The 136,725-nt window shown below is 43.5% G+C and overlaps 2 protein-coding genes across 23 annotated transcripts; both read left to right on the top strand.

Moving 5' to 3' along the window:
• The first annotated feature begins 3,419 nt into the window (after positions 1-3,419).
• LOC117065077 lies at positions 3,420-6,391 on the top strand. Its single transcript, XM_033179497.1, has one exon. It carries the CDS (start codon positions 3,955-3,957, stop codon positions 4,309-4,311), a length of 357 nt encoding a protein of 118 aa, XP_033035388.1. The 5' UTR covers positions 3,420-3,954; the 3' UTR covers positions 4,312-6,391.
• ZNF131 (zinc finger protein 131) lies at positions 3,954-119,783 on the top strand. Of its 22 annotated transcripts, none has more exons than XM_033179472.1 (8): positions 3,954-5,128; positions 5,317-5,563; positions 67,296-67,434; positions 68,451-68,552; positions 84,053-84,197; positions 104,504-105,186; positions 116,586-116,716; positions 118,007-119,279. In XM_033179472.1, exons 2-8 carry the CDS (start codon positions 5,459-5,461, stop codon positions 118,691-118,693), a joined length of 1,992 nt encoding a protein of 663 aa, XP_033035363.1. In that variant the 5' UTR covers positions 3,954-5,128; positions 5,317-5,458; the 3' UTR covers positions 118,694-119,279. The 22 variants fall into 22 exon arrangements, with proteins under 22 accessions (XP_033035363.1, XP_033035365.1, XP_033035366.1 ...); XM_033179474.1 differs by having other exon boundaries at positions 3,954-4,978; XM_033179475.1 differs by lacking the exon at positions 3,954-5,128 and having other exon boundaries at positions 5,323-5,563; positions 104,504-104,861; positions 104,964-105,186.
• The last annotated feature ends 16,942 nt before the right edge of the window (positions 119,784-136,725 follow it).

Genomic DNA, 136,725 nt, shown 5'->3' on the forward strand with positions numbered 1-136,725 from the left:
ATTCTGAAGTCTAACAGTCTGTTTTTCTTTCTTCCCCTCTCTTCATTGATTCTTCTAGTGGCTGGTGTTTGGGTACTCTGGGAACTGAGCTTTCATCTCCTATGTTAGCCATAGAGATGAGGGCTTTGAGGGCACCATGGAATCAGATTGTTGGAAATGGCTCATAAATCACAGGCACTGGAGCCCAACAGAGCATAAAGGAAAGAAAAATTTAAAAATCAGGTGCAACAAGAGCAAAATGAGAAAACTGCTAAACTCTACAATTCTATAAGGAATAATTGCATAAAAAGGAAATAACAGGAAAAGGTAAGAAAATTTAAAAGGATATCAGAAAACATAGCATACAGGGTCAGAAAGACTTGAGAATATGACGAGATGGTTTTAGAAGGCAGGATGGGCCGGGCACGGTGTCTCACGGCTGTAATGCCAGCACTTTGGGAGGCCAAGTCTGGCCGATCATCTGAGATCAGAAGCTCGAGACCAGCCTGACCAACATGGAGAAATCCCGTCTCTATTAAAAATACAAAAATAGCCAGACATGGTGGCACGCGTTTGTAGTCCCAGCTACTCAGGAGGCTGAGACAGGAGAATTGCTTGAACCCGGGGAGGGGGTGGGGCGGAGGTTGCAGCCAGCGGAGATCTCGCCACTGCACTCCAGCCTGGGCAACAAGAGCAAAAGTCAGTATCAAAAAAAAAGAAAAAAGAAAAAAAAAGAAAGGCGGCAGGTTGGAATTTAGAAAAAAATAACATTTTAAAAATAGAAATGTAAAGGCAGATGGAAGGAGAGAAATTGAACAACAGGAAATGGATACCATGCATCTCTGAAATAATAACTGTTGAAAATTAGTGTGTCAATTTTAGGGTTTAATGCATTATTATAAACAAGTGGATAAACAAATATAAGTGCATATATCAGTTATGAAAACATGTCTTAAAGACTATGATTAGGACTTATCTATTACTCAGTGTCATGCTTCTAAAGGCCAGTTGTGTTTCTTTTAAAAGAAAAGCCCCTATAAATGTGGCTCCTAAATATCCAACCCTCGAAGTTGTTCCTTTGCAGGACTCTGTTCCTTTTGGCCCTCAGCTGAAGCTAGGGAGGCAGCGTGGGATGGCGTTGGCAAACATCCTGCAAGTTCACGACCCATGAAGAGCTTCTATGGTACCACTAGCAGTGCTAGGACCCGGAAACTAGCGAAAATGTTTAGGAGAAACTGCGGGCTGGACCCACCAGTGGTGCTGCCACGGAGATCAATCCGGCTTGGACAAGTGAGCGGTGCTGCAACTGAGAAAGTTCCAGTCTGAGGAACCAGGGGTACTGAGATACAGGAAAAGGAGTTAGCCAGCTTGCTTGCATATGCGGGCACACAGTAAGGGAAGGGTCCCCACAGAACCTCCGGAATAAAAACTTGCACAGGGGCCTGGCCTAAATATGCCCGCATATGCACTGGGGGAATGGGGGTGGAGCCACCAGGAATTTGTGCCTTATACAAACAGGGAACCCAGCTCCATCAGCTTTTATATAAAAGCCTTTGTATTCAAATATGAAGGGGGCAACCGGAAACCTGCTCTCAGGACCCCTCTTTTTGCTGTGAGCTCTCCTTGCCGCTTAGTAAATTCTACTCCACTCACTCTTAGATGTCTGCGTGCTCGGTTCTTCCTCATGGTGAAACAAAAACCTGAACTTGGCCGGGCGCTATGGCTCACGCCTGTAATTCCAGCACTTTGGGAGGCCGAGGTGGGTGGATTTGCTGAGGTCAGGAGTTCAAGACCAGCCTGGCCAACATGGTGAAACCCTGTCTCTACGAAAAATACAAAAATTAGCCGGTAGTGGTGGCGTGTGCCTGTAATCCCAGCTACTCGGGAAGCTGAGACAGGAGAATCGCTTGAACCTGACAGGCGGAGGTTGCAGTGAGCAGAGATGGCGCCATTGCACTCCACCCTGGGCGACAGAGCGAGACTCCGTCTCAAAAAAAAAAAAAAAAAAGCAAAACAAACAAAAAACACAACAACCTGGACTTAGCTGAGCTGAGGAGCCAAAATCGTGCATCAAGATCAAGTGTTGGCACTGAATAACCAGCGGTGTACCCTGCGGCACACTTTATTTTTGGCGCAGTTAAGGTATTGCTAATAAGAAACTCGTCTCTGAGAAGTATCAGGGGTTGGAAGGTTGTAGGGTGCTTCCACCGAGAAAGCGCCTACCCAGTGAAATACGCCTGTGACAGAAAAACCAAGGCCAAGCCCTGCCAGCAAAGTCTCGCCCAATTACGGTGCTGAGATAGTGAGACAGCCAGCCGGGGGGAAAGTAGCCGTGCTAGGACACAGAAAGCGAAACCACAAAGAACTTCTGAGTCTTCTGAACGAGGAACGTTCTTTTGTTCAGCGCTACCAAGAGTGCAGCAATTGAGAAAACACTGAGTCGCCCCTAGTGGCGAAAGTGCGAATGCAAAACCGCTGGCTCGGTATAAGAGCAGAGCCCATCCGGCAACAGCTCGCCTCCAGTGCTCACGGGCGAAGGCAAGTTAGAAAGAACCTGAGATGTGACACTGAAAATCAGTAGAAGAAATACGCCACATTTATTCTACTGGGGAAGACGGTGCGTACGAAAAAAAAAAAATACCGTAATATTTAAATTTAAAATAATTAAATTTTTAAAAGCAAATAGAAATGAAAACAAAATACACCAATAACCTCGCTCCCAGAACAAGATACACCAAAAAAAAATTTTTTTTGAGTATACATACAAAGAATCCTACAAAGAAATTGCAAACAGTGTCGAATGGTGCGATCCTACCATTATATTTGGTAACTCTAAACCCATGCCTCTTGCGCCTATCCGAAGTTTCCTCGGGTTAAGAACAGCCATGGTTAAACCGGTATTTGGGACACCAAAAATTATCTGTAACCTACGTACCCCAACTTCTACATGAGTGAAAAATCACCAGTATAGCCAGGGCGAGAGTATTGCGAATTCTAACTTGGTATGATAAAAAATTCCAGACACTGCTAAATTTTTTTAATTGCATTCTCCAGTACCCAGATTAATACAGGAGTTATAAACCGCACGCGTGGCGATAATCGGGGTTCCTATTACGAAAGAGAAACTTGCTACTACTAAAATTATGTAGGCATGGTTAAAGTCAGAATTGTTATGACTAGAAATCGCAAACTAGAATAAATCTCAACTTGCTACCGTAAGAAATAGCTAAACTCTGACTTGGTCAGACTAAGAAATCAGGAATTTGAGACCAGCCCAGGCAACATGGCGAAACTCCGTCTCTAGGAAAAATACTAAAAATTACCCCGGCGTGGTGGCGCGTGCCTGTGGTCCCAGCTAGTCCAGAGGCTGGGGTGGGAGGATCGCTTCAGCCCAGGAGGCGGAGGTTGCAGTGAGCCGAGATCGCGGCACTGCACACCAGCCTGGGCGACAGAGCCGGACCCCGTATCAAGAAAGAAAAAGAAAAAGAACCGAAGAAAAAGAAATCACCATCCCACAGTTAAGTCTGCCTTGCTACAGCTAAACAGTGACTTCTAGGACCAAGAAATCGCAGCCAGGGCTAGACCGGTGTTTGCCCTAAATTGGGACTTGCTTAGGCTGAGAAATCACATTTTGGCTATTGATTTGGACAAGAAGTACAAATCGCAGGCACCGCGAAATCGAAACTTGCGAGAACCAAGAAGCCAACGACGCGCGAAACCGCAGGGGCCTGCGACAGAGACGCGAGCGGCGCCGCCAGGGGAGTGGGTTCTGGAGGCTAAGCCAGAACCCGTGGGACGCTGCTCGCGGCGCTGTGAAGAGACGGCGCCCGCGCAGCTCCTCTGCCACTTGGCTCAGAGGAGCGGCGGGCTCCCCTGCCCAGCGCCGCCGCCGCCCGGAAACGCCAGACTCTGCGCAACTGGCTGCGACTCCAAGTCCCTCAGATCAGCTACCAGAGCGCTGCCGCCACCGAGAAAATGGAGGAACCGAGGAACAAGCTGTGCCGCGACCAAGAGAACTCGGCTCCGCGAAATGGCGGTGCCGGGACTCTGCCAGTGACGCCAGCCGGAGGAGTTCCCAAGGACAACATCCGTTTTGGCGCAACCAACTGTGTTGTCACGGAGAAAATGTCGACCCTCGGAAAAGAGAGGTTCTGCGACCGAGAAATTCGGTGCAACAAGTGCTGTGACAGAAACCCTCCCCCCCCCACCCCGCTCGGCGCTGTTGGCGAAAGAGCCAACAAAACGCTTTGTGCTCCCACCCTGACACCGACTTTAGGACACGGGCCTCGGATGGAGGAAGGACGAGCGCGGAGCCACCGCGTAACTTCCTAATGTCTTCAAATAGCGAAAGTGCTAACCGGAAACTGCCGGCTGGGTTTACCTATTGGTGTTTCGCTTGGGACCAGCAGATTCCAGAAACCAGAGGGACTGGAACCTAGTACACTTCGGCAATTGGGAAATGACCTACCAGGTCAAATAACTGCTTCTGGCTCCATGGTGCTGTCCGTGAACATCCGCCGGCTCTGAGAAAGGAGCTGCACTGTCAATGAGAAACCGTGGGCACTGAGAAAGGAGGAGGCTGCAACTGATAACTGCCCACCCATTGCCACTAGGACAAAGTGCTGCCGGCACTACTCCCACCCTCCGTCCTCAAATCAATCCTCTCCCGCTTAAGAAGACCTTTATTTTTCATACCGAAGTCATACCGAGGGCCACAGCAACCGACCCCTTGCGATGTGCGTGGGAAAAGGAGGCAGTATAGGGATCGAGAATCGGGCGGATTAGGCTGGCCCTGGAAACAAAGTAAAAGCCATCCGGGTTGCCAGCCGTCTTCCACTGCAAGAAACAAACCTTCCAGTGGCTGGGCTCCGCCCTTCTCCTTGGTCAGAGCCCTCCAGACTCCTAAGGGGAAGCCGACACCTCTCAGTCCAAGACCTCAGTGGAGAGTGAAAGACACAATGCCGCCTGACCCAGGCTTCAGGCCTGCCCCAGCAGCTAGGTACCTCTCCAGGGGATGGAACTCTGGGAACTGCTGTTTAATTCTGATGGTTAACTCTGTCAGATGGCCTTGATATATGGGAATAATCGTTGGAAGAGGGTAGAGGAAATAAGAACCGCAAGACTCTAGCACAGGACTTGTGGATTGATGGTGAGGCCTCTGTTCCCTCTCCCCGTGAAATCCTCAAAGGGCAGTTCCATTTCTATCACCTTTGACCTTTGAAATTCATCCCTGATGTCTTCTCCATCTTTGGGAAGTGCAGTGCAATTTCAAGCTCTTGAATCTTCCCTCATCCCCATTTGTCAAATATGCTGACACTACAAACTCCTTTTTTATAGGAAGCCTGAAACTGCCATTGAGCAGAAGGAAAACATCCCTTTCCAGAACCTTTCTCGTTTCTCTAAAAAATCTGCACTTTTGGAAGTAATCTCCCAAAGAGACCTCCAGACTCTACCATGAGTGTCTCCAGCTGAACTCATCATGTCTAATCCTCACCCTCACTTATCCTGTTCAAATCATTTCCATCTTTTTCTGGATGAATCTGGGCGGATGTCAGACCAGAGAAGAGCACAAAATGCACCAGAGGTAAGAAGACCCATTTTGGGCTCTCACTTCTCACCCACTCTCAAGATGGTCACCTCCAGTCTTCTCCCCTATACCCTACCCTTTCTTCAGCTAGCCAAAACCTGCCCTGGTACTTGAGGCTTCTTCAATTGCCTTCTTTTGCAGGCAGTAGAATAAAGGAAAGAGGGCAGTGTCAATAGAAGAAAAGTTACAGCCACTTTATGTAATTGAAGATACTATGCAGAGTCTTTGAAAAAACAAAATATCCCACCAACCATTCCTCTCTCTCGGTTTCTACCCTAGCTTCCTATTTTAGCAAAAATGCTGGGATCAGCACTTCTGGAGGGAAGGGATCACCCTTCCAGTTTAGGAATGTGGAGAGGAGTTATGGAGCTCACTTCCCTAAAGGAGGGGGTGTTCTAGTTCCGGCATTCAGATTCAGTCTGATTCCAATATGGTGTTTTTTGTGGGGTGGTCAGAGAAAGGGCAAGTCAGGAACTGTATATCCCTCAGCTAGAGACTCTAAGACATTTGCATTTGGAAAATCAGGAGAGATGCTGATATTGTTTGGCTCCATGTCCCCACCCAACTCTCACTTTGAATTGTAATAATCCCCACGTGTCAAGGGTGATACCAGGTGGAAATAACTGAATCATGGGGGGTGGTTTTCCCCATGCTGTTCTCGTGATAATGAATGTGTCTTCAAGATCTGATAGTTTTATAATTGGCATTTTCCCCTGCTGGCACACATTCTCCTGCGCCCCTCTGAAGAGGTGCCTTCCACCATGATTGTGAGTTTCCTGAGGCCATGCAGAGCTGTGAGTCAGTTAAACCTTCTTTCTTTATAAATTACCCAGTTTTGGATATTTCTTCATAGCAGTGCGAAAATGGACTAATACAGATGTGGTAGAGTTGGGTGCTGGGTGGCAATGTCAGGTATATGCAGGTTCTAGGCACCAGGTCAAATCTGGATTGCAAACTGTGGGACACAAATCGCAAATGATGTCCAGCCTTTAATATTTTCTTTTTTTTTTTTTTTTTTTTTTTTTTTTTTTGAGACGGAGTCTCGCTCTGCCACCCAGGCTGGAATGCAGTGGCCGGATCTCAGCTCACTGCAAGCTCCGCCTCCCGGGTTTACGCCATTCTCCTGCCTCAGCCTCCCGAGTAGCTGGGACTACAGGCGCCTGCCACCTCGCCCGGCTAATTTTTGTATTTTTAGTAGAAACGGGGTTTCACCGTGTTAGCCAGGATGGTCTCGATCTCCTGACCTCGTGATCCGCCGTCTCGGCCTCCCAAAGTGCTGGGATTACAGGCTTGAGCCACCGCGCCTGGCCCAGCCTTTAATATTTTCTTTCATTGTTTGTCAAATAGATGAAGAAACAAAGAATAAAGAAAAGCATTGTTTTTTGTTTTTTGTTTTTTTTTTTGAGACAGAGTCTCGCTCTGTTCCCCAGGATGGAGTGCAGTGGTATGATCTCGGCTCACTGCAACCTCCACCTCCCCGGTTCAAGTTATTCCCCTGCCTCAGCTCCGAGAAGCTGGGATTGCAGGTGCACACCATCACACCTGGCTAATTTTTGTATTTTTAGTAGAGACAGGATTTCTCCCTGTTGGCCAGGCTGGTCTCAAAGTCCTGACCTCAAGTGATCTGCCTGTTTCAGCCTCTCAAAGTGCTGGAATTACAGGCATGAGTCACAGTGCCCAGCCGCAAAGTATATTTTTGTAAAATTTTATCAAGATAAACCTAGCTAAACCAATATACTAATAATAACAAAACTTGGGTTATTATTGACTAAAGGAAGGTGGCACAAAATAGAAACTTTTTTTTTTTTTTTTTGAGACGGAGTCTCGCTCTGTCGCCCAGGCTGGAGTGCAGTGGCCGGTTCTCAGCTCACTGCAAGCTCCGCATCCTGGGTTTACGCCATTCTTCTGCCTCAGCCTCCCGAGTAGCTGGGACTACATTAGCTGGGACTACAGGCGCCCGCCACCTCGCCCGGCTAGTTTTTTTTTTTTTTTTTTTGGATTTTTTAGTAGAGACGGGGTTTCACCGTGTTAGCCAGGATGGTCTTGATCTCCTGACCTTGTGATCCGCCCGTCTCGGCCTCCCAAAGTGCTGGGATTACAGGCTTGAGCCACCGCGCCCGGCCAATAGAAACATTTTTAAACGTTCAAAAAAAAAAATCCGGCCAGGCGCAGTGGCTCACACCTGTAATCCCAGCACTTTGGAAGGCCGAGGTGGGTGGATCACTATCGAGACCATCCTGACTAACATAGTGAAACCCCATCTCTACTAAAAATACAAAAAATTAGCTGGGTATGGTGGCAGGCGCCTGTAGTCCCAGCTACTCGGGAGGCTGAGGCAGGAGAATGGCGTGAACCCGGGAGGCAGAGCTTGCAGTGAGTCAAGATCACTGCCACTGCACTCCAGCCTGCGTGATAGAGTGAGACCCCGTCTCAAAAACAAAACAAAACAAAGGTAGTCTTTACACAGAAGTGGTATGCACAGGTGAATTGTGTGGGAAGTCAGGATGTTGCACAGAAGCTATTCTAAAGTCATAGATTAGAAAAGCAAGAATCCACATTCATGCTTTCCAGCATAGATGAGGAAATACTTTTTCCCCACCTTCTTAGATTCAGTGGCTGGGCAGGGAGTGCTGTGAATTCATCTGACAACAGACAGATTAACAGGAGAAAAGGCATAAAAGTTTTTTTAATTTTTTTTTTTTTTTTGAGACAGAGTCTTGCTCTGTCTCCCAGGTGGAGTGCACTGGCACATTCTCAGCTCACTGCAAGCTCCCACCTCCCAGGTTCACACCATTCTCCTGCCTCAGCCTGCTGAGTAGCTTGGACTACAGGCACCTGCCACCGCACCCAGCTAATTTTTTGTATTTTTTAGCAGAGACGGGGTTTCACTGTGTTAGCCAGGATTTCACTGTGTTAGCCAGGATGGTCTCAATCTCCTGACCTTGTGATCCACCCGCCTCGGCCTCCCAAAGTGCTGGGATTATAGGCATGAGCCACCGCGCCAGGCCAAGTTTTTAAATTTTTAATCTAATGTGCATGGAGGCATCATAGAAAGAACCGAATATCCAAAAGTGTGGTGAAATTTGAGACTTTATATACCATCTTGATGATAGTGGCAAGAGGCAGACAAATCCTAGGGAGACAAGGGTGGGTCCCTGGTGAAACCCCACCTTCAAACCAAAGACAGTTTAAAGCATGAAAGCCAAGCTACAAGTCTCCAATAAATCCACAGACCGGATTAAGAATCTCTCTTCCCATTTAGTGCACTTCCCTCTGATTGATCCACACACTTCACCTAGTGCACTTTCCTCTGATTGATCCCCACACTTAACCTATTTCACATATACCTGCCCTTCCCTAATTGGTTTTTTACACAGTTGTGCCCACCTTTGAGTGGTGCCTTTGTTTTAGCCTTTTTCGCATATGCACAAACCAATCAGCACACACTGCCCCATTCTGAGCCTATAAAAGCCCCGGACCCAGCCACATTGGGAGAGAGACCACCCAACTTCTGGTGGGGGACCACCCTTGAATCCCTTCTCCACTGAGAGCTGTTTTGTGGCTCAATAAAACTCTTCTCTGCCCTCCTCACTTTTTGATTGTCAGTGTAACCTCATTCTTCTTGAATGCAGGACAAGAACTTGGGACCCACCTAATGCGGGTACAAAGAAGGCTGTAACATGGGAAGCAGCTGTTGGGCCAAGCCAGTCCTGGAGCTGTAGGCCAGAGCGAGACCACAGGACTGACAGAGCTGTTAACACGCTGACATATTTCGGGCTGCAGAGGGCAGGACTGAAACCTATTCGCATGTTGTAACACCAACTCTGGGGCTTTGGAGTCACAGGCATGCCTGTTTGGGTGCCATCACATTCCCCTCATCTGGATGCCAGAGTCCACCATAGGAGTCACTTGCAACATGCCTGGTCTAGCCACAAGTCCCACACAGAGCCTGCTCCTGTGCTGGTGCTTGGAGCAACCAGCGGAACCCCACACTCACTAGCTCATATACCCCTCCTGCCAGGGGCTGAGTGCAAGGTTGTGGTGGCCACAGTATCTGCACCAGAGGGCATGCCAGGCACAGCCCAGTGAGCCGAGTAGACAGGGCATCTCCTGTGGTTAGCCTGGGCTCCAGTAAGGCCTGAGTAGGGCATCACCAGCCAGAGACCTCTGGCTGGCAACGCAGCTGAGAAAAATCCTATGTCATTAAGGAGATGGGGCAGGGCAGAGGAGCACTTAAGGAAATACGAATGATTTTTTTTTTCTTTTTTTTGAGACGGAGTCTTGCTCCGTCACCCAGGCTAGAGTGCAGTGGCGTGATCTCGGCTCACTGCAAGCTCTGCCTCCTGGGTTGACACCATTCTCCTGCCCCAGCCTCCCGAGTAGCTGGAACTACAGGTGCCCGCCACCACACCAGGCTAATTTTTTTGTATTTTTAATAGAGACAGGGTTTCACCATGTTAGCCAGGATGGTCTCAATCTCCTGACCTTGTGATCCACCCACCTCAGCCTCCCAAAGTACTGGGATTACAGGCCTGAGCCACCATGCTGGCCACAAATGATTTTTTAGAAGATAAATGGTCCTTTAGGAGAACAGATAATAGATATGACAGTTTTTAGAGAATGTCATTTTGTGTAGGGTGGGTGTAATCGCCCAACGGTTTCATCTTGCCCATTGTCCACAAAAGCCAATGCACTGAGAGCAGCGGCTTTTTGCAGCAAAGAAAGAGTTTAATAATTGCAGGGCTGGCCAAGTGGAAGAACAGGAGTTCATTCTCAAATCCATCTCTCTGAGAATTCTTAAGACAGGATTTTTTAAGGATAGTTTGGTAAGCATGGGGCTAGGGGATGGAGACTACTGATTGGTTGGGTTGGGGATGAAACCATAGGGTTTTGAAGCTGTCTTTGTGCACTGAGTCAGTTCCTGGGTAGGGATCACTGGTCTGGATGTCAATTGTTCCAATGGAAATGCAAAGTCTCAAAAATATCTCAAACACCAGTCTTAGGTTTTACAATGGCAATGTTATCTATAGTAGCAATTAAGGAAGTTACAAATCTTGTGACTACCCTTATGTGACTCCTGAGTAGTAAACCGTGACTTGTTGTCATTTAACTATGCATAGGTATTAGCAGAATTTAGGCACTTCCCAAAATTCTAATATTGTGTACTTTCATTAGTATTACAAAGATGATTTCTTCGGTTCCTGAACTACATGGGAGAGTTTGGGGAAAGGGTTATTATGTTCCTTGTTTTAAGATTAAACTATAAGCTAAATTTCTCCCATAGTTAGCTTGACCTATGCCCAGGAACGAGCCAAGAGTGGCTTGTCAGGTTAGAAGCAAGATGGAGTCAGCTGTCAGATTACTGTCCTTACCAGCATTTTAAATCCTCCTAAATTAGAGAACCACCCTCCTAGAAAGTTTGTTGAGTCCCATCCCTTCCAGGTTTGGACTGGTACATGGGCTACTTTTCTGATGTTTGAAGTGATTTCTAGAACCGCTTTTCCGTTATCATCTATGTTAAGACAGCAATTAGAGATATTAAACCTACCACAGACCCCACCCTCTTCTGCTAATGAGTAGTCTAGTGCTGGCCTGTTTTGATAATTGCCGTGCACATTTGCTTTGTTGTTGCATGAGCATTTCCAGGGCTGAGGCAGTTTGGTTAGTGATTATCTCTAGAACTGCCTGTAGCCTTAATTATTCTATTTAGCATATATATGGGAGTGCGATAACCCCATGAACAAGTGGCAGGACTGTAATATTCGATGATCTGTTGCAAAGGCCATTCGTCCTCTTGCCATCTTTGGCTTCCTCCTACCTTTAAGGATTGTTTTTCTCTGTTTAAGTTATCATACACAAACAGGGACTCTGAGGATGTTGCCCGCTGTTAATGTTTTGGAGGGAGGAGTAGCCTTGGGGGTGAGCTTGACCCTGGTGCGATGGAACCAGTCAGGAAATCCTTGGACTCTTAACTGCAATTGGCTTGCTGAGTGTCATGGTGTAGGGGTCTGTCCACTTCAGTTGTAGCTTTTGGTGAGGGTCGGGTTGGCAGATAAACACGTCTGTGCCTGCAAGACAGTTGAGGGGACAAGGAGGTGTCGATAGGGAGAGGCATGGCCTCATTTACTTCTTCACGAATAAAAGACCGTGTCTGGATTAAGGAGGGGAGGTAATTCCTGAGTGGCTCAGAGTCTGGTAAGGGTGGCGACCCTAGGACAAAAGTTTGGCCATAAATGATTAATTTAAAGGGACTATAAAAAGAGGGTGCTTTTGGTGTTGCGCAGAGTCTCATGAGGGTGAAAGAGAGATTTTTTTTGTCCACGACTGGTGGGTTTCTAGAGCCAGCTTGGTGAGTTGGGCTTTAAGGACAGAGTTAATTTTTTCAACTTTGCCTGAAGATTGATGCCTGTAGGGTGTGTGGAGAACCTACCTTATTCTTAAGGATGTAGAGATGCCTTGGGTAATTTGACTGATGAAGACAGGCCTGTTATCGGACTGGATGGATGTTGGGAGTCTGAAACGGGGAATTATATGCACGATGAGAGTTTGTGTGACGATATTTGCACCTTCTGAAGTTGTTGGGAAAGCTTCTACCTACCTGGAGAAAGTACAGACAAAGACTAGAAGATAGCGGAGCTGTTATCGGGCGGCATGTGAGTGAAGTCTCCTTGCCAATCTTGCCCGGGTACCTGGCCCCAGGCTTGGTGGGTAGGAAAAGGCAGTGGCTGGAGGGAGCCTTGGGGTGACACTGAGTGGCAGATAGAGCAGGACTGGGTAATTTCTCGAACATGGCTGGAGAGGTGAGGACAAGTGAGAATAGCGTGGAGAAGTTGCAAGAGAGGGTTGTAACCAACATGAAAAGAGTTGTGGAGGCTTTGGAGGTGAGGAAGGCTTTCAGTATGAGGAAGAACGAAGTGCCCTTCCTCGATATACATGATCCTTGCTTTTGAAGGTTTTGGGCTCAGAAGTCCTCCTTTTCTTCTGAGGAGTAGAGAGGAGAGAACAAGGACAGGGACAGAAACTGGCCTTGCACGGGTTGTAAGGCTACTTGTTTGGCTACCTGATCTGCTAGCGCATTTCCAGCTGATACAGGATTGTCTGGGGTTTGGTGGCCCCTGCAGTGAATGATGGCAAGTTTCTGTGGGAGCCTGGCAGCTTGAAGGAGTTTGCTGATGAGAGAGCCATTTATGACAGGAGTGTTTTTTGCAGTTAGGAAACCCCATTCTTTCCAGATGGACAAGTGTGAGTGTACTATGGGGAATGCATAATGAGAATTTGAATATATGTTGATATGTTGTCTGGCTGCTAGAGTGAGAGCTCAAGTGAGGGCGATGAGTTCAGCTTTTTGGGACGTGGTGCCTAGGAGGATCGGATTGGCTTCAGTAGTGTGGAGAGTTGACACTATAGCTTAGCCAGCATGCCAGCATCCTTGATGTAGGAAAGAGCACCATCTACAAACCAAGTAAAGGAGGCACCTGGAAGGGATTGGTCTGTTAGGTTTGGAAAAGGTATAAGAAAGGTTTGAACAGTGTTCACACAGAAGCATACAGGGTCTTGGGCAGTTGTAGCTTCAAGTAAGAACGTGGCCACATTTAGACGGGAGCTGGTTAGCATGGTGATTTGGGCGGTTTCTATGAATAGAGCATACAGTTGAAGGAGCTGTGGGGCAGAGATGAGACTTAGTACACTGCAGTGAGCTAGCATGTCTTTGATGTTATGGGTTGAATAAACTGTTATGTTGGCATGAAGAGATAGTTTTAGGCTTTCAAGGGTGAAGACAGCAGCTACCGCCAGTGCTTGGAGGCAGGCAGACCATCTGAGAACTGTGGCTTTGAGCTGTTTGGAGAGGTAGGCAACAACCTGGAGGGTGGGTCCCTTAGACTGGGTTAGAACACCTAGTGCAACTCCATGCTGTTTATCGGTATAGAGGGAGAAAGGTTTGGTGAGGTCTGGGAGAGTGAGGACGGGGGCTGAAATGAGAGCCTTCTGGAGTGGATGGAAAGGTTAGATAAGAGACTGCACAGGTTTGAAGGCTCATGGAGAGGGCCTTTAGTGGCTTGGTATAACGGTTTGGCAAGTAGAGCGAAGGAGGGAACCCAGAGCCTAAAATATCCTAGTCCTAGAAAAGAGAGAATTTCTTGCTTAGTTTGCGGAGGTGGGAGGGACTGGAGGAGGGATATGCGGTCAGTTGTGAGCCTTCAGGTTCACGGAGTAAGAGGCCTAGATAGGTGACTGAGGGGGTGCATATTTGTGCTTTCTTAGGGGAGACCCAATACCCCTGTTCTGCCAAGTTTAAAAGAGAGATAGTTATGGGTGTTGCAGTCTCTTTGAGAGGGGCTACACAGGAGCAGATCATTAACACATTGAAGGAGAGTAGATGGTTTTAGGAATAAGGTAGAGGGGTCGCTAGCAAGGTCCGGTCCAAAAAGGTGGGGGCTGTCTCTGACACCTTGAGGTAGTATGCACCAGGTTAGCTGACGTGAAAGGTGGGTGTTGGGGTTTTCCCACGTAAAGGCAAAAGTTTGGGGAATCGATGTAAGGGAATTGTGAAGACAAAGCATTCTTTAGGTTTAAAACAGAAAAATGAGTGGTATTGGAGGGAATTGCAGAAAGTAAAGTATACCGGTTAGGAACTACTGGACATACTGGGAGTACAGCTTGGTTAACGAGCCTGAGGTCCTGGACTAAGCGGTAAGTTCCATCTGGCTTTTTAACAGGTAGAACAGGTATGTTAAAAGAGGAGTTTGTTGGGTGGAGTAGGTGACTGGCGAGGAGGTGAGAAATGATAGCCTATAAGAACTGCTTGGAGGATGGGATACTGCTTCTGTGATAGTAACTGGGTGGGCTCTTTAAGAGTAAAGCAGATGGGGGTGTGGTATTCTGCGACTGAGGGTGTGGAAGTATCCTAAACAGTGGGGTTAACTACGGATGGGGGATAAGGAAAAGTTGCATGTTTTAAGGTGGGAAGTTGGAGGAGTAGAAGAAAGTTAGATGCCCCAGAGGGTGTGGGTTGATATACTGGGTACTATGGGGAATGTGGAAGTAGAGAATAGTGTGGAGCTTTGAAAGGATGTCTCTGCCTATGAATGAAGTTGGGCATGAGGGCAGGACTAAAAAAGAGTGAGTGAAGGAAAAGGTGTGCAGGGAGCAGAAGAGTGGAGGGATGGCTCGGGGTTTGGAGACTTGTCCGTCAATTCCCACAACAGAAACTTGGGAGGACTGGGTGGGTCCTGAAAAATTAGGTAAAGCAGAGTAGGTTGCCTGATATTAATTTAAAAAAAATACTGGCCTACCTGCCACCATCAGGGTTACCCTTGTCTTGGATGAAGCTATGGTAGTTGCCAGGGCGTCCGTTCCAGGGCACCGTCAGTCTTCAGCAGCAAGGCCTATGAGATCTGAGTAGGAGGTTTTGGCTGGCTCAGGAAGGCATGGAGGTGGTCCTTGCAGGGGCCGCTCACAGTCCAACTTCCAATGGGGTCCTCCGGAGAGAGGGCATGGCCTGGTGGGCTTACCTGGGTTTGGGCATTGTCTGGACCAGTGGCCTTCATTGCCATACTTGAAAAAGGTGCCAGGTGGAGCTGGATAACTAGGAGGCTTCTGTGTGGAGGTGCGGCCCTGTGGGCCTGCAGGGCCCCTGATGGCGGAGGCAAGCATTTGAAACTCTGCGTGTTTTTGCCATTTACTTTCCTCATCACAATTGTTAAAGATTTTGAAGGTTAAATTAAGAAGGTCTCGTTGTGGGGTTTGAGGGCTGTTGTTAAACTTCTAAAGCTTGCGCCAAATATTGGGGGTGGATTGGGAGATGAACCGAAGGTTTAAAATAGTGGTTCCTTCTGGGCTGGTTGGGTCTAGGTTGGTATATTTTCTTATGGCTTCAGTTAAACAGAGAGAAAAAGGGCTGTTTTTTCATCAGGATCTTGGGTGATTTCTGCAAGTTTTTCATAGTTTATCACTTAATGGGCACCCTTTTTGAGTCCTGCAACGAGACACACAATCATGTGGTCTCAATGGCGCTGTCCAGAGGCCCTGGCTTGATAATCCCAGTGGGGATCCTGGTTGGATACTGCCTGTGTGCCAGTAGGCTGGGCAGGAGCTTGGTGATGAATTGCATCAGCATGCGCCTGAGCTAGGGTCCAGATATGGTCCTGGTCGTCTGGGGTGAGGGTGGAAGAGAGGACAATGTAGAGGTCATGCCAGATTAGTTCCTATGAGTGGATAAGGTACTGAAACTCCCGAATATAAGAGGTCAGGTCTTCTGGAAATGAACGGAGTCTTTTGCTAATTTGAGAGAGATCTGTGAGGGAGAAGGGAACGTGAACTCTAGCAATACCTTCAGTTCCTGCTACTTCCTGAAGGGGGCACTCTAGCACAGGCGCTGAAGTAAGGGTGGGGCATGGGCCAAACATGGCACCTGAATGAGTGTGGAGTGTGGACGGGAGAGCAGGAAGAACCTGGAAGTGGTTCCTGCTGAATGTTTGAAGGGGAGAGGGGGGTTAACAGGCAGTGGAGGATAGATAGGGGCGTAAGGTGGTGGGATGGGTTTACAAGCCTCAGGAGAGGGCAGTGGGGAGGAGAATGGGTACAGGAAATACTAGAATTGTCCTGAGGAGGGGATGGTGTAGGAAAAGAAGGGGATACTGCTGACTGGGAAGATGGCTGCTGGGAAGATGGTGGCTGGGAAGACGAGGAGGCTTGGGCTAAAGAAGAGGGCTGAGAGTAAGAGGTAGGGGCTGGGAGGGGTGGACAGCAGTGTGCTGCATCTAACAAGGAAAAAGAGGTGGAGTTGGGAGGAGAAAGGCAATCAGGGCAGTGAGAATGGAGGAGAAAGATTTGAACAGGTGAGCAAGAATTGCAGAGGTCGAGTTGTGATCTGAGTGTAAAAAGGCCTGGACATAAGCAATTTCTTCCCATTTGTCTAGTCATTGGCAATAATTGCTTAAGTCAGTTAAAATTGTAAAGTTGAATGTTCCATTTGCGGGCCATTTGGACCCATTATCCAATTCGTATTGTTGCCAGACTGAATTGCAAAAAAAGACAAGGCACTTAGGGTGGATATTTTGCCTGAGGCCTAAGGTTTGCAGGCTTTTTATGAGGCAGCCTAGAGGGCTGTTTTTTGGAATGGAGGACCGGGAGTTTCCCATAACAGAGGGTAGACTCAGGAGAACAGGGAAAAAGGAGACCATCCTGGATGGCCAAAGGGAGACGATAAAAGGAGCGATCATCACCGCTGCGTTTTTCATTCCTGGAACGGGATCAAATGGCTTAGAGGCATCTCCCTAAGGCCAGATGATCAGATGATCAGCCAGTACCTGGCACATGCTGGAGCCTTTTGGACCAACGTTGGATTTTCAGACTGTAGGAAAGAGAGGCCATGCAGCTTTTCCCTTGTTAACTGGACTCCCAGGGAAACTTACCAGTAGGCAAGATCAGTGACCAATGTGCATGCACAGAGAGGCGACTAGAGGCTGAGGAGCTTCGTTTGTCCTGCTGCTGTGCCCTGTTCTCCAGGGTGGAGGGGTAGGTCCACAGAGCCTCTCTGGGGTTTCGGCACCAGATGTAAGGTTCGTATATCGGTTTGAACCCCGAGAGCACGCCAACAGACAGCACGAGGTGGTGTGGAGCAACATGCTGTTTTAATGAGCATGTGGGTGCAGGTGGGCTGAGGCCTAAAATGGGATCAGCCCCAAGTGAAGACGGGACAGGGGATTTATAGTCCTCTGTAAACAGGAAGTGTCCCAGTCTAACATGACTGCTATGTAGTACACGACGGCCTCTTTCTCGATCTTCAGGGTTGGGAGGAGTTACTCATCCCTTCAAGCTTTCAGGCCCCAGGGAGAATCTTTCAAGTGTGAACCTGGCCTTGTGAAAGCAGAGCTCCAATTACACAGTGTATCCCGAATCCATGAATGTTATGGTGCTATTTCAAACCACTAAGAGGCCTTGTGAGAGTCTCTTCTTTACCAGAAAATGTGGGGAACACAGAGAGGGTCTTTCTGGATAGACATACCCGGGGAACTTCTGCTGAGGAAAGTGAAAGCAAAGATACAACTTCTCCCAGAAAAGGGAGTACATATGTAGATGGCGATAAGTAATATAGCCTGAAGTATTCACATGGATATAATTAGAGTTAATGTTATAGTTAAGGAGGAAGGGAAGGGAGACAGAAAGAAAGTAAGTAAGAAAGGAAACAAGAAAAGATAAAACTGCATCCTAGTTTCTTACTTGTGTTAAACAAATTATTTTTCTAGATATCATTAACCAAGATAAGGAATCCCTAAAGAGAGGCAGGCTTGATTTAGAGTTGTCTGAGGGCTTCCGAAAGAGCTGTTCAGTGAATAAAAAGAAATCCAACCATGGAGTATCAGAGTCTAAGTTGGATGTATAGGTTTGTGTGTCTTCAGTATTGTCTTGTATTTTAAGACAGAACTAGATGTGTCCATCAGAAACGAGTGTATGGCATGAAAAAGTTGCAGATGGTAGGCCACAGTGAACTCCAATTGTTTGGAAGGCTTAACTTGAACCTTCCTAGGCTGGAGAATTTTAAATGACTGAGATGTTTCTAATGTTTCTAGAACTTCTTTTCTAATGAGCCTAGGGAGGGCTAGAATCTCTATCAGAGTTAGTTTGAGATGTAAAGGGGATCTGAATGTGCCATCCCAATATATGCCACTTTAGCATATTTTATTTTAGCATATTAGATTATTTTGAGCAGTTGAAAAATTAGAAATAGCAGGCATGGTGCAGTGGCTCACACCTGTAATCCTAGTACTTTGGGAGACCGAGACAGGTGGATCACCTGAGGTCAGGAGTTTGAGACCAGCCTGGTCAACATGGCGAAACCCCATTTCTATTAAAAAATATATATATACAAAAATTAGCCAGGCATGGTGGGGCACACCTGTAATCCCAGCTACTCAGGAGGCTGAGGAAGGAGAATCACTTGAAGTCAGGAGGTAGAGGTTGCAGTGAGCCGAGATCGCACCATTGCACTCCAGCCTGCGTGATGGGAGTGAGACTCCATCTCAAAAAAAAAAGAAAAAAGAAATTAGAAATAGCAGACATATGAGGATCTCTCTGACCTCCCTTTCCTGCCAAAAAGCAGGGCATACATTTTGCTTTTGTAAAAAAAAATTCCATTTTTAAAGGCTTCCACCTCTCCCCTACCTGGAAGAGAAGGAAACTTTTCTACTCTAATACTTGAAGGGGGCCTGCCCCTCCACACCTGTGGGTATTTCTTGCAAGGTGGAGATGAGAGACTGAGAAAAGAAATAAGACACAAAGTATAGAGGAGAAAAGTGGACCCAGGGGACCGGCACTCAGCAAGTGAGGACCTGCACCAGCACTGGTCTCTGTGTTCCCTCAGTATTTATTGATCACTATCTCTACTATCTTGGTGAGGGGGATGTGGCAGGACTACAGGGTAATGGTGGGGAGATGGTCAGCAGGAAAACGGGAGCAAAGGACTCCGTGTCATAAATAAGTTTAAGGAAAGGTGCTGTGCCTGAATGTGCACATAGGCCACATTTATGTTTGACTTTACACAAACATCTCAATGCAGTAAAAAGCAGTATTGCTGCCAGCATGTCTCACCTCCAGCCATAAGGCAGTTTTCTCCTCTCTCAGTAAGTAGAATATATGATCGGGTTTTACACCGAGACATTCCATTCCCAGGGATGAGCAGGAGACAGATGCCTTCCTCTTGTCTCAACTGCAAAGAGGCCTTCCTCTTTTACTAATCCTCCTCAGCACAGACCCTTTACCGGTGTTGGGCTGGGGGATGGAGGTCTTTCCGTTCCCACGAGGCCATATCTCAGGCTGTCTCAGTTGGGGGGAAACCTGGGACAATACCCAGGCTTTCTTGGGCAGAGGTCTCTGTGGCCTTCCGCAGTGCATTGTGTCCCTGGGTACTTGAGACTGGAGAACGGTGATGACTTTTACCAAGCATACTGCCTGCAAACATTTTTACCAAGGCACATCCTGCACAGCCCTAAATCCATTAAATCTTGAGTCAATACAGCACATGTTTCTGCAAGCACAGGATTGGGGCTAGGGTTACAGAAAACAGCATCTCAAGGCAGAAGAATTTTTCTTAGTACAGATCAAAGTGGAGTTTCTTATGTCTTCCTTTTTCTACACAGACACAGTAACAGCCTGATCTCTCTTTTCTTTCCCCCACAATACTTGTCTGAGGACATGTATTATCACCAGAGAGAACTTGAGACTGCATAACAAACCTTACTCGCCAGACATTTCCTAATCACCTTCCCACTGTTTACTCCCTCCCCTGATAATCCCAAAGCTCCCTTTTCCTTTGACAATTCTATTCTCTTCACAATGTATCACCCCTTGTTAAATGGTATATAAGCCCCCAGCCTTAAACTCCTACTTGGGTTTTCACTTCTCTTTTGTGAAGCCTCATTATGTATGCAAAATAAAATTTTTCTACTGTTAATCTGTCTTGTCAGTTTAAGTGACAGGCTGGGGCTGGGCACGGTGGCTCAATGCCTGTAATCCCAGCACTTTGGGAGGCTGAGGTGGGCAGATCACAAGGTCAGGAGATCGAGACCATCTTGGCTAACACAGTGAAACCCCATCTCTACTAAAAAATACAAAAAATTAGCCGGGTGTGGGTGGCGGGTGACTGTAGTCCCAGCTACCCGGGAGGCTGAGGCAGGAGAATGGCATGAACCCGGAGGCGGAGCTTGCAGTGAGCCTAGATCGTGCCACTGCACTCCAGCCTGGGCGACAGAGCAAGGCTCCGTCTCAAAAAAAAAAAGTGACAGAGTCTACACACTGAATTTAAGAAGGTTTTTTTCATCATCTACAGAGGTATTCTGCTTCTAAAATGAGTTAGAACAATGGATTTGACCACAATCAGATGGGCATTAAGGGTAAGAAAGAAAAGTGGCTCAGAGTAGCCTGAGGAATGTAAGGTATGCAAAATTTATCAGGCTCAGAGAGACTTGATCAAGAGCCTTCAGTCATATCCCTCTCAGCCATACCCAGGAATAATTGTTTCAAGGCATTTTGACAGAGGCAGCAACTCAGCTCTTGCCTGTAATGCCAGCTACTCAGGAGGCTGAAATGGGAGGATCACATAAGCCCAGGAGTTTGAGGCTGCAACAAGCTATAATCAGGCTACTGCATTTCACCCTGGGCAACAGAGAGAAAACCTATCTCTAAAAAAGTTAAGATAAATAAAAAATAAATAAGCAAAAATAAATTTGGGGCCAGGTACAGTATCTCACGCCTATAATCCCAGCACTTGGGAGGCTGAGGCGGGCAGATCACAAGGTCAGGAGATCGAGACCATCTTGGCTAACACAGTGAAACCCCATCTCTACTAAAAAATACAAAAAATTAGCCGGGTGTGGGTGGCGGGTGACTGTAGTCCCAGCTACCCGGGAGGCTGAGGCAGGAGAATGGCATGAACCCGGGAGGCGGAGCTTGCAGTGAGCCTAGATCGTGCCACTGCACTCCAGCCTGGGCGACAGAGCAAGGCTCCGTCTCAAAAAAAAAAAAGTGACAGAGTCTACACACTGAATTTAAGAAGGTTTTTTTCATCATCTACAGAGGTATTCTGCTTCTAAAATGAGTTAGAACAATGGATTTGACCACAATCAGATGGGCATTAAGGGTAAGAAAGAAAAGTGGCTCAGAATAGCCTGAGGAATGTAAGGTATGCAAAATTTATCAGGCTCAGAGAGACTTGATCAAGAGCCTTCAGTCATATCCCTCTCAGCCATACCCAGGAATAATTGTTTCAAGGCATTTTGACAGAGGCAGCAACTCAGCTCTTGCCTGTAATGCCAGCTACTCAGGAGGCTGAAATGGGAGGATCACATAAGCCCAGGAGTTTGAGGCTGCAACAAGCTATAATCAGGCTACTGCATTTCACCCTGGGCAACAGAGAGAAAACCTATCTCTAAAAAAGTTAAGATAAATAAAAAATAAATAAGCAAAAATAAATTTGGGGCCAGGTACAGTATCTCACGCCTATAATCCCAGCACTTGGGGAGGCCGAGAGGGGTGGATCACCTGGGGTCAGGAGTTCGAGACCAGCCTAGCCACATGGTGAAACCTCGTCTCTACTAAAAATACAAAAAATTAGCCGGGTGTGGGTGGCGGGTGACTGTAGTCCCAGCTACCCGGGAGGCTGAGGCAGGAGAATGGCATGAACCCGGGAGGCGGAGCTTGCAGTGAGCCTAGATCGTGCCACTGCACTCCAGCCTGGGCGACAGAGCAAGGCTCCGTCTCAAAAAAAAAAAGTGACAGAGTCTACACACTGAATTAAGAAGGTTTTTTTCATCATCTACAGAGGTATTCTGCTTCTAAAATGAGTTAGAACAATGGATTTGACCACAATCAGATGGGCATTAAGGGTAAGAAAGAAAAGTGGCTCAGAATAGCCTGAGGAATGTAAGGTATGCAAAATTTATCAGGCTCAGAGAGACTTGATCAAGAGCCTTCAGTCATATCCCTCTCAGCCATACCCAGGAATAATTGTTTCAAGGCATTTTGACAGAGGCAGCAACTCAGCTCTTGCCTGTAATGCCAGCTACTCAGGAGGCTGAAATGGGAGGATCACATAAGCCCAGGAGTTTGAGGCTGCAACAAGCTATAATCAGGCTACTGCATTTCACCCTGGGCAACAGAGAGAAAACCTATCTCTAAAAAAGTTAAGATAAATAAAAAATAAATAAGCAAAAAATAAATTTGGGGCCAGGTACAGTATCTCACGCCTATAATCCCAGCACTTGGGGAGGCCGAGAGGGGTGGATCACCTGGGGTCAGGAGTTCGAGACCAGCCTAGCCAACATGGTGAAACCTCGTCTCTACTAAAAATACAAAAAATTAGCCAGGTGTGGTGGTGGATGCCTGTAATCCTAGCTACTCGGGAGGCTGAGGCAGGAGAATCGCTTGAACCCGGGAGGTAGAGGTTTCAGTGAGCCAAGATCGCACCATTGCACTCCAGCCTGGGCAACAAGACTGAAATTCCATCTCTAAATAAATAAATACATTTTGGTGGGTTTTTTTTTTTTCATTTCTGTAGTTTCTAGACTAATAAATTACCTAAAATGCTACCACAAGTTGGGCAATGTGAGTCTCACCCATTACTTTCTTGTTCCTGAAATTAGTGATATAAAGAAAAATGTATAGCCAACAATAGCTTATGTTATTTTAATAAATCAATGTAAAATTTTGTTTGTTTGTTTTGTTGTTTGTTGTTTTGTTTTTGACAGAGTCTTGCTCTGTCACCTAGACTGAAGTGCATCCAGGCTGAAGTTGGAGGCTATGGTGAGCTGCACCACTGCACCACTATGGGAGGCTGAGGCGAGCAGATTGCCTGAGCTCAGGAGTTCGAGACCAGCCTGGGCAATGCGGTGAAACCCCGTCTCTACTAAAAAGCAAAACATTAGCCAGGCTTGGCCGCCTGTGCCTATAGTCTCAGCTACTCAGGAGGCTGAGGCAGGAGAATTGCTTGAACCCGGGAGGCAGAGGTTGCAGTGAGTCGAGATTGCACCACTGCACTCCAGCCTGGGTGACAGAGTGAGACTCTGTCTCCAAAAAAAAAAAACAAAACCAGAATATAAGGTGAAGAGCCAAGCAGGGTGGCACATACCTGTGGTCCCATCTACTCAAAAGGCTGAGGCCAGAGGAGGATTGCTTGAAACAAGTTCAATGCCAACCTAGAGAATATACTGAGACTCTGTCTCTAAATTTTATATATACATATATATATGTATGTATAGATGGTGAATTCACCTTTACGATATCTTTTATATACAAGCAATGAGATTGATTAGCAAGTAATGGGACTCTGAAATCAAATGGGTAAATTTGGGTAGATCTTTATAAATATAATAATCTTGAATCCCACAAATCTCTCTAAGCTTCCTTTAAAAAATAGACTTTCTGTCTGAGTAGGTGAGTCCTTTTTTTTGTTTGAAGATACTAGAAAGCTCTTACTTGAGACAGCTCCTAAAAGAATGTCAATTTAACAGAAGTCTCATAGCCAGTATAACTAATTCTAAACCCCTAACTAGAGGCAGATACTAAGATACCCCTAAGGGACAACAATGAAATCTGAATTGGGGTGTCATTGCTTACATATCAAAACAGTTGCAAGAGATAGTTAATTTATATTTGCAAAAACCATATGAATTTGTATGAAAATGATTTTTTAAAGTGCTATATCAAGAAGACTAGAGCATAATGCAGAACAAATAAAATTTACTTATATGGGTGCCAAGAATAGAAATTCTGGGTTCCACATACATCAGCATCTAGAAGAATCTGCAGTAGGTATGGATGGTTGATTGAGGCCTTTATTCAATGGTAGTCTACAAAGAATAAGACTGAGAAGTAAGAACTTTCCTGTTAAAATGGAAAGATAGAGTAAACAAGTTTAGGAATATCTCATAATCCACTGATTCCATTCTTAGGTCTATACCCAAAGGAAATTCTTACACGTACACAAGGAAACATGGAAGAGAATGTCTACATATGTACTGTTCACAATAACAAAAATTTGCTGAGGAGGAAGGAACTAAAAGTCTAACAATAGGGGAGCAGATAGAAAGGAACATGTTATATTCACAGAATGGAATATTTTACAAAAATCAGAATAAACTACAACATTACTCAAAATCATAGCTGCATTATAGCAACATAATATTCAGAGAAAAAGTTTAAAAGACTACATAGAACTGTCATTTGAGGAAAATGACAAGACAAATCTTAATCATTTTAGGAGGTTTATTTACCAAAGTTAAGGACATGCCCAAGATACAGGTCTATGCCTTTCTCTGATGATGATTTTGAGGGCTCCAAATTTAAAGGGGAAAGGGTGGGATATTGAGAAGCTCATAGTTTTCACATAAACCAAAGGGGCAGAGGAAAAATGTGGGGAATCTGCATTTTACATAAGATAACACAGACAAAATGGGGTAGGGGAACAATCAGATATGCATTTGTGTCTTGTGAGCAGGGTGACTGCACATGTAAAGATAAGCTATCAATTTGCATTGCCATGGTGAAGTTTTAACAGCTCACCAGGAATTTCCTCTTGGGCAAAATATGGGAGAGGTATGTAGCTTTTCATCTTGTAGCCATCTTATTTAGGAACCAAAAGCGGGAGGCAGGTTTGTGTGACCCAGTTCCCAGCTTAATTTTTCCCTTTGGCTAAATGAATTTGGGGTCCCAAAGTTTAATTTCCCTTCACAGAACACAGTTTTATTTTATAAAATTAACAAAAACACAATATGTAGATACATATTGATAAAAATTATGTAAAAAGGTAAACAACAGAATAATCAACTTAGTAATAAAATAACCAACTGTGGATGGTTATCTTGAATTGAAGGGTTGGAAATAAGGGATACAGGAAAATCACACACACAATAAACTAAATTGGAAGATGAGCCTAATGCTAACACCAAAAATGGACCTCTTGACACTGAATGGCAAAATTGCATTTATCCATCCAGCCTCAGGAACAGTTACACAACTTCATGTTTCCTCAAGTGAGACTGTGTGTCTATGAAGCGTGGGACATGGAGAAGCAAGCATAGCACAGTTTTCCAGGAGGAGCTGGCTTAACAAAAGAGGGTGGAATGTGAGGGGCCAAACTTTTTACGTGCAGATCCCCCTCAAACTTTACAACCGGATATTTCATTAGTTTAGTGGTGAGAACTAAAAGATGAGACATGAAACTAAAATTATTCAGGTATAATTGTACCTTATAGAAACTGGACAAGGGGGATGCCACTTTTCACACTTGTACAGTCATTCAGTGTATTGAACTACCCTGTGAAAAGATAAGTACAATTGCATTAATAGATTAAGTAAACTACAGCAAGGTATGGTGTCACACACCTGTAGTCCCAGCTACTCAGAAGGCTGAGACAGGAGATTGCTTGAGCTCAGGCGTTTAAGGTTTTAATAAGTTATAATCATGCCACTGCACTCCAGCATGGGTGACAGAGTAATACTTCATCTCTTAAAAGATAAAGAAAGAAATTACAGCTTCAAACTCTATGATATTTTGAAGACAAAGTAAAATGATAAAAAGGGTTGAAAATAAAGGAGTGGACAAAGATGCATCTGAATCTAATCAATTTTTTAAACTTTTATTTTAGGTTCAGGGTACATTGGGTACATTTTAGGTTTAGGTGGGTGGAGGGATATCTTTCAGTTCTGTCCTTTGTCTAGTTCCCATGAAGATAAGTTGTTAATTTACATTGTTAGGGTGAAATTCAACAGAACTATTTTAGGGTAAAGATATTAAGGTCCACAAGAAATTTCCTTGTGAGCAAACTATGAAGATGGCATATAGCCTTTTGTCTTTGTAGCTATCTATTTAGAGAAAAAAGTAGGAGGCCATTTTATGTGACTTGGGTCCCAGCTTGACTTTTCCCTTTGACTTAGAGAATTTGGGGTCTTCGTATTTTATTTTCCCTTCCTAGCTGTTATATATAAGTTGCTCTGGTGACTTTTCCTGAAGTTTATATTGCTTAACTTCAGTTTGCAGGGCTTGAAGAAAAAGCACAATTGTAATCTTTAGTGAGTCTAACCAAGAAAAATGGAAACATCAGTTTGGAAACTTGTAGAGACAAAACTATTTAGTATTTGGTCTAAATTGTAGTCAAATAACAAAAACTCAAAAACAATTGGCAGGGCTGGAGTCTAATAACAGGTGTACTAGAGTGTTTTTTCTGAAATGCAATTTTTCTTTCTTTTTTTTTTTTGAGATGGAGTCTCGCTCTGTCGCCCAGGCTGGAGGGCAGTGGCACTATCTCGGCTCACTGCAAGCTCCGCCTCCCAGGTTCACGCCATTCTCCTGCCTCAGCCTCCCGAGTAGCTGAGACTACAGGCGCCCACCACCTCACCTGGCTAATTTTTTGCACTTTTAGTAAAAATGGGATTTTACCACGTTAGCCAGGATGGTCTCGATCTCCTGACCTCGTGATCTGCCCGCCTCAGCCTCCCAAAGTGCTGGGATTGCAGGCTTGAGCCACTGTGCCTAGCCCCCACAATTTTTCTTTCTTTAGTCTCTCATTTATACCAAAGACAAATCATAATAACACTAATTTATTTGTAAAATGTTTTAGTTTTACTATATTTGGCCTCATTATTTGCATAAAGTATAGCAAGAATAGTATAGAAAGAACTTTTTCTTTTCCTTTCTTTTTTTTTTGAGATGGAGTCTCTGTTTGTTGCCCAGGCTGAAGTGCGATGGCACAGTCTCAGCTCACTGCAGCCTCTGCCTCCCAGGTTCAAGCGATTCTCCTGCCTTAGCCTCCCAAGTAGCTGGGATTACAGGCATCCACCACCACACCCAGCTAATTTTTATATTTTTAGTAGAGACAGGGTTTTGCCATGTTGGCCAGGCTGGTTTTGAACTCCTGCCCTCAGGTGATCTGCCCACCTCAGCTTCCCAAAGTGCTGGGATTACAGGCGTGAGCCACTGTGCTCAGCCACTAGAACTTTTTCATAAGGAATCTCAGGTTAGACTTTTAAAAGCTTCTTAAAACTGAGAAGCCAAGCCAAAGATTTGCCATCAGACTGTGCTTATAAAACCAGTGTATAAAACTGTATAAAATATGTGTGTATAAAACCAGTGAATTCCTCTCTTTTTGAGGTTCCCAAAATATCTGAAGAGTCCTGGGCCTGTCATAAGGTGATATTATTTACTTACCACAAGGTCAGGAACCTCGTAAGGGAGCCGTGTAGATGAGGCACCAGGCCAGTCTTTCCTAGGAGCTTTTTATGCTCTATGAAGACAACCTAAATTGCTCAAAGCAGTCTGGTCGTATCCAAAAATATATCATTCCAGTTAAAGCCTTGGTAAAATAACCAGTATATCTAATTGTGAGCTGTCACAACAGAAAGCAGATTCTTACTGAATGTATGCAAATAACTATATTGCCATAAGAATACTCACAAATAGCTTCCAAATTTTGGAAAAATCAGGTAGAGACAGGTAAATGTTTCAATTTTTTTTTTGTTTTGTTTTGTTTTTGAGATGGAGTCTTGCTCTGTTGCCAGGCTGGAGTGTAGTGGCGTGATCTCGGCTCACTGCAAACTCCACCTCCCAGGTTCAAGCAATTCTCCTGCCTCAGGCACCCTACTGGGACTACAGGCACGTGCCACCACACCTAGCTAATTTTTGTATTTTTAGTAGAGATGGGGTTTCACCATGTTGGCCGGGATGTCTCAATCTCTTGACCTCGTGATCCGCCCGCCTTGGCCTCTCAAAGTGCTAGGATTACAGGAGTGAGCCACCACACTCAGCAAATGTTTCAACTTTATTCACAAAAGTATACTTTACCCAATTGTTGTAAACTATAAATATTAAGGTTAAAAATAAAAGTTTTTCTTGACTCAAAAACAAAACAAGAATCAGCAATATTTTAAGCAAAAAAGTTATAAAAATTATTTTAGTCTTTTATCAGTTTAGTTCCATGTAATTCATTCTGTTTTGCTTGAAGTTATCAACTTTCATGAACCTATTAACTTTTTTTACTAGACTCTTGAAAAATTTCACCTTGTTCAATGTTATGATCTCCAAAGTTATCAAAAACCTGTATTCAAGAGTACTTGTCAGGATCCTTATTATGACTTTTTTTGAAGAAGAATCAAATTTAGGACTTAGCTTATTATAAACTGTCTTTCAAGAAGAATAAAAGTAAAGCAATAAATGTCTATGGATGGTAAAAGACTTAGAATAGCCGTAATTAAAGACACAATTGATGGTCAGGTGTAGTGGCTCATGCCTGTAATCCCAGCACTTTGAGAGGCCGAGGTGGTCGTATCACAAGGTCAGGAGATTGAGACCATCCTGGCTAAGATGGTGAAACCCCATCTCTACTAATAATACAAAAAAAAATTAGGTAGGCATGGTTGCAGGCACCTGTCATCCCAGCTACTCGGGAGGCTGAGGCAGGAGAAGGGCATGAACCCAGGAGATGGAGCTTGCAGTGAGCCGAAATCACGCCACTGCACTCCAGCCTTGGTGACATAGCGAGACTCTGTCTCAAAAAAAAAAAAAAAAGACACAATTGACAAGAAAATTTGCTTATTTCTGTGGCATATAACAATTTAACACAATAATCATATGACTCATAACACAGGCCATGATATAATTTTAGGAATCTCATACAATTTTGGAGCACATATTAATAACACATTTCTGCAAATGTAACTCAGAGTTAAATGCCACTATTTGACAGTGTTTTCCATATGATTTTTATATACCAAAATTAAAAGTTTCAGGTCAAAAAAACTTAATTTTAGAATATAAAATTTGATTTTGAGAAGTTTGTCAACTATTAAAGGCTTAAAACACTTGATAGGAAAATAAGAAAAGTTTCAAACCCTGACTCAAAATAGGATTACACATAAGTAATCCTTAACTTATACAAATAAGTTACTCAATTAGCCAAAGTGATAATTCAAAGATTTCAAAAAGCAAAAACCTTTACTCTTTGATAGAGAGGAGACTCAGTTCTCCAAACAACCAAAAAGACAAAGACAGCATGAGGCAAACTCTCTTTTTTTTCTTTTGCAATGTATTTAAAAGGTGAACAAAAAATCTTGTATTTGTTATCTCTTATTATATGGAAATTTTGTTAAAAAATTTATCTCTATATCAGTATATTATTAATGCTAAAGCTAATTTTAGTAAAACCTTACAAAAAGATCTGTCTAATCTCAATTAGTTTTGACCACAGAAGATGAGATTTGTATCAACCTTTTATAACCTTTTATAATTTTTTAAATTTAGTTTTATCTATTATTAACTATTAAAAATTTAAAACATTAAAAGAAACATCTAGGCCGGGCGCAGTGGCTCAAGCCTGTAATCCCAGCACTTTGGGAGGCCGAGACGGGCGGATCACGAGGTCAGGAGATCGAGACCATCCTGGCTAACACGGTGAAACCCCGTCTCTACTAAAAATACAAAAACTAGCCGGGCGAGGTGGCGGGCGCCTGTAGTCCCAGCTACTCGGGAGGCTGAGGCAGGAGAATGGCGTAAACCCAGGAGGCGGAGCTTGCAGTGAGCTGAGATCTGGCCACTGCACTCCAGTCCGGGCGACAGAGTGAGACTCCGCCTCAAAAAAAAAAAAAAAAAAAAAAGAAACATCTAAACTAAGCTAGGTGTGGCATCTCACACTTGTTATCCCAGCACTTTGGGAGGCTGAGGTGGGAGGATCCCTTGAGTCCAGGAGTTCACAACCAGCTTGGGTAATAAACTGAGATCCCGTCTCTACAAAAAAAATTTTTAAATTAGTCAGTTATGGTTGTGTGCACCTATAGTCCCAGCTACTTGGAAAGCTGAGGCAAGAGGAACCCTTGAGCACAGAAGTTGGAGGTTATAGTGAGCTGATAACACCACTGCAGTCCAGCCTGGGAGACAGACTGAGACCCTGTCTCAACACAAACAAAACCCTCAAAACTGAACAACATTTTTCTTACCAACAACTATAATTTTATGTCTTTTTATAACCTTTTTTTTTTTTTTGAGAGACAGAGACTAAGTCTTGCTCTGTCACCCAGGCTAGGGTGCAATGGCACGTTCTCAGCCACTGCAACCTCTGCCTCTTGGGATCAAGCGATTCTCCTGCCTCCGCCTCCCAAGTAGCTGGGATTACAGAAGTGCGCCACCACACCCAGCTAATTTTTGTATTTTCAGTAGAGACAGGATTTCATCATGTTGGCCAAGCTGGTCACAAACTCCTGACCTCAGGTGATCCACCCACCTCCTCCTCCCAAAGTGCTGGGATTACAGGCTTGAGCCACTGCGCTCTGCCAACCTTCTTTATTTAAAACATCTTTTTTGTGTATGTTGCATATAGAAGTGTTTTTGTGTATGTTGTATATGTTTTGTATATAGAAGCATTTTTTTATATCTAGAAGCCTTTTCTTTTCCTTTTTCTTTTTTTTTTTTTTTGAAAGAGAGGATCTTATACTCTTACTCTGTTGCCTAGGCTGGAGTGCAGTGGCATGGCATGGTCATAGTTCACTGCAGCCTAGACCTCCTGGGCTCAAGCAGTCCTCCCACTTCAGCCTCCTGAGTGGCTGGGACTACAGGCATGTGCCACCATGCCTGGCTAATTTTTTTTTGTTTGTTTTGTTTTGTAGAGACAAGGTTTCACCATATTGCCCAGATTCATCTTGAACTCCTGGGCTCAAGCAGTCTACCAGCTTTAGCCTCCTACAGTGCTGGGATTATAGGCATGAACCACCATGCCTGGCCTAACCTAGAATTTTTAATTATACATAATAATTGTAACATTAATGCTTAATAACTCTGATTTTTGTTAAAAATCAAGGAAATAAGTAATTTTAACTGTTATGTACCAGATGTAGAGACCAAGACAAAGGAAACGGCTCTCAAGACAATCTTTGTAGGACCTGATTTCTCTCAGCATGGCCAGGAGGCACAGCTGGACTAGGGAAAATGAGGCACAGGTCATGTCCCCAGTCCTCACAATGGCCACTGGTCTAGGCCACTGGTATGGGCCTCTCATATATATATGGCTTGAATATCAGCTTTTAATTAAGCTGACTTCTGACCATGTAGCTTTTTTTTAATTAAAAAAATCTTTAAAAATTTCTTAGCAGATTTTAGCTGAGACAAATAGCTAACATTGCTAGATTTTGAGCTTTTTAACCAAAGGCACCCTACATAACCAAGAATGCATGAGGTGTCTCCAAAGAGATACAAAGAAGTCCTCACAAGATCCAGAACTAACTTCAGAGATAACTCAAAGAGTAAGAGTTTTGCTAATCACAAATGGGGTATAATTTGTATCTGTCTGATTATGTTCTCTCTAGTGTCTCAGCTTCTCAGCTGGCCATCACAAAGGCCCAAAAAGCCCCACGTGCCCTTACAGATGGAAGACGAACAATCAAAAGCTGTCCATGGAAAGGAAAAAGATGAAAAACAAATGGGTACCCCCAAAAGTAAAAAGTCACACAATTATTAAACCAAAAGGGGCTGATTCCCTGCCCAGGAGTCAAAGCCAGGCCACTCTGGTGAAAGCACAGAATTTTATCTAAACTACAAGGTGGAGCATACTACTTAGTGAATCTCAAACAGTATCCAAAGTAAGGAGTTTGGGTTCATAAAGGGTCTTAACTTCGTTTTCAATTAGGGGTTTGCTCTTTAATTTTGTCAAGAGAATTTCTAAGGCTAGCCATTACACCATTATATGTCTTTCTTTTAATGTAATCTTCCTATAAATACAAATAAGGCAATTGTTGAGAATGAGAGATCTTTAAAAATGTTTTTTGAGTTTAGGAGTCTTTCTAATTTAAATGCTCCATTGTCTGGACATTGGAAATTAGAATTTTCACTGGTATACTTAATTCAATGTGACTTAATGCAATAGCCTCTTCATTGGAAAACCCAAGATATAAATTTCTAGGTTTAATGTAAGTTTTTATCATTTAAGAAAAAGATGTTTCTTGAAGAGGCATAGAAGTGGCAATCCCAAAGAGTCTCTCCCTCAAAAATTTACTCCCAGGAATAAGCCGAGACAGAAAGATTCTTGTTGCCATACATGGTTAAGGATACTGTGTGTGCATACAGTGCCTCTGGTGACTTAGAACTTTGTGGGGATCACCAGTCACAGACCTCTTAATCTGTGACACCAAGTAGGCTCTCTTAGGATAGGACTTTTCCAGCACTAACCAGGCAACCAGGATTGAGGTGACAAAAGCCCTGTAGAGATGGGACTTTTAAAGACAAACTACCTCGAGAGCTTGTCACATTTGGAACAAAAAGTGTGTTGCTTCAAATCTTATATGACTCTAGTTCCCAGCCATTTTCAAACTGGCCACCAGACATGATCTGAAAATCATGCCACCCAAATGACGGAGACAAAGAGACAGTGCTCCCACTTGGTCACAGGTCAAGCTCTCAAGGACATAAGACAAGACGGGAACCCCATCCAGTTTTTATTTTGGAGACCCACAGCAAAGTTTATATGCTACTCTGATCACAATTACAAAACTGACCAGTTTTCAGGGTTGGCTTGAAAAATGGGCTTATCGGAGGTTTAGGCCCATGTTCCACCCTATGGTGTCCTTCTTTATCACAGAACAACACAGAAAGACAAAGAAGACTATTTCTGGGAGGAGAAAGACCAAACAATATGAATATTCATACCAAAAAGTACATCAGAGTTGTTAGACCCACTACTAGCCACACAAATATTTTTCTCCTATTAATCAAAATTTTGTAGAGGAAAAAGAGACATACAGTAATTTTTGCCATCCACTTGACTGGATTCCACAGAGAGAGAGAGACAGAGAGGCTGGTTGGTAAGAAAATCTTACCTTTCTGCCATCTAGTCAGGTCCTAAGTTCCCTTCACTGCAGTTTCCAGAACAGCAAAGAGACTTTGGGATCCTGCTGACAGCACCAAAACTGTAGAAGCTAAGGGAAAATTTCCCTTCATCCTCTGAAGGTTCAATGAAAAATCAACTGACAAAAGGCCGATTACTAGGGGAGATGGCATAGAAATTTACTAGCATGCATTGGGGGAAAGTCACAAGTGATTACCCTAACAATGGGGTATGAATGTTTATATACCAACTTAAGATTACCAGAGAGAATGGGGGCTTAAGCCTGGCTACATCAATACAGGTTTTCTCTACATATGAAGGTCTCCCCCATAAAACACAGTTTTTAGGACTACCTCTGTTTGCAGACCCTCTGAACCACTATCACGAAGGATGTCAAAGAAATAGATTTTGGAGTGAAATGTTTTTGTTTCCTCAGGAAACCAGCCCTAACAACTCTGAGGCAAGAAGAGGCTTCAGGACTGGATATGGGACTTATGGGACAGAAAGTCTCCTACCTCTTCAAAAGCGCAAACGTACTTTATTTCTGTTAAAGAAAAAAATGTTACACAGTTGTTAAGATGGTAAAGCAGACTTTATTCAGCATTATTGTCATAGGTATACTTTGCAGTAGAGGATAGAGATTGGGATCAGCTCCTAATACAAGGAAAATAAGGGATTTACAGCCAAGGACTGAGGGGTAGGGATGGAAAGTGGGGAAGGACAGGGGTTAGTAAATGGAAAATTACTAAAAGGATAGGTTAATTTTTTCTAAAGTGACCTAACAGTATTCTTGCTATAGGCAGACCAGGGTGATCAGATATCAGTTGGAGAATAAGGAATGTGGTCAGATATTGAGGGTGAATCAGATATTGAAGATAGGGGATTCTGGCTAAAATTGGGCACTTGAGGCAATGTCCAAGGTCCAAGCATGGATGGGAAAGGGGTGAGGAGACTGTGTCTAGGGTTTGGTCAAGGAAGGTCTTTGTCAGTCCCTTCTACTTCACCCTGTAAAACCCCCTAGTAATTTTATTGGAACCTTAGGGAAGGTGTTACCCAAACACAATTTAAGCTCAAGGTTGCCAGGAGATTTTGACCCCTTCATCCTAGAAATTCATGTGGTGGCCACTGTGGTGAAGGAAACCTACATATCCTGGAAGATGGGAGGCTTTGCCCATTTCTCCCAAATCGGCTCATCAGAATTGAGTTAGGAGACTCAATTCATTTGGACCAATCCTGTCTTTCCACTAGAACTTTCCTGGCTGTACTTTAGTCCATTTTCCCCAAACATGCTCTTCCGGAATTGGCCTTGCTAGGTGACTGCTTGGTTCTCTCTGCTTCTTCCTCATGCGCCTTCCCAGTTCAGCATAAGCCACCACACTGATCCTAGGTTGACCCTTTCTTCAACACCTGGAACAGCATCCAGGAACCTCAACAAGTCAGTTTGGAGATTTGTTTGGCATCCTGGTCCCCACCTAAAATTGAGGTCCTAGGTCTGCAAACCGCCCCCAGAGTACTCTGGTATCTCCATCATGCACTCTTGCCTTCTCTTCCCATTCCCAGCTTTCCTATGGTGCAGGAAGGTGCCTCCCCTTTGGCCCCACATCCCCAGTAATGTACTTGAGACAAAGTTGAAATGTAAAAAGCCATGTTTGCTCATTTCTGTTGCCAGCATAATTTCACAAAGCCCCTGACACTGTGATGATGTCCTTCTATCTAGGAGAATGCTTTAAAAACAAAATGGGCTGGGCATGGTGGCTCATGCCTGTAATCCCAGCACTTTGGGAGGTCGAGGCAGGTGGATCACCTGAGGTCAGGAATTTGAGACTAGCCTGGCCAACATGGTGAAACCCTGTCTCTACTAAAATACAAAAATTAGCCAGGCATGGTGGCAGGTGCCTGTAATCCTAGCTACTTGTGAGGCTGAGGCACAAAAATCGTTTGAACCCAGGAGGTGGAGGTTGCAGTGAGCCGAGATTGCACCACTGCACTCCAGCCTGGGTGACAGAGCGAGAGTTTCTCTAAAAAAAAAACAAAAACAACAACAACAAAAACAGGATACAGCACATTGCCCCCCACATCTCCTATCTGAGTCACTATATTCCTTAAAAGATAAGTGGGCCGGGCGCAGTGGCTCATGCCTGTAATCCCAGCACTTTGAGAAGTCAAGGCAGGTGGATCACCTGAGGTCAGGAGTTCAAGACCAGCCTGGCCAAAATGGTGAAACCCTGTCTCTAACAAAAATACAAAATTTAGCTGGGTGTGGTGGTGGATGCCTGTAATCCCAGCCACTCGGAAGACTGAGGCAGGAGAAATGCTTGAACCCAGGAGGCAGAGGTTGCAGTGAGCCAAGATCGCGCCACTGCACTCCAGCCTGGGCGACAAGAGCAAAACTCCATCTTAAAACAAACAAACAAACAAAAAACATAAATGAACTCAGTCCTTGCACATAATATGTGACACATATTTTCCTGCACATAATATGTGACAGGGTTAGTGATTATGCTCTATAATCTATAACCAGATGTACTCTTGCACCCAAGCATTGATGTGATTCTGCTTTAATGTGACATCTGAGCAAGTTTGATGTAAGTTCTGAAGACATACTGAAACCTCCATGACCTGTATATAAGTTATGAGCAGAAACACTGTTTCTAAGCAGTCTGCAAAATCTCTCTAAAAGACTCCTCCAGGGCTATAAGTCCTCAGTCTGTAGTCCTCGGAAATACTTCTAAATAAAACTAATTTAAATATTTAAAAGCTTGTTTTTTTTTGTTTTTTTCTTTAGTTGACATTGACAAAGATTATCTCCTTGACCAATCTCTAGATAGGTTCCTGGAAGCACTCTTTACTAAGCTTCAACCTTGGTCTATAAAGACTTGAAAAACACTAACACATTGTCTAACAGCTCAAGGCTACAACTCGGATGACCCTAGCCCTCCTTTAGATGCCTGACTGAGAAAGATCAAGGCTGCAGAAAGAATATACTGTGTTCCAGGCAAGACCTGAAAATAGAGCTGCTATCTCCCAGCCTCTGTGGGAGGGCAGGAGCCTAGCTTTGTTTAGCCCCAGTTAGGAGACTCAGTTCATATGGACCAATCCTCCCTTTCCACTTCCTATAATTTTTCACTTTCCTGTTTCTACTCAGGTCTTCCTCACTCACATCCCTCCCTATTCCCTCTGTCTCCCTTTAAAACACCCAGTCACCTTTATACAAATCAAAGTTGTGTTCATGCTGGACTCCTCCCTATTGCACCAACGGCCATGCACCTGTCCTGGCCAAGCTCCCGGCCACCAGCTCCTCTGCTCCCTGTCCTTCCTCAACAGCCAAATCAGAAACATGCATGAGTAAGAATTTTGCATTTTTGCACAGTTTTATCTCATGGGCAAAAACACATGTACAAAGTTCTCTGCTGGCATGATCTCTACCATTGTGTTTGAGCAAACCTAGAGGTGTCATGGTGACAATATCTTTTGGCACAGGATCACCCATTGAAGAGTCTCAGTGAGAGAAAAAGGAGGCCAAAGGCAGGTGGCAGAGGAGGTGTGCATCAACTCAGTCACTGCTCCTGGGCTCTACTGCCAAAAAGACTTGGAACATTGGGTGGTGGCTGTTGGAGGCAGGAGGAGGGTGATGCTTGGTAGTCTCCATCATCAGATTTCTCAGGCTTCAGTTGTCTGTTCCTGGAGCAGGGTGATCCAGCCACGTGAGGCAGTCAGGGAGTGCATTGGCAGGGCTCAAGGGAGGCTGTGACTTGGGGGCATCTCTAGGGGCATCTGTGTCTCCTCCTGGGTTGCAGTGATCAGTTCCTAGGTGGATGGTTCTGCGCCTGGCTAAAGGTGCTATGCACTCTGGGTTCTTGTCTCAGGTGGGCCCATTTCAGAAGTCCACAGGAATAGGAAAGCAGTTCAATGTCCTGGTGGTCCCAAGAGAGGTGGCCCAGCTTTGGATAGAAAGCAGGCTGCCAGGGACTTGAATCCTCTGGTACACTGGAATATGCTCTACGAAATCCCAGGCCTCAAGCACAAGTTGTTGAAAGTGCCTCACATCTTTCCTGTTCCAGGTGACAAAGGATGAGTGCCATTTTTTAATGATCTTCTGGCTGATTAGGCAGTCCCAAGCAGATAGGGGCAAGCTGGGTAGTGACAGGAAGCCCAGAGCTGATTGCAACAGAAGAATGGCCTGGTGTTATTGACATAAAAGCCAATCAATCACTTTTGATGAAATTTTCTAGAATGAAATCCTTTTGGTGATAGACTGGGTTAGAAGTTGAAAAGTATTGGTGGTTCCAAGATGGCCGAATAGCTACAGCTCCCAGCATGAGCAACACAGAAGATGGGTGATTTCTGCATTTCCAACTAAGGTACCAGGTTCATCTCACTGGGGCGTGTCAGACAGTGGGTGCAGGACAGTGGGTGCAGCCCAGCGAGTGACAGCCAAAACAGGGTGAGCCATTGCCTCACCCAGGAAACTCCAGGGGTCAGGAAATTCCCTTTCCTAGCCACGGGAAGCCGTAACAGACAGCACCTGGAAAATTGGGTCACTCCCACTTAATACTGCACTTTTCCAAAGGTCTTAGCAAATGGCACACCAGGAGATTATATCCCACACCTGACTCAGAGGGTCCCACACCCACGGAGCCTCACTCATTGCTAGCACAGCAATCTGAGATTGAACTGCAAGGCAGCAGCGAGGCTGGGGGAGGGGCGCCCACTGATGCTGAGGCTTGAGTAGGTAAACAAAGTGGCTGGGAAGCTCGAACTGGGTGGAACCCACTGCAGCTCAATGAGGCCTGCCTGCCTCTGTAGACTCCACCTCTGGGGGCAGGGCATAGCTGAACAAAAGGCAGCAGAAACCTCTGCAGATTTAAATGTCCCTGTCTGACAGCTTTGAAGAGAGTAGTGGTTCTCCCAGCACAGAGGTAGAGATCTGAGAACGGACAGACTGCCTCCTCAAGTGGGTCCCTGACCCCCCAGTAGCCTAACTAGGAGGCACCCCCCATAGGGGCAGACTGACGCCTCACACAGCCAGGTATGCCTTGAGGCGAAGCTTCCAGAGGAACAATCAGGCAGCAACATTTGCTGTTCTGCAGCCTCCACTGCTGATACCCAGGAAAACAGGGTCTGGAGTGGACTTCCAGAAAACTCCAACAGACCTGCAGCTGAGGGTCCTAACTGTTAGAAGGAAAACTAACAAACAGAAAGGACATCCACACCAAAACCCCATCTGTACATCACCATCGTCAAAGACCAAAGGTAGATAAAACCACAAAGATGGGGAAAAAACAGAGCAGAAAAGCTGAAAATTCTAAAAATCAGAGCGCCTCTCCCTCTCCAAAGGAATGCAGCTCCTCACCAGCAACGGAACAAAGCTGGAGGGAGAATGACTTTGACGAGTTGAGAGAAGAAGGCTTCAGACGATCAAACTTCTCTGAGCTAAAGGAGGAACCCATCACAAACAAGCTAAAAACCTTGAAAAAAGATCAGATGAATGGCTAACTAGAATAACCAGTGTAGAGAAGTCCTTAAATGACCTTATGGAGCTGAAAACCATGGCACAAGAACTACGTGACGAATGCACAGGCTTCAGTAATGATTTGATCAACTGGAAGAAAACGTATCAGTGATTGAAGATCAAATGAATGAAATGAAGTGAGAAGAGAACTTTAGAGAAAAAAAGAGTAAAAAGAAATGAACAAATCCTCCAAGAAATATGGGACTATGTGAAAAGACCAAATCTGCATCTGATTGGTGTACCTGAAAATGACGGGGAGAATGGAACCAAGTTAGAAAACACTCTGCAGGATATTATCCAGGAGAACTTCCCCAACCTAGCAAGGCAGGCCAACATTCAAATTCAGGAAATACGGAGAATGCCACAAAGATACTCCTCGACAGGCACCTGTAGTCCCAGCTACTAGGGAGGCTGAGGCAGGAGAATGGCGTGAACCCGGGAGGTGGCGCTTGCAGTGAGCTGAGATCCAGCCACTGCACTCCAGCCTGGGTGACAGAGTGAGACTCCGGCTCAAAAAAAAAAAAAAAAAAAAACAAAGATACTCATCGAGAAGAGCAACTCCAAGACACATAATTATCAGATTCACCAAAGTTGAAATGAAGGAAAAAATGTTAAGGGCAGCCAGAGAGGAAGGTCGGGTTACCCACAAAGGGAAGCCCATCAGACTAACAGCGGATCTCTCAGCAGAAACTCTACAAGCCAGAAGAGAGTGGGGGCCAATATTCAACATTCTTAAAGAAAAGAATTTTCAACCCAGAATTTCATATCCAGCCAAACTAAGTGTCATAAGCGAAGGAGAAATAAAATTATTTACAGACAAGCAAATGCTGAGAGATTTCGTCACCACCAGGCTGCCCTACAAGAGCTCCTGAAGGAAGCACTAAACATGGAAAGGAACAACCGGTACCAGCCACTGCAAAAACATGCCAAAATGTAAAGACCATTGATGCTAGGAAGAAACTGCATCAACTAATGAGCAAAATAACCAGCTAACATCATAATGACAGGATCAAATTCACACATAACAATATTAATCTTAAATGTAAATGGGCTAAATGCTCCAATTAAAAGATACAGACTGGCAAATTGGATGGAGTCAAGACCCATCAGTATGCTGTATTCAGGAGACCCATCTCACACGCAGAGACACACATAGGCTCAAAATAAAGGGATGGAGGAAGATCTACCAAGCAAATGGAAAACAAAACAAAACAAAAAAAGCAGGGGTTGCAATCCTAGTCTCTGATAAAACAGACGTTAAACCAACAAAGATCAAAAGAGACAAAGAAGGCCATTACATAATGGTAGAGGGATCAATTCAACAATAAGAGCTAACTATCCTAAATTAATATGCACCCAATACAGGAGCACCCAGATTCATAAAGCAAGTCCTTAGAGACTTACAAAGAGACTTAGACTCCCACACAATAATAATGGGAGACTTTAACACTCCACTGTCAACATTAGACAGATCAATGAGACAGAAAGTTAGCAAGGATATCCAGGACTTGAACTCAGCTCGCACCAAGCAGACCTAATAGACACCTACAGAACTCTCTACCCCAAATCAACAGAATATACATTCTTCTCAGCACCACATCGCACTTATTCCAAAACTGACCACATAGTTGGAAGTAAAGCACGCCTCAGCAAATGTAAAAGAACAGAAATTATAACAAACTATCTCTCAGACCACAGTGCAATCAAACTAGAACTCAGGATTAAGAAACTCACTCAAAACCGCTCAACTACATGACAACTGAACAACCTGCTCCTGAATGATTTCTGGGTACATAACGAAATCAAGGCAGAAATAAAGATGTTCTTTGAAACCAATGAGAAAAAAGGCACAACATACCAGAATCTCTGGGACACATTTAAAGCAGTGTGTAGAGGGAAATTTATAGCACTAAATGCCCACAAGAGAAAGCAGGAAAGATCTAAAATTGACACCCTAACATCACAATTAAAAGAACTAGAGAAGCAAGAGCAAACACATTCAAAAGCTAGCAGAAGGCAAGAAATAACTAAGATCAGAGCAGAACTGAAGGAGATAGAGACACAAAAAACCCTTCAAAAAATCTGTGATTCCAGGAGCTGGTTTTTTGAAAAGATCAACAAAATTGATAGACCACTGTCAAGCCTAGTAAAGAAGAAAAGAGAAGAATCAAATAGATGCGATAAAAAATGAAAAAGGGGATATCACCGTGAATCCCACAGAAATACAAACAACCATCAGAGAATACTATAAACACTTCTATGCAAATAAACTAGAAAATATAGAAGAAATGGATAAATTCCTGGACACAGTCACCCTCCCAAAACTAAACCAGGACGAAGTTAAATCCCTGAATAGACTAATAACAGGCTCTGAAATTGAGGCAATAGTTAATAGCCTATCAACCAAAAAAAGTTCAGGACCAGACGGATTCACAGCTGAATTCTACCAGAGGTACAAGGAGGAGTTGGTACCATTCCTTCTGAAAGTATTCCAATCAATAGAAAAAGAGGGAATCCTCCCTAACTTATTTTATGAGGCCAACATCATCTTGATACCAAAGCCTGGCAGAGACACAACAAAAAAAGAGAATTTTAGACCAATATTCCTGATGAACATCGATGCAAAAATCCTCAGTAAAATACTGGCAAACTGAATCCAGCAGCACATCAAAAAGCTTATCCACCATGATCAAGTGGGCTTCATCCCTGGGATTCAAGGCTGGTTCAACATACGCAAATCAATAAACATAATCCAGCATATAAACAGAACCAAAGACAAAAACATGATTATCTCAATAGTTACAGAAAAGGCCTTTGACAAAATTCAACAGCCCTTCATGCTAAAAACTCTCAATAAATTTGGTATTGATAGGACGTATCTCAAAACAATAAGAGCTATTTATGACAAACCCATAGCCAGTATCATACTGAATGGGCAAAAACTGGAAGCATTCCCTTTGAAAACTGGCACATGACAGGGATGCCCTCTCTCACTACTCCTATTCAACATAGTGTTGGAAGTTCTGGCCAGGGCAATCAGGCAGGAGAAAAAAATAAAGGGTATTCAATTAGGAAAAGAGGAAGTCAAATTGTCCCTGTTTGCGGATGACATGATTGTATATTTAGAAAACCCCATCGTCTCAGCCCAAAATCTCCTTAAGCTCATAAGCAACTTCGGCAAAGTCTCAGGATACAAAATCAATGTGCAAAAATCACAAGTATTCTTATAGCAATAACAGACAAAGAGATAGCCAAATCCTGAGTGAACTCCCATTCACCATTGCTTCAAAGAGAATAAAATACTTAGGAATCCAACTTACCAGGGATGTGAAGAACCTCTTCAAGGAGAACTACAAACCACTGCTCAACAAAATAAAAGAGGACACAAACAAATGGAAGAACATTCCATGCTCACGGATAGGAAGAATCAATATCATGAAAATGGCCATACTGCCCAAAGTAATTTATAGATTCAATGCCATCCCCATCGAGCTACCAATGACTTTCTTCACAGAATTGGAAAAAGCTACTTTAAAGTTCATGTGGAACCAAAAGAGAGCCTGCATTGCCAAGACAATTCTAAGCAAAAGAAAACAAAGTTGGAGGCATCATGCTACCTGACTTCAAACTATACTACAACGCTACAGTGACCAAAACAGCATGGTACTGGTACCAAAACAGAGATATAGACCAATGGAACAGAACAGAGCCCTCAGAAATAATACCACACATCTACAGCCATCTGATCTTTGACAAACCTGACAAAAACAAGAAATGGGGAAAGGATTCCTTATTTAATAAATGGTGCTGGGAAAGCTGTCTAGCTATATGTAGAAAGCTGAAACTGGATCCCTTCCTTACACCTTATACAAAAATTAATTCAAGATGGATTAAAGACTTAAATGTTAGACCTAAAACCATAAAAATCCTAGAAGAAAACCTAGGCAATACCATTCAGGCCATAGGCATGGGCAAGGACTTCATTACTAAAACACCAAAAGCAATGGCAACAAAAGCCAAAATTGACAAATGAGATCTAATTAAACTAAAGAGCTTCTGCACAGCAAAAGAAACTACCATCAGAGTGAACAGACAACCTACAGAATGGGAGAAAATTTTTGCAATCTACTCATCTGACAAAGGGCTAATATCCAGAATCTATGAAGAACTCAAACAAATTTAGAAGAAAAAAACAACCCCATCAAAAAGTGGGCAAAGGATATGAACAGACACTTCTCAAAAGAAGACATTTATATGTGCCGCCAACAGACACATGAAAAAATGCTCATCATCACTGGCCATCAGAGAAATGGAAATCAAAACCACAATGAGATACCATCTCACACCAGTTAGAATGGCGATCATTAAAAAGTCAGGAAACAGATGCTGGAGAGGATGTGGAGAAATAGGAATGCTTTTACACTGGTGGTGAGACTGTAAACTAGTTCAACCATTGTGGAAGACGGTACGGTGATTCCTCAAGGATCTAGAACTAGAAAAACCATTTGACCCAACCATCCCATTACTGGGTAGATACCCAAAGGATTATAAATCATGCTGCTATAAAGACACATGCACACATATGTTTATTGTGGCACTATTCACAATAGCAAAGACTTGGAACCAACCCAAATGTCGATCAATGATAGACTGGATTAAGAAAATGTGGCACATATACACCATGGAATACTATGCAGCCATAAAAACGGATGAGTTCATGTCCTTTGTAGGCACATGGATGAAGCTGGAAACCATCATTCTCAGCAAACTATCGCAAGGACAGAAAACCAAACACCACATGTTCTCACTCATAGGTGGGAATTGAACAATGAGAACACCTGGACACAGGAAGGGGAACATGACACACTGGGGCCTGTGGTTAGGTGGGGGAAAGGGGGAGCGATAGCATTAGGAGATATAACTCGTCATGTAAATGACGAGTTAATGGGTGTAGCAAATCAACATGGCACATGTATACATATGTAACAAACTTGCATGTTGTACACATGTACCCTAGCACTTAAAGTATAATTTAAAAAATAATTAAAATAAATTAATTAATTAAATATCTCACAAAAAGAAAAGAAAAGAAAAGTATTAGCTTTCTGGAAGGAAGCTCTTTGGGGGAACACTAGCTTGTAGAATGCTGATTATTGCCCCAGATCATGTAGGTAATTCTGAAACCCAGGTCTCTTAGCAAAGGAATTATTGGGGAGATGCCTAAGGAATGGTTTTGGTTTTGGATTAGAGGTGGGGCAGAGATTGTTATACATTCCTAACTTGGACTTTCACAAGCCCAGTTTTGGCTTTTACTGATGAATTGCTGAGTTAGAAGGATTTCAGAGTGTGTGTACATGTGTAACAACAAGAAGTCAAGTTCTCCGGCTGGCTGACTCGGTTAGCCAGCTATGGTGTTCCTTTCCAGATGGTGGCCCTCAGCAAGTTATTTAATTTACCTGGATCTTATTTTATCATCTCTGAAATGGAAGTGAAATTTGCTTGCATTTTACAAGGTGGCTTTCGTGAATGCATTCCATATAAAAGTGAATATTCAACAGTGCATAGCAGAAAATAATTTGGTCAATTGCTATTAATACAAATATCATTATTATTGATTTTATCATGGATTCAAAGATAAAGTAATGAGAACAAATGTAAAATGGTAACTTTCTTGGAGTATTCTATCTGAAAGTGGATTGTGTTTTCTTCTCATATCATAGTCATAATGAAATTGTGTTGTAATACATTTTCATCTGAGTCAAACATTCTGTTTGCAAAAACATCAAGGGGTATGAGAACTAAAAATAAAATCCTAAGGCCTCCAACCAATTGAATGGACCCTCTGTTGGCCAAGGGGACCCCAGAGAAACCTGAGTTCCTAGCTATGACAAGACAGCAGGTCAGACATAGCTCTTTACACCTACTCCCTTTTGCAGTTTAAACATGACTGACTGGCATTATTATTACAATAGGGATCATGAGACTGACAGAACAGACCCCTTGTAGCATTAAGACACCAAATTATAAATGAGACCTAAAGCTGTGCCAGGCAAGGGTTAAATCACACATCTCTAAACTTAAAAAAAAAAAATTATGTTCTAACTACCACAATGTTTTTCTTTTTCTCTAGCAGCTAATCAAGCACTGGCCTAGAGATAAGCATTATTAAAACCATTACAGTTCATCCATTGCCAGACAGTGACTAACTGAGGCCCTTGTTCCACAAGCTATAACTGAAGCTTTGATTGGACAGGAGACTGAGTTCAGCAACTTTCTTCTAATAAGAAGACTACCGCCAGAAACTGTTCACAGAGTCTGCGCACTTGAGTGCCTTCATGTCCCTGCTTCACCTTTTGACGTATATGGCCTAATTGTAATACATTTGAATGTTGTCTCCGCCACAGAATGAATAAGGACTATATGTAACAGGCATATTTATTCAGTACACATGCATTAGGAACACATTCATGAATATTTATATGCCTCCTGTAACCTGTTGAATATGTATACTTGGTCAACCCATTCAACATAAATCCCTGTTCCACCCTCCACTTCCTCAAAGTGCCTGCTTCCGTCTGGCTGGGGAGAACACTTTCCAGCCTGTCAGAATAACCACTCTACAGGCCGTAACACTTTATAAGAAAATAAAATTAAGTCTGGGCATGGTGGCTCACACCTATAATACCAACACTTTGGGAGGCCAAGGCGGGCAGATCACTTGGGGCTAAACCCAGCCTGGGGTTCAAAACCAGCCTGGCCAACACGGCAAAACCACATCTCTACCAAAAAAAAAAAAAAGAGAGAAATAAAGTTGACCGGAAACAGTGACTAACACCTGTAATCCCAGCATTTTGGGAGACTGAGGCAGAGGGGTCACCTGAGCCCAGGGGTTTGAGACCAGCCTGAGTAATATGGAGAAACCGCATCTCTACAAAAAGTACCAAAATTAGCCAGGCATGATGGCACATGCCTGTAGTCCCAGCTACTAAGGAGGCTGAGGTGGGAGGATCTCCTGAGTCTGGGGAGGCTGAGGCTACAGTGAGCCATGATTGTGCCATTGCACTCCAGCCTGGGTGATAGAGTGAGACCCTGTCTCAAAAAAAAAAAAAAAAAAAAGGAAAGAAAATCTCGTTTCTAAATTAATAATTGTGTGATTTTTTTTTTAAGTTGACAGATACAAATATAGATTTTTTTTGGTCAAATATCATTCTTACTGTAAAAGTCTGATTAGTTTCAACATTTCACAAGCATGTGTTGATATCCTTCCATATGCCAGATGCGGTGATGGGAGCCATATACCCAAAGATGAAGGACTGGCTACAGCTTTCACAGACCTTACAACCTAGTGAGAGAGCAAAGACACAGTGAAGAGACCATTCAGAATACAGCCAAACTCCAAGATCATTGGGAGAGCTTATCTGAAGACCAGAAAGGTTACTGAACATGGTGACTCTTCAAAGCCAGACATTTTTCCTTGAATTTAGGGCTTAAAAAAACAATAGTAGGGCCGGGCATGGTGGCTCATGCCTGTAATTCCAACACTTTGGGAGGCCAAGGTGGGCTGATCACCTGAGGTCAGGAGTTCAAGACCAGCCTGGCCAACATGGTGAAACCCTGTCTTTACTAAAAATACAAAAAAAAAATTAGCCAGGCGTGGTGGCAGGCGCCTGTAGTCCCAGCTACTCGGGAGGCTGAGGCAGGAGAATGGTGTGAACCTGGGAGGCGGAGCTTCCAGTGAGCCAAGATCTTGCCACTGCACTCCAGCCTGGGCAACAGAGCGAGACTCCATCTTAAAAAATAAGTAAGTAAGTAAATAAATACATAAATAATAACTGAGGCTGGGCATGGTGGATCATGCCTGTAATCCCAACACTTTGGGAAACCAAGGCAGACCTTTGGTTTCTGATGACCCAGAAGTATAAAAGTACAAAACCGGAAGCCTATCACATCCTTCTCACTCTCAGCACAGATGTATTGTTTCACCATCTAGGAACCTGAAGGTTTGAAGGACATGTATGTTTATCTGCATACAAGAGCAGAGATCCCAGGTTACTGCCTGCTTGCACAGGACAGAAGTCTGGACAGCTTCCATGTGCTGAGTGATACTCAGAAAACACCCAGTTTTGCTAAGATGGGAACTACTCTATGTGCAGGGAAATGACTGGGACTCAGAGACTTTCTCATTGCCATGGGCATTTTGGAAGGCTGTCCAGACAGGCCTGTCTGTGGACAGATGTCCCAATTTCAACTGCCTTCAAGGGAAGTGAGTGCTACAAACCACGTGGCTGAGTGAGACTAAGAAAAGTCAAAAGACACAAGAGCTGGCAGACATGAGAGATTAGGGTCATGTTGTCCATGTGGACAGGGATCCTGGAACTCTGCCCTTCTTTAAGGGCTTTTGTTTCCTACTTAACATCCTTCCCTCTGGGCACTGATGCTATAGCCACCAGCCTGCCCAATGCTGAGTTCTTCTTACTGCACATGCCACCTCTTGGATATCTTTCAAATCACGTATCCCATTTTATTTCCAAGGGCTTAATCATTTTGGAATTTGCAGTTGCACTCTTATTTTTTCCCAATCCTTTGTTGAAAAGCACATTTGGGCCGGGCGCGGTGGCTCAAGCCTGTAATCCCAGCACTTTGGGAGGCCGAGACGGGCGGATCACGAGGTCAGGAGATCGAGACCATCCTGGCTAATATGGTGAAACCCCGTCTCTACTAAAAAATACAAAAAACTAGCCGGGCGACGAGGCAGGCGCCTGTAGTCCCAGCTACTCGGGAGGCTGAGACAGGAGAATGGCGTGAACCCGGGAGGCGGAGCTTGCAGTGAGCTGAGAGCCGGCCACTGCACTCCAGCCTGGGCGACAGAGCAAGACTCCGTCTCAAAAAAAAAAAAAAAAAAAAAAAAGAAAAGCACATTTGGGCCGGGTGCAGTGGCTCATGCCTGTAATCCCAGCTCTTTGGGAGGCCGAGGCGAGCAGATCACGAGGTCAGGAGTTCCAGACCAGCCTGGCCAACATGGTGAAAGCCCATTTCTACTAAAAATACAAAAATTAGCTGGGCATGGTGGCAGGTGCCTGTAATCCCAGCTACTCGGGAGGCTGAGGCAGGAGAATCGTTTGAACCCAGGAGGCGGAGGTTGCAGTGACCTAAGATAGTGCCATTGCACTCTAGCCTGGGCTACAGGGCAAGACTCCACCTCAAAAAAAAAAAAAAAAAAAAGGCCGGGCGCAGTGGCTCACGCCTGTAATCCCAGTAGATTACAATAGTAATCGGTAGTAGAAGAAGTGTGACAATTCTAAATCGATCTAGAAGCAAAGTTCTTTAGTACATTAGTACATGTCATTCATGAAGAGAGTTTTTCTAATTGAAAAATCTTTAAGTCATTCAGAAGAAGAATAAAATTGAAAATACTTCCAATAACTGAGCCCTAGAAGCTCTTAGGTCTGAAGGGTTTAGTCCCAGTGAAGTCCACAAGGGCAATATGAGGGCCCTCACTGGGGTGTCACCGCATAGGAAAGAGGGCAGTACTGTGAGCCAGGAGCAAGTCTGGGGTTCCTTTCCTTTCCTGGTTCCACCATGTATTTAGCCTTTCTTCACAGCTTCAGGGGTGGCCTGTGCTCTCCAAGGCACTCTGGACATCTATCTGTACACCTCCCCAAGTGCTGGCTTTTAGCTAATGTAAGCCCCATTGGGCTGCAGCATCTGTGTCTTCTTGAAGGAACTGCAGCATCTTGGCAATTTCAGTCACTGATTCTTAGGCAGGTGGGTCTCAGTGTTTTGGCCTCTCTCAACTCTGGGAATGTCTCCTTGCCCTGTGTATACCCAACACAACAGCCAACATGCATGAGAGTTCAAAAAGGGCAGCTGGGGTGATACTTACCTGATTCAGTGTTTTCAAATTTCTGACCGTTTAACCCTTAGGGAGCCAGTTTGCAGTTTGGTTCTGAGAGCCATTCCTGAAGTTCAGTTGAAAATCTGCCTTCACCTTTCCAACAAATTTTTTTTTTTTTTTTTTTTTTTGAGACGGAGTCTTGCTCTGTCGCCCAGGCTGGAGTGCAGTGGCCGGATCTCAGTTCACTGCAAGCTCCGCCTCCCGGGTTTACGCCGTTCTCCTGCCTCAGCCTCCCGAGTAGGTGGGGCTACAGGCGCCCGCCAGCTCGCCCGGCTAGTTTTTTTGTATTTTTTAGTAGAGACGGGGTTTCACCGCGTTAGGCAGGATGGTCTCGATCTCCTGACCTTGTGATCCGCCCGTCTCGGCCTCCCAAAGTGCTGGGATTACAGGCTTGAGCCACCGCGCCCGGCTCCATCAAATTTTAAGTTATCTTTAACCCCTAATAAATCTCTATATGCTTAAACTATTTGAGTGTGCTGTTTCTTTTCCTAAAAACCAGAAAAGGAAATATAAGAGTGATATCACATTCAGTTTTATGTCTACAAACTTATTACATCCTTTTTAAAAATAATATTCTTAAAGAAATTAATCTAGGCCAGGGGCGGTGGCTCACGCCTGTAATCCCAGCACTTTCGGAGGCTGAGGCGGGCAGATCAGGAGGTCAGGAGATTGAGACCATCTTGGCTAACACGGTGAAACCCCGTCTCTACTAAAAATACAAAAAAATTAGCAGGGCGTAGTGGCGGGCTCCCAGCTACTCTGGAGGCTGAGGCAGGAGAATGGCGTGAACCCGGGAGGCGGAGCTCGCGGTGAGCCGACATCGCGCCACTGCACTCCAGCCTGGGTGACAGAGCAAGAGTATGCCTCAAAAAAAAAAAAACAAAAAGAAGAAAAAGAAAAAAAAAGAAATGGATCTAGATTCCTTAATAAAACATGTAAATATTCAAGATATATTTTGTTTTTAGGATATTTTGAGAATGTTTATTTTTTATGATCACAACTTTTAGATAAGAGAAACACAAAAGAAAAACTCTCAACATTTCATCTTGAAAGTTTATAAATATTTTTTCTTAATGCTCTCCCACAAAGAAGTAAAATATTTAAATAGACATTTTGATCTCTTTTGTACGTGTTAATTCATATCTTTTTATTTTTTATTTTTCATTTTACTTTGTGTGTGTGTGTTTGTGGCGGGGGCGGGGGGGGGGGGCTACCCTGCCTGCAAACAGAAAAATGTCATTTTCTAAACCCATGCTAGGATGACTGCAGAATAGGCCAGAATCAGACGTCTGTCCCCTACCACTTGCTCTTCTCCAGCCCGATTATTTGATCCAAAGCATCAAGAAGCAGGAGAACAGTAGAGATGGCAGGGAGAACAACAGGAAAGCTTCAGAAAGGCGCCCTGGCACACTCGGACTAAATGTTAGGAGGACCCAGTAGAGGCATTTCAGGGCTAAGCACAGTGTGAGGGCTGTTGTCTGCCGAATCTTTCCGCAGCCCAGCCTATGTCGGCAATTATGACTTCCGGCTTCCCCCTCCCAGAAGCCCTCAAACCCAGACCACAGACAATCCCACCACACACCCCTTGGCCAACAAAGCCAAAATACCCAGGATCAAGGGCCAGTTCCCCCAATGAGCCTCCCCACCACCACCCGCCCCACCAACTCCGTCCTCAACGACCAACAAGGAACACAAGTGTAATCCCAGTACTTTGGGAGACCGAGGTGAGTGGATCACGAGGTCAGGAGTTCGAGACTAGCCTGACCAACATGGTGAAACCCCGTCTCTAGTAAAAATACAAAAATTAGCCAGGCGTGGTGGCATGCGCCTGCAATCCCAGCTATTCAGGAGGCTGAGGCAGGAGAATCACTTGAATCCGGGAGGCGAAGGTTGCACTGAGCCGAGATTACCCCACTGCACTCCAGCCTGGACTACAGAGCGAGACTCTGTATCAAAAAAAAAAAGCCTGCATGAGTCCTAATGGCCTTGGAAAAGATGATGAGGGCACAGGATCTAGGAGCTATCCGAGCAAGTGAATCTAGGGAGAAAAATAATGTGGAAGAAAGAAAACAGAGAGGACAGGAAACCTTTCTTGGGAAATATAAACAACAAACCAGGAGAATTGAAGAGCGAATCAAACTACAACGGACCTTTTGTCCACTAGAGACATTACTGCCCCACGCCCTCCCTCCCAACAGTAACCTAAATTCATTTGCGGGGGGGGCGGGGGAGGGGGGAGATAGACAGTTTGGCTTTGGGTTCCTGCTCGCAGATCCATTCTGTCCTCGGTCCTCGTCCCCTTGGTTTTGCATCTTTGAAAGCAGGGAATGGCACTGAAGAGGACTAGCGGTGGGATCCTGCATTTCAGTTGAAGGACCAAATCTCATCTCTCCCAGTGTTGGGCCTGATGACTCCTGCACTACTTGATGATCTCGGATGCCTTGAGGGGAAGACCATGGACTTGGCTGGTTAGAGCATCCCAGCGGATTTCAGCGTTTGATAACCTGGAAGTTTTGCTGCCCCCTCACGTTGGGAGAAAAGCAGTGGGTCCTACACAGGCAGAAGAACCACTAGAGGGCAGCAGCACACCGGGCTCCATTAAACTGTGGTTGAGTGTCGACCCTGGCTCATAGAGTGCTAAAAGAATTGATCAATTCTGTCATTCTAAATTCAGTCACGCGGAGGTGGTGCTGCTTTCCACAGACTGGGATGTTTCTAGAACTTTCTAGGACTTTCATGTCTAGCATACACCTGAGATGACTCTAGAAAGTCCCTCAGTGAGTCAACCCTTGGTTTTATCGCTAAAAAAATGGGTTCATGGGGTCAGGAGTTGAGGTATAGACTTCCTGTTTTACTGCCTTCCCCCGCCCCACACACACACATCCTTTATGCTTAGATTTTTCCATGTCAGAAATTTGAATCCTGTTGGGAAGGCATGAAAGACAATCATCCATTGTAAGTTTAGTAACAGTTTGGCAAAGCCTGAAAATTATGTGTAAAATAGTGCTTTAGGAGTTCTAGAAACTGAATAGCAAACTCATTTTCTGGTATCTTGACTTTCAGAAGTCAAATGAATCATATTTAAAACAGTTTAGTTTAAAAACAAATGTCAACAAACATTTGTTGAGTGTCCACCATGAAGCAACCACTGTACTAGGCTCGTGGTACAAAGATGAATAAGACCAGGGCCAAAACAAGAATTTGGACTGAGGGAGACAGCAGGCACATTTGACTTGACACTTCTTATATGTGGAAGGCCTCACAGATAGAGCTACAGTGACAGGACTGAAAGATGCTAATTCTTCAATTTTAAACTTTTGTCCCCCTAGGGCACAATGAATTATTAACATGTTCTTTCTTAGAATTCCGAAACTTAGCTTTTGAAAACCATGATTATATTGTATTATATTTTGATTTGTGAAAAAGTAGAAATTTGTTAAATGTAACTATTTAAAATAGGCTACAATTTTTGGAAACTCGGAATTTCTTGATTTTTTTTTTTTTTTTTTTGGAAATGCAGCCTCACTCAGTCTCCCAGGCTGGAGTGCAGTGGTGCGGTCTCGGCTCACTGCAAGCTCTGCCTCCCAGGTTCACGCGATTCTCCTGCCTCAGCCTCCAGAGTAGCTGGGAGTACAGGCGCCTGCCACCAAGCCCGGCTAATTTTTGTATTTTTAGTAGAGATAGGGATTCACATGTTAGCCAGGACAGTCTCAATCTCCTGACCTTGTGATCTGCCCGCCTCGGCCTCCGAAAGTGCTGTGATTACAGGCCTGAGCCACCACAACCGGCCGATTTCTTGATTTTTTAATACACCAGGAACCTCCAACATGGAAGTGACCCTGATGACCTCTAGGAGAGCACAGAGAAGATATAGTCTCAGTTTCCTCAAAAAAATTCTAATCTAGGGGAGAGAGACACATTAATAGACCACTTTAGTACTGTGTAAGAGGAAGCTTTCTTAAGCCCTATGCATGAATCCTTCAAGACAAACCAATACCAACAATTTGCCAAAACCATGTCCTAAACTGCACTGCTCAGTGCTGAGAGAAAGCATGCTGAATTTTTTAAAAATATTTTTTGAGTCAGAGCCACAGAGCCATAAGAGTGCTGGATTTTATCATTCTATGTATTCTTTATTTTTCAATTAATTCCATGTCCTATTCTGCTATTCTTATTTTTTCAATAAAGATTCTAAATGTGTTGATATGGCTACCTTGTCTGTTTTCATGTAACTAACGCCATCTTATTAAGTGATATTATTAGTAATCTCTATTTCAGGAAAACACAAATTATTTGATTAGAAGTATATTCAAGGGCTGGGCGCGGTGGCTCAAGCCTGTAATCCCAGCACTTTGGGAGGCCGAGACGGGCGGATCACGAGGTCAGGAGATCGAGACCATCCTGGCGAACACAGTGAAACCCCGTCTCTACTAAAAAAATACAAAAAACTAGCCGGGCGAGGTGGCGGGCGCCTGTAGTCCCAGCTTCTCGGGAGGCTGAGGCAGAAGAATGGCGTAAACCTGGGAGGCGGAGCTTGCAGTGAGCTGAGATCCGGCCACTGCACTCCAACCCGGGCGACAGAGCAAGACTCCATCTCCAAAAAAAAAAAAAATAGAAGTATATGCAAATGAAGGGTCTGCACTAATGCCATCCAGATCTCCCTATCACAGGTTATCAATACAATCCTCAATGTCTCTATCTTCACCACTATGTTATTTTTTGGCCAGGACTCTGTTTGCTTGGCCCTCAAAGAAAACAACAGGAGCTTAAAAGATTCAGAAGAACCCAATGAATATATAAGAAAGTGTTCGGCCGGGCGCGGTGGCTCAAGCCTATAATCCCAGCACTTTGGGAGGCCGAGATGGGCGGATCACGAGGTCAGGAGATCGAGACCACCCTGGCTAACACGGTGAAACCCCGTCTCTACTAAAAAAAATACAGAAAACTAGCCGGGCGAGGTGGCGGGCGCCTGTAGTCCCAGCTACTCGGTAGGCTGAGGCAGGAGAATGGCGTAAACCCGGGAGGCGGAGCTTGCAGTGAGCTGAGATCCGGCCACTGCACTCCAGCCTGGGCGACAGAGCGAAACTCCGTCTCAACAAAAAAAAAAAAAAAAAAAAAAAAAAAAGAAAGTGTTACCTTCATCACCAAAAATAATGCTTTGGACTCTAAAGTTTACACACAAGAGGTGATGAGGGAGGGAGCCTGACTAAACTCATGCTTCCTCACTATCTCTCCCTGGTTTTCTCCCAGCCTTTTGAAACTCATTGATCACTATCATTATCAAAGTAGCCATGAGCATGGGCACTGCTTCCCTTTTAACTCTGTCTGACCAAATTAAGGACAAAACATTGATTACCAACTTACACAAAAATGGAATATTTAAAGGAGTCTTTAGTGATAACATCTCAGAAATGAACAATGAGAATAAATCCAAACAACCTTTTTTCTTTTTTCTTTTTGAGACAGAGTTTTGTTCTTCTTGCCCAGGCTGTAGTGCAATGGGGCGATCTCAGCTCACCACAACCTCCGCCTCCCGGGTTCAAGCTATTCTCCTGCCTCAGCCTCCCAAGTAGCTGGGATTACGGCATGCACCATCATGCCTGGGTAATTTTGTGTTTTTAGTAGAGACAGGGTTTCTCCACGTTGGTCAGGCTAGTCTCGAACTACCAACCTCAGGTAATATGCCTGCCTCAGCCTCCCAAAGTGCTGGGATTACAGGCGTGAGCCACTTCGCCCAGCCGAATTATCTCCATTTCTAAAATTGATTTAAGGTTATCCCAATTGCCAATACCTCTAGCTGCCAACCAAAAGCAAAAATCTTCTATAGAGAAAGGTAAAATTATTGCAGGCCTCAAATTATTTGTAAAAAATTTCACATACAGTATCCAGCATTCAATTTTAAAAAATGATTAGATAATTAAGACAATAGAACAACATGAAGAAACACTGAGAGAAGCAACAAAGAAACATTCTCTAGATACTGAAACATAGACTGTGAAATACATTCAATATGAATAAGAAAATAAAAAACAAGATTGAGAAACTCATAGAAAATTAGTAATGATATTAAAGAAGCAAAAATAACTGAAACATAAAGCAGCCATGGCCAGGCACAGTGGTTCACGCCTGTAATCCCAGCACTTTGGGAGGCCGAGGCAGGTGGATCACTTGAGGTCAGGAGTTTGAGACCAGCCTGGCCAACATGGTGAAACCCCATCTCTACTAAAAATACAAAAATTAGCTAGGTGTGGTTGTGGGCACACGTAATCCCAGCTACTCGGGAGGCTGAGGCAGGAGAATTGCTTGAACCTGGGAGGCAGAGGCTGCAGTGAGCTGAGACTGCGTCACTGCACTCCAGCATGGGTGACAAAGTGAGACTCTGCCTCAAAATAATAATAAATAAAACATATAGCAGCCAAATCAACAACTCAATGAGTTCAACAGAAGATTAGCACAGCTGAAGAGAATTAGTGAACTGGAAGAAAAATCAGAAGAAAATGCCCATGCAGAACCAAGGAGAAAAGACAAGAGATGGGAAGTACAGAACAGATGGGAAACGACATAGAGTATACAACAAGAAAGTCTAATAAATGGATATTTGGAATCTCACCAGGAGGTTGAGAATTGAGCAACAGCAACATAAAAAAAATATTGTGCCACTTCCTTCTGGCCTCTGTGGTTTCTGATGAGAGGTTTGCTGTCATTTGAATTGTTTTTCCCTGTAGGCAAGGTTTTGGGTTTTGTTTCTTTTTCTGAATGCTTTCAATAATTTTTTTTTGCCTCTAATTTTTATAAGCTTAATTATGATTATTGGGGTTGATTTATTTTAGTTTATACTTTCTAGGGTTTGGTCAGCATCTTGAATCTGTACCAAATCTTACCAAATTTGGGGTGTTTCAACCATTATTTCCTCAAGTACTTTCTCAGCCTCACTCTTTCTCCTCTCCTTCAGGGTTTCTGAGAACACGAATGTTAAATCTTCCATTACAGCCACATAGATTCCCGATGCTCTACTTATTTTTTTCAGTCAATTTTTTCTCTGCTCTTTAAATTGCGTTGTTTTGATTCTTTTGGTTTCCACTTCACTGATTCTCTGTATTCTCTAGTATTCTGTTCAGCTCATCCACTGAACTTTTAATTTCAGTTACTGAATTTTCAGTTCTAAAATTTCCATTTTCTTCTTCTTTATATCGTCTGTTACTTTACTGAGGCTTAAAAAAATTGTTTCGGCCCGGCACAGTGGCTCATGCTTGCAATCCGAGCACTTTGGGAGGCAGGGGCGGGTGAATCATGAGGTCAGGAGATCAAGACCATCCTGGTTAACATGGTGAAACCCGTCTCCACTAAAAACACAAAAACAAAATCAGCCGGGCATGGTGGTGGATGCCTGTAGTCCCGGCTACTCAGGAGGCTGAGGTGGGAGAATGGTGTGAACCAGGGAGGCAAAGTTTTCAGTGAGCCGAGATTGCGCCACTGCACTCCAGCCTAGGCGATAGAGAGAGACTCCTTCTCAAAAAAAAAAAAAAAAAAAAAAAAATTTGTTTCAAGCATGTTCATAATTGCTCCTTGAAGTATTTTTTACATGGCTTTTATCATGGTTTTTGTCTACTAATTACAATATCTCTTTTATCTCAGTGTTGGTATCTATTTATTGTCTTTTACGTTTAGTTTGAGTTTCCTGATTTTTGCTTTTAAGTATGAGTGATTTTAAAAATTGAAACCTGTATATTTTCAGAAGTTAGGAGACTCTGAGTTTTCTTTGAACCATCTGTTTTACCTGGCTCTTTATGACACTGCTCCCATAGAGGAAGGAGGTGGGGTGCCAGCTCATTACTGCTGGATGGAGGCAGAAGTCCAAGTTTCCCAACTGACCTCCATTGACACCCAAAGAGGAGGTTGCACCTGGTTATTACTGGGGAGGAGCAGGAGTTCTGGCTCCCCTCATGGTCTGCATCAACACTGAAAGTGAAAATAGTCCTATTCCTGCGGGATAATGGTGAAAGTCTTGACTCTCCATCAGGCCTCCTCTGACATTACCTTAGGAGAAGAGGAAGGATAACCTTGTTACTGCTAGGTGTGGATGAAAGTCTGAGCTCTGACTAAGACTTGGCCTCTCTGACACCACCCTAAAAAGGTGGGAATTGAGGTGCCTCGTTATAGTCTGAAGAGGGCAGATGCTTAGGCTCCTTACCACAACAGTTCTCGCTCTGTCACCCAGGCTGAAGTGCACTGATTTACTGCACCATCAACCTCCCTGGGCTCAGGTGATTTTCCCACCTCAGCCTCCTGAGTAGCTGGGATTACAGGCGCGCCACCACACCTGGCTAATTTTTGTGGTTTTTAGAAGAGATGGGGTTTTACCACGTGGGCCAAGCTGGTCTTGAACTCTTGAGCACAGGCAACTCGCTGGCCTCAGCCTCCCAAAGTTCTGGGATTACAGGTAGGAACCCCTATGCTGGCCATATCCTTTCTGACATGGATGCAGGTGGGTTCACATTTCTTTCCATGGTATTTGGCCTCAATACTATGACTTTTGTCTAAAACTTTTGTTTTGCTAGACAGCCCCTTTCCTGAGCCTTTGGCTAAAGAGCAGGCTTTCCTTAAGAGTTTTGTTTTTTCCTATGCTCATTGGCATTCCTGGCTTGCCCGGCTTCTTTAACTCAAAGTCTGTGACATGTAAAAATAAAATTCAGGGAGTTTGCCACTGTGTTGTTCTTCAGTTTCTGAGATGCCTATAGTCAGTTTGCTTTTTTCTCTCAATCTTTCGGGTTTTTTTTTTTTTTCTTTTTTCACTCTGTCCCTCAGGCTGGAGTGCAGGGGTGCGATCTTGGCTCAGTGCAACCTCCACCTCCAGGGTTCAAGTGATTCTCCTGCCTCAGCCTCCCGAGTAGCTGGGATTACAGACGCCCGCCACCATGCCTGGCTTGTTTTTTTGTAGAAGCAGGGTTTCACCAGGTTGACCAGGCTGGTCTCAAACTCCTGACTTAAAGTGACCCGCCCACCTCGTCCTCTCAAAGTGATGGGATTACAGGCGTGAACCACCGTGCCCAGCCAATTTTGTTTTCCAGATCATATCCAGAGTTTTAAATTGTACTTAGTGGGAGAAATAAGGAAAAATACAACTACTCCATCTGCCCCAAAATCAAAGTCTTGTGTTCATTTTGCTTTTTTAAAATGTTGTGGCCAGGTGCGGTGGCTCACGCCTGTAATGCCAGTACTTTGGGAGGCCGAGGCGGGCTGATCTCAGAGTCAAGAGTTCGAGACAGCCTGGCCAACATGCTGAAATGCCATCTCTACTAAAAACACGAAAATTACATCCGGAATTGGTTCCTTTCAGTGTATTCTTGGTCTCGCTGGCTTCAAGAATGAAGCCGCGGACTCTCGTGGTGAGTGTTACAGTTATTAAAGATGGTGTGTCCGGAGTTTGTCCCTTCAGATGTGCAGATGTGTCCAGAGTTTCTTCCTTCTCTTGGGTTCATGGTCTATGCTGACTTCAGGAGTGAAGCCGCAGACCTTCGCAGTGAGTGTTATAGCTTTTAAAGGTGGCGCGTCGGAGTTGTTCCTTCCTCCCAGTGGGTTTGTGGTCTCGCTGACTTCAGGAGTGAAGATGCAGATCTTTGTCATGAGTGTTACAGCTCATAAAGGTAGTGCAGACCCAAAGAGTGAGCAGCACCAAGATTTATTGCAAAGAGCGAAAGAACAAAGCTTCCACAGCACGGAAGGGGACCCAAACGGGTTGCGGCTGCTGGCTCGGGTGGCCACCATTTATTCCCTTATTTGGCCCTGCCCACGTCCTGCTGGTTGGTCTTTTATAGAGCACTGATTAGCCCATTTTACGGAGTGCTGATTGGTCTGTTTTTGCAGAGTGCTGATTGGTGCATTTACAAACCTTTAGCTACACACAGCGCTGATTGGTGCATTTTTACAGAGGGCTGATTGGTGCATTTACAAACCTTTAGCTAGATACAGAGTGCTGACTGGTGTGTTTACAATCCTTTCACTAGACAGAAAAGTTCTCCAAGTCCCCACTTGACCCAGGAAGTCCAGCTAGCTTCACCTCTCAAAATTAGCCACACAGGGTAGCTCATGCTTGTAGTCCCAGCTACTCGGGAGGCTGAGGCAAGAGGATCGCTTGAACCCAGGAGGTGGAGGTTGCAGTGAACCGAGATAGCGCCACTGCACTCCAGCCTGGGCAACAGAATGAGAATCTGTCTAAAAAAGAAAAAAAAGAAAAAGTTGTGTTGGCCAGGTGCAGTGGCTCACACCTATAATCCCAGCACTTTGGGAGGCCGAGGTAAGCAGATCATGAGGTCAGGAATTCAAGACCAGCTTGACCAACATAGTGAAACCCTGTCTCTACTAAAAATACAAAAAATTAGCCAGGTGTGGTGGCACATGCCTATAATCCCAGCTACTTGGGAGGCTGAGGCAGAGGAATCGCTTGAACCCAGGAGGTGGAGGTTGCAGTGAGCCAAGATTGGGCCATTGCACTCCAACCTGGGCAAAGGAGTGAGACTCCATCTAAAAAAAAACAAAACAAAACAAAACAAAAAAAACGTTGTGTTAAACCATTACTTATCTTGATTTCTGAGTTTTTGGCACTCCAGACAAATGCCTCACTCTCCTCACTGTAGTACTGGCCTTCTTTGGTAATCATCTTAGAGGCTGCCTATCCAGCAAGTGAAAATAAAGGTGACTTCAGACAAAATCTGTGAGAATTTGTCACCACCAGAAAGTGAAAATAGTTTGAAGTTTAGAAGTAGAAATTAAATAATGCATAACATAAAGGATTTACCCTTGTGTGCAAATCTGAATGGAAGTTAACCACGTGAAACAATCAAAACAATGTCTTCTGGGATTTAAAATATATGAATTTAAAAAGCAAAAGACCTGGGTGGAGGAAGAATGAAGGAAATTAAAGTATCATTGTTTGGGAACAGGGTAACTTATTTAGATGTTTTAAGTCTAGAATTCACGATGTAATCTCTAGGTTAACCACTAAAAGAATGTATAACTATCAAGTTAATAGAGAAATTACAATCATTAAAAAATCCAAAATAAGGTAAGAAAGAAGAGGAAAGTAACAGAACAGTAAGACAAGTAGAAAACAAATGTTAACATAACAGATTTAATCCCAAATATATTAGAATGACATTTAAAGTGATGAACTGGCTGGGCACGGTGGCTCACGCCTGTAATCCCCGCACTTTGGGAGGCTGAGGCGGGTTGATCATGAGGTTAGGAGTTCAAGAAACAGCCTGGCCAACATGGTGAAACCCCACCACTAATAAAAATACAGAAAAAAATTAGCCACGTGTGGCGGCGGGCACCTATAATCCCAGCTACTCAGGAGGCTGAGGCAGGAGAATCGCTTGAACCTGGGAGATGGAGGTCGCAGTGAGCCAAGATCACACCTCTGCACTCCAGCCTGGGCGACAGAGCAAGACTCTGTCTCAAAAAAAAAAAAAAAAAAAAAGTTTTGAACTGGGACACTCCAGCACTAAGAGGTAGAGGAAAAGAGGCTAATCCACAAAAAGATGAAGGAGCGGGGTCCAATGAGTTCCAAGTTTGCAATAAAAATAAAACAATAAAGGCAGAACTACTTGGATATTAGTGGACCCTTTGAAAATAGCAACATCCTGGAGGTCTCCAATCTAGGAGAGCAGCAACTATTTCCACACCTGGTTATTATTGCTTTTCATATTATTATGCCAAGATGGGACAAGAGCCAAATTTGGGCAAAGGATTTAATCGCCACTGTGAACAACACTGCTGAAAAGAAAATTTCTGGCCTGGTGTGCAGTTCCTACTTAGCACACTATCTTCTGTGATTTTTGCTATCTGGCCCCTGTCCTGCCTTCTTTCCCAGCACCGCAGGAATGATGCAGTGCCTCCAAAATTGGGAGTTTCCAAGCCAGCATTAGAGTTTACTATGTAAGTAAAGGCCAATATTCACCAGTTGGGAAACAACTAAGTAACTTTCCTTAAGTGCATGCTACTTTCCTAAGTACAGCAGGCTGCCTGAAAAAGAAAAGAAGGAAATAGCCCCAACAATTGTGTCAGTTTCTTATTTGTGGCATATGTAAAATATCATGTGCTCTTCCAAAAGTTTGGACCTGTCATGATCCTTTTTTAATCTTGCTGTATCTGAGGGCTCATTGGGGATGCCCTGAATTTTCAGTTCCTTTGGACAAACACAAAGACAAGCCCATTTTTTGTTTCATAAATGCTTTTTTTTTTTTGAGACGGAGTCTCACTGTCACCCAGGCTGGAGTACAGTGGCGCCATCTTAGCTCACTGCAACCTCCGCCTCCTGGGTTCAAGCAGTTCTCCTACCTCAACCTCCCGAGTAGCTGGGACTATAGGCGCATCACCACACCCGGCTAATTTTTGTATTTAGTAGAGATGGGGTTTAACTATGTTGGCCAGGCTGGTCTTGAACTCTTGACATTGTGATCTGCCTCCCTTGGCCTCCCAAAGTGCTAGGATTACAGGCATGAGCCACCGTGCCGGACCACTTTTTTTTTCTTTTTTTTTAAGTCCAGCAGGTAGAATGTAAATCTTATGCTGGAATATAACGATAATGACCACTTGCTGAAAGCTAATGTATACCAGCTACTAATCCAAGTGTTTCCTGTATGTTACCTCATTTGCTTCCAACAACACTGTTTCAAAGGTGAGGAAATGGAAGCTTAATGAAGTTAAACTACTTGCCTGAAATCACCCAGCTAATAGGTTGAAACAAGATTTCAACCCAGGCTGTCAAACCAACCTTCTTAACCACTCTGTTATTTTCTTCCTAATGTTGCGTTGAAACATATAAAAGTGCCTGGATACCACTAGGTAGCCAGAACTATTTGTCAATTCTTACTAAGTTTGAATAATCTATTTTGATTCCATAGAAAATCTATAAACCTGCTCATTATTAACTGGCACAACATCTGCACCACAGGGAACTGTGTTTTAACAATAACTCATTCTAAGTCATTTACCATGTACCTGACTATGAATGTTACCAGTGGAAATCATAATGTCTGGCAGATTGCTATCATATAAATTCCTGGCCACCAACTCCTACTGCATGCTGTTATTGCTGTGCTTCCTGTTGATGCTACTGGGTTATTACTGTGTCCAGGGTCCATTTCAAATCCTTTCCATTCTGTTCTGTGGTAGGCAGCGTCTATGATTGTTCCCAATGATCATGCCTTCTGCTATTTGTGCCTTTGTGTCATTACTTTCCTTTGAGTGTAGCCTGACCCTGGTGGCTTGCTTCTAAAATGTAGAATATGGCAAAAGTGATGGAATGTCACTTCTGAGATTGGAATACAAGAGGACTTTGGTTTCTGTCTTGCTCACCCCTTCTTGCCTTCTCACTCTGATGGACTCTAGCTGCCATGTCCTGTGCAGAGCCTAGCATGAACAGAGGCCTTGCGGAGAACTGAAGTCTTCAGTCTAAGAGCCAGGGAGGAACTAAATTCTGTCAAGAACCACTTGAGTGACCTTGGAAGCAGATCCTTCCCCACTGGAGCCTTGAAATTAAAGCCACCTTACCTGACAACTCCACAGGGGCCTTGTGAGTGACCCTGAAAGCCCAGCTATGTGACACTTAGATTTCTAACCCACAGAAAGTGTGAAATAATAATATTGTTTTAAGCCACTAGGATTTGGGGTAATTGGTTACCTTGCCTTCAATAACTAATACATCTTTCAAGCTCATGAAACTTCTTCATCCCCAACACACAAACACTTTTTCTCTCCTATTCTTTTTAGTAGATGACATGACCATCTATCTAAGGAAGAAAATAGAGGTCTTCAGTTTGATAGGAATTTCCTTAACTTCTTGAAAGCTAATCTACACTCCTAAGAACTTTCAATCCATTAATCCCTCTCTTGTACAATTACTCCTTTTCCTCTTGTATTTTTATCTTCTTCCTCTGCTGGATCCTTCCCCCTTACCATTTAAATAGCCTAAGTCTCTCCCATCCAAACACACAAAAATAGTAAAACTGGCTAGACTCTACAGGTACTCCTTTCATCTCTTCTCTCATTTTTAAATGAAAGTTCTAAAATTGCTGTCCCAATTTTCCTAGCTATTTCTTAACCTACCTGAATATAGACTTCTCACCTCCCCTTTCTTCCCCTCAGAACTCCGTTGAATCTTTTCTTGCTAAGGTCTTCTGCCAAAGACATTCATGATGCTAAATATACCAGACCATTTCCAATCTCTTTTTAGCCTGACCACTTGGCAGCATTTGGCATTGCTAACCACACTCTCTCTCTCTTTTTTTTTTTTTTTTTTTGAGATGGAATTCTGGTCTTGTTGCCCAGGCTGGAGTGCAATGGCGCCATCTCAGCTCACTGAACCTCCACCTCCCGGTTTCAAGCGATTCTCCTGCCTCAACCTCCAGAGTAACTGGGATTACAGGTGCCTGCCACCACCACACATGGCTAATTTTGTATTTTTAGTTAAGATGGGGTTTCTCCATGTTGGTCAGGCTGGTCTCGAACTCCTGGCCTCAGGTGATCCTTGGCGTCCCAAAGTGCTGGGATTACAGACATAAGCCACTGCACCTGGCCCACACCCTCTGTTTTGAAACACTCTCCTTTCACGGCCTTATTGATGTCATACTCTTCCAGTTTTCCATCTTTCTTCAGCTGCAGTACTCAGTCCTTTCAGCTTCTTCCTTTTCAACTCAATCCATAAACACTGATACTTTTTAGGTAAAAAGTCTTACACTCTCTTCTATTCTGACCCTATAGACTAGGAGTCCCAAACTCAAATGCCTTTAGGGACTAAGCAAATAAGGAAAATGAATTAAGATAGCTGAGTCCAAAACATTAGAAACTGGTGGGGATTGTAGTGAACTGGACAGCTCAAATCCTATATAGAAAAGGGTTCTCCATTTGGTTAAATTCAATTGCTGTAAAAGAGGAGCAGCCCTATATACTGGAATTTCCAAAAAGCCCACTTTTTTATAATTTCTTCATCTTAAGAAACACCATGGCCAGGCACGGTGGCTCACGCCTGTAATCCCAGCACTTTGAGAGGCGGAGGCAGGTGGATCACCTGAGGTCAGAAGTTCGAGACCGGCCTGGCCAACATGGCAAAACTCTATCTCTACTACAAATACAAAAAATTAGCCAGGCGGTGGTGGCGGACTGTGTGAATAGTAACGATTATGATACTATTTAATTTAACTTATGTGTTATTTATTTATTTATTTGAGATGGAGTCTCACTCTGTCACCCAGGTTGCAGTGCAGTGGTGTGATCTCGGCTCACTGCAAGCTCTGCCTCCTGGGTTCATGCCATTCTCCTGCCTCAGCCTCCCAAGTAGCTGGTACCACAGGAGCCCGCCACCACGCCTGGCTAATTTTTTTGTATTTTTAGTGGAGACGGGGTTTCCCTGTGTTAGCCAGGATGCCCTCGATCTCCTAACCTCATGATCTGCCCGCCTCAGCCACCCAAAGTGCTGGGCTTACAGGCGTGAGCCACCGCGCCCAGCCTATTTTTTTTTTTTTTTTTGAGACGGAGTCTCGCTCTGTGGCTCAGGCTGGAGTGCAGTGGCACGGTCTGGGCTCACTGCAGTCTCCGCCTCCCAAGTTCAAGCAATTCTCTTGCTTCAGCCTCCAGAGTAGCTGGGATTACAGGCACATGCCACCACGCCCACTTAATTTTTGTATTTTTAGTAGAGACGGAGTTTCACCATGTTGGTCAGGCTGGTCTCAAACTCCTGACCTCGTGATCCACCCACCTCGGACTCCCAAAGTGCTGGGATTACAGGCATGAGCCACCGCGCCCAGCTGATGATAATATTTTAAAACACCAATTCAATCTACAAGCTGCTAGCCTATCACCCCTGCAGACTCTCTTTAAACAATCCCATCTATTCTTAACACTTCAATATTCCTTCTATGCTGTAAACTTGCAAATCTCTATCTCTACCGTTAGGCTTCTTCCCTAAACTATATGTAGGCCCATATATCCAAGGGCTTCTAACATCATCTCCTTATAATAACACCTCTGGTTCCATCCTCTCTCCCCATCCAGCTCCGCCAGTTGTGTTTCCTAGTTTGGTAGATGGTACCAACAATCTACAGGCTCAAGCCAGAAATCCAGGAGCCATCTTTGACTATTCCTTCTCCCTTGTCACCAATGTATCTAGCAATATTTATTTAGTATCCATGGCATGCTTTACAGCCAATGTTGGTTCCATCTCTAGATTTTATTTTATTTTTTTTGAGACAGGGTCTCACTCTGTTGCCCAGGCTGGAGTGAAGTGGCACGATCTCAGCTCACTGCAGCCTCAACCTCCCTAAGCTCAAGCAATCCTCCCACCCCAGTCTTCTAAGTAGCTGAAACAACAGGTGCACACCATCACTAATTTTTTTGTATTTTGTAGAGAGGATGTTTCACCATGTCACCCAGGCTCGCCTTGAACGCCTAAGCTCCAGCGATCCTCCCCTACTGGGCCTCCCAAAGTGCTGGAATTACAGGCCTGAACTACTGCGCCCAGCCTATCTCTAGATTCTGACCAGCTCTCTAGTTCCATTTTCCCCCATGGTTTCATCTACATTACTAACAGTCTCCCAATTGATCTCTACTCCTAGCAGCTTTTCCCATTTAATCTGTTCTCCATACTAAGGCTAGAATTATCTCTTTAAAAAGCAAACATTAGGATGTCACCATACGTCAAGGCTTCCCCTTGCAAAAAGAAAATCTAACATCTTCGACACTGTTTATAAGGCACCTTTGTGCGTCTATCCAGCAACATTCTTTCAGTTTCCTGAATGCTATAATCCTGGTGCCTTTGCATGTGCTATACTTTTGGCTAAGAACACTTAGACTTCACATCACTTAAAAACATTTTTTTTTGTTTTAATACAAATGGGGTCTCGCGATGTGCCCGGGCTGGCCTCAAACTTCTGGGCTTAACTCCTCCTCCCCAACTCCGCCTCCCAAAGTGCTGGGATTACAAGCATGAGCCACCGCACCTGCCCACATCTCTTCTTATAGGTCAACTGCCTATCCTTGACACCTAGTTACTTTGTTCTTCAGGTGTTGCAAAACTCATCAGTAAGCACCTAGGCAATTAGTGTTCAAAATATCCATGGACTCTACGACTTAAGATTCAGAAAGGCAGAAACCACAGGTACCTTGTTCACAGCTCGATTTCTCAGTGCCTAGTACTAGGATTCTCAATACATGTCTGTTGAAATAATGATTACATTTTTAGCATATAGCTATTTGAGTTCCTCCCTAATCCCAATTCTCAAGTTCTTTGAGAGAAAAAATAAATAAATCTCAATTACAGAATTATCCTCAAAATGTATTTATATATAATATTTCTTTGGAGGAATGAAGGAAGCAGTCACATGCAGCTGACTGTGGGTCACTGGACTTTTTTTTTTTTAGACGGAGTCTCGCTCTGTCGCCCAGGCTTAAGTGCAGTGGCACTACCTCGGCTCACTACAACCTCCACCTCCCTGCTTCAAGCTATTCTGTCTCAGCTTCCCAAGTAGCTGGGATTACAGGCGCCTACCACAACGCCTGTATAATTTTTGTTAGTCAAGACGGGGTTTTGCCATGTTGGCCAGGCTGGTTTCGAACTGCTGACGTCATGTGATCCGCCCGCCTAGGCCTCCCAAAAGCGTTGGGATTACAAGCGTGAGCCACCGCGCCCGGTCTGGATTCTTTAAAAGAGTGGGGAAGGTCTGCAGTAAGGGGATCCGGTGTAAATAATTCTGAGCAGCCCCAGGTCCTGAGCCCAGCAAACACGTGCTGCGGTCGGGCGCGCTTCGCCGAGGAAGATCCCGGCGGCCGGAACGTGCTCGCGCCCGTCGTTGCCGCTGCCGCCCGGGTGCCCAACCGAGCGCACGTGCGCCCGCGGGCCCCAGGCAGAAGTGGAGCCCCTGCTCTCACGAAGAAAATGGAGGACGAGCCACGAGTTAGGGGTCAGGAAAGATGTGGGGCGCATTATGCCCTGGGAGGGGAAAGCAGGGAACAAGAGGCTCTGAGGGCCCGAGAGGAAGGAGGGCGGCCCACGAGCTAGGTAAGGCGGGTCGACCGAGGTCTCGGAAGGAAGGGGGCGGGGCAGGACGGGGCGGAAGGGGCCGCGCAGTAGCTGGGTTGAGGACGGTTGGCGCGTTCATTCTGGGCTGGGGTTGGGAAGTGTCCGCCCCTGGAGTCAAGCTCGGGAGGGTGAGAGGTGGAAGAGCGGCGACTTAGTTTCCCAGCTTCTGGCACTGCCAGGCCCTGCACGAGCTCAAATCGACCGCAGCCCGGTTCCTTCTCAGAGCTCAAGTCCTTGCCTTTCTTGAGCGCCAAATCCCCACGCTGGGCCCCGCCCATTCGCTGAGGGGTGTGGGCAGGGGCGTGGCCCGTTCCCTTGCTGGTCGGCGCCCGGAAGGCGTCTGCGTCAGCCGGAGCTTGACGTGGTGACGCTGTGCGTCGACGTAGGTGACGCGCAAGCCTGGGCCGCTCCTCCTTCCCTCAGTGAGTGCCGGCCCGGTCGGGGCGGGGGAGAAGAGGGAGGGCGGGGGAGGGAGAGGCGACCCGAGAGTCGTTGTGGGTCGCGGGCCGGACCGGGTCCCGGGGCGGCGGGAGCCCCGGCCGGGCAGAAGGGCTTGGCGGGCCGTTAGAGGGCCGCCACCGCTGTCGAGTCCCCTCCCTTGTTGGACTTGCGCGCCCCGGCGCTTGGAGCCTCCGGCGCTGTGCCCACCCCGCTCCAGCTCGCGTCTCCCGACTCCAATTAGGTCAGGCTCGGAGTCCCGCGGCCGCAACTCCGGCCCCCAACGCGCCGCGGCCGCTCGGCTCGCCTTTCTTCCCTCGCCTTTCTCTCCTCTTGCTTCACCCTCCCCCTTTCTTTTCACGTTGCTGGGTTTTTTTGTTGTTGTTTTATGCTTTAGGGGTTTTGTTCCTCGGCCCGAGCTCATGGGTGTACATTATCATGCTCTTCTTTTGTAGAGCAGCCCGACGGCCATGGAGGCTGAAGAGACGATGGAATGTCTTCAGGAGTTCCCTGAACATCATAAAATGATCCTGGACCGATTGAATGAACAGCGAGAGCAGGACCGCTTTACTGACATCACCCTAATTGTCGACGGTGGGTAGGGCAGTGGGCAGAGGAGCATTTTTAGCTTCAGTTTTTTTTCAGTCCTTGGGACACCCGCCTTTTTTTTTTTTTTTTTTTTTTTAAAAACACATCCTCTATGGTCTCCCTACCAAAGCCTGCAGACCAGATTGCACTTGTCAGTGTCCACTCACACAGCGTGCTGCAGAAGACTGGTTGATCAGTCACGCTTTCCACGTAGTCTGGTGTTCATCTCATTTTAACTTCTTACATCCTGTTGAGTGCAAGATGATGGCGTTGGGGACAGGATGTCTCAAAATGTTTGGTTCATAGCCTCTTGTTGGTAAGCTTCTTTGAGAAGTCCCTCACAGGAGTCATTTGGGAAGTGTTGATTTCTAGTTTCCCAAATGGTCTAAAAGGGAGAATGAGAGAGATTCCTTTGCAGCACTCATACCCCCTTTGACAATCTCCAAAATAAAGTAGGGTCTTTACCAGTCTTAGAAGTTGTCTCTATAATAAAAGAAAATCCAGCTTGTATGTTTTCTGTTTAGTGAAAATAGGTTTCTCAAGGTAAGCTCTTTTTAAAATTATGGGTCTGCCATAGATGGAGCCTCCAAATATTAGGCATATTAAAATGTTTTTCATAGCAGACATATCCAGCTTTGTGTTTACGGCTTTTTTCTCTTTTTCCAAATGATATGTGACCTTTTAAAGAGTTGTCCTTTTATTTAGCAGTTTCAACTGAGTTGGATATGCTTCTCACTACTTAATTGGAAATAACAAAGTGGCAAGAGGCTCCTTACCTAGTGTTGTAAATTAGCCTTTATAAAACTAAAGGAGTTTGAAGTGAAGTTTTAGCTTCCTATCTAATTGAGATTAACATTTGCCAAGATAGCTGCCAAGAATATTCTGCATTGAGTTCAATATATAGTTATGTAATGAAGGAAGACCTATTTTTTGTTTTCTATGATTTTTCAGTCTTTTATATAGTTATACATTTGATTTTCATGCTTGTGTATTATTTTTTTTTTTTTTTTAATTTTACCTAGGACACCATTTTAAGGCTCACAAGGCTGTTTTGGCTGCTTGTAGTAAGTTCTTCTACAAATTCTTTCAGGAGTTTACCCAAGAACCTTTGGTGGAGATAGAAGGTAAGTGACTGTTTATTTTTTATTTTTTATTTAATAAGTCAAAAAAGCCGTTTTATTTAAAAGCTTGTTTTAAATACAATACTTAGCAAACAATTGGTGAAGCAGTTTTAGACAGTTTATCAAGACACCATGGGAAATAGGCATCAGTAGTTCTATAGGTAAAGGTAGATAAATTGTTCTTCTGATACCTGAGAAGTCTTACTTTCAGTGAAGTGCTTGGCTGAATGATCTACCAGGAAAAACTTAGATGGTAGGTACTGGTGGTCATTGTCTTTTGAAAACACGCATTAAACGTGAATTACCGGCTTTGTTCAGTGGGTTTATGTTTCAGACCGGTGGAGATGCTGCAGGTTACAGTAGAAACTTCTACTGTACTCTGTAGCAGAAGTAGTGATGTACTAGCAGAGGTACAGATGACATGCACAGTGTGAAGTGGGCTGCCATAATAGGAAGAAAGCTAGGAAAAATGAACTGAAGTAGCATTCAGAGGAAATTCTGGCTCTACAATGGGATGGATCAGTACCTGTTACCTTGAAGCAAAAAGTGATTTTTGTACTTTCTAAACATTTTTCTAATAACCTGCCAAGTGCCAGGCATTGTAATATATAGTTTGTGTATTGTCTGATTGCTCACAGCGATCCTTTGATGTTGGGCATGATGGCTTGTGCTTGTAATCCCAGCTATTTGGGAGGCTGAGGCAGGAGGATTGCTTGAGTCCAGGAGTTCAAGGCCAGCCTGGGGCAACATAGACCCTGTCTTTTCTTTCTTTCTTTTTTTTTTTTTTTTAAAAGGAAAGTGGTGTTACTTCTAATAATTTACACTTCAGGAAAGAGACTCTAAAAGGTTACTTGCCCAGGGTTGCCCAACTAGCAAGGAATTAAGTCTGTGCTATTGATTACCATGCTTTTTCTTCTGCTACTGCAGTAACTCCTCCTCTACCACCGGCATCAAAATCCGAAACAGTAGGAAATAAATCCGTTTGCTTATGTAATTACAAAATTTTAGCTTCTTTTAGGGTTCTTGGATTTTGGTTTTCTATCTATTTCATCGTGTACGTATTCTTTGTTCTGAATGGGTTGCCTAGAAACTTGCTTTTTTTCTCTTTGATGCCTAGAGGAGTAAAGAAAACAAAAAAGAGTTAAGAATATTCTTTAATTTTGGTATGTTCCAGTTTAGCATTATAGCTGATACATTCACAGCTAGATTATCTTTTAATATCTATGATCAGGACAGAGATATAATTATGGAAATCCACAAAACTTAGTAAGAGAATCTGACTGCCCAGTTGATAGTGGTTTCTACTACAAAGTAAGCCTCCATGAATTCATTCACACCTGAGGCTTTTTAAATATGTGACCTCAGGCAGGTTACTTTACCTCAATTGCATACTTTTCTCCTCCTCTGAAAAGTGGGTTATAAGTGGCTTATAAAGACTAATTGTGATAACATGCAGAATACCTGGCATAATACTTGGTGTATTGTCAAAGTTTAATAAACAGGGACCAGCCTAGGAAACATTAGGGAGACCCCTTCTCTACAAAAAATCAAAAACATTATTAGCTGAGTCTGATGGCATAAGCCTGTGGTCCCAGCTGTTCAGGAGACTGAGGTGGGAGGATTGCTGGGACCCAGGAGGTCAAAGCTGCAGTGAGCCATGATTTTGCCAGTGCACTGTAGCCTGGGCGACAGAGCAAGGCCCTGTCTCAAAAAAATATATATCGTATTGAATACCTATATTATGTACTATGTTAGACCCAGGAGATGAAGAATTAGTGAATAAGACATCCCTTAAAGTAGTCGGAAAATTCTATAGCAGGTGAGCAACAGGCAAATAAAGGAGTTTAAAAAGTATTACAAAGACTATTACTGTGAAATGGTATCACTGAAGAGGGAGAATGAATGGTTTGGTCTTCCTTAGAGAGGAGAGAATTCAAAGAGGAGAGTCTGAGCAGAATTTTTTTTTCTTTTTTTTGGAGGTGGATTTTCGCTCTTTTTACTAGGCTGGAGTGCAATGATGTGATCTTGGCCCATCGCGACCTCCACCTCCCAGGTTCCAGCAATTCTCCTGCCTCAGCCTCCTGAGTAGCTGGGATTATAGGCACGTGCCACCACGCCCAGCTAATTTTGTATTTTTAGTAGAGACGGGGTTTCTTCATGTTGGTCAGGCTGGTCTTGAATTCCCTACCTCAAGTGATCCACTCGCCTCTTCCTCCCAAAGTGCTGGGATTACAGGCGTGAGCCACCGTGACTGGCCGAGTCTGAGCAGAAATTTTAAGTCTTAAAAAACAAGTGACTCAGCCGGGTGCGGTGGCTCACACCTGTAATCCCATCACTTTGGGAGGCCGAGGGTGGGCAGATCACCTGAGGTCAAGAGTTGGAGACCAGCCTGACCAACATGGTGAAACCCCGTCTCCACTAAAAATATACAATTAGCTGGGCGTGGTGGTGGGCACTTGTAATCCCAGCTACTCAGGAAGGCTGAGAGGCAGGAGAATCACTTGAACCTGGGAGGCAAAGGTTGCGGTGAGCCGAGATCACGCCATTGCACTCCAGCCTGGGCAACAAGAGTGAAACTCCGTCTCAAAAAGAAAACGTGGCCCAAGCTGGAATATTTGTTGCTGGTAGAATGAGCACACACTACCTGGAGGAGTAGAAGTAGAGCCTGGTCTTCTGAAGACTAGTCACCTTGAGATTTGGGTCCGTGGAGTCTTCAGTATTTGAACTCGAGATAGATAAGAAAGCAAAATAGACACTCTTATTTCTGTCATTTGGTCAGATTCAGGTTTAAATAATTAATTTGGTTCAGTATCTTAAGCCCTTAACTGGGGTTACTGTACTGTCTAGCAAGGTCACCTGGCTGTGGAGAAAGCCCTGGGCATATAGTTAGAAAACTGAGTTTTAGCCCTGTTTTAACTGTTTGTGTGTTGTGTGACGTTAGACATCTTGGATTCCTTATTTTTCATATGTCACATAATTTTGGAGTATGTCATGGACATTTGAATATTTTGTTACAAGACTGGATGCTGTTAAAATCCTCTGGAAAATATTTTTGGTTTTTTGGTTTTGCTTTAGCGGGCAGTTAACCTGGTTAGGTTCAGACTGCCTCTGTGGGCTGCGGATCCAGTTTGAACTTAGTTTTCAAAACCTTTGTATTGCCATTCAGGTCCCAGGTGTGCCATCCGTGCCATTGTGCAGTTCTCAAAGCCTTTGCTCTGCTGTCTTGGGTCAGTTCCACACATGGGCATCTTGGTGGTAAACTTGAGATTGTATACACAAATGTGGAGGACTTTTCTCCTTCCCATGATATCCCTCGTACACAAGCTCCCAAGAGTTTCTTTTCGTGGTTCTTTGGTGAGAAAACTGGGATTTTAGCTTCTTTGTGCTTTCATACGTTTTTCTGTGGAGGGGCTCATTTCCTGGACAAAATGGAGAGAGAGAAAAATTAAGAGAAAAAAATAAAATGAATTCCCTTCTCCATACTCTTCAGATCATCATCTCTTTCCTGGTTCTTTTGTCAGAAGAACTTTCTTTTAGAGTTTAGGAGACCACCACCAGCCACAGGTGTGCAGACTCAGAATTGGGACTTGCCTTGAGGCAGAGCTGAGAGAGAAGAAAAATTACCAGATATCCACCCCCTCTCCATTGTCCCTCTTCCATTCATCGTCTTTTCTGGTTCTCTGTCCAGAAGGAATTTCTCTTGAAACTTTTCTCTGTCTCCACTCACTGCACAGTTAGATTTGGGCTGTCCTCAAGTCTAAGCTCACATTTGTGGGAAGAAAAAAGCAGGAAACTTACTACTGTTTGAGTTTTGATTTATCTTCCCAGTCTGCTTGCTTCAACTTACTTTTCAGCATCCTTGCATATTTGCTTTATGTGTTCTTTCCAGGATTTTTAGTTGTGATCAACGGACAAGATAGGGTGGAGTGTGCATTCTCCATCTTAGCTAGAACTGGGACCCCATCCCCCACTCGTAAAATATAAATAATGACTTACAGCATGGCACATTAGATGGGCATTAGAGACACCAGGGAAGCTATCACAAATACAAATGTCCAGGTTGCATTTCCAGATAATTAAGTCTTTCAGTAGTGGGATCCAGGCAACTATATTTAAAAGTTCTCTAGGTTCTTGCTATGTAGGTTGTGGTCTGAGGACCACATACATGGGGATCATTAGGAAACTTGTTAGAAATATAGACTCAGGTTCCACTCTAGACCTGCTGAATTGGAACAAGGTCTCCAGATGATGCCTATGCACAGTAAAATTTGAGGAGCACTGCCCTAGCATGCTTCTAGTGTGCAGTCAATGTCCAGGACCACTGTCTTAGAGGATTGCGTAAAAGCAGATGACAAGTGTATAAATTAAGATTGTAATATTCTCTATGAGTATAAACTCATTAGGTGCAAGCTGAGCTCACCCTCCCTGTTTTCTGTGTTCCTGGTTAAAGTAAGTTACCTTTGATTAGAACCACAGGTTCATCTTTGACTTCAAATCAGATTTGTTGCTATTGAAGCTAATTGGATCCCAGCTCAGCTTTGTGACTTGGATTCACACCATACAAAATCTTCAACAGACCTTCGTTCCTTTGTTCAGAACATACAACCTTCTAACCTGAACCTCCAATTTTCTAAATTCATTCTTTTTCTACTTCACCTGAAACCACAGATCCATAGCACTTAGTTTCTCTGTAATAGCAACTCTAACATAGTGTCCAGAAATTTTAGCCCCTACTGTCAAGGACAAAAAACATCCTTGTACGTGTTTATACATCTTTTTGAGTAGGAGTTTTCTACCAGTTGCAGGGTTTCCCTGAATCTAGAGTAATGCCAGAATGCTGCCCCCTTTTACTCCGTTCTAAGCATTGCTGGCAGGGAGAAGACTCAGATTAAGTTGTTCACTTCAACATTTTCCTTAGATACTCTCTTAGAAAAGTTGTATTCTGCACACTTCTGTTATGAAGGGAGTAAGAGATTGCTGAGATTTGTTAAGTTACCAAACTAATCTTGATGTATAATTACTATACATCTACCATCACTTCACTTAGCTGGGCAAGTGTTATCAGTTTGGTTCATGTTAGCTAATTAGGTCACTGGTTTGTTCCTAGGACAGTGTTGGGCTGGTCATATAAGTTAGAAGCACCTGGGGGCCAGGTGCAGTGGCTCAGGCCTGTAATACCAGCACTTTGGGAGGCCAAGGCGGCCAGATCATGAGGTCAGGAGATCGAGACCATCTTGGCTAACACGGTGAAACCCCGTCTGTACTAAAAATACAAAAAAAATTAGCCGGGTATGGTGGTGGGCACCTGTAGTCCCAGCTACTGGAGAGGCTGAGGCAGGAGAATGGTGTGATCCCGAGAGGCGGAGCTTGCAGTGAGCTAAGATTGCGCCCTGCACTCCAGCCTGGGCGACAGAGCGAGACTCCATCTCAAAAAAAAAAAAAGAAGAAGCACCTGGGGTGCTCATAATAAACAAAACAAAAACCCAGATATTTATCCTAGTTTTGATTCCAAAGATCAGGTACCAGTACTTTTTTTTTGGAGACGGTCTTGCTCTGTCACCCAGGCTGGAGTGCAGTGGTACCAGCATGGCTCATTGCATCCTTGACCTCCTGAGTTCAAGCAGTCCTCTCATCTCAGCCTTCTAACTGCAGGCACATACCACCAAGGCCAGCTAGTTTTTGTATTTTTATTTTTTATTATTATTACAGTTTTTGAGATGGAGTCTCTGTTGCCCAGGTTGGGGTGCAGTGTGGTGCGATCGTGGCTCACTGCAACCTCCGCCTCCCGCATTCAAGCAATTCTCATGCTTCAGCCTCCCAAAGGGCTGGAATTAAGGCGCCTGCCACCATGCCCAGCTAATTTTTTTTGTATTTTCAGTAGAGACAGGGTTTCACCATGTTGGCCAGGCTAGTCTCAAACTCCTGACCTCAAATGATCTGCCTGCCTCAGTCTCCCAAAGTGCTAGTATTGCAGGCATGGGCCACCATGCCCAGCCTAGTTTTTATATCTTTTGTAGAGAAGATATCTCACTACTTTGGCCATGCTTGTCCTGAACTACTGGCCTTAAGCAGTGCTCCTACCTTGGCCTCCCATAATGCTAGGATTACAGGCATGAGCCACCACACCCAGCCCTTATACCAGTACTTTATTTAGTCTATAGGTGATTCTCATCAGTCAAGACAGGGAGCTAGGTCCACAATTCCTTATTCACATCTTGGAGGCCAGACATACTTCTCAACATTCCAGATTTTAGAACTTTTTTAAGGGCAATGAAAAACATAATACTTGCAAATATTAATAGTTTAGCAGCATAGCATGTTAGTATTCACTGTAAGTGGGATAAAGACTGGACATAGCCTCATGTCAGTTGAGATCAAATTTTGCTGCCAGATTTATGGAGAAACTTCTGGTTTTTTTGTTTGTTTGTTTGAGATGGAGTCTTGCTCTGTCACCCAGGCTAGAGTGCAGTGGCACGGTCTCGGCGCACTATAACCTCCACCTCCTGGGTTCCAGCAATTTTGCCTGCTCAGCCTCCCGAGTAGCTGGGATTACAGGTGCGTGCCACCATGCCCAGCTAATTTTTGTATTTTTAATAGATACAGGGTTTCACCATGTTGGTCAAGCTGGCTTCGAACTCCTGACCTCGCGATCCGCCTGCCTCGGTCTGATTCAGTATGGTGGTGAGGGAGAGAAAGAAAGAATGTGTACGTTTTGTGAGATGAGTAATACAAGAATAAGAGCAGATTCAAAATGATATTTTTTTCTTTGATAACTTTCTTCTCCTAACTTCAAAATTAGTTTTCCTGAATGTTAATAGTGCTGGTTGTTAAATGAGAAAAATGTCTGTAGGCCAGTTTTGAAAGGGTTAATGCTTCGATTCTTTTACCACTTTTTTTTTTTTTTGAGATGGCGTTGTGCTCTTGTTGCCCAGGCTGGAGTACAATGATGTGATCTCGGCTCACCACAACCTCCCCCTCCCGGGTTCAAGCGATTCTCTTGCCTCAGCCTCTTGAGTAGCTGGGATTACAGGCATGCACCACCATGCACGACTAATTTTTTGTAGTTTTAGTAGAGATGGGATTTCTCCATGTTAGTCAGGCTAATCTCGAACTCCCGATCTCAGGTGATCCACCCGCCTCGGCCTCCCAAAGTGCTGGGATTACAGGCATGAGCCACCGCGCCTGGCTATTTTGTTTGTTTTTTGAGACGGAGTCTCATTCTGCCTCCCAGGCTAGAGTACAGTGGCACAATCTCAGCTCACTGCAACCTCCATCTCCTGGGTTCAGGTGATTCTCCTGCCTCAGCCTCCTGAGTAGCTGGGATTACAGGTGCTCACCACCACGCCTGGCTAATTTTTGTATTTTTAATAGAGATGGGGGTTTGCCACATTGACCAGGCTGGTCTTGAACTCCTGACCTCAGGTGATGTGCCCGCCTTGGCCTCCCAAAGTGACGGGATTACAGGTGTGCGCCACAGAGCCCGGCCTCCAAGCTTACTACTTTTTTAATTTTGAGATGGAGTTTCACTCTTGTTGCTCAAGCTGGAGTACAATGGTGTGATCTCGGCTCACTGCAACCTCTACCTCCTAGGTTCAAGCGATTCTTCTCCCTCAGCCTCCTGAGTAACTGGGATTACAGGCGTGCACCACCACACCTGGCTAATTTTTTGTATTTTTAGCAGAAATGGGGTTTCACCGTTTTAGCCAGGCTGGTCTCGAACTCCTGACCTCAGGTGATCCTCCTGCGTTGGCCTCCCAGAGTGCTGGGATTACAGGCGTGAGCCACTGTGCCTGGCCCTTATCACATTTTTTGACTGGCTCTGTGTTGACATGGCATACGGAGTTTTCTCCAAGTGGAAGATCCGCCTCTAAAGATTGTCAACAAGTATTTGGACTTGAGCAGGAAAGCAGAGGAATGATCCTGAAATTCTAATATATTTGAGAATGCTAGTGGTATTAAGATTTTCTGGCTAATATAGTTTATATCTCTAGCATATGGTTCTCTCAAAGTTCAGCAAAGTCTTTCTGGTGAAAATGTTAATAAAAGTCAGGATGTAAATTGGAAGAATAAGCAGTAATTCACCCATCCTACCACCAGAGAATAACATGGAGGGGTAGGCATATGTGCGTATGTACAAAAAAAATAAATTGAGGGGACTTTAGAATTATGAGTAAGAGATTGTGAACCTATAGTGAATGAGAACATGTATCTTCAAACTTTTCCAAGCAGCAAGGAAAAGTTTGAAGTTTTCATCCTGTTAGTATCCTATTTAAAATCTTTGTCATAGATTAGGAGTCAGATCATCTGGGTTTTATCACTTTATAGAGATGTTATGAGGATTAAGTAAGTTAATGCTTGTAAAGTATTTAGGGCCTTGCTTTTTATATATATAGTAAGTGTTATGTATGTGTGTTTGATTAAAACTCAAAGTCTCATTTGACTTTGGAAACATTTACACATTGTTTTAAAAAGGATTTTTTTTCTTGTGCTTTTAAACTTTTGGCCAAAACTTCTGAAAGACAGCAGAAGCTAGTTGTGTTTTCCTTGGGCTACTCTCATATACTGAAGAATAAATGATAGCAACAAGGAGAAAAAATACAAAGGGAACCAAATAAAACTAGCCCTCAGTAAGTCCAGTTATTTTTGTTTGTTTATTTGGTAGAGTGTAACTCAGTCTTTTTATATTTTATGGTGTTTCTCAATATTCAGATTGCTTTTAGACATTTTGAAAATGAGTTTGCTGAGGCTCAGAGTTTCTGAATTGCCCCAGATAACTCAGTTCATGTAAGAGCTGTGAGTAAAACATGGAAGTTATAACTTCCTGAATGGTATCCTTTTTTTTTTTTTTTTTTTTGAGACAGAGTCTTGCTCTGTTGCCCAGCCTAGATTACAGTGACATGATCTCGGCTCACTGCAACCTCCACCTCCCGCATTCAAGCAATTCTCCTTCCTCGGCCTCCCCAGTAGCTGGGATTATAGGCGCGCGCGCTACCACACCTGGCTAATTTTGTTATATTTGTGGTAGAGATGGCGTTTTACCACGTTGGCCAGGGAGTTCTCGAACTCCTGACCTCAAGTAATCTGTCCACCTCGTCCTCCCAAAGTGCTGGGATTACAGGCATGAGCCACTGCGTCCAGCCAGTAATCTTTCTTTACACAAATAGAGGATGCTACTTTGAACGCTTAAATCATATTCCACCAGCATTCTTATTATTGTCCTGAAGGCTGCATTCAGATATGTAAAGCAGATGGGAAGAACATATTTTTGTGAATTGCAGTTTTACCTATTGTGTGCAATTTGGACTTGGGCATTTCTTAGTCTAAAATCTATGTTAAACATAGGTTTTCTTTTTGTTTTTCTTAATAGCGCCTCATAGTCTTTCATTAGCAAACTGAACCAATAATACATAGCATTGAGAGACATAAACAGTGTGACTTTAGGACTAAATTTTAAACACAAAACTGTCAAAAGTATCAATGATAAATGCATAATTTTGAAAGTGACTTTAGGCCTGGCGTGGTGGCTCACACCTGTAATCCCAGCACTTTGGGAGGCCGCATGAGGTCAGGAGTTTGAGACCAGCCTGGCCAACATAGTGAAACCCTGTCTCTACTAAAAATACAAAAAATTAGCCAGGCGTGGTGCTGGGCACCTGTAATCTCAGCCACTCGGGAGGCTGAGGCAGGAGAATCGTTTCATCTGGGGAGGTGGAGGTCGCAGTGAGCCAAGATCACGCCATTTCACTTTAGCCCAGGCAACAGTGCGAAACTCCATCTCAAAAGAAAAAGAAAGTGACTTTAGTATTTATTGATTTATTCCTGCTCTATGTTCCTCCATTTTAGGAGGCACTGTTAGGTACTGTGATGTGAGTGTACAGGTCAAAAATCTTTTTCCTCAAGTAGTTTACAGTCGAGATGTCCATGAACTGTCATTATCAGAGTAGGTACAGTTTACAGAATTGAGCCTTGGAGAAGTAATTAAAGAATGTTTCATAGTTAACCCATTTATACCTGAAATTGCAATTTTTTGAATTTGAAAAATCAGACTGTGGTGATGACCCTAAGCAGTAGGATATTAATAACTCCCACACACTTAGCGTTCAAATAATGGAACACTAGGCATAAGTGGATTAAATAATGAAGGAATAGAAAGTGTGAACAGACCTGCAATTGCTATAGCACTTGTATCAGTTGTCAGAAACCTTCCAACAAAGAAAAGCATGGGACCAGGTGGCTTCATTGATTAATTCAATGAAATGTTAAAAGAAAAGTTAATTTCAGACCTTCTCACAGCCTTCCAAAAAACCTGAAGAGGAAGGAATATTTCCAAATTCTTTGGTAGGCGTTACCCCAGTACCAAAGCAAGACAAAGAGGACACAAGAAAGTAAACTATAGCTCAGTATTATTGATGAATATAGATGCAAAACTCTGCAGTGAAATACTAGCAGACTGATTCTAACAGCAAGGTACAAGTATCATATTCCATGACTTAGTGAGATTTATCCTTAGGATGCAAGGATAGGTCAACATATGAAAACTAGTTAATGTGATAAGCCATACTAACAATAAAGAAGCAAAGTGACATGAGTATCTCAATAGATGAAGAAAAAGCCTTGGACAAAATTTAATACCATTTCCCAGTTAAAAACTCTGAACAAACTAGGAATAGAAGGAAATTATCTCAATGTGATAAGGGCCCACAGCTAACATACTCAACGGTGAAAAACTGACACTTTTTTCTCTAAGATCAAGGAACAAGACAAGGATGGCACTCTTATCACTTCAATATAGTACTGGAAATCCTCGCTAGAGCAATTAGGTAAGAAAAAGAAGTAAACGCCATCCAAATTAGAAAGGAAGAAATCAGTCTTTTTTGGCAGATGACATATATAGAAAACTTTAAAGACACCACAAAAAAACTACTAGAACTAATAAATGTAGTAAAGATGCAGGATACAAAGCATACAAAAGTCAGTTGCTTTTTTTTTTTCTGGAGATGGAGTTGCATTCTTGTAGCCCAGGCTAGAGTGCAGTGGCATAACCTTGGCTCACTGCAACCCTCTATCTCCTGGGTTCAAATGATTCTCCTGCCTCACCCTCCCGAGTAGCTGGAATTACAGGCACCTCCCACCACACCGAGCTAACTTTTTGTATTTTTAGTAGAGACGAGGTTTCACCATTTTGGCCAGGCTGGTCTCGAACTTCTGACCTTAGGTGATCCACCCACCTCAGTCTCCCAAAGTGTTGGATTGCAGGCATGAGCCACCGCGCCCCGCCATCTGTTGCATTTTTATACACTAGCAATGAACTGTCTGGAAAGGAAATTAGGAGAACAATCCCATTTATATTGGCACCATAAAGAATAAAATAAGAGTAAGCTTAACCTTTCACCTCCTTAGGTGAGAGACATGCAATACTGAGAACCATAAAACTAAAGAAATTGGGCGGCCGGGCGCGGTGGCTCAAGCCTGTAATCCCAGCACTTTGGGAGGCCGAGATGGGCAGATCACGAGGTCAGGAGATCAAGACCATCTTGGCTAACACGGTGAAACCCCGTCTCTACTAAAAAATACAAAAAACTAGCCGGGCGAGGTGGCGACCACTTGTAGTCCCAGCTACGCGGGAGGCTGAGGCAGGAGAATGGCATAAAAAACCCGGGAGGCGGAGCTTGCAGTGAGCTGAGATCCCGCCACTGCACTCCAGCCTGGGCGACAGAGCGAGACTCCGTCTCAAAAAAAAAAAAGAAAAGAAAAGAAATTGGGCTGGACACAGTGACTCACGCCTGTAATCCCAGCACTTTGAGAGGCGGAGGCAGGTGGATTACTTGAGGTCAGGAGTTCAAGACCAGCCTGAACAACATGGTGAAACCCTGTCTCTACTAAAAAAAAAAAAAAAAAAAAATACAAAAATTAGCTGGGTATGGTGGCCCATGCCTGTAGTCCCAGCTACTCGGGAGGCTGAGGTTACAGTGAGCCTAGATTGCACTACTGCCCTCGAGCCTGGGCGACAGAGCGAAACTCCTTCTCAAAAAAGAAACTAAAGACACTTAATAGATCTTCATGAATTTGGAACACTTAGTATTGTTAAATTGTCCATACAGATTGAGCATCTCAGATTTGAAAATCTCAACTGCTTGCCAGGTGCAGTGGCTCACACCTATAATCCCAACACTTTGGGAGGCCGAGGCAGGCATATCACAAGGTCAGGAGTTCAAGACTAGCTGGCCAACATAGTGAAACCCCTCCTCTACTAAAAATACAAAAATTAGCCGGGCGTAGTGACGTGTGCCTATAGTCCCAGCTACTCGGGAGGCTGAGGCAGGAGAATCACTTGAACCCGGGAGGTGGAGCTTGCGGTGAGCTGAGATCACACCTCTGCACTCCAGCTTGGGCAACAGAATGAGACTTGGTCTCAAAAAAAAAAAAAAAAAAAATCTGAACTGCTACAAAATTTAAAACTTTCTGAGCATCAACATGACTCAAATGCTTGTTGAGCGTTTTGGATTTCGGATTTTCAGATTTGGGATGCTCAACCCATGTCAAGTATAGTGCAAATATTTCAAAATCCAAAACAGTTGTGATCCCAAACTTTTCATATGAGGGATATCCAGCCTGTATTACAGAAAGTGGGCTACAGGTTCGCTATAGTCCCTCTCAAAATCCTGATGGGATTTTTTTTTTTTATGGAAGCAGGAAAAGCAGTTCTAAAATTCATATGAAACCACAGAAAATCATGGACTAGCCAAATCAGTCTTGAGAAAGAACAAAGCTAGAGGCATCATGCTTTTTTTTTTTTTTTTGAGGAAGGTTTACTCTGTTGCCCAGACTGAAGTGCAATGGTGTAATCTTGGCCCACTGCAGCCTCCGCCTCCCTGGTTCGTGTGATTCTCCTGCCTTAGCCCCCCAGTAGCTGGCATTACAGGTGGGTGCCACCACCCCCAGCTACTTTTTTTTCTTTTTTCTTTTTTCTTTTGTTTTAGTAGAGATGGAATTTCACCGTATCAACCAGGCTGATATCGAACTCCTAACCTCAGGTGATCCACCAGCCTTGGCCTCCCAAGTTGCTGGGATTACAGGCATGAGCCACTGCATCCAGCCGACATCATGCTTCTTAATATCAAAATATTTTACAGAGCTACAATAATCAAAGGGACTAGCTTAAAGAGACATACAGACCAATGGAGCAGAATAGAGAGCCCACAAATAAATCCATGCAGATAATATGGTCAACTGATCTTCAAGGATGCCAGGAATGCACAATAAGGAAGGAATATTTTCTGCAACAAATGATGTTGGAAGAACTAGGTATTCACATGCAAAAAGATGAAATTGAACCCCTATCTTCTACCATAAAAAGAAAAAAACTCAAAATGAGTTAGAGACTTAGACATAAGACCAAAAAATGTATATCTCCTGGAAGAAAACATGAGGGGAAGCGTCATGACATCATTTTTAGTGGTTTCGTGGACGTGACATCAAAAGCACAGCCAACAACAGAAAATAAGACAGGTGGGACTACATCAAACTTAAAAGCTTCTATACAGCAAAGGAAACAACTGAGGGTGAAAAGGAAATCTAAGGAATGGGAGAAAATATTTGCAAAACCAAATAATTGATAAGGAATGAATCCCAAAAATATGTAAGAAACTCCCACAACTGATAGTAAAAAAAAAAATCTACTCAATTAAAAAATGTGGTAACTCTACAGTCCAAATGATGCAGAAAAAAATTTAAAATGTTTTTTTTTAATGTGCTAAGAATTTGAACAGATCTTTCTCCAAATAAAACATACAGATGGCCAACTGATACATGAAAAAAATATTCAGTGTCGCTAGTCATCAGGGAAATGCAAATCAAAACCACTGTGAAGTATCACTTCACACCTTTCAGGATGGCTCTCAAAAAAAAGACAAAAGACAACTAGTGTTGGTGAGGATATAAATAAATTGGAATCCTTGCACAGTGTTGGTAGGAATAGGTGCAGCCATTATGGAAAACAGTATGAATATTCCACAAAAAATTAAAATACCATACAATTCAGCAATCCCACTTACTGAACATTTATCCAAAAGGACTGAAATCAGGATCTTGAAGTTTTAGCACTCCTATGTTCATTGCAGCACTATTTATAGTAGCCAGGAGAGGAAATAAATATTCGTCAGTAGATTAATGGATAAAGAAAATGTAGTATATGTATCCAATGGAATACTCTTCTGCTTTTAAGAATAAGAATATTCTGCATATGCAACCACATGGATGAACCTTGAGGACATTATGCTAAGTGAAATAAGCCAGGCACAGAAAGACATACGCTGCGTATTTCCATTTATCATTTTAGAGGAATCTAAAATAGTCACTTCTACTCATGAGCTATCTAAAATAGATTGAAAGAGTGGAATAGGGGTTGCTAGGAGCTGGGAGGGAGAAGGAAATGGGCAGTTACTCATCAATGGGCATAAAGTTTCAATTGAGCAAGATGAATAAACTAGAGATGTATACAACATTGTACCTGTAATCAATAATGTACACTTTAAAAACTGTGTTAAACTCTCATGTTCTTATTACAATAAATGTTAAAAGGTTTCATTGAACATGTGACATTAGAGTTAGACCTTTAAGGGGTGAGTGGTAGGATGAGTATAATCAGAGATAAAATGATTAAACATCCAACTAGGAGGGTGTTAATAAAGGCAAGTCAGGTCAGGCACCATGGCTCACGCCTGTAATCCCAGCACTTTGGGAGGCTGAGCGGGCAGATCACCTGAGGTCAGGAGTTTGAGACCAGCCTGAACAACATGGAGAAACCCTGTCTCTACTAAAAATTCAAAATTAGCCGGGCGTGGTGGTACATGCCTGTGATCCCAGCAACTCGGGAGGTTGAGGCAGGACAATCTCTTGACTCTGGGAGGCAGAGGTTGTGGGGAGCTAAGATCACACTTGCATTCCAGCCTGGGCAACAAGAATGAAACTCCGTCTCAAAATAAATGAATAAAATAAAGGCAAGTCAGCTATTAGAAAGTGCAGGGTTTGAGAAACAGTATATAATGTGTGTGTGTGATATAGTTTAAAATTTGGAAAGGTAAATAGGAAAATAATGTGAAGGGCCTTGAAATAAAGTCAGAGAGGTACTAAATTTTGTTTGCTAAGTTGTGAAAAGCTATTGAAGATTTTGGAGCTGAGTTGGCACGGCTGTAATCTCCTTGGCAAGAAATGTAGCATGTCTGACATGTAATAGCCAATTCATATATTTGAGTGATAGAATCTTAACTATTCTCCAAGAGCCTCAAGAAATCTTCTGGAAGAATCTTAGTTTAAGATTTTCCAGCTAGGTAGTGTTGGAATTTAGCTGTAATATTGTATTGCTAATGAGAATTCTGCCAGAAAATAGTTTTCAAAAATAAATACTAATCAAGCTCCAAGCCCTGGGCTTTTCTTTCTTTACTAAACATTGTAAGATTTGAGGTCAATATGATTACATGCTCTAATGTACATCTTCTTTGCAGGTGTTAGTAAAATGGCCTTTCGCCATTTAATTGAGTTCACATATACAGCAAAATTAATGATACAAGGAGAAGAAGAAGCCAATGATGTATGGAAAGCAGCAGAGTTTCTACAAATGCTAGAAGCTATCAAAGCCCTTGAAGTCAGGTACTTATTTCTTTAATGGGGTTCAGATAGTCATTCAGTCATGTTCCTTCTGTTAGTGAAGAACTTATAGTATGTGTCATGCCGTGAACAGAGTTCTTCAGAAGAATTAAGAATATTTAAGGATCTATAAAAAAATTTTCTGGATACTGATCTTTCACCTGACTTTGATTTTCTGTTCATGTGTTAAAACTGCTAATATTAAAGTAGCATCTTTGATATCTAATAAGTCTAGACAGCTTTTTAAGGATCTGGATCCCTGTAAACTGTTTTGTTGGATTCAAGTTATTGTTTGTGCCAAGCCTTATCCTACAAAAAGGGTTTGGCTTACAAAGATTAACATAATACTGTTTAAAAATAGGGAACTAGGTGGAAATAAATAGATTGGTGGAATAAAGAGATAATCATTACAAGTTAGAAGTAGAAATATGATAGCCAAAAATGCATACTATAAGTCTATATAGTAGATGTGGTAAATCTAGCTCTAAGTGCACCTAGTTCAAAGAAAAAGAGTAGTCAGTTAAGTTATTCCTTCTTAGAAGCCGAGAACAAATCAATTGCTGAGGAGCTGTTCCCAGTATTAAAATTTCTTCTGAGAAGTATTAAGAAAACATTAGGCCAGGCCCAGTGGCTTAATGCCTGTAATCTCAGCACTTTGGAAGGCTGAGGTGGATGGATAGCTTGTGCCCAGAAGTTCACAACCAGCGTGGGCAACATGGTGAAACCCTGTCTCTACAAAAAATACAGAAATTAGCTGGGCGTGGTAGTGCACGCCTGTGGTCCCAACTCCTGAGGAGCTGAGATGGGAGGATCACCTAAGCCTGGCAAGGTGTGGCTGCAGCGAGCCGTGATCACACCACTGACTGCATACCAGCTTGGGCAACAGGAGTGAGACCCTGTTTTTTTTAAAAAAAGAAAAAACATGAAAGGCTATAATGAATAGAGACCTTAACATCCTTGCTTAATGGATAATGGCAGTGTAACATAGTTACTAAGAACAGGAGCTCTGGAGTCAGTTTCCCTGGGTTAATATCCTGTTTCTACCACTGTGGCCTTAATTAAGTTACTTAATCCTCCTGTCAGCTGTGTCCTCCTCTGTCAAATGAGAGTAATAAACGGTACTTGCCACGTGGAATTTGATTATTTGTGAGGGTTGAATGAATTAATGCATGCAAAGCATTTAGCATGGCGTCTGACTAAATGAGTACTCTTAAGTATGAACTATTACCTCCTGGTACTATTTTTTATGTTTCTCAATACAGATCATTGGCATGATGCCAAAACAGTTTGGTAAAATCAGTTTCACATAGTGGCACAATGATTTAATTTTAACTCACTGTTGTGATTTAGTTAAAAGATCAAATTTATTTCTCTGAGGACTCGACTGGAATGTTATTTCATTTTATTTTTTTGAGATGAAGTCTTGCTTTGTCTCCCAGACTCAAGTGCAGTGGCACAATCTCGGCTAACTACAGCCTCCACCTCCCGAGTTCAAGCAGCTCTCCCTGCCTCAGCCTCCTGAGTAGCTGAGATTACAGGTGCCCGCCACCATGCCCAGCAAATTTTTGTATTTTTAATAGAGGTTTCGCCGTGTTGCCCAGGCTGATCTCAAGCTCCCAACCTTAAGTGATCTGCCCGCCTCAGCCTCCCAAAGTGCTGGGATTACAGGTGTGAGCCACCGTGCCTGGCTGAAGAAAAGTTTTTTTAAGAGATAAAAATTTAGATAACTCTAAGAATACTGAACTGTACTCGTCCGTAAATATCATCTCTTAGTTTGACAGTTCAAGATTAAACCTTTCTGATAAGAGCTTGGTATGTATATATATTCTTTGATGCTTAGCACTTGGCATATAGCAGGTGTACAGGAAACATTTATGAATAGATAGATGGATACATGCTAATTAAAAGCAGGTCAGTACTCTCTTGCAGAGACCTGAGCATGGATGTCAAACTAGAGATGCATTCTGAGGATATATACCTGATCAGGCCATCTCTTCTCAAAAAGATTAAAGGAAATATATATGGATGGGGCGATGTCAGATTTGTGGTTAAATCTTGAAGGAGAGCCTTCTGAAAGAATGTTCTCTGTGGCCCTTTTGCTGCTCATGACAGTGAGTGGTATGTCACTTTGGAGAAGGTTGTGGCTCATGCCTGTAAATCCCAGCACTTTGGGAGGCCAAGATGAGTGGATTGCTTGGGCCTCAGGAGTTTGAGACCAGCCCCTGGGCACCATGGCGAAATGCCAACTGTGAAAAAATAAAAATTAGCTGGCATTGTTCCATGTAACTGTAGTCCCAGCTACTCAGGAGGCTGAGGTGGTAGGATCGCTTGAGCATGGGAGACTCAGAGGTTGCAGTGAGCCGAGATTGTACCACTGCACTCCAGCCTGGGTGAGAGTAGGACCCTGTCTCAAAAAAAGCAAAAAACTGGGATCCCAATAATACCTAAAATCATCAGTGCTTTTCAGTATAAACACAGTAACGTTGATTTGTTTCTTGAGCCAGATAGGCACGTAATATGTTCTGAAGAGTTCCCTTTGAAAAGAGGAAGACAGTAGTATTATATGTTGGCTGTTTATAATAATGCAATTTTTAAACTTCTACAGGGATGGTTTCTGTTGACTTTTTTCCCTGTTCTAGAGCTGTATTTTACTGTTTATTCGTATATCTTAAAATTTTTTTTTGTTAAAAATTAGATTTTTGGCCTGGGCACGGTGGCTCACACCTGTAATCCCAGTACTTTGGAAGGCCGAGGCGGGTGTATCATGAGGTCAGGAGTTGAAGACCAGCCTGGTGAAGATAGTGAAACCCCATCTCTACTAAAAATACAAAAAAATTAGCCAGGCGTGGTGGCGGGCGCCGTAATCCCAGCTACTTGGGAGACTGAGGCAGAGAATTGCTTGAACTGGGGAGGAGGTGGGTGCAGTGAGCCGAGATCTCGCCACTGTACTCTAGCCTGGGTGACAGAGCGAGACTCCATCTCAAAAAATCGTTTTCAAAATGAAAAAAAAAAAACAAAAATCTTTTTTTTTTTTTTTTTTTTTTAGTTGAAATCTCACTCTGTCGCCCAGGCTGGAGTGCAGTGGCGTGATCTCGGCTCACTGCAACCTCCGCCTCCTGGGTTCAAGCAGTTCTCTGCCTCAGCCTCTCGAGTAGCTGTGATTACAGGCACCTGCCACCAAACCCAGCTAATTTTTTTGTATTTTTAGTAGAGACGGTGTTTCATCATCTTGGCCAGGCTGGTCTTGACCTCCTGACCTCGTGATACGCCCAATTCGATCTCCCAAAGTGCTGGGATTATAGGCATGAGCCATGGCGCCCGGCCAAAAATTGGATATTTTAAAATAGTTGTATTTAAATCCCACCCCCTACCTCCCCACCCCCATTCTCTCTGTCAGACATGATTTGTTTGGGTTTGTTTTTTTGAGGCAGGGTCTTGCTCTGTCACCCAGGCTGGAATGCAGTGGCACAATCTCAGTTCACTGCAGCTTCAACCTCCCGGGCTCAAGAGATCCTCCCACCTTAGCCTCCCAAGTAGCTGGGACCACAGACGCTTGCCACCATGCCCGGCTAATTTTTTGTATTTTTTTTAGAGACAGGGTTTCATCATATTGCCCAGGCTAGTCTTGAACTCCTGGGCTCAAGAGATGTGCCCACCTCAGCCTCCCAGAGTGCTGGGATTATAGGCATGAGCCACCATACTTGGCCAGACATGGTTCCTTTTTTTAATCTTTCAAGCTTTTTTTTTTTTTTTTTTGGAGACGGAGTCTCACTCTGTTACCAGGCTGGAGTGCAATGGCGTGATCTTGGCTCACTGCAGCCTCTGCCTCCCGGGTTCAAGCAATTCTGCTGCCTCAGCCTCCTGAATAGCTGGGACTACAGGCACATGCCACCACACCCAGCTAATGTTTGTATTTTTAGTAGAGACGGGGGTTTCACCATGTTGGCCAGGATGTTCTCAATCTCTTGACCTCATGATCCACCCACCTCTATCTCCCAAAGTGCTGAGATTACAAGCATGAGCCACCGCGCCCAACCTCAAGCTTTTATTTAAGTGCAGTGATCCAGGATGGATTTTAGATCTTGTTGAAAGCAGCCACATCCATGGACTACATCATAGTCCTCAAAAGCAGTGATCTGCTTCTCCACTGTTGCAAGTTTATCATCTTCGACTACACACTGTATTTGAAGTTTCTTAATTTCCTATCCCACTGGAACTAGTTTAGATGAGCCAGACATCGTTTTATTGTTATTACTGGTTTAGCAACTTTCCTGGACTTGTATAATTCCTTTTCTGTAATTCTATACAGTCTGTATTTTGTGTGTATGGCCATTGAAGTCTACATAGGTAGTTCACTGAAGAAAGTGATCATTGGACAGAAATTTTCTTAAATGTCTTAAACCAGTAAGTCTCCACATTTTTGTTGGGGAACTTTTTATAGGGCACACCATCAGTGTCCCATCGAGCAGTTTACAACTACTTTAGCCTTTACTTCCTGTGTTAACAGAACCTCAAGGTCACGTAGAGATGAGAGTTGCTAAGGTCTTTCCTGAACATGTATGCAGCTCTATGCATGTGCATGGCCTTCTAGGTTCTCTGGAATATGTCAGAGCTTTTTTTTTTTGGAGATGGAGTTTCGTGTTGGCATGATCTCGGCTTACCGCAACCTCCACCTACCAGGTTCAAGTGATTCTCCTGCCTCAGCCTCCTGAGTAACTGGGATTACAGGCGCTTGCCACCATGTCCAGCTAATTTTTTTGTGTGTTTTTAGTAGAGTTGGGGTTTCACCATGTTGCCCAAGCTGGTCTTGAACTTCTGACTTCAGGTGATCCACCAGCCTCGACCTTCCAAAGTACTGGGATAACAGGCATGAGCCATCAGAGTCCAGCCTGTCAGAGCTTTTTAAAGCCCCCTATGAACATCTCATTCTCCAGTTTTTCCTTTCAGTTTTTGTTCAGCTTCTTGATGGCCCAAACTTGTAATGCCACCACAGTAGCTGCAATAATAAACAGTTGCCATTGATTGTTTTTTGACAAATGTCTTGTGGTTAGAGCTATTTGAAAAGTGAGCTGGGAGTCAGATCAAATCTCCAAATATTTTATCCTGTCTTAGATTTATCTTTTAAGAAAGTGGCATGTGTAAAGCTCTTAAAACAATACCTGCCACATAATAACATGATTATGTGTATGTTCTTTTCATTTCTTGGAATGCCATCTGTCTGGTTGTTCATTGGCAAAATTTTACTCATCTTTCTGGTCTCAGGTGAGAGCCAGCAACCTGTTCTCTGAAACTTGTCCTCACTGAGCCAAGCAGGTTGACTTAGGTACTTCTATTATTCTGTATTTTTGTTTTACATTTTTCATTAAAACAGTAATCATATTCATGTTCCCACATTTTTCTAGTAGTCTCCAACCTCTCTGAGGCAGGGATTATGTGTTTTTTTCATCTTTAGGAGGCGTTTGGATGGGTTTGAAAAACTACCTCGAAATTACGCCTCTTGGAATACTCAGTTGCCAGGTTTATGTCCTTTTCTTCCCTCATAAGCCTTTAAAATCTCTTTCCTTGCTGTTCAGTTCTGAATACAAGCTGGCTTACCGCACTCTGCAAAACAAAAGCTTGGTAGCAGCACTTTTTCTTGTTCTTTAATTATTCCTGTTTGGGATAGGGATCTGAGTTCAGTAGGTCATACCTATAGTTAAGACAAGCATAAGAAAACTGGTTAAGAAGTAGTTTATAGCCGGGTGCAGTGGCTCACACCTGTAATTCCAGCACTCTGGGAGGCTGAGGCAGGTGGATCACTTGAGGTCAGAAGTTTGAGACCAGCCTGACCAAAATGGTGAAACCTTGTCTTTACTAAAAATACAAAAAATAGCCAGACATGGTGGCATGCACCTGTAATCCCAGTTTTTGGGAGACTGAGGCAGGAGAATCGCTTGAACCCGGGAGGCAGAGGTTGCAGTAAGCCAAGATCGCACCACTGCACTCCAGCCTGAGTGACAGAGTGAGACTCCATCTCAAAACAAACAAACCAAAAAAGAAGTAGTTTACAATTCACCTCAACACTTGTACTTGAAAAGAACAAAAAGAAACCGTACTTTTTCAACATAAGATGCACAATTATTTTCCTTATTTTAATATATTTCAAATAGGAATTCCTTTCAAAAGTGAGTGGCCAGGCAAGAGTTAACAGTTAGTTTCAACTGTTAATAAATTCATGTAGTTATTTGTGTTACTGATACCAGACAAGTTGAGTTTGTCATTTAAAATGTCTTCCAATTGATTATACCATGAGTTGATCCTTAAGTGGAAAGTTATGGTAGAATTGGTATTGGAGTGTTCCTAAGTGGGGTATTAATTTCATATTAATGGAGCAGATATTTATCATCAAAGGAATGACCACAAAAGCAATAACCAAGGGCTTTATGGGACCTTAGGAAGACATGATTTAACAGGCTAAACAATTTAGGAATAAAAATTAATGTAAGGCAATTGTGTAACTATTTTGCAAATACAGAAGGTACGTAAGGTACGCTTGTCAAATATGTATTATGAAATTATTTTTGGAATATAGGATAAACTTTTTGAACGACACGGAAAAAAAAATTAGGACCTCATTTTGCTTTGCTGAAACCACATAATTGTTTACTTAAAACTGTATGGCCGGGCACGGTGGCTCACGCCTGTAATCCGAGCACTTTGGGAGGCCGAGGCGGCTGGATCATGAGGTCAGGAGATCGAGACCATCCTGGCTAACGTGGTGAAATCCTGTCTCTACTACAAATACAAAACAAAATTAGCTGGGCGTGGTGGCAGGCGCCTGTAGTCCCAGCTGCTCAGGAGGCTGAGGCAGGAGAATGGTGTGAACCTGGGAGGCGGAGCTTGTAGTGAGCTGATATTGTGCCACTGCACTCCAGCCTGGGCGATAGAGCGAGACTCTGTCTCAACAACAACAAAAAACAAAACTGTGTATGAGTTGGGCACAGTGGTTCACGCCTATAATCCTAGCACTTTGGGAGGCCGAGGCAGGCAGATCACCTGAGGTCGGGAGCTCGAGACTAGCCTGACCAATATGGTGAAGCCCTGTCTCTACTAAAAATGCAAAATAGCTGGGCGTGGTGGTGTGTGCCTGCAGTGCCATCTACTCAGGAGTCTGAGACGGGAGAATTACTGGAACCCAGGTGGTAGAGGTTGCAGTGAGCCAAGATCACGCCATTGCATTCCAGCCTGGATGACAGAAAGAGACTCTATCTGAAAAAATATATATATATATGTACAGTGATAAAGATACCACCACAATCAAGATCAGGGGAACACTTTTATCATTCTAGAAGCTTGTCTCATGATTCTTTGCAGTTGATCCTGATCTCTAGCCCCAGGCAATCATTGATCTGATTTTTATCACTAGTTTTTCTGTAGTGTACCATACAAAGTTCATATTTGACTTTATTTACCTTAGCAGTGTGTTTTAGAGATTTGTCCAGGTGGTTGTGGGTGTTATTTTGTTCCTTTTCATTGCTGAGTAGTATTCCAAAGGGTGGGTATACTACAATTTGTTTATGTGATGACTTTTGGGTGTTTTTTTTTAGTTTTTGTCTATTAGAATAATGCTGCTGTATACAAATCTTTGAGTGGATATATGCTTTCATTTCTCTTAGTAAACATCTAGAAGTGGAATAGAGTTTAGTTGTTTGGTACGTGTATGTTTAACTTTGGAAAACAGTTTGTCAGTTTTTTAAAAAGTGGTTTTATGACTGGGCACGGTGGTTTATGCCTTTAATCCCAGCACTCTGGGATGCTGAGGTGGGTGGATCGCCTGAGGTCAGCAGTTTGAGACCAGCCTGACCAACATGGTGAAACCCCGTCTCTACTAAAAATACAAAAAAATAGCTGGGTGTGGTGGTGGGCACCTGTAATCCCAGCTACTTGGGAGGCTGAAGCAGGAGAATTGCTTGAACTTGGGAGGCAGAGGTTGCAGTGAGCCGAGATCGTGCCATTGCACTCCAGCCTGAGCGACAAGAGCACTTTTTTTTTTTCTCAAAAAAAAAAGGTTTTTTGTGCTGGGCATGGTGGCTCATGCCTGTAATCCTAGTACTTTGGGAGGCTAAGGCAGGAGCATACCTTGATCCCAGGAGTTCAAGACTAGCCTGGGCAACATGGTGAGACCCTGTCTCTACCAAAAAAAAAAAAAATTTTTTTTTTAACTAGCTAGGTGTGGTGGCACATGCCTGTAGTCTCAGCTACTTGGAGAGCTGAGGTAGGAGGATTGCTTGAGCTCAGGAGATTGAGGCTGCAGTGAGCAGTGATCATGCCGCCGTACTCCAGCCTGTGCAACAGAAGGAGACCCTGTCTCAAAAAAGTGGTTTTATCCATTTACATATTTTTGTGCAACACAACTACTTATGCCCTATCTTCACCAGCACTTGATATTGTCAAGAGTTTTTTAAACTTTAGGTCAGGAGATGGCAAACATTTTATTAAAGGGACATAAATATTTAGACTTAAATGCCATATAGTCTCTGTTGCAGTTATTCAGATCTGCTGTTGTAGCAAGACAGCTATAGACAGTATGTAAATGAATGGATGTAGCTATGTTTTAATAAAACTTTGTTGACATAAAACATGCTACTACTGTTAGACCAGAGTTTACTGATTCCTGCTTTAGTCATTCTAATTGGATATATAGTGGTGTGTTATTGTAGTATTAATATTTTTAAAACTTTAATAAGGTATAATATGTAATAAGCTGCACATATTAAAGTACAGTTTGATGGCTTTTAGCATACATGTACATTCTTGTGAAGCCATTATCACAGAGTGATAAACACACCCATCACTCTTTAGTTGCCTTGTGTAATTTTGTAATCTGTTCCTCTCTTCCTATTCCTATCTTCATCCCTACAATTTTATGTACACGTTAATAGTATGGTAGTGCTTGTCTAATTTCTTTCACTTATCATAATTATTTTGAAATTCATGCTGGGTGTGGTGGCTCACGCCTGTAATCCCAGCACTTTGGCAGGCCGAGGCGGGCAGATCACTTGAGGTCAGGAGTTCAAGACCAGCCTGGCCAACATGGCGCAACCCCATCTCTACAAAAATTAGCTGGGCATAATGGCGAACGCCTGTAATCCCAGCTACTTGGGAGGCTGAGCGGGGAGAATTGCTTGAACTTGGGAGGCAGAGGCTGCAGTGAGCCGAGATCGTGCCGTTGCATCCAGCCTGGGAGACAGCGGGAGAAAAAAAAGACTGGGCATGGTGACTCACACCTATAATCTCAGCACTTTGGGCAGCCGAGGCGGGTGGATCAAAAAAGAAATAAATTCATGTATATTAGTGTGTGTTTAAGTGGTTCATTCCTTTTTCCTGCTAAGTATTCCATTGTATGGCTATATCACAATTTGTTGATTCACCTGTTGACAGACATTTAGGTTGTTTCCAGTGTTTGGCTATTACAAATAAAGTGGCTATGAATGTTTGTGTAGCAAGTTTTTGGACATATGCTTTCATTTTTCTTGGTAGATACCTCTTAGTAGAATCGCTGGCTTGTATGGTAAATATATGCTTAATATTTTAAGATACTGCCAGACTCTTTCAAAAATGGTTGTGCCGTTCTACATTCCATTCTGCAGCCTATGAATGCTCCAGTTTTTCACAGCGTTGTTAATACTTGATATGGTCAGGCTTTTTTATTTTAGCCGAGCTGGTGAGTATATGGTGGTTTAAATTTGCATTTCTCTAATGACTAATGGTGTTGGATAGTTTTTAATGTGCTTTTTTGCCATCTGTATTCCTTGGCAAGGTACCTGATCAGATCTTTTGCCTATTTTTTAAAATGAGGTTATTGTCAAGAACTGGGTGGGGGCAACATTGCGGGGGTCTGAGATTTTATCCTACAAGGTAGTAACTTTTTAACCGACAGTTTCATGGTTGCCGGCAAGAGACATGAGACTCTTGAGTCAGAGAGAAAAGGACTTGATTACTTAGAGCAAAGAAAGCAGCATGAGTTCCATGTTTGTATCAGCTTTTCTTGTTCCCTGTCCCCCTAGTCCACAGGGGTGACACAGTGGCCTAGGCGTGTACTGTGCTCACAGTTGTTTGCATCACAATTGAGGAATTCTGAGCTTTAGGAAACCCAAATCTTTTATAATGAGCTGCAAGCAAACCTGCCTAACCTTTGATGTAGAAGAAACATTATTATACTGGACAATAAATAAACCTCCTTTCCACTCTGGAAGAGGATGGGGGCTCTGTTTTCCAAAGTCCTTTGCTATACAGACAACTTTGAAAAGATAGTCCAAAATAAAAGGCTCTCAGTGTCTTAGTTTATAAGATATGCAGAAACATGAGGATCCATGGAGAGTTGTCTTGTTCCATATCCTTGTTTCTGTATTATCCTGGCTGGTACTGAATTTTCTCCATAAACTCAGCACTTTCTTTAGCCACTCTGAGTAATCTGACCATAGGGACCAGGACCTGGCTGGGTACGGTGGCTCACGCCTGTAATCCCAGCTACTCAGGAGGCTGAGGCAGGAGAATTGCTGAGGCTGCAGTGAACTGAGATCGTGCCATTGCACTCTGGCTTGGGCAACAAGAGTGAAACTCTGTCCCAAAAACAAACAAACAAAAAACACAGGGACCAGGACCTGATCCATTCAGTTTTTCTCATACTGGATTTATTTAAGGATTTATTGAAGTCAACAGAACTTTAAGCAGCAGGATTTGGCCACCCTGCCCTGTTGACCTTAATCATGCACCCACCCCACTAAGGTTCATCTTGGACTCAATCAACTGAACAAATCTCTAGAAAAACAGATGACTTTCTTTTTCAGTTTCTGTATTGACTTTTCCACTTAGCCCTGGGCATTAATCTAAGTATAGCAAGATGTTTTACAGTTACAGTTACAGGCTCCGCATTGTCCCATCGGGAGGATGTCTACTAGGGCAAGTTTATCATTCATGACAAACCTGGCCCCCCAGTGGCTTGAAGCTGACATAAATGACTTCCAGAGCCTAAGCAGTAACAGTGAACACATCAGCTTAAGTCATGCACAATGTCGTACCACTTTTTTAATTGGATTACTCCTACTGTTAGGGAAAACTGCCCACAGGATGTGCATGAATAAGTCAGTTATTACTCTAGGAAGCATCCCTTTGAGAATTTCTAACCAAGAGTATCCTTAAATGAGACCTCCACAGTCACCCAAAGGCTGCTTGATCTTCCTTAAACACTCGATGGTCTCCTATAACCACCTCTTAGGTGTAAGTCATTGTTTTGTTTTGTTTTTTTTGAGATGGAGTCTCGCTCTGTCGCCCAGGCTGGAGTGCAGTGACACAATCTCAGTTTGCTGCAACCTCTGCTTCCTGGGCTCAAGCAGTACTCCTGCCTCAACCTCCCTAGCAGCTGGGATTACAGGCACCTGCCACTGCACCCTGCTAATTTTTGTATTTTTAGCAGAGATGGGGTTTCTCCATGTTGGTCAGATGGGTCTCAAACTCCCGATCTCAGGTGACACATCTGCCTCGGAGTCCCAAAGTGCTGGGATTACGTGTGTGAGCCACCGCGCCTTGCAAGGCATTGTATTTTTTTGAGGCAAGGAAATTAGTACGTGGCTTCCACACAAGCACAGTCCCAGGGGCACATAGGAACCCTGAAAGGAAAGTACTGTTTGCAATTGTTCATGCTTCCAAAGTAGGACCTGCATCAGTGTAGAGGCACAGATTGACATGGCCTCCAATGTAGTCTCCTTTCCCAGTTCAATTAGAATGGTTGAGTCTAGTTCTGGTTTTTGGAGAGACTGTGAGGACAGGACAGTCTTATTTATTTGTTTTTTTTTTGAGATGGAGTCCCGCTCTGTCGCCCAACCTAGAGTGCAGTGACGCGATCTTGGTTCACTGCCTCCGCCTCCCAGGTTCAAGCGATTCTCCTGCCTCAGCCTTCCCAGTAGCTGGGACTACAGGCACGTGCCACCAGGCTGAGCTAACTTTTGTATTTTTAGTAGAGACGGGGTTTCACCATGTTGACCAGGCTAGTCTCGAACTCCTGACCTCAAGTAATCTGCCGGCTTCGGCATCCCAAGGTGCTGGGATTACAGATATGAGCCACCACGCCCAGGCGAGTCTGTCCTATTTATCACAAGCTCCTGAATGCCAGCTGAGTTAAGTAGTAGCTATCCACCTCATGGACTGATCTCAGCTATGAGAATGGTAGTGGAACATGGTGTTTTGCCTCTGACACACAGGAGTCATCCCTAGCTGTTTTTAGAAGACATGTTGGTAAAATTAAGAGAAACAACTTGGCAGGGAATGGCAAACACAGCAGTCAGTTTAAAAATGCTTATAGCCGTTGGAGAGACTTGCAACTGAGCATTTTTCTTAATTTGAAAGGTTCTAGGGGCAGTTCTGAAAGACAAAGTTGGTTTGTTTGTTTTGTTTTTGGAGACAGGGTCTCACTTGTGTCACCCAGGCTGGAGTGCAGTGGTGCAGTCACAGCTCACTGCAGCTATAACTTCCCAGGCTCAAATGATCCTCACACCTCAGCCTCCCAATGGAGCTGCGACTGTAGACATGTGCCGCCATGCCCAGCTAATCTTTTATACTTTTTTGTAGAGATGGGGTCTTAGTATGTTCTCCAGTCTGTTCTTAAACTCCTGGACTCAAACGATCCTCCCGCCTCAGCCTCCCAAAGTGCTGGTATTATAGGTGTGAGCCACCACACCCAGCTTGACAAAGATTATTGTCCCTCCCTGCCCCATATCTTCTGGAGTCATAAGATGTTTCTCTCCCTAGATGTCAAGATTGTCATTCCTCCTTCACCTTTTTTCCAGTCATCCCCTCCTCTTATCCAGACCTTTCATCTGGTATGGTCAGATACAAGAAGGGCAAGGACATTTAAAACTTAGAGACCCATTATGTTTCCCACTTTGGCTCACATGGGCTGTTATAAGTGAGTGTACTTGGCAAGCAGTGAATTCAATCCAAGTGGTCAGTATTCCTATAAAATGATGTCACTCCATTAAGAGAATCCAGATGGCCAAACTAGAATGAAGTTCGAATTTCCTAAGCCTGGTTTTGCGGTACCAGGCTGTTCCAGGATTACTGTTGGGGAAAAGAAAATGTTTAAGAATGTTCAGGACAGGCCAGCCGCGGTGGTTCATGCCTGTAATCCCAGCACTTTGGGAAGCCGAGGCGGGTGGATCCCTAAGGTTAGGAGTTCGAGACCAGCCTGACCAACATGGTGAAATCCTGTCTTTACCAAAAAAAAAAAATTACAAGATTTGCTGGGCATGGTGGCACATGCCTGTAATCTCAGCTACTTAGGAGGCTGAGGCAGGAGAATCACTTGAACCTGGGAGGCGGAGGTTGCAGTAAGCCAAGATCGTGCCATTGCATTCTAGCCTGGGCAACAAAAGCAAAACTCCATCTCAAAAAAAAAAAGGATGTTCAGGATCCCGCTTTTTCAGATTAGGTTTATATTACTTCCCTCGCCTTCTGTCTTCATCATTATCCAGGAAGTAGCCAAGAAGACATGATCCCTTTCTAGGGACAACTAAATTCAATGATCAAACTGCTTTACTCAGATTTTTGGACAAAGAGGATGTGAGGGAAGTAGAGTCAGAAATCATTTTGAGTCAGTGTTTGAGAAAGCTGTTGCCATACTCAACAAGATACTCAGTATCTATGGATGGTAGCATGAAAGGTCCATCATTACCTTGACTGTTAGCCAATTATTGATTAGCTTTTGTGGTCATTTTTGTGTACGTGATAAAGCTGAACCATTATCAGACTGCAGATGGATGGTCTAGAAAGGTGAACATAAGACATAGATTAGTTTCAAGAGCCATAGTGGTGTGGCCAGAACCAGCTGATGAGACTGGAACAGCAACAGTTTAACCTAAAGAAGTGTCAGCATGTCACCATGGCGGGGTGGGGTGGCTCACGCCTGTAATCCCAGCATTTTGGGAGGCTGAGGTGGGCAGATTGCCTGAGGTCAGGAGTTTGAGACCAGTCTGACCAACATAGTGAAATCCTGTTTGTACTAAAAATAAAAAAAAATTAGCCAGGTGTAGTGGCGTGCACCTGTAATCTCAGCTACTTGGGAGGCTGAGGCATAATTGGGTGCCCCAGCCTGGGCGACAGAGCTAGACTCCGTTTCAAAAAAAAAAAAAAGTGTCAGAAATGTCAGCAGGGGTGAAGCACCGCTGACAGCCCTGCATTGGGGTCACAGCTCCAGTATAGTCAGTTTGCAAGGAACAGTCAGAGACAGTGCTCTGTATTATGTGATCCTTCACTATGAGACAAGCAGACCAAGTTGTAACAGGTGTCACAAGTCTGACGCAACAGTGGCAAACTTCTGCATAAGAAACATAGGGTCCTCTAATTTGTGCCCAGTCTCTGATGGTGGTAGATGTGTTACCATATCCAGAATAATGTTGGCTCTAGACTTCGTTAGTGGCAATCTGGGCAGTGTAGGCTTGGTTAGCAGCTTGATTCCAGTTGGTCACATTAGAGAATAGTCCCTTATGCACATCTAAATGAGTGACCCAGATAGTTCCGGCAACAGCTGCTATTTTTTCTACAGTTTTGGCCCCAGAGGCGTGGATGTCTTTAATCTGCCAAGTCTTCCAAGTAGCAGACTAAACAGCTAGACCATTGGCAACAGCGTAAGTGCCAGTAAAAATATAGCAAGGTTAATTTGGGGGAATGTTGACCAGAGTCATGAGGACAGCCTTGAGTTCTGCCCACTGAGCAGAGTGACCATGTCTGCTTTGGGTTTTCATTGTTGGTGCAGAGGCTGAACACTTGCAGCAGCCCAGTGAGCACCATCAAATTTCAGCTTAGCCAAGCCATCAGTGAATTAAGGGCTCCATTAATCTGGTGACTTTGCTTTGGGCAACAGTTGGGCAGCTGCTACTTTTTCATGATGGCCAAGGGATCCACTGCTTTCTTAAGTATACCATTTCTATTTGACAAGTGAAACTTGGTGGACATTTCTCATACCTTGTTAGTCATGAAGTCTGAGTTGACTCACCCCCAGATGGGAATATCAAGCTGGAGAACCTCAAGACCTGCATGGGTGGTTAGGGATTAATTTCAACAAGAGCCCGAAAGCAAGTTAATTTTTTTTTTCTCAAATTTGGTGTACCTTGGGAGCTGCGTCAGGGTTCAGCAAGTCCAAAACCCAAGGAATAACCTTTGGGTAGAGACTGCCTCCTTTTGCCAGAAGCTCTAATCTACAAAAGCATCAGGCTCAGACTAGTAGCTTAAAGGGTTCATTAGTGTTGTGGTGCCCTAAAGGTAGAGAGAATGCACTGCAGTTCGATGGTTAACTTCCAAAGCAGCATGTTGGTTGGAGCCCCACTTAGAGGTTGCTGATTTGCTTGCAGGTTTAGCTGATAGAAAGGAGAAAGTAGAATGCCTAAGTAAGGCACATACTGCCCAGCACTCAGAGAGTCCAATAGGATGCTGGGCTTTATTTTTGTTGGGAGGAAGGTAGGAGAAGAAACAGTTTTTCTTTGTTGGATGGAGTGTTGTGAATCTATCTTTATAAACTTTACCTGATGAGTAGGCCTCTGAAATTTGCTGGGGTTTATCAGCAACCCCTCCTGATGGAGGTGTGATAACATTGCAGTTCAGGGCCTTTGAGACTGAGACTTCTGACTTACCAATCAATAGGTTGAAGCAACAGCAGTATACATAGAATCAGCGGTACCACAAGGTCAGGATAGCTTCCCTTTCCTGCTGTGAACCATGCCCAAACTCCATCAGTTAAAAAATGCAAGTCCATCCTGTCCCCATGGAAAAGTGGTTATGGTGAGTTTGGCACCTTAATCTGAAATAGTCATGGAAGTTTGAGTCCTTCCATTCCTGAGTTTTCCCCAGTATACTTGGATGAGTATATTGCTTTCAGTCCCCTTTGAGAATAGAGAGAATTTCCACTCCTAATTATCTTTCTCCTAAAAGCACTAAGTCAGAGGAGAGCGTAGAGGAGGACGAGATGTGGAGGGAGAAAAGCGACTCTGTGCCAATAAGTAAGGCACATTTACTTTTGGTTTCCAGCAGCACAGAAGCTGTATGTGGCTTGACTAAACAGACCTCCAGTGTTTTAAGCCCACCCAATGACCTCAGTCAGTGTAACGTCATCCCTACTGACACTCATCTGTTTCAGCTTCGGTGATTCCTGAAGAGTACACTCTTCAGTCACTGGCTGGGTGCAGTGGCATACGCCCGTAATCCTAGAACTTTGAGAGGCCAAGGTGGGAGGATCACTTGAGCTCAGGAATTTGAGGCCAGCCTGAGCAACATAGTGAGACCTCGTCTCTCTACCCCCACCAAAAAAAAATTGCACTTTAATTCTGGACATCGCTGCCCTGTTGTTATTCTTTTGCCTGGTTTTAACATAAAGGTTAGGGAGCTTTTCAGCAGCACTGACCATAAGAATTCATATTACTTTGGATCCTTTTCTCATTCCCCAGTGGGAATCTTCATCAGCATTGTAAACCCAATTTTGGACTGGAAGGCTCTATCTATGTAGTATCTTATCTATGGTTTCCCATAGGAGTTTATCTCAAAGACATCTCTCGAAGAGGGCCCTTACAGAAGCCAAGACTTGACTGCAAAAAAAAAACTTGGAGACCTTTTACTGTCCTCTCCAAATAAATCAAAGGTGGGCATGATAAACTGCAGGAAGAACTGAGCCCAAAGCTGGCCCAGGTTTTCACATTCTTCCTTGATAAGTATTATGTTCTCCCCTCATCTCCCATGTGAACCGGCCAAAGCCATGACTCACCTGGCTTCTGCCTATAGCAATCACAAATTTCCCTTCTTTTACATTCATTGTAGGTGCATATTATTGTAACTTGTCTGAAAAGAGGCAGAACCTTCTGTCCCACCCACCCATTCCCAATGTATCTTAGTATGGTTAATCATGGGGCAGACATGGTACCAGATTGATAAAAGAGTCTCTCTTTCTCCCACAGAAGAGTTTGCAATAACCAGGGCACCATTTCAGCAGCTATTCTTGAACTTGCTGCCTAGTACTCTTCCTGCAACCACTTTCCAAGTTTTGCTTCGTTTATAGGTACTTTTGTTTCCTAAAGCTACTACTGTAACAAAGTACCATAAACTGGGTAACTTTAAACAACAGAAACGTATTGTTTCTCAGTTCTGAAGGCTAAATGTCTGAAATCAAGGTGTTCATAGTACCGTGATGCCTCCCAGGACCCTAGAGGGAGCATCCTTTTTGCCTCTTCTAGCTTCTGGCTAAAAGGTGTTTCTTGGCTTATGGTAGCAGAACTCCAATCTCTGCCTTCATCTTCCCATTGCCATCTTCTCTGTCTTCATAATGGCTTTCTCCTGTGTCCTGGTTTCTTCTTCCTTGTAGAGACACTAGTTGTATTGAATTAAGGCTCATCTTAATAACCTCTTTTTTTTTTTTTTGAGACTGAGTTTCACTCTCGTTGCCCAGGCTGGAATGTAATGGTGCCATCTCAGCTCACTGCAGCCTCCAACTCCTGGGTTCAAGTGATTCTCCTGCCTCAGCCTCCCAAGGAACTGGGATTACAGGCATGCACTACCATGCCTGGCTAATTTTGTATTTTTAGTAGAGACAGGGTTTCTCCATGTTGGTCAGGCTGGTCTCAAACTCCCGACCTCAGTTGATCCGCCTGCCTCGGCCTTCCAAAGTGCTGGGATTACAGGCGTGAGCCACCACGCCAGACTTTTTTTTTTTTTTTTTGGAGACAGAGTTTCACTCTTGTTGCCCAGGCTGGAGTACAATGGCGGGATCTTGGTTCACCACAACCTCCGCCTCCCGGATTCAGGCAATTCTCCTGCCTCAGCCTCCCAAATAGCTGGGATTATAGGCATGTGCCACCACGCCGGGCTAGTTTTTGTATTTTTAGTAGAGATGAGGTTTCTCCACGTTGGTCAGGCCGGTTTCGAACTCCCAACCTCAGTTGATCCACCCGCCTCTTCCTCCCAGAGTGCTGGGATTATAGGCATGAGCCACAGTGCCCGGCCAGATGTGCACACTTATTTCCAAATAAGGCCCATTCACAGATATTAGGGGTCAAGACTTCAGCATACCTTTTGTGGAAACACAATTCAACCCATAATAATAGGCAGTAAAGTAGAGGGCCATTTTTTTGCTTTGTTGACTGTACAATGTAGTTAACATGTTTGCTGCTGGTTCCGGTGGATTTCCCTCAAGTCTGATCAGTTGCTCTGTGATGCCTCATCCTTCCGTTTCCAGAAAGCCTTTTTTTCCCCCAGCATCTTATTCGCAATGCCAAAAAACTGGCAAGGGCTATGAGGGATCTGAGATTTTACTCTACTTGCAAGCCTGCAAGTTTTCCTGCCACAGTGTCATGGATGTTGGAAGAAGATACAAGACTTCTGAGTCAGAAAGAAAGGATTTTATTACTCTCTACATAGCAAGCAGTATAAATTTCATTTTTATACCAGTTTTACCTTCTCAAGTCCCCCAAGAGTGACATAGAGTGGCCCAGGCGAATGCATATGATTGATTTCTATAGTAACTGACAGAATCTCCAGCTTAGGAATCCCAACTTTTTTATAGTGGGCTACAAACAATCCTTTTAACCTTTTTCCCAGAGGTGGGTGGGGGGGCATTCTCTTTGTTATATTGAACAATAATCCTGCCCTTTCTTCTACTATACTATACTGCATACATTCTTGAAAAGTCCAAAACAAAAGTTTTCAGTTCACAAGATGTGAGGAAATTGAAGAGACTCAAGGAGAATTGCCTCCCAACAGATGTCGTCTTTTACTGAGTTTATTGAGTTGTGAGAATCCTTTCTTTACTCTAGATATAAGATCTTTAGGTTGGGCACGGTGACTCTTACCTATAATCCCAGCCCTTTGGGAGGCTGAGGTAGGCAGATCACGTGAGGTCAGGAGTTCAAGACCACCCTGGCCGACATGGTGACCCTGTCTGTACTGAAAAATACAAAAATTAGCCTGACATGGTGGCAGGAGCCTGTAATCCCAGCTACTCGGGAGGCTGAGGCAGGAGAACCACTTGAACCTGGGAGGCAGAGGTTGCAGTGAGCTGAGATCGTGCCACTGCACTCCAGTCTGGGCTACAAGTGATACTCCATCTCCAAAAAAAAAAAAAAAAGATATTTGACAGATATATGTTTGCAACTATTTTCCTCTGGTCTGTGGCTTGCTTTTTTGTTAACTGTATTTCAGAGGGCAGTTTTTAATTTTGATGAAATCAATTTTATCAATTTTTGCTGTTTTGATTTCTGTCTTTTGTGTGCTGTTTATGAAATCTTTCAGCTGGGCACAGTAGCTCATATCTGTAATCCTAGCACTCTGGAGGCCAAGGCAGGAGGATCACTTGAGCCCAGACTACCCTGGGTGACATAGTGAGACCTCAATTCTATGAAAAATAAAATTAGCTGAGTGTGATGGCATGCATCTGTAGTCGCAGCTGCTTGAGAGGCTGAGGTGGGAGGATCACTTGAGACCAAGAGGTTGAAGCCACAGTGAGCCAACATCACACCACTGCACTCCATCCTGGGTGAGAGAATGAGAAATCTTCCACTAACCAATGTCACTAAGGTCTTTGTTTTCTTCTAGAAATTTAATAATTCTTAAATTTAGGTCTGTGACCCATTTTGAATCTTTTCATGGATGATATGAGGTAAAAGTTGAGGTTTGTTTTTCCCATGCACATACTTGTTCCAGCACCACTGTTAAATGATTACCTTGGAACTTTTTGTTTGTTTTTGAGACAGAGTTTCGCTGTTGTCACCCAGGCTGGAGTGCAATGGTGCGATCTTGGCTCACCACAATCTCCGCCTCCTGGGTTCAAGCGATTCTCCTACCTCAACCTGCTGAGTAGCTGGAATTACAGGCATGCCACCACATCTGGCTAATTTTGTATTTTTAGTAGAGATGGGGTTTCCCCATGTTGGTCAGGCTGGTCTCGAACTCCCGACCTCAGGTGATCCACCTGCCTTGGCCTCCCAAAGTGTTGCGATTATAGGCATGAGCCACCGCACCTGACTGGCACCTTTTTTCCCCCCCAAAAAAATCAGTTGACTAAGCGTGGGTCAATTTCCATGGACTTTATTCCATTAATCTTCGTGTCTATGCTTTCACCAGTACTATTGTCTTAATTACCGTAGCTTTATAGTAAGTCTTAAAATCAGATAGGATAAGCCCTGCAAGTCTTGTTTTCTAACTGTTTATATAAATTTTATTGCCACTTTATCAGTTTCTTCAAAAAAGCCTGCTGGGATTTTCTTACATTTTTTAAACCCCTATATTATGTATTTCAGGAACAAAGAAAACTCAGCTCCATTAGAGGAAAATACCACAGGAAAAAATGAGGCCAAAAAAAGGAAGATTGCAGAAACTTCAAATGTTATCACTGAGTCATTGCCATCTGCAGAATCAGAACCTGTTGAAATTGAGGTAGAGATTGCCGAAGGCACCATTGAAGTAGAAGATGAAGGCATCGAAACATTAGAGGAAATGGCTTCTGCCAAGCAATCCGTAAAGTACATACAGAGCACAGGTTCCTCTGATGATTCTGCTCTAGCACTGTTGGCAGATATTACCAGCAAGTACCGTCAAGGTGACAGAAAAGGGCAGATAAAAGAAGATGGCTGTCCATCTGACCCCATGAGCAAACAGGTAGAAGGTATTGAAATTGTGGAACTTCAGCTGTCACATGTGAAGGACTTGTTCCATTGTGAGAAATGTAACCGTTCATTTAAATTGTTTTACCATTTTAAGGAACACATGAAATCACACTCCACAGAGAGTTTCAAGTGTGAAATATGCAATAAACGGTATCTTCGAGAGAGCGCATGGAAACAGCACCTAAATTGTTACCACCTTGAAGAAGGTGGAGTCAGTAAGAAGCAAAGAACTGGGAAAAAAATTCATGTATGTCAGTACTGTGAGAAACAGTTTGACCATTTTGGACATTTTAAAGAACATCTTCGAAAACATACAGGTAATTAGCAAATACTTTCTTAAGATATTTTTTTTTCCCACGTGCACTTCAAATTTAAATATATAAGTTCTTTTTTAAAAAATAGTGCCTCAGAAGCCATCTAATGTATTATCTCTAATGTGTAGGCTAAGTACACATTGTTTATAGTATTACATGTTCAAATATTGATGCTTTAAATACAAGTCAGTATCAACTTTGGAAGTAATTGTTATTTTTATGCCTTGCCCAATTTTTGTATTTTTTAAAGAAATAGAGAAAATAGTTTGTGGTTTATTTCCTAAAGATTATAAATAATTAAATCTTATAATGAGACTTTACCATTTCTATTTTTACATTTCTTGTGTTGTGTTACTTAGAGTACATTTATAAGCAATCCCTGACGGTCGGGCGCCATGGCTCATGGCCTGTAATCCCAGCACTTTGGGAGGCTGAGGCAGGTGGATCACCCGAGGTCAGGAGTTTGAGACCAGCCTGGCCAACATGGTGAAACCTCATCTCCACTAAAAATACAAAAATTAGCCAGGCGTGGTGGCGGCCACCTGTAGTCCCAGCTACTCTGGAGGCTGAGGCAGGGGAATCGCTTGAACCTGGGAGGCAGAGCTTGCAGTGAGCCGAGATCGTGCCACTGCACTCCAGCCTGGTCGACAGTGAGACTCCATCTAAAAAAAAAAAAAAGTGGCTGGGCACGGTGGCTCACGCCTGTAATCCCAGCACTTTGGGAGGCTGAGGCAGGTGGATCACCTGAGCTCAGGAGTTCGAGACCAGCCTGGACAACATTGTGGAACCCCGTCTCTACTAAAAATACAAAAAATTAGCTGGGTGTGGTGGCAGGCGCCTGTAATCCCAGCTACTTGGGAGGGCGAGGCAGGAGAATTGCTGGAGCCTGGGAGGCAGAGGTTGCAGTGAGCCAAGATCACAGCATTGTACTCCAGCCTGGGCAACAAGAGCAAAGCTCAAGAAAAAAGAAAAAGAAAAAAAAAATGCAATCCCTGACATGTTTATACTTATTTTCCTTTTTTTTTTTTGGGAGATGGAGTCTCTCTATGTCACCCAAGCTGGAGTGCAGTGGCATCAATCTCGGCTCACTGTAACCTCTGCCTCCTGGGTTTAAGTCATTCTTCTGTCTCAGCCTCCAGAGTAGCTGGGACTACAGGCGAGCACCACCACGCCTGGCTAATTTTTGTATGTTTAGTAGAGACGAGGTTTCACCATGTTGGTCAGGCTGGTCTCAAACTCCAGACCTTGTGATCCGCCCGTCTCAGCCTCCCAGTGCTGGGATTACAGGCATGAGCCACCACATCTGGCCCTTGTTTATACTTTTTAATGTACATTGAATTACCTGCTTTGGCACAGTAGGTAATATATGTCCATCTCTCTCCACCTTTTCAACAGCAAATATGTCGGGACTGGCGGACATCCAGGGAGCTAAGGAGAATAAGGTTTTTATACTTCTCCTGGGAGCCATGCAAGCATGATAGAAATGTCCCAAGATACCTACCTCAGGGCCTCTCCCACATAGTTATTCATCCCCTATTCCAGTCATCTTCCTGTCAAGAGTCCCTGACCTTGCTCAGGTCTCTTGCTTGCTCCCACTCCCCAAACAATCTTTACTAGGTCTCCTGCACCAGACACAGTAGCTACCACCAACGAATTGAATCTTGGATAGTCCCTAAACGTACTATTACAAGGGTATGGAGAGAGCGGTTAATACAGCATGCTAAGTGTCAGACTTCTGGACATTTGTTCCCAAGTCTTTGTTATATGTGGTGGTTAAGGCTGTTTAGACTGTTAATACAGTAAATACAACATAGATATCCTACAGTATTCAGAATCTTTCTCTTTGATGCTGGAGTTTGGAGAGCTTCTGGTAAAAGTTTTTAAAAATAGGTTTCTCACCGTCACTTGGTATATATCACTTGAAATTAAGGAATTACATAGATTCAGATGATGTTATCCCCCTCACTGTCCAAACTCTTATTGTCAGTATTCAAGGACTGAATAAATGAATAGCAAAGGGATCTTGTACTTAACTCAGTATGGATTTAGAAGTCTTTAAGGTACTAGTTTGGATAACTGATAGGCGTTCATGAAATCTTTTGGGAAAATGGTTTCTGTTTTCAAACATATGTATATACAGTCTACTCTTGAACAACATGGGTTTGAACTGCTTGCATCCACTTACATACAGATTTCATTCAGCTAAATATGGATCAAAATTATAGTATTCCCAGGATGCAAAACCCATGTATGTAGAAGACCAGCTTTTAGTATGTGTGGTTCCACAGGGCCGGCTGCAGGACTTGAGTGTGCGTGGATTTTGCTATATGAACCAATCCCCCGCATATACCAAGGGACACCTACCTGTTTTATATAATATTTGGAAACTGCCTATAGTTATAATTTTTGGTTTAGAAAATTTAGAAAACAATAGTCTGTTGGTGAACATATTTGTGGTAATTGGGTTAATTATGCAAAACGATTGTTATAAATAACAGCAGCACAATAAACAAATGGTGGTGGCCAGGCATGGTGGCTCATGCCTGTAATCCTAGCACTTCAGGAGGCCGAGGCAGGTAGATCAGCTGAGGTCAGGAATTCAAGATCAGCCTGGCCAACATGCAAAACCCTATCTCTACTAAAAATACAAAATAGCCAGGTGTGGTGGCACATGCCTGTAATCCCAGCTACTTGGGAGGCTGAAGGAGGAGAATTGCTTGAACCCGGGAGGCAGAGGTTGTGGTGAGCCGAGATTGCGCCATTGCACCCCAGCCTGGGCAACAAGAGCAAAACTTCGTCTCAAAGAAAAAAACAAAACAAAACAAAAACAAACACTGGTAAGTAACTTGCAAACTTTGATAGCAGTTTCCAATACCCCAGCAGATAATCAGTAGCTTTTATAGCCTATGAATGTGAAAGTAGCCGCAGTTATCTCTTTTACCCAAAACATTACCTACTGACTTTTACCTCTTAGAAAATAGGACAACACGGACCACTTTGGACATCTTTAAATGTGCCTCTCAGGTCTTAGATTTTTTATTTTGGATTGGACAGCAGAATATAGAGTTAAGTACATTATGTTGTATGTCTTTCCCTTAGAAATGATACGAGATAAGTAATTTGAGTAGTTATAAATTACTGAACCATATACCCATTGGAGGAACAGTTGAGCATGTAAAGCAAACTGAACCCCCACTTCATTGTTTTTTAACTTCAACCAATTTCTATACCAGTAATTAGTTCCAAGACAGTTGTTCTCTTCTCTCCTCTCCTCTCTCCTCTCTCCTCTCTCTCTCCTTTGAAACAGGGTCTTGCTCTGTTTCCCAGGCTGGAGTACAGTGGCACGATCATAGCTCACTTGCAGTCTCAACTTCCTGGACTCAAGTGATCCTTCTGCCTCAGCTTCCTGAGTAGCTGGGACTACAGATGTGTGCCACCATGTCCAATTAATTTTTCTGTTTTTTTTGTAGAGACGCGGTTTCATCACATTCCCTAGGCTTGGAACATAGGCATGAGCCACCATCTCAGCCCTGTTTTTGTTATTGTTTGTTTGTTTGTTTTTAGCTTTAACAACAGGAATTCATTTTCTCACAGTTCTAGAGGTTAGAAGTCCAAGATCAGTCTGTTGGTTTCTTTTGAGATCTCTCCTTTTGGCTTGCAGATGGCTACTTTCTCTCTGTGTCCTTACACGGTTTTATCCTCTTCGTGTGTACATCTCTGGTGTGGCTTTGTATTTCTTAATAAGACTGGAAAGTCAGAATTACTTCTTGATCTGTGGGCTGCAGAATAGCTGTTGTGTTTGCAGACTGAAAACAATGTTAATGTCCTTGTACCTCTCCCTCTGAACTCTTGGGTGACCAGCTGCATTGTCAGTGAGCAGTAGTATTTTGTTTTTGTTTGTTTTTGAGCAGTAGTATTTTGAAAGGAGTCTTCTGAGCAGTAGGTTTCAACAGTGTGCTTAAAATAGTCAATAAAGCATGCTGTAAACAGATGTTCTGTCAACCAAACTTTGTTCTTCCATTTCTGTATCCCAGGCAGAGTACATGTAATAAGATTCTTAGGGACCCTAGGAGTTTTGGAGTGATAAATGACTGATTAGCTTTAACTGAAAGTCAACAGCTGCAGTAGCTCCCAACAATAAAGATATCCTGTCCTTTAAAGCTTTGAAGCCAGTCATTGACTTCTCCCCAACTATGAAAGTCCTAGATAGCATCTTCCAATAGAAGGCTGTTTTGTCTACATTGAATATCTGTTGTTTAGTGTAGCCACCTTCGTCAGTGATCTTAACTAGGTATTCTGGATAACTTGCTACAGCTTCTGCATGAGCATGTACTACTTCACATTGCACTTTTATGTTACAGAGATGGCTTCTTTCCTTAAATTTCATTAACCTCTTCTAGCTTCTACCTTTTCTTCTGCAACTTCTTAATCTCTCAATCTTCATAGAACTGAAGAAAGGGCCTTGTTCTGGGTTAGGCTTTGGCTAAAGGGAATGTTTGTTTGGTTTAATCTTTTATCCAGGTTATTCACTCTTTCTCCATATCGGCAGTAAGGCAATTTTGATTTCTTACCATTCATATGTTCATTAGTGTAGCACTTTTAATTTCCTTAGAGAACTTTACCTTTTCAGTCACAACTTAACTACCTGGCATAGGAGACCTAGCTTTCGGCCTGTCTCAACTTTTGATATGCCTTGCTCTCATAGACTTCATCAATTCTACCTTTTGATTTGCAGTGAGAGACGTGACTTTTTTTTGTGGCGTGATCTCGGCTCACTGCAATCTTCACCTCCCGGGTTCAAGCAATTCTCTGCCTCAGCCTCCTGAGGATATGGGATTACTGGCGCCCGACACCATGCCCAGCTAATGTTTTTGTATTTTTTAGTAGAGATGGGGTTTCACCATGTTAGCCAGGACGGTCTTGGAACTCCTGACCTCGGAATCCACCCGCCTCAGCCTACCAAAGTACTGGGATTACAGGCGTGAGCCACCGTGCCCGGCCGAGACACGTGACTCTTTCACTTAAAGACTTAGAAGCTGTTGTAAGGTTATTAATTGGTCTAATTTCAATATTGTTGCCTCTCAAGGAATAGAGAGACTTGAGGAGTGAGGGAGGGAAGAGAGAAAAGCTGGTTGGTGGAATAGGAAGCATACAACATTTATCAGTTAAGTTCTTTGTTATGGGTGTGGTTCAGGGCACCCCAAAACAATTGCAGTAGTAACATCAAAAATCACTGATCACAGATCATTATAAGAGATGATAATTTAAAAATTTAAATTTAAATTTAAATTTGAAATATTGCAATAATTACAGTGACACAGAGACATGAGGTGAGTACATGCTGTTGGGGAAAATGATACCAGTAAACTTGCTTTACATGGGGTTGTCACAAATCTTCAATTTTTCAAAAAATCCAATAAAGTGAAGCACAATAAAAATAGGTATGTTTGTAAGCAGTTTTAAACTATGTTTAAGTTAATAAAGAATGGACAATTTTTCCTTGTAACAAACTGAAGACAGGAGACAATCCTCTTCCTGTTTCCTATTCTCAAAATGTATACGCCATTAGTTTCATATTTTGCATATCTTTATTAGTTTAATGGTTTGGTTTCCTGTATGCTGTTAAAGCATGCACTGTAATCTGTGGCTTGATTTGTAAAATTTTAGCTATTTTTTTGTCCTCTGAATTTACTTTTATTTGGAAAATAGTAATGATAATGCCATATACCACTAGGCCATGAATATAAAACAGTTTTAGAGTCCCTGCCTTCAAGGAGCTCAGGATATGCTGGAGGGGGGAACAAGCGTGTACAATCTGTGTAACATGCTAAGTGCTGACCACAGTAAGCAGAATCCTGTGGGAATGCCTGCCTGGGTTGCTTGCTTGTGATGGAAGAGACAAAGGTGATATCTTAGTCTGTTCTGTTGCTTATAACAATACCTGAAACTGGGGAATTTATAAAGAAAAGGAATTTATTTCTTACAGTTCTGGAGGCTAAGAAGTTCACTGGTATGAGGCCACATCTGGTGAGAGCCCTGTCAGTGGTGACTCTGCAGAGTCCTGAGGCCATGCAGGGCATCACATGGTGAGGAAGTTGAGCATGCTAGCTCAGGTTTCTCTTCTTCTTCTTTTAAAGCCACCCATCCCATTCCCATGATAACCCATTAATTCATTGATCCATGAATGGATTAATCTCTTCATGAGTGCAGAGCCCTCATGATCCTATCACCTCCTAAAGGTCCTACCTCTCAATACTACCAAATTGGGGTTTAAGTTTTAACCTGAGTTTTGAAGGAGACAAACATTAAAACTATAGCAGGTGGCTTCCGGGGGTCGTTAGCCTTTGATGACTCAGAAAGGAAGAGGAGTTAGCCTGGTAACAGGTATTCCAGGCAAAAGGAAATGACACATACACAGACACAGAGGAATGAGAGGAAATAAATTGTTTGGATCACTGTTAGTAGGGCATTATGGCCAGAGGGTTGGGTCCAAGTAGAGGAATGCCAGGAGATGTGGCCAAAGGGGTTGGAAGGGCTAACCATGTCGCATGCACTTGGGCATCATATGGGAGATCTAGAGTGGTGTAAAGGTAAGAAAGAGGGAGAGTAATGAGAGATGAGTTGGAGATCATGTTGTTATTTTCATAAATTCCATAAATGAATTTGAATAACATCTTGGAAGACTAGGTCATTTTAAAGGAGTTTCAGCCAGGCAGATAGCTCATCAGATTCATATTCTAGAGAGATGACTGGCAAGATAGATTGGAGTGGGTTGAAACCTGCTAGCTCAGTGAGGAATCTTCGAGTAATCTAAACTAGAATGGGAGGTTGGGTAAAGGCAGTGTTAGTGGAAAAGAGAGATTTGAGTAACATTACGTAGCCTGAATCAGTAGGATTTGGTGGTCAGTGAGGTGTAGGAGTAAAAGAGAGCTGGTGACTCCCAGCTTTCTGATTTGGATGGCCACTGGAGGCTAATTAACTTAGAAAAAAATATGTAGAAGAGTAAGCAGATGGGGAAGGAGGGAAATACCAGACATGTTGACAGATATACCTATGGGACACACAGTGTCAAAAGAGAACCTAGAGGTAACCTTTAGCCATGTTTTCAAACAACTACTCCCTAGTTTCCAAGAAAGGTAGTGTGGAATCATAGAGGGAATGTGTGTCCAGAAATCAGAATTTCAGTTCCATCTCCAGTTCAGCATTTGCCAGCATGATGAATTTGACCGTTCACTTTATCTTTGGGCTTTTCTTGTCTGTGTAAATAAGGATAAAGATACCTACTTTATAGGGTTGTGACAAATAAGAAAATGGTGAAAGCACATTGAAAACTGTACTGTCCACACATGCAAAAGAATTAATATGTTGCTATTCCTACATTTTACTGAGCTTACTAAATTTTTTAAATAGGGAAAAGCTCAGATGGCACACAATGAAAATTGAGTCTTGTTTCTACTCAAGTAGGTCTTTTGAAGTAACTACTGCTATCCTTTTCTGATTTATCAGATACATTCCTTGCATTTTCAGGTAGCCATACACACACAGGCACACATGCTTTTGGAAAAACAAACGAGCATGCGGTAGTACAGCGTCATGCCATTTAGTTTATCTTTGAGTCGTTTTGAAAAATATATGGAACATTTATGAGTTAAATTTTCTTCCTGTGGCTGAACAGTATTTTAATCTATGGATGTATAATCAACTAGTATTGATGAACATTTTAAGTTGTTGCTAGGCTTTTGGTATTACAGACTATGCTGTAGTAAGCATACTCGTACATATGCCTTTTCAGATGTTCAAGTAATTTCATTTTTAAGAGCAGAATTGCAAGATCAAAGAATATGCACCTTTTTTTTTTTTTTTTTTTTAAAGACAGAGTCTTACCCTATCACCCGGACTGGAGTGCAATGGCATGATCTTGGCTAACTTCAACCTCCGCCTCCTGGTTTCAAGCGATTCTGCTGCCTCAGCCTCCCGAGTAGCTGGGATTACAGGCATCCGCCACCATGCCTGGCTAATTTTTTGTATTTTTAGTAGAGATGGGGTTTCACTGTGTTGGCCAGGCTGGTCTCAAACACCTGACCTCGTGATCTGCCTGCCTCAGCCTCCCTAATAATATGCACATTTTATATCTTGACAAAGATGATCAAATTGCCATTTAAGGAGAGGCTATGCCAGTTTGTTTCTAGGTCTCACTGATAATGAAAAATTATTGATAAAACCGCTAAACCATTTCATTTAGCGATATTGCCCATCATTTTGGTAGTTGAGAATAGTTTTTGTATTACACTAATTCCAGCTAATTAGGTCTTTTTCTCTCAAATTAACTTTTCATCACATAAAAATTGTACAAAATAAGCTATAAATGTTTTATCAGATGATACATATAGCTCAGTTACTTGACTGTGTCATTGTATTTAAGTGTAAGGCTCACATCTAGGACCTCCTCATTACTGGGGTTCCACCTTCCATCCTGGAATCATTCAGTTACTTACTCCTACCCGCTGGTTGCTGAGGACTGCTGGAGAAAATTCATATCTCAAACCTTAAGTTAAGCACTTTAGTGTCTGATTTATCTCTTTTTCCTAATTGCTATTTCAGAACTTCCTGGTATATTCAAAGACCTCTGCCCACACCCCTCCTCCAGCAGATAACATACTTACCTTCCAACCCCCAGCTTACCTGTAATAGCAGTAATCTTTGTCCCCTCTTTTTTTTTTTTTTTTTTGAGATGGAGTCTCGCTCTGTCACCCAGGCTGGAGTACAGTGGCACAATCTCGGCTCACTGCAACCTCTGCCTCCCAGGTTCAAGCAATTCTCCTGCCTCAGCCTCCCAAGTAGCTGGGACTACAGGCGCTTGCCACCATGCCCAGCTAATTTTGTGTGTGTGTGTATTTTTAGTAGAGACAGGGTTTCACCATGTTGGTCAGGCTGGTCTCCAACTCCTGACTTCACGTGATCCACCTGCCTCGGCCTCCCAAAGTGCTAGGATCACAGGTGTGAGCCATCGTGCCTGGCCTATACCCTCTTTTATTCTAGAAAAAGAGGTTTCCCTTTTCTTCAAAGCCAATTCTAGATCCCATGCCTTGATGTCCCTCTAAAACCATGTCCCATCTATCATTCCATCTCCTTTCTCCATTGCCTCTTTGCCCATCAACAAATAAATAATGGATGTCTCTCCTGGCTTAAAGAACCCTATTATTGGCTGGCCATGGTGGATGACTTAAGGTCAGGAGTTTAAGACCAGTCTGACTAACATGGTGAAACTCTGTCTCTACTAAAAATACAGAATTAGCTGGGCATGGTGGCACACGTCCATAATCCCAGCTACTTGGGAGGCTGAGGCAGGAGGATTGCCTGAACCTGGGGAGGTAGAGGTTGCAGTGATCTGAGATCATGCCATTGTACTCCAGCCTGGGCAACAAGAGTGAAACTCCATCTCAAAAAAAAAAAAAAGAATGCTATTATTGACATGCTTCCCTCTAGCTAGTCATCTCTCTTCTTGTAGGTCGTTTTATGTTTTTTTTTTTTTTTTTGAGATGGAGTCTTGCTGTGTCGCCTAGGCTAGAGTGCAGTGGTGTGATCTCAGCTCACTGCAACTTCTGCCTCACGGGTTCAAGCTGTTCTGTCTCGGCCTCACAGGTAGGTAGCTGGGACTACAGGCTCTCACCACCATGCCCAGATAATTTTTGTATTTTTGGTAGAGACGGGGATTTGCAATGTTGGCCAGGCTGCTCTTGAACTCCTGACCTCAAGTGATCTGCCCGCTTCAGCCTCCCAAAGTGCTGGGATTACAGGTGTGAACCACCACACCTGGCTAGCCGTTTTATTTTTAAACAGAGATGGAGTCTCACCATGTTGCCCAGGCTGTTCCCATCAAGCAATCCTTCTGCCTTGGCCTCCCAAAGTGCTGCTGGGATTACAGGCTTAAGCCACCGCATTTGGCCTTCTGGGCCTTCTTAAAAGAACTTTGGTACTATTTTCATTGACATGATTCTCACTCACTTTTGCCCCGTGGCAGTGGGCCTTCTGATCCAGTTACATCACTGGTTAAAGTCATTTCCTTGTTTTCTTTCCTTCTACTTCTGGCTGTTTCATTTCTTTCGCTAGCTCATCTACCTGCTGTTTTAACTTGGTGTTTCACTGGGTTCTGCCCCTGATTCTTGTTATCATACAGCATACTCAAAAATGTTTTCCTGCCTAAAGGTTTTTACTGTCACTTAACCCCTAATTTGGCCAGGTGCAGTAGCTCATGCTTGTAATCCCAGCACTTTGGGAGGCCAAGGCGGGTAGATCACCTGAGGTCAGGAGTTTGAGACCAGCCTGGCCAACGTGGTGAAACCCCATCTATACTAAAAATACAAAAAAATAGCCGAGTGTGGTGGCCCCCACCTGTAATCCCAGCTACTCCGGAGGCTGAGACACGAGAATCACTTGAACTCAGGAGGTGGAGGTTGCAGTGAGTCAAGATTGTGCCCCTGCACTCCAGCCTAGGTGACAGTAAGACTCTCTCTCTCAAAAACAAAAACAAAAGACCCTAATTTATATATGAATCACCCTCTATTTGGCTCCAGAATTATCTTTACAACTATCTACCGGACATCTCCATTCTGTTCTGAGTACTGTAAACTCAGCAGACACAAAATGAATTTATAGTCTTTCCCAGCATACCGTGTTCCAAACCTACATGGACTCCTGTGTCCTATATCTTTATTCTCATTGGTATTCTAAAACAGGGATCTGGGAATCTCCATCACTGATTCCTCCATCCTTAATCCTCACCCACCATGCTGTTTTATACCTCCGTGCCTCTTTCTTTTTTTTCTCCTATTTCATTCCAGGCGGAATCGACCCCCTCCTCTGTGCTGCTGCAGTACATATTCCATCGCTTTTCTGTGACAGATCTTTTACAGTGCATTGCATTTGTTTATTTTCATGTATTTCATCTTTATACTTTGGCCTTTGATAGGAAGTTTTTTGCAAAGGACAGTTTATCTTCTTACCTTCATCACCTAGCACATGGTCTAGCACATGGTAAGTGCAAAAAATGCAGAAAGGATAATGATGCATTTCTGCGAAATAAGAGGTTGATCATCATTTTTATCTACGGGAAAAAAAATAATTTTTTTAAGAAGTGCAAAAATATGGAACAGAGTTTAGATGTAAATTATATTTATCTTTGTCAAATCATAGATACAATTAAATAGTAAATTTTATTATTTTTGCTACCTCTAGAAAAGTCTTCGGAACATGGTGAAAATATTTGAATTATGAATTGTAATTCTCCTTTTAGGAATTTACTGTTAAAATTGTCCCCTCAAAAAAACAAAGTAAATATTTAAAATTATTTGCTCTTATGATTTTTCTTAATTTGCCGACATATGTTTTTTCCCCTCTACTAGGTGAAAAACCTTTTGAATGTCCAAATTGTCATGAACGATTTGCTAGAAATAGCACTCTTAAATGTCACCTCACTGCATGCCAAACTGGAGTAGGGGCAAAAAAAGGAAGGAAGAAACTCTACGAATGCCAGGTATGTGCAGTCACATGCATTCAGTTCTTAACAAAGGAGTCTTGTGTTTGCAGTCATCAAAAGCAAAGGGAAACAGTCTCAAGCAAAGGTATAGGGGCTGACGGTCTGGAAAGAAATGAGAATAAAGAACATTATTGTCTTGGGGACTAAATTGGTTTTTTTAACCCAACCATAGATGACACCAATGTCAATAAAAATTATGTCCTAAATAATCTGGAACTGTAGTTAAACATGGAGCAATTATTAGAATTTGGGATGGGGATTGGAGGAAGCATTTCAGCTATAATTAGATTTTTTCCCTCATGATTAGTGCATTTTTATATCAAATATCAAATAATTGTTACATTATTTGATATAAAAATATAAAATATTTGATATAAGTGTTATATATTATGGGAGAAAGTAAAATATTGTTACTTTATGTTTATTTTATTTTATTTTTTTATTTTTTGAGACGGAGTCTCGCTCTGCCGCCCAGGCTGGAGTGCAGTGGCCGGATCTCAGCTCACTGCAAGCTCCGCCTCCTGGGTTTACGCCATTCTCCTGCCTCAGCCTCCCAAGTAGCTGGGACTACAGGCGCCCGCCACGTCGCCCGGCTAGTTTTTTGTATTTTTTAGTAGAGATGGGGTTTCACCGTGTTAGCCAGGATGGTCTCCATCTCCTGACCTCGTGATCCGCCCGTCTCGGCCTCCCAAAGTGCTGGGATTACAGGCTCGAGCCACCGCGCCCGGCCTTTACTTTATGTTTAAACAATGAAGGCGGTATTGAAATGTTTCTCAAAATGTATTTAGGTGGCCAGGCACGGTGGCTCATTCCTGTAATCCCAGCACTTTGGGAGGCCGAGGCAGGTGGATCACCTAAGGTCAGGAGTTTGAGACCAGGCTGGCTAACGTGGTGAAACCCTGTCTCTACGAAAAATACAAAAGTTAGCTGGGTGTGGTGGCAGATGCCTGTAATCCCAGCTACTTGGGAGGCTGAGGCAGGAGAATCACTTGAGCTCAGGAGGCGGAGGTTCCAGTGAGCCAAGATCGCACCATTGCACTCCAGCTTGGGGGATAAGAGCGAGACTTCATCTCAAAAAAAAAAAAATGTATTACTAGCTGTGTGAGCTAGAAGTCCAAATGAACCAAAGAATTATGAAATAGCTTGGACTAGATTCTATTGCAGGTGTCATATTTATAACATTTACAGAATAAGCCTTCAACCTTTTCTTTACAGAGAATAAATGCATTCATATTTCCTTCAGTTTGGATATAAGTATTGTCTACATCATATTTTTGATTATTTCAGGTCTGCAACAGTGTGTTTAACAGCTGGGACCAGTTCAAGGATCACTTGGTGATACACACTGGAGATAAACCCAACCATTGTACTTTATGTGATTTGTGGTTTATGCAAGGAAATGAATTAAGGAGGCATCTCAGTGATGCTCACAATATTTCAGAGCGTCTAGTAACAGAAGAAGTTCTTTCAGTAGAAACACGTGTGCAAACTGAACCTGTAACATCAATGACTATTATAGAACAAGTTGGGAAGGTGCATGTGCTACCATTGCTTCAGGTTCAGGTGGATTCAGCACAAGTGACTGTGGAACAAGTCCATCCAGATCTGCTTCAGGACAGCCAGGTGCACGATTCACACATGAGTGAGCTTCCAGAGCAGGTCCAAGTGAGTTATCTAGAAGTGGGCCGAATTCAGACTGAAGAAGGTACTGAAGTACATGTAGAGGAGCTGCATGTTGAACGGGTAAATCAGATGCCAGTGGAAGTACAAACTGAACTTCTAGAAGCAGATTTGGACCATGTGACCCCAGAAATCATGAACCAAGAGGAGAGAGAGTCTAGCCAAGCAGATGCTGCTGAGGCTGCCAGAGAAGATCACCAAGATGCTGAGGATTTAGAGACCAAGCCAACAGTGGATTCTGAAACTGAAAAGGCCGAGAATGAGGACAGAACAGCTATGCCAGTTTTAGAATGAAATTACACATGAATATATTTTTAAATTTACTTGTTGGGTTTTTGAACTGATTATGGGCAGTATGACTGTCCTTAAGCCTAACAGACAAGTGGACCAAAGTTAAGCTGTTTCCTGTTATGCTGAACTGTTTCTGTTGAAACACATTGATTCCCCTCCCCCTACTTAATGCCACAGAGGAGGGATCTTTTCCATAACTGGGAGTTTTGAGAAGTATATTTCTGGAAACTTAAATGGATTATATTCTTATTATATAGTTGGGTACGAATGTATCTATTTTCATTGTGGTAAAAGTTCTTCCTTTTCTCTTTCCCAGGTCATGTTCTTCCTCAAATTTTTTCCATATTGTAAAATCAAACCTAAATCATTAGAATACAAGTTTATGTATTCTAATGCATGTTAGAAAATTGAATAATATAGGAAACACAAGGCTGCATGATGAAAAGTGCATTGTTACTGTGCAGTAAATTTTGGCTTCTGGCTTTCTTTAGTTTGAACAAACGTTCTTGTCTACCCCAGTAGTAACAGATGCCATCTCTGCAACAGAAAGAGTGGTGGTGGCAAAAGTTCTAGAATGTTTAAAAAAAAACCACACCCATGTGCCTTCTCAAAACCAACTAAACTTCTATAAAGCATCTCTGGTTCTTTCAAAGTTTGTGTTGTAAGGAGCAATGTAGATGATGCTATAATACTTTATATTTTTGCTTATAATGACAGCCACCAGTTCTTTTTCACTTAGGTTGAGAAATTTTATTTAATGGCCACTGAAGGGCCATTTTCAATTGGGAAAATGTATTTGCATCTGTGGTAAGCTTTATTTTGATGAAAAGTTGCACTAGTATTTTACCACCAGATGAAAAAAAGATGAGCAGCATTTAAAAATTAATGTATTTAAAATAAAGTACAGAGAAAGACATGTATATAATTATCAGGCTTTGTTTTGAATGGAATATTTCCCCCCGATCCTTAATGTAAAGATCTTGTGCTATAACTTTTAAAGCCATACAAATAAGAGTGCTAAACTGTGGACTTAAAAGTAGGTGTGTAAATATTTTTAATCAGTATTACTTGGAAAATAAAATATAACAAACACGTAAACCAATATGCTATTTTCTTTACCTGTTAAATATTGGGAGTTCTTTACATTTTTTAAGTAAAGTTTAAAATTATGTGTTCATGACTCTTCTTTAAAAAAGTACCAGTGTGAAAGTTTATATCTGGGCCGAGATAGTTCCTCATGTGTCTTTACCCGTGTTAACATGACTGATTTATGAATTGTGATAAATTTTCAATCATACCTCCAACCCCCAAAAATCAGCTCAAAAGCATGGAAGAATTTCGTATTCTTTGTATTAATAGTTCTTACATGGTAGGCACAACAGCAGGAATTCAGTTAACTGTGTCAAATGTAAAAGACCAATTCGATTAGCCCCCTTTGGTAATCCTGATGTTAAATGGTATCACATTTACAAAAATATACTGAAGAGAATGACTTCCCACCATTGGAGAAGTCAGATTTAGATATAAATCTGGAGATAAAGCCAACCACTGTATTAAGGGGGCCACATTTTTAAGATCAAAATAAGGATATGAACACTTCCAAGTGTGTACTGTTTGGTAGTTGGGTACCTACTGCAAAGCTTATTTAACAGTATATTTTTTAATTGAAATTGGAAAATACCGATACTATAATTAAATTATATCCCAGTGAATTTTCAGTTTGCCTTAGGATGCCAATGTTCCTGAGTTGTTTAAGAAAAACAAAAACGGGCCAGGCGCAGTGGTTCAAGCCTGTAATCCCAGCACTTTGGGAGGCTGAGACGGGCGGATCATGAGGTCAGGAGATCGAGACCATCCTGGCTAATATGGTGAAACCCTGTCTCTACTAAAAAAACACAAAAAACTAGCTGGGCGAGGTGGCGGGCGCCTGTAGTCCCAGCTACTCGGGAGGCTGAGGCAGGAGAATGGCATAAACCCAGGAGGCGGAGCTTGCAGTGAGCTGAGATCTGGCCACTGCACTCCAGCCCGGGCGACGGAGCGAGACTCCGTCTCAAAAAAAAAGAAAAAATAAAAAAAAAACCCTAACAGATAGTGGTCTCAAATATGTAAATTGCTAGTTACTGTCTAGTGAATTTTGAATGCTGAAAATAGCGCATACGGTGCCCTTAAGCCAAGGTATGAAACAAGGATTTTAAAACAAGAGTTCTGACCACAAGGTAAAGATCAAGGACAAAGGTACATCACCTTTCCTAGGGTTCCTCTAGTGACCCACGCCCATCTTGAAACTCTAGGGGCCCCTCTGCCAATAGTCATCTCATTAGCATAAACTGGTAAGGTCAAAAGGGGCTTGTAATGAATAACAGACATTCTGGAAATTCCAAGAATTTTTGGAGCTGTGTGCAAGGAACCAGGTAGAAAAACCCAAATCCATTTTTTTGTTTTGTTTTTAGACAGTTTCACTCTTGTTGCCCAGGCTGGAGTGCAATGGTGCAATCTCTGCTCACTGCAACCTCCGCCTCCCAGGTTCAAGCGATTCTCATGCCTTAGCCTCTCGAGTACCTGGAATTACAGGCATGGGCCACCATGCCCGGTTAATTTTTGTATTTTCAGTAGAGATGGGGTTTCACCACATTGGTCAGGCAGGTCTCAAACTCTCAACTTAAGGTGATCCACCCACCTCAGCCTCCCAAAGTGTTGATATTACAGGCGTGAGCCACCGCGCTCGGCCTATTTTTTTTTTATTATACCACACCTATCATCGGAGATTGAAAAACTAAACTGAACATATTAGCAATACGTTTAAAAACTAGACATCTCTTGGATATGTACAAAACCAGAAGGCTCTTGTATTTTTACCAGTTTAAAAAGGCTACCTGGCTGGGTGCAGTTGCTCACGCCTGTAATCCCAACACTTTGGGAGGCCAAGGCGGGCAGATCACCAGGTCAGGAGTTCGAGGCCAGCCTGGGCCAACATGGTGAAACCCCATCTCTACTAAAACTATGAAATGAACCAGGCATGGTGGTGGACACCTGTAATCCCAGCTACTCAGGAGGCTGAGGCAGGAGAATCGCTTGAACCAAGAGATGGAGGTTGCAGTGAGCCGAGATGGTGCCACTGCACTCCAGCCTAGGCAACACAGCAAGACTCCATCTCAAAATAAATAAATAAAAATAAAAAGGCTACCATACTCAGATAATACTGAATGTAGGAACCTTTTCATGAGAATTTGAATGCTTCTGCTCCCACTAGTTTGAACTTGGAATTAAAGATTTCATTATTGGAAGGGTCCATGAAAGTTCTCTAACTACACATTTCATAGTCTGAATAAGCCAACAGGCTTATTAAGCCATAGACTGAGGCCTAAATGTAGATAACCTTTATCAATCAAGTGGATTTTAATTCACATTTTCAATTTAACATGGGTTGATTGTTTTAAACAAGTGAACCTATGATCATTAAACTAGTCACACAAAAAGTATTTTATAACTCATATGCAAAATTACAAACAACTGCCTGACCTAGAAAGTTTAGCCTGATTTTGTTGGAGAAAACTTAATAGCTTTGAATTCATTAGGTTAACACTGACCTTTGTGTTAATTACATCAGGAGAGGGACGTCTAGACTGTTTCTCTTGTGTAATCTGCTGAGCTGTGCTATACCTCTTACAGGATTTGTCATAAAGGATTCAAATGAGAAGTAGGAATTAAAACAAACCCTTATCACCCCACCAGTTAATAAAATCCTTCATAGTTAGAAGCCTAGACATTTCTTACCTTAAAACCCATAAATACAGAGGCTGCCATAATAGTCTGAACTTAAAACTCTACTCCCTGACCTACAAATGTAACTTCATTAATTCCATTGACATGGTAAAGAAGGCAGCATGTGAATTCAATCTTTTTCTCTTCGCCCTTCCTACAATTCAATCTTTTTCGCTTTGCCCTTCCTGCAACCCAACATGTCCCTATAAATACTTTTTTTTTTTTTTAGACAGGGTCTCGTTGTGTCACCCAGGCTAGAGTGCAGTGGCGCAATCTCGGCTTCTGCAGCCTTCACCTGGGCTCAAGCAGTCCTCCCACTTCAGCCTCTTGAGTAGCTCTGACTACAGGTGCATGTACCACACCCAGCTCCTTTTTGCATTTTTTGTAGAAATAGTCTTTCTGTGTTGTCCATGCTGATTTAAATCTCCTGGGCTCAGGCCGGGCGCCGTGGCTCAAGCCTGTAATCCCAGCACTTTGGGAGGTCGAGACGGGCGGATCACGAGGTCAGGAGATCGAGACCATCCTGGCTAACACGGTGAAACCCCATCTCTACTAAAAAATACAAAAAAAAAAAAAAACTAGCTGGGCGAGGTGGCGGGCACCTGTAGTCCCAGCTACTTGGGAGGCTGAGGCAGGAGAATGGCGCAAACCCAGGAGGCGAAGCTTGCAGTGAGCTGAGATCCGGCCACTGCACTCCAGCCTGGGCAACAGAGCGAGACTCCGTCTCCAAAAAAATAAATAAATAAATAAATCTCCTCGGCTCAAGCACTCTACCCGCCTCGGCCTCCCAAAATGCTGAGATTACAGGCAGGAGCCCTGTGGCCAGCCAAATATGACTCTTAACTATTCAACTGAAGCAATATCCTCACCTTTCTATTTGTACCAAAATGCAGTCTGGGAAAGAAAAAAATTATTGTAACATAATAGCTATCCTTTATGGTTTTGAATACATTTAGTTATCTCAATATCCTCATTGAAGTTACTCTATTATTAGCTATCATTTTACAAACAGAGGAAAGGAAGAGAAGGAGAAGCTGAGAAACAGCTTGTTGGCAGTGGAGCCAGTATTTGAATTGAGCAAGCCTGACTTCACAGACTACACTCTTGGTCACTAAAATAACTCTCTATGAGATTTCTTTGTGGTTGACTACATTGGATTGCACAAAGCATAGGATAATCAGCTACCTTCTTTTTTGGAATCCCTACCAGTTCTTGATGGAGTTGGAAGTGGAGGAGAAAAGAGATCAGAAAAGCCGACAAGATACATGCAGCCAATTGCCTTTTAGTATCTTCTTGCCCTGAGACTACATCATTTAGGGAATGGTTCTCTAACTTTAGCAAACATCAGAATCTTGTTGAAACATGCATTGTTGGACCTCACACCTGTTTTCCGGTAGAGGGTGTCCAGGTTCTTGGCATCTTGAACAAAGAATTGGACAAAATGCACAAACAAAGCAAGGAAATAAGCAACAAAAGCAGAGATTTATTGAAAATAAAAATACACCCCACAGGGTGCGAGCAGGCCCAAGCATAGGGGCTCAAGAGCCCCATTACAGAATTTCGGAGAATTTAAATACCCTCTAGAGGATTCCATTGTTTACTTGATGTATGCCTTATGTGAATGAAGAGGATGCAGTAAAGTTACAAAGTCATTTACTCAGCATATGCCCTATGAAGAGGATATTTCCTGTCATAGCTGACGTGTTGGCCTTAGGTTCACTGCCTCTAGACCCTATTTTCCTGTCTCATCTTCCCACTGAGAGATGTGATCCTCATAAATCTTTATGGGAGGAGGAGGGACCTATGGTCCTTCTCCTGTAACTGCTACATGCTGGCTTGGGGTGTAGTCCCTACCTACTGGGGATAACGGAACTCTCGCTTTGCTCTGTCTAGTGGAGGCAGGGTAGCTTCTTGATGGCCAGGGGTGGTTTCTTCACCTGGAACTGGCTGGAACCTTTGTTGTGTGATCAACTAAAGCTTCATAGTCGCTAGGCAAGAGGAAATGAATTTAATTAAAAGATTTAGGCGGGGCGCAGTGGCTCACACCTGTAATACCAGCACTTTGGGAGGCCAAGGCGGGTGGATCGCCTGAGGTCCGGAGTTCGAGACCAGCCTGACCAACATGGTGAAACCCCGTCTCTACTAAAAATACAAAAATTAGCTGGGCATGGTGGCGCACACACCTGTAATCCCATCTACTCTGGAGGCTGAGGCAGGAGAATCACTTGAACTCGGGAGACAGAGGTTGTAGTAAGTCAAGATCGTGCCACTGCACTCCAGCCTGAGTGACAGAGTGAGACTCTGTCACGAAAAAATAAAATAAAATAAAAAAGGAGAGATTTGCAGGAAAAAAAAACAAAACCTGGCTTATTCTAGAATCTATGTGTTTCTTTAAAGTCTTAGCACAAGCAACTCCATTTTGATTTGGTTTGGTCTACTGGGGCCTAATGTATGAGCTTAGTCCAAAACAATGGCCTCCCAGAATTTTGTTTAAAAAACCCCTTTTGGGGCAGGTTCTCACTTTGGTGAGAGTGTGACCAAAACTTAGGGCCTAGTGCCACTCTCAGTTACCATCATCTTGGGTTTCCAGTCTTAGAGCATCATTTATAGGTTATGTCTTCCTGGTGGTACATATTTTTTCTTTTTTTTTTTTTTCTTTTTTGAGACGGAGTCTTGCTCTATCTCCCCAGGCTGGAGTGCAGTGGTGCGATCTTGGCTCACTGCAACCTCTGTCTCTTGGGTTCCCGTGATTCTCCTGCCTCAGCCTCCCAAGTAGCTGGGATTACAGGCGCTCACCACCACGCCCGGGTAATTTTTGTATTTTTAGTAGAGGATGGGGTTTTGCCATGTTGGCCAGGCTGGTCACAAACTCCTGACCTCAGGTAATCCGCCCACCTCGGCCTCACAAAGTGCTGGGATTACAGGCATGAGCCACCACACCCATCTGGTTGCATATTTCTTTTTTTCTTTTTTTTGAGACGGAGTCTCGCTCTGTTGCCCAGGCTGGAGTGCGGTGGCCAGATCTCGGCTCACTGCAAGCTCCGCCTCCCGGGTTTACGCCATTCTCCTGCCTCAGCCTCCCGAGTAGCTGGGACTACAGGCGCCGGCCACCTCGCCCGGCTAGTTTTTTTGTGTGTGTGTATCTTTTAGTAGAGACGGGGTTTCACCGTGTTAGCCAGGATGGTCTCGATCTCCTGACCTCGTGATCCACTCGCCTCGGCCTCCCAAAGTGCTGGGATTACAGGCTTGAGCCACCGCGCCCGGCCTTGCATATTTCTTTTAGTTCCTGTCATTCCAGTTGAAGAGCAATCATATGACACTCTAGAGATGGCTGCATACAAGCATTTAAAACCTTTGAGAGAATACAGCACCCCAGGGAGACTATTATTATGACCATTGGGAGGATAATAGCAAGAGTTTGAAGTATGCCCCTTACCTGAGGTTCCCATAAACCAAACCTAAAATCAAATTGATCAAACAATGACTTAACTAAGCAGTTTCTTCGTTAATCTGCCACAACTGAATTTTTTTTTTTTTTTTTTTTTTGAGATGGAGTCTTGCTCTGTCGCCCAGGCTGGAGTGCAGTGGCGCAACCTCCACTCGCTGCAAGCTCCACCTCCCGGGTTGACGGCATTCTCCTGCCTCAGCCTCCCGAGTGGCTGGGACTACAGGCACCCACCACCAAGTCCGGCTGCCCAACTAATTTTTTTTGTATTTTTTTTGGTAGAGATGGGGTTTCACTGTGTTAGCCAGGATGGTCTCAATCTCCTGACCTCGTGATCCGCCCACCTCCACCTCCCAAAGCGCTGGGATTACAGGCATAAGCCACTGCGCCCGGCCTACAACTGAATTTCTATAATACTTAATGTTTTCTCCAAAGGCCATGAGTGGAGCAGCTGCACAGATACTTCTCTGTTCAGCTAATTCTATCTAACTTTCACAAGAGAATACAAAGTTGTATAACTGTAACCTTTACAGTAGAATCTGTGTAGGCTGGGCGTGGTGGCTCAGTCTTGTAATCCCAGCACTTTGGGAGGTGGAGACGGGCAGATTACCTGAGGTCAGGAGTTCAATACCTGCCTGGTCAACATGGTGAAACCCTGTCTGTACTAAAAAAATACAAAATTAGCCGGGTGTGATGGTGCGTGCCTGTAATCCCAGCTGGTCAGGAGGCTGAGGCAGGAGAATCACTTGAATGTGGGAGGCAGAGGTTGCAGTGAGCCGAGATTGTGCCCATTGCACTCCAGCCTGGGCAGAAAGAGCGAAATTCCACTCAGAAAAAAAAAAAAAAAAAAAAAACTGCTATAGAGCCTATTATGGGGGATACATTTCTAATCATTGCCTTGTTGAGATAGAGTCTTGCTCTGTCACCTAGGCTGGAGTGCAGTGGCAACATCTTGGTTCACTGCAACCTCCACCTCCCAGATTCAAGTCATTCTCCTGCTTCAGGCTCCCAAGGAGCTGGGATTACAGGCGCCTGCCACCATGCCTGGCTGATTTCCATATTTTTAGTACAGACAGGGTTTCACTATGTTGGCCAGGCTAGGCTGGTCTCAAACTCCTGACCTCAAGTGATACGCCTGCCTCAGCCTCCCAAAGCGCTGGGATTACAGGCAGGAGCCATCATGCTTAGCCTTGGGCCTGCTATTTTTTATCTATCAAAGTATAAAGTTATTCATTTATCAGGATGGCTGTAGACTTCTTCACAAATAAAAGTATACCCCATAAGTGCACATAACAGACCCCTTTCCACTTTTATTGTTCATAGAGTCATAAGCAAGAAAAAATATTCAGAGTTTCATGATAGAAGTCTTAATCTGTGAACTTGGGAAAAGTTGTTCACATCAAGGATGGCTTCTTCTTCTGAGGAGAAACTTCCGTGGTTGGTCTTATCCCAAGGGTTCCAAGGATGTACAGCTCCAAGAGCGTGGAGGGACCCTTCTTAGTTGTGAGATTATGAATCCACAGTTCAACGTTCCAAGGTTTTGTTGTAGTGTGGATGGCAAGAATAGTTTTTCTTTAATGTTCTCAGAAGGTTCAAACCATAAAAAGCTTTCTTTCCTGGTGAAAATACACTGTAGCATAATAATTTACCATTGTAACATCAGCCTTCTTGCATGGGAGAGCTTGTATACCACCAGAAAACATACATTGAAAATAATAATTGAATGAAATCCCTTTATAAAATGTGTAAGGCCGGGCGTGGTGGCTCACGCCTGTAATCCCAGCAGCACTTTGGGAGGCCGAGGTGGGTGGATCACGAGGTTAGGAGATCGAGACCATCCTGGCTAACATGGTGAAACCCCATCTCTACTAAAAATACAAAAATTAGCTGGGCATGGTGGTGGGCACCTGTAGTCCCAGCTACTTGGGAGGCTTAGGCAGGAGAATGGCGTGAACCTGGGAGGCCGAGCTTGCAGTGAGCAGAGATTGTGCCACTGCACTCCAGCCTGGGTGACAGACAGAGCAAGACTCTGTCTCAAAAAAAAAAAAAAAAAAATTTTAAAAGGCCCATCAGGTAACCAAATATACCTGAAGCTTTGTTTTTTCCATGAATATGGGATCACACATTTTTTAGTAACTTATAAACTATTTTAGTAACTTATAAGTCACAACACCAATGTATTCAATTTGGATCATTTTATCTTTTCCATGAGTTATACAATGCAGAACTATTAATAATAAAAGCATTAAGGACTCAGAAACGACAAGGTGTCCATCCTGGTTCTCCATGAATCCATGCTTAATTAACATTAGGCTTATACCCTCTTGAATACTAGTAGTTTTTCCAAATTAGGTGCATAGCACTGATAACTGATCATGGGTGATTTGACTTAGACCATGGAGTTTATTTAAACTGTTTGTTTGTTTGTTTGTTTGTTTTCAAGACAGAGTCTTGCTCTGTTGCCCAGGCTGGAGTGCAGTGGTGTGATCTCAGCTCACTGCAACCTCCGCCTCCTGAGTTCAAGCAATTCTCCTGCCTCAGGCTCCCGAATAGCTGGGATTACAAGCCCACACCACCATGCCCAGCTAATTTTTGTATTTTTAGTAGAGATGGGCTTTCACCACATTGGTCAGGCTGGTCTCGAACTGCTGACCTTGTGATCCACCTGCCTCAGCCTCGCAAAGTGCTGGGATTGCAGGTATGAGCCACTGCACCCAGCCTAAATTGTATATTTAAACAATTTTAGTATCAGCTGGTTTAACATGAAAATCTGACAAAGTATTTCCTTAGTATTTAATTAATTTTTTTGTTCTACTTGGGTTAGTAGATTTATGCAAGGAAATTTGGTTATTTCTGTGGTTTACAATAACTTAACATAATAACCATAATTATAATTGATAGCATATACTTACACATTAGAATTTTAGAAATCCCACACATATTGAGTATACTTAATATCAGTCCTCTGAGCCCAAGCCAAGCCATTGCATCCCCTGTGACTTGCACATATATCACCCAGATGGCCTGCAGTAACTGAAGAATCACAAAATAAGTGAAAATGCCCTTCCCCTGCCTTAACTGATGACATTCCACCACAAAAGAAGTGAAAATGGCCGGTCCTTGCCTTAAGTGATGACATTACCTTGTGAAATTCCTTTTCCTGGTTCATCCTGGCTCAAAAAGCTCCCCCACTGAGCACCCTGTGACCCCCACTCCTGCCTGCCAGAGAACAACCCCCCTTTGACTGTAATTTTCCTTTACCTACCCAAATCCTATAAAACGGCCCCACCCCTATCTCCCTTCGCTGACTCTTTTTGGACTCAGTCCGCCTGCACTGAGGTGATTAAAAAGCTTTATTGCTCACACAAAGCCTGTTTGGTGGTCTTTTCACACGGACACGCATGACATTTTGGTGCCTTGACTCGGATCGGGGGACCTCACTTGGGAAATCAATCCTCTGTCCTCCTGCTCTTTGCTCCGTGAGAAAGATCCACCTAGGACGTCTGGTCCTCAGACCAACCAGCCCAAGGAACATCTCACCAATCTTAAATCCGGTAAGCGGCCTCTTTTTACTCTCTTCTCCAACCTCTCTCACTATCCCTCAACCTCTTTCTCCTTTCAGTCTTGACGCCACACTTCAATCTTTCCCTTCTCTTAATTTCAGTTCCTTTCCTTTTCTGGTAGAGATAAAGGAGATGTATTTTATCCGTGGACTAGACTCAGGAAGACAGTCTTCCCTTGGTGTTTAATCATGCGAGGATGCCCACCTGGTTATTCACTCACGTTTCAGAGGTGTCTTCCCACGCAGGGAAGCCTGCCTTGGTCCTTCACCCTTAGTGGCAAGTACTGCTTTTCTGGGTGGGGACAAGCACCCCCAACCCTTTCTCTCCCTGTCTATACCCCTTCTCTGCTTTTCTGGTGTGGGGCAAGAACCCCCAACCCCTTCTCTGCTTTTCTGGGGGACAAGAACCCCCCGAACCCTTATCTCCATGCCTCGACCCCTTATCTCCACGTCTCGACCCCTTTCCCGCTTTTCTGGAGGGCAAGAACCCCCCAACCCCTTCTCTCCGTGTCTCTACTCTCTCTTTTCTCTGGACTTGCCTCCTTCACTATAGGCAACTTTCCACCCTCCATTCCTCCCTCTTCTCCCTTAGCCTGTGTTCTCACACCTGACCTAAATTCTAAAAGCCTTATTTTCTTCTACAATGCCGCTTGACCCCAAAACAAACTCGACAGTACTTCCAAATAGCCAGAAAATGGCACTTTCTCGATTTTCCATCCTGCAAGATCTAAATAATTATTGTTGTAAAATGGGCAAACGGTCTGAGGTGCCTGATGTCCAGGAATTCTTTTATACATCAGTCCCTCCCTAGTCTCTGTTTCCAATGCAACTCGTCCCAAATCTTCCTTCTTTCCCTCCCGCCTGTCCCCTCAGTCCCAACCACAGGCGTCGCTGAGTCTTTCTAATCTTCCTTTTCCACAGACCCATCTGACCTCTCCCCTCCTCACCAGGCCGAGCTAGATCCCAATTTTTCCTCAGCCTCCACTCCCCTACCCTATAATCCTTTTATCCCCTCCCCTCCTCACACCAGGTCTGGCTTACAGTTTAGTTCCGCAACTAGCTCTTCCCCACCTGCCCAACAATTTCCTCTTAGAGAAGTGGCTGGAGCTGAAGGCATAGTCAGGGTACATGCTCCTTTTTCTTTATCTGACCTCTCCCAAATCAGTTAGTGTTTAGGCTCTTTTTCAGTATGAAAAAACCAGCCCAGTTCATGGCTTGTTTGGCAGTAACCCTGAGATGCTTTACCTAAAAGGTCAAAAGGCCATCTTATTCTCAATATACATTTTATTACCCAATCTGCTCCCAAAATTAAATAAAACCCCCAAAATTAAATTCCAGCCCTCAAACTGCACAACAGGACTTAATTAACCTTGCCTCCAAAGTGTACAATAATAAAATAGAGGCAGCCAAGTAGCAATGTATTTCTGAGTTGCAATTCCTTGCCTCCACTGTGAGAGAAACCCCAGCCACACCTCCAGCACACAAGAACTCCAAACGCCTGAACCACAGCAGCCAGGCTTTCCTCCAGGACTGCCTCCCCCAGGAGCTTGCTACAAGTGCCGCAAATCTGGCCACTAGGCCAAAGGATGTCCGCAGCCCAGGATTCCTCCTAAGCCATGTCCCATCTGTGCAGGACCCCACTGAAAATCAGACTGTTCAACTCACCTGGCAGTCACTTCCAGCGCCCCTGGAACTCTGGCCCAAGGCTCTCTGACTGACTCCTTCCCAGATCTTCTCGGCTTAGCAGCTGAAGACTGACACTGCCGAGCGCCTCAGAAGCCTACAGGACCATCACAGACACTCTAGGTAACTCTCACAGTGGAAGGCAAGTCCGTCCCCTTCTTAATCAATAGGGAGGCTACCCACTCCACATTACCTTCTTTTCAAAAGCCTGTTTCCCTTGCCTCCATAACTATTGTGGGTATTGATGGCCGGGTTTCTAAACCTCTTAAAACTCCCCAATTCTGGTGCCAACTTGGACAACATTCTTTAATGCACTCCTTTTTAGTTATCCCCACCTGCCCAGTTCCCTTATTAGGCCAAGATATTTTAACTAAATTATCTGCTTCCCTGACTATTCCTGGGCTACAGACACACCTCATTGTCGCCTTTTCCCCCAGTTCAAAGTCTCCTTTGCATCCTCTCCTTGTATCTCCCCACCTTAACCCACAAGTACAGGATATCTCTACTCCCTCGTTGGCGACCGATCATGCACCCCTTACCATCTCATTAAAACTTAATCACCCTTACCCTGCTCAACACCAATATCCCATCCCACAGCACACTTTAAAAGGATTAAAGCCTGTTATCCCTCACCTGTTACAGCATAGCCTTTTAAAGCCTATAAACTCTCCTTACAATTCCCCCAATTTACCTGTCCTAAAACCAGTCAAGCCTTACAAGTTAGTTCAGGATCTGTGCCTTATTAACCAAATTGTTTTGCCTATCCACCCTATGGTGCCAAACCCATCCTCAATACCTCCCTCCACAACTCATTATTCTGTTCCGGATCGCAAACATGCTTTCTTTACTGTTCCTTTCCACCCTTCATCCCAGCCTCTCTTCGCTTTCACTTGGACTGACCCTGACACCCATCAGGCTCAGCAAATTACCTGGGCTGTACTGCCACAAGGCTTCACACACAGCCCCCATTACTTCAGCCAAGCCCAAATTTCTTCCTCATCTGTTACCTATCTCGGCATAATTCTCATAAAAACACACATGCTCTCCCTGCTGATTGTGTCCGGCTAATCTCCCAAACCCCAATCCCTTCTACAAAACAACAACTCCTTTCCTTCCTAGGCATGGTTAGTGCGGTCAGAATTCTTACAAAAGAGCCAGAACTGCGTCCTGTAGCCTTTCTGTCCAAACAACTTGACCTTACTGTTTTAGCCTAGCCTTCATGTCTGCGTGCAGCGGCTGCCGCTGTCTTAATACTTTCAGAGGCCCTAAAAATCACAAACTATGCTCAACTCACTCTCTGCAGTTCTCATAACTTTCAAAATCTATTTTCCTCGCCCCACCATCGCTCAAGACAACTCTTACGCTGATAAGGTAGCTAAAAAAGCAGCCATCAAAAGGCATCAGATCCCATCGCTCAAGACAATGCTTATGCTGATAAGTTAGCTAAAAAAGGCAGCTAGCGTTCCAACTTCTAACCCTCACAGCAGTTTTCCTCCTTCACATCGGCCACTCCCACCTACTCCCCCACTGAAACTTCCACCTATCATTCTCTTCCCACACAAGGCAAATGGTTCTTAGACCAAGGAAAGTATCTCCTTCCAGCCTCACAGGCCCATTCTATTCTGTCGTCATTTCATAACCTCTTCCATCTAGTTTACAAGCCGTTAGTCTGTCTCTTAGAACCTCTCATTTCCTTTCCATCCTAGAAATCTGTCCTTAAGGAAATCACTTATCAGTGTTCCATCTGCTATTCTACTACTCCTCAGAAATTTCTCAGGCCCTCTCCCTTCCCTACACATCAGGCTCAGGGATTTGCCCCCGCCCAGGACGGGCAAATTGGCTTTACTCACATGCCTCAAGTCAGGAAAATAAAATACCTCTTGGTCTAGGTAGACACTTTCACTGGATAGGCAAAGGCCTTTCCTACAGGGTCTGAGAAGGCCACCGTGGTCATTTCTTCCCTTCTGTCAGACATAATTCCTCGGTTTGGCCTTCCCACCTCTATACAGTCTGATAATGGACCAGCCTTTACTAGTCAAATCACTCAAGCAGTTTTTCAGGCTCTTGGTATTCAGTCAAAGCTTCATACCGCTTACGGTCCTCAATGTTCAAGAAAGGTAGAACGGACTAATAGTCTTTTAAAAACACACCTCACCAAGCTCAGCCACCAACTTAAAAAGGACTGGACTATACTTTTACCACTTGCCCTCTCAGAATTCAGGCCTGTACTCAGAATGCTACAAGGTACAGCCCATTTAAGCTCCTGTATAGATGGTCCTTTTTATTAAGCCCCAGTCTCATTCCGGACACCAGACCAACTTGGACTGTGACCCAAAAACCTTGTCATCCCTACTATCTTCTGTCTAATCATACTCCTATTCACCATTCTCAACTACTCATAAATGCTCTGCTCTTGTTTATACTGCTGGTTTACACTGTTTCTCCAAGCCATCACAGCTGATATCTCCTAGTGCTATCCCCAAATCACTACTCTTAACTCCCTCTTAAATGTTAAAGGTCTAGTGTGCTCCATTAATTGCTGTGGGCCCGACAAAGGTATCTTAGGAATTTCAGATAAATGGAACAAATGATGGCTTGCTAGAAATTCATAGGAAACAAAATACCTATCCACAGAACCAAATTAGAGCCTTAACTATATTTTTTAAAAAGTTGTCAAACTGCTGATGCATTTCTCTATACTTCTTACTTTACTTTAATCAAGACTAAGAGCTTTAACTGTGAAAATGTTAATTAGCCAAATGTCTCCAATTCTCTATTAGGTTTTAAAGAACATTTTATTATATAAACGTTTCCCATAGTTTTCTTCCCTACTTAATGATTCCTTACTACATTGTTTCATAAATAACCTTTTCACATCTGTAATTTGAACTAACTTTTGGATAACTTCTGAATTAGACAAAATTATTCTTTTTCTCACTAATAACCCTTTCTGGCACATTTTGTAAATAGAATTATGTGTTAAGGAGAATTCTCATCCTTGGTAAGTTAAAACTTTTGTGAGACCCTAAAAAGCAAGAAATCCTGAACTATCAGATACAGGCATTTATATATAAGAACAATTCCACAATTTTAGAAACGTATTTCCCCATACCACAACCTTTTCTTTTTTTGAGATGGAGTCTTGCTCTGTTGCCCAGGCTGGAGTGCAGTGGGCAATCTCAGCTCACTGCAAGCTCCGCCTCCCAGGTTCACACCATTCTCCTGTCTCAGCCTCCGGAGTAGCTGGGACTACAGGCGCCCACCACCACACCCGGCTAATTTTTTTGTGTTTTTAGTAGAGACGGGGTTTCACCATGTTAATGAGGACAGTTTTGATTTCCTGACCTCGTGATCCACCCACCTAGGCCTCCCAAATTGTTGGGATTACAGGCCTGAGCCACCACGCCCGTCCACAACCCTTTCATAATTGGAAATATCCTAGATATTAAATGAGCATCAGAAATAACTCTAAGATTTTAATTTATGCAAAAAGTTTACCTATAACATTTATTCCATTCGCTGTACTCAATTCTTTCACCTTTTTTTTTGAGATGAAGTCTCACTCTGTCGCCAGGCTGGAGGGCAGTGGTGCCATCTCGGCTCACTGCAACCTCCGCCTCTCAGGTTCAAGCTATTCTCCTATCTCAGCCTCCCAAGTAGCTGGGACTACAGATGCACGCCACCACACCCAGCTAATTTTTTTGTATTTTTAGTAGAGATGGGATTTCACCATGCTGACCAGGATGGTCCCAATCTTTTGGCCTCGTGATCTGCCCCCTTCGGCCTCCCAAAGTACTGGGATTACAGGCATAAACCACCGTGCCTGGCCAATTCTTTCACTTTTAACAAGGAAGTCAGGAGATATCAATTAACATGTAAAATGAACATTGGTTAGGTCAGAAAGGCAGGGGATGGGGCTTGGGGCTTCCAGGTCACAAGTAGGTGTGAAAGGAACGGTTGCATTCTTCTGAGTTTCTGATTAGCCTTTCCAAAGGAGGCAATTAGATATGCATTTATCTCAGTGAAATTGAACAGAATATGAGGCAGGCTTTCCCCAAGCAGCTCCCAACCCAAATCTTCTCTTCAGCCTAGTAATTTTTGGGGGTCCCAAGATATTTTCCTTTTATAAATTACTCTCATTCGTCAAAAGAAAGCACACAAACCAAGAATATTTTGTTTTGGCTGGGTTTATAGTTTTATAACCTTCCATACCAAACACTGACATCTCAAAATATCTGGCAAAGACAAACATTACCTTCAGACAAAATGTATGCTGGTAATTCTGAAGGCATTTTGTTTTTATTCCACCAATAATTTTAAAGCTAGCTTATATACACCATGGAATACTATGCAGCCATATAAAAAGATGAGTTCATGTCCTTTGAGGGACATGGATGAAGCTGGAAACCATCATTCTCAGCAAACTATCGCAAGGACAGAAAACCAAACACTGCATGTTCTCTCTCATGGGTGGGAATTGAACAATGAGAACAACTGGACACAGGGTGGGAAATATTACACACTGGGGCCTGTCATGGGGTGGAGGAAAGGGGGAGGGATAGCGTTAGGAGATATATCTAATGTAAATGATGAGTTAATGGGTGCAGCACACCAACATGGCACATGTATACGTATGTAACAAACCTGCACATTGTGCACATGTACCCTAGAACTTAAAGTATATATACATATAAAAGCTAGCTGGTTTAGTTAAGTTATACTTAAGTCATGTGAACTTTAAAATTGCTTAGGCTTATTTACTTAATTTATGAGTGCCCTTTTACTTATAAGCCAATTTTGGTAGATACATCATATAACAATAAGTGTACATACAAATAAACACATCTAAACATGTATATGTACACACAAATGAAGATCCAATAGCTTGGAATCTTAGACATGAGCTATCAGGCCTGTTGTCATGCCTGTAAGCCCAGCACTTTGGGAGGCTGAGACAGGTGGATCACTTGAGGTCAGGAGTTTGAGACCAGCCTGACCAATATGGCGAAACCCCGTCTCTACTAAAAATACAAAAATTAGGCAGGGCGCAGTGGCTCACGCCTGTAATCCCAGCACTTTGGGAGGCCAAGGCGGGTGAATCACGAGGTCAGGATATCGAGACCATCCTGGCTAACACGGTGAAACCCCGTCTCTACTAAAAATACAAAAAAATTAGCTGGGCATGGTGGTGGGCGCCTGGAGTCCCAGCTACTCTGGAGGCTGAGGCAGAAGAATGACGTGAAACTGGAAGACGGAGCTTGCAGTGAGCCGAGATCCCGCCACTGCACTCCAGCCTGGGAGACTGAGCAAGACTCCATCTCAAAAAACAAAAAACAAACAAAAAGAAATTAGTTGGGCATGGTGGCATGCATCTGTAGTCCCAGCTACTCGGGTGGCTGAGATAGGAGAGTAGCTTGAACCTGGGAGGTGGAGGTTGCAGTGAGCCGAGATCAAGCCACTGCACTCCAGCCAGGGTGACAGAGTGAGAGTCCATCTCAAAAAATATATATATAAATAAATAAAAATAAAAATAGGGTCACTATGCTAGTTTTAATTCTTTCAGTTTAATTTTTATTGGATTTA

The sequence above is a fragment of the Trachypithecus francoisi genome, unplaced genomic scaffold (genome assembly GCF_009764315.1).
Source record: "Trachypithecus francoisi isolate TF-2019V2 unplaced genomic scaffold, Tfra_2.0 Lachesis_group2, whole genome shotgun sequence".
Lineage (NCBI taxonomy): Eukaryota > Metazoa > Chordata > Mammalia > Primates > Cercopithecidae > Trachypithecus > Trachypithecus francoisi.

What these genes read in the sequence shown, in the direction of transcription:
- LOC117065077 (XM_033179497.1), top strand. Translation starts at nt 3,955, where the DNA reads ATGGAGGAACCGAGGAACAAGCTGTGCCGCGACCAAGAGAACTCGGCT.
- ZNF131 (XM_033179472.1), top strand. Translation starts at nt 5,459, where the DNA reads ATGTCTAATCCTCACCCTCACTTATCCTGTTCAAATCATTTCCATCTT. An exon ending in ACATCTTCGAAAACATACAG is followed by an intron (nt 105,187 to 116,585) that starts GTAATTAGCAAA and finishes CCCCTCTACTAG; the next exon opens with GTGAAAAACCTTTTGAATGT. An exon ending in AGAAACTCTACGAATGCCAG is followed by an intron (nt 116,717 to 118,006) that starts GTATGTGCAGTC and finishes TGATTATTTCAG; the next exon opens with GTCTGCAACAGTGTGTTTAA.